Below are 136,291 nucleotides of genomic sequence, written 5' to 3' on the forward strand. Positions count from 1 at the left end.
TGCTTCATATACACGTTATAGCCCTGAATTTTCCAATGCCTATCTCTTTGCAAAAGAGAGATATCGGCAAGGAAAAGCTGCATTGTACTTTTACATTTTTCTCCCAAACGAAAGACACTAGAATGAAAATTTTAAAGCCTCCTGTTAGTGCTGCATCTACACGTTATAGCCCTGAATTTTCCAATGCCTATCTCTTTGCAAAAGAGAGATATCGGCAAGGAAAAGCTGCATTGTACTTTTACATTTTTCTCCCAAACGAAAGACACTAGAATGAAAATTTTAAAGCCTCCTTTTAGTGCTTCATCTACACGTAATACCCCTGAATTTTCCAATGCCTATCTCTTTGCAAAAGAGAGATATCGGCAAGGAAATGCTGTATTGTACCTTTGCATTTTTCTCCCAAACGAAAGACACTAGAATGAAAATTTTAAAGCCTCCTGTTAGTGCTTCATCTACACGTTATAGCCCTGAATTTTCCAATGCCTATCTCTTTGCAAAAGAGAGATATCGGCAAGGAAAAGCTGTATTGTACCTTTGCATTTTTCTCCCAAACGAAGGACACTAGAATGAAAATTTTAAAGCCTCCTTTTAGTGCTTCATCTACACGTTATAGCCCTGAATTTTCCAATGCCTATCTCTTATCAAAAGAGAGATATCGGCAAGGAAAAGCTGTATTGTACCTTTGCATTTTTCTCCCAAACGAAAGACACTAGAATGAAAATTTTAAAGCTTCCTGTTAGTGCTTCATATACACGTTATAGCCCTGAATTTTCCAATGCCTATCTCTTTGCAAAAGAGAGATATCGGCAAGGAAAAGCTGTATTGTACCTTTGCATTTTTCTCCCAAACGAAAGACACTAGAATGAAAATTTTAAAGCCTCCTGTTAGTGCTTCATCTACACGTTATAGCCCTGAATTTTCCAATGCCTATCTCTTTGCAAAAGAGAGATATCGGCAAGGAAAAGCTGTATTGTACCTTTGCATTTTTCTCCCAAACGAAAGACACTAGAATGAAAATTTTAAAGCCTCCTGTTAGTGCTTCATATACACGTTATAGCCCTGAATTTTCCAATGCCTATCTCTTTGCAAAAGAGAGATATCGGCAAGGAAAAGCTGCATTGTACTTTTACATTTTTCTCCCAAACGAAAGACACTAGAATGAAAATTTTAAAGCCTCCTGTTAGTGCTGCATCTACACGTTATAGCCCTGAATTTTCCAATGCCTATCTCTTTGCAAAAGAGAGATATCGGCAAGGAAAAGCTGCATTGTACTTTTACATTTTTCTCCCAAACGAAAGACACTAGAATGAAAATTTTAAAGCCTCCTTTTAGTGCTTCATCTACACGTAATACCCCTGAATTTTCCAATGCCTATCTCTTTGCAAAAGAGAGATATCGGCAAGGAAATGCTGTATTGTACCTTTGCATTTTTCTCCCAAACGAAAGACACTAGAATGAAAATTTTAAAGCCTCCTGTTAGTGCTTCATCTACACGTTATAGCCCTGAATTTTCCAATGCCTATCTCTTTGCAAAAGAGAGATATCGGCAAGGAAAAGCTGTATTGTACCTTTGCATTTTTCTCCCAAACGAAGGACACTAGAATGAAAATTTTAAAGCCTCCTTTTAGTGCTTCATCTACACGTTATAGCCCTGAATTTTCCAATGCCTATCTCTTATCAAAAGAGAGATATCGGCAAGGAAAAGCTGTATTGTACCTTTGCATTTTTCTCCCAAACGAAAGACACTAGAATGAAAATTTTAAAGCTTCCTGTTAGTGCTTCATATACACGTTATAGCCCTGAATTTTCCAATGCCTATCTCTTTGCAAAAGAGAGATATCGGCAAGGAAAAGCTGCATTGTACTTTTACATTTTTCTCCCAAACGAAAGACACTAGAATGAAAATTTTAAAGCCTCCTGTTAGTGCTTCATCTACACGTTATAGCCCTGAATTTTCCAATGCCTATCTCTTTGCAAAAGAGAGATATCGGCAAGGAAAAGCTGCATTGTACTTTTACATTTTTCTCCCAAACGAAAGACACTAGAATGAAAATTTTAAAGCCTCCTTTTAGTGCTTCATCTACACGTAATAGCCCTGAATTTTCCAATGCCTATCTCTTTGCAAAAGAGAGATATCGGCAAGGAAATGCTGTATTGTACCTTTGCATTTTTCTCCCAAACGAAAGACACTAGAATGAAAATTTTAAAGCCTCCTGTTAGTGCTTCATCTACACGTTATAGCCCTGAATTTTCCAATGCCTATCTCTTTGCAAAAGAGAGATATCGGCAAGGAAAAGCTGTATTGTACCTTTGCATTTTTCTCCCAAACGAAAGACACTAGAATGAAAATTTTAAAGCCTCCTGTTAGTGCTTCATCTACACGTTATAGCCCTGAATTTTCCAATGCCTATCTCTTTGCAAAAGAGAGATATCGGCAAGGAAAAGCTGTATTGTACCTTTGCATTTTTCTCCCAAACGAAAGACACTAGAATGAAAATTTTAAAGCCTCCTGTTAGTGCTTCATCTACACGTTATAGCCCTGAATTTTCCAATGCCAATCTCTTTGCAAAAGAGAGATATCGGCAAGGAAAAGCTGTATTGTACCTTTGCATTTTTCTCCCAAACGAAGGACACTAGAATGAAATTTTTAAAGCCTCCTATTAGTGCTTCATCTACACGTTATAGCCCTGAATTTTCCAATGCCTATCTCTTTGCAAAAGAGAGATATCGGCAAGGAAAAACTGTATTGTACCTTTGCATTTTTCTCCCAAACGAAAGACACTAGAATGAAAATTTTAAAGCCTCCTGTTAGTGCTTCATCTACTCGTTATAGCCCTGAATTTTCCAATGCCTATCTCTTTGCAAAAGAGAGATATCGGCAAGGAAAAGCTGTATTGTACCTTTGCATTTTTCTCCCAAACGAAAGACACTAGAATGAAATTTTTAAAGCCTACTGTTAGTGCTTCATCTACACGTTATAGCCCTGCATTTTCCAATGCCTATCTCTTTGCAAAAGAGAGATATCGGCAAGGAAAAGCTGCATTGTACTTTTGCATTTTTCTCCCAAACGAAAGACACTAGAATGAAAATTTTAAAGCCTCCTGTTAGTGCTTCATCTACACGTTATAGCCCTGAATTTTCCAATGCCTAGCTCTTTGCAAAAGAGAGATATTGGCAAGGAAAAGCTGTATTGTACCTTTGCATTTTTCTCCCAAACGAAAGACACTAGAATGAAAATTTTAAAGCCTCCTGTTAGTGCTTCATCTACACGTTATAGCCCTGAATTTTCCAATGCCTATCTCTTTTCAAAAGAGAGATATCGGCAAGGAAAAACTGTATTGTACCTTTGCATTTTTCTCCCAAACGAAGGACACTAGAATGAAAATTTAAAAGCCTCCTGTTAGTGCTTCATCTACACGTTATAGCCCTGCATTTTCCAATGCCTATCTCTTTGCAAAAGAGAGATATCGGCAAGGAAAAGCAGCATTGTACCTTTGCATTTTTCTCCCAAACGAAAGACACTAGAATGAAAATTGTAAAGCCTCCTGTTAGTGCTTCATCTACACGTTATAGCCCTGCATTTTCCAATGCCTAGCTCTTTGCAAAAGAGAGATATTGGCAAGGAAAAGCTGTATTGTACCTTTGCATTTTTCTCCCAAACGAAAGACACTAGAATGAAAATTTTAAAGCCTCCTGTTAGTGCTTCATCTGCACGTTATAGCCCTGCATTTTCCAATGCCTATCTCTTTGCAAAAGAGAGATATCGGCAAGGAAAAGCAGCATTGTACTTTTGCATTTTTCTCCCAAACGAAAGACACTAGAATGAAAATTTTAAAGCCTCCTGTTAGTGCTTCATCTACATGTTATAGCCCTGCATTTTCCAATGCCTATCTCTTTGCAAAAGAGAGATATCGGCAAGGAAAAGCAGCATTGTACTTTTGCATTTTTCTCCCAAACGAAAGACACTAGAATGAAAATTTTAAAGCCTCCTGTTAGTGCTTCATCTACACGTTATAGCCCTGAATTTTCCAATGCCTATCTCTTTGCAAAAGAGAGATATCGGCAAGGAAAAGCTGTATTGTACCTTTGCATTTTTCTCCCAAACGAAAGACACTAGAATGAAAATTTTAAAGCCTCCTGTTAGTGCTTCATCTACACGTTATAGCCCTGAATTTTCCAATGCCTATCTCTTTGCAAAAGAGAGATATCGGCAAGGAAAAGCTGTATTGTACCTTTGCATTTTTCTCCCAAACGAAAGACACTAGAATGAAAATTTTAAAGCCTCCTGTTAGTGCTTCATCTACACGTTATAGCCCTGAATTTTCCAATGCCTATCTTTTTGCAAAAGAGAGATATCGGCAAGGAAAAGCTGTATTGTACCTTTGCATTTTTCTCCCAAACGAAGGACACTAGAATGAAAATTTTAAAGCCTCCTATTAGTGCTTCATCTACACGTTATAGCCCTGAATTTTCCAATGCCTATCTCTTTGCAAAAGAGAGATATCGGCAAGGAAAAACTGTATTGTACCTTTGCATTTTTCTCCCAAACGAAAGACACTAGAATGAAAATGTTAAAGCCTCCTGTTAGTGCTTCATCTACACGTTATAGCCCTGAATTTTCCAATGCCTATCTCTTTGCAAAAGAGAGATATCGGCAAGGAAAAGCTGCATTGTACTTTTACATTTTTCTCCCAAACGAAAGACACTAGAATGAAAATTTTAAAGCCTCCTTTTAGTGCTTCATCTACACGTAATAGCCCTGAATTTTCCAATGCCTATCTCTTTGCAAAAGAGAGATATCGGCAAGGAAATGCTGTGTTGTACCTTTGCATTTTTCTCCCAAACGAAAGACACTAGAATGAAAATTTTAAAGCCTCCTGTTAGTGCTTCATCTACACGTTATAGCCCTGAATTTTCCAATGCCTAGCTCTTTGCAAAAGAGAGATATTGGCAAGGAAAAGCTGTATTGTACCTTTGCATTTTTCTCCCAAACGAAAGACACTAGAATGAAAATTTTAAAGCCTCCTGTTAGTGCTTCATCTACACGTTATAGCCCTGAATTTTCCAATGCCTATCTCTTTGCAAAAGAGAGATATCGGCAAGGAAAAGCTGTAATGTACCTTTGCATTTTTCTCCCAAACGAAGGACACTAGAATGAAAATTTTAAAGCCTCCTGTTAGTGCTTCATCTACACGTTATAGCCCTGAATTTTCCAATGCCTATCTCTTTGCAAAAGAGAGATATCGGCAAGGAAAAGCTGTAATGTACCTTTGCATTTTTCTCCCAAACGAAGGACACTAGAATGAAAATTTTAAAGCCTCCTGTTAGTGCTTCATCTACACGTTATAGCCCTGAATTTTCCAATGCCTATCTCTTTGCAAAAGAGAGATATCGGCAAGGAAAAACTGTATTGTACCTTTGCATTTTTCTCCCAAACGAAAGACACTAGAATGAAAATTTTAAAGCCTCCTGTTAGTGCTTCATCTACACGTTATAGCCCTGAATTTTCCAATGCCTAGCTCTTTGCAAAAGAGAGATATTGGCAAGGAAAAGCTGTATTGTACCTTTGCATTTTTCTCCCAAACGAAAGACACTAGAATGAAAATTTTAAAGTCTACTGTTAGTGCTTCATCTACACGTTATAGCCCTGAATTTTCCAATGCCTAGCTCTTTGCAAAAGAGAGATATCGGCAAGGAAAAGCTGTATTGTACCTTTGCATTTTTCTCCCAAACGAAAGACACTAGAATGAAAATTTTAAAGCCTCCTGTTAGTGCTTCATCTACACGTTATAGCCCTGAATTTTCCAATGCCTATCTCTTTGCAAAAGAGAGATATCGGCAAGGAAAAGCTGTATTGTACCTTTGCATTTTTCTCCCAAACGAAGGACACTAGAATGAAAATTTTAAAGCCTCCTATTAGTGCTTCATCTACACGTTATAGCCCTGAATTTTCCAATGCCTATCTCTTTGCAAAAGAGAGATATCGGCAAGGAAAAGCTGTATTGTACCTTTGCATTAATCTCTCACAAACGAAGGACACTAGAATGAAAATTTTAAAGCCTCCTGTTAGTGCTTCATCTACACGTTATAGCCCTGAATTTTCCAATGCCTCTCTTAGCAAAAGAGAGATATCGGCAAGGAAAAGCTGTATTGTACCTTTGCATTTTTCTCCCAAACGAAAGACACTAGAATGAAAATTTTAAAGCCTCCTGTTAGTGCTTCATATACACGTTATAGCCCTGAATTTTCTCATGCCTATCTCTTTGCAAAAGAGAGATATCGGCAAGGAAAAGCTGTATTGTACCTTTGCATTTTTCTCCCAAACGAAAGACACTAGAATGAAAATTTTAAAGCCTCCTGTTAGTGCTTCATCTACACGTTATAGCCCTGAATTTTCCAATGCCTATCTCTTTGCAAAAGAGAGATATCGGCAAGGAAAAATTGTATTGTACCTTTGCATTTTTCTCCCAAACGAAAGACACTAGAATGAAAATTTTAAAGCCTCCTGTTAGTGCTTCATCTACACGTTATAGCCCTGAATTTTCCAATGCCTATCTCTTTGCAAAAGAGAGATATCGGCAAGGAAAAGCTGCATTGTACTTTTAAATTTTTCTCCCAAACGAAAGACACTAGAATGAAAATTTTAAAGCCTCCTTTTAGTGCTTCATCTACACGTAATAGCCCTGAATTTTCCAATGCCTATCTCTTTGCAAAAGAGAGATATCGGCAAGGAAATGCTGTATTGTACCTTTGCATTTTTCTCCCAAACGAAAGACACTAGAATGAAAATTTTAAAGCCTCCTGTTAGTGCTTCATCTACACGTTATAGCCCTGAATTTTCCAATGCCTATCTCTTTGCAAAAGAGAGATATCGGCAAGGAAAAGCTGTATTGTACCTTTGCATTTTTCTCCCAAACGAAAGACACTAGAATGAAAATTTTAAAGCCTCCTGTTAGTGCTTCATCTACACGTTATAGCCCTGAATTTTCCAATGCCTATCTTTTTGCAAAAGAGAGATATCGGCAAGGAAAAGCTGTATTGTACCTTTGCATTTTTCTCCCAAACGAAGGACACTAGAATGAAAATTTTAAAGCCTCCTATTAGTGCTTCATCTACACGTTATAGCCCTGAATTTTCCAATGCCTATCTCTTTGCAAAAGAGAGATATCGGCAAGGAAAAACTGTATTGTACCTTTGCATTTTTCTCCCAAACGAAAGACACTAGAATGAAAATTTTAAAGCCTCCTGTTAGTGCTTCATCTACACGTTATAGCCCTGAATTTTCCAATGCCTATCTCTTTGCAAAAGAGAGATATCGGCAAGGAAAAGCTGCATTGTACTTTTACATTTTTCTCCCAAACGAAAGACACTAGAATGAAAATTTTAAAGCCTCCTTTTAGTGCTTCATCTACACGTAATAGCCCTGAATTTTCCAATGCCTATCTCTGCAAAAGAGAGATATCGGCAAGGAAATGCTGTATTGTACCTTTGCATTTTTCTCCCAAACGAAAGACACTAGAATGAAAATTTTAAAGCCTCCTGTTAGTGCTTCATCTACACGTTATAGCCCTGAATTTTCCAATGCCTAGCTCTTTGCAAAAGAGAGATATTGGCAAGGAAAAGCTGTATTGTACCTTTGCATTTTTCTCCCAAACGAAAGACACTAGAATGAAAATTTTAAAGCCTCCTGTTAGTGCTTCATCTACACGTTATAGCCCTGAATTTTCCAATGCCTATCTCTTTGCAAAAGAGAGATATCGGCAAGGAAAAGCTGTAATGTACCTTTGCATTTTTCTCCCAAACGAAGGACACTAGAATGAAAATTTTAAAGCCTCCTGTTAGTGCTTCATCTACACGTTATAGCCCTGAATTTTCAAATGCCTATCTCTTTGCAAAAGAGAGATATCGGCAAGGAAAAGCTGTATTGTACCTTTGCATTTTTCTCCCAAACGAAAGACACTAGAATGAAAATTTTAAAGCCTCCTGTTAGTGCTTGATCTAAACGTTATAGCCCTGAATTTTCCAATGCCTATCTCTTTGCAAAAGAGAGATATCGGCAAGGAAAAACTGTATTGTACCTTTGCATTTTTCTCCCAAACGAAAGACACTAGAATGAAAATTTTAAAGTCTACTGTTAGTGCTTCATCTACACGTTATAGCCCTGAATTTTCCAATGCCTAGCTCTTTGCAAAAGAGAGATATCGGCAAGGAAAAGCTGTATTGTACCTTTGCATTTTTCTCCCAAACGAAAGACACTAGAATGAAAATTTTAAAGCCTCCTGTTAGTGCTTCATCTACACGTTATAGCCCTGAATTTTCCAATGCCTATCTCTTTGCAAAAGAGAGATATCGGCAAGGAAAAGCTGTATTGTACCTTTGCATTTTTCTCCCAAACGAAGGACACTAGAATGAAAATTTTAAAGCCTCCTATTAGTGCTTCATCTACACGTTATAGCCCTGAATTTTCCAATGCCTATCTCTTTGCAAAAGAGAGATATCGGCAAGGAAAAGCTGTATTGTACCTTTGCATTTTTCTCCCAAACGAAGGACACTAGAATGAAAATTTTAAAGCCTCCTGTTAGTGCTTCATCTACACGTTATAGCCCTGAATTTTCCAATGCCTATCTCTTAGCAAAAGAGAGATATCGGCAAGGAAAAGCTGTATTGTACCTTTGCATTTTTCTCCCAAACGAAAGACACTAGAATGAAAATTTTAAAGCCTCCTGTTAGTGCTTCATATACACGTTATAGCCCTGAATTTTCTCATGCCTATCTCTTTGCAAAAGAGAGATATCGGCAAGGAAAAGCTGCATTGTACTTTTACATTTTTCTCCCAAACGAAAGACACTAGAATGAAAATTTTAAAGCCTCCTGTTAGTGCTTCATCTACACGTTATAGCCCTGAATTTTCCAATGCCTATCTCTTTGCAAAAGAGAGATATCGGCAAGGAAAAACTGTATTGTACCTTTGCATTTTTCTCCCAAACGAAAGACACTAGAATGAAAATTTTAAAGCCTCCTGTTAGTGCTTCATCTACACGTTATAGCCCTGAATTTTCCAATGCCTATCTCTTTGCAAAAGAGAGATATCGGCAAGGAAAAGCTGCATTGTACTTTTACATTTTTCTCCCAAACGAAAGACACTAGAATGAAAATTTTAAAGCCTCCTTTTAGTGCTTCATCTACACGTAATAGCCCTGAATTTTCCAATGCCTATCTCTTTGCAAAAGAGAGATATCGGCAAGGAAAAACTGTATTGTACCTTTGCATTTTTCTCCCAAACGAAAGACACTAGAATGAAAATTTTAAAGCCTCCTGTTAGTGCTTCATCTACACGTTATAGCCCTGAATTTTCCAATGCCTAGCTCTTTGCAAAAGAGAGATATCGGCAAGGAAAAGCTGTAATGTACCTTTGCATTTTTCTCCCAAACGAAGGACACTAGAATGAAAATTTTAAAGCCTCCTGTTAGTGCTTCATCTACACGTTATAGCCCTGAATTTTCAAATGCCTATCTCTTTGCAAAAGAGAGATATCGGCAAGGAAAAGCTGTATTGTACCTTTGCATTTTTCTCCCAAACGAAAGACACTAGAATGAAAATTTTAAAGCATCCTGTTAGTGCTTCATCTAAACGTTATAGCCCTGAATTTTCCAATGCCTATCTCTTTGCAAAAGAGAGATATCGGCAAGGAAAAACTGTATTGTACCTTTGCATTTTTCTCCCAAACGAAAGACACTAGAATGAAAATTTTAAAGCCTCCTGTTAGTGCTTCATCTACACGTTATAGCCCTGAATTTTCCAATGCCTATCTCTTTGCAAAAGAGAGATATCGGCAAGGAAAAGCTGTAATGTACCTTTGCATTTTTCTCCCAAACGAAGGACACTAGAATGAAAATTTTAAAGCCTCCTGTTAGTGCTTCATCTACACGTTATAGCCCTGAATTTTCAAATGCCTATCTCTTTGCAAAAGAGAGATATCGGCAAGGAAAAGCTGTATTGTACCTTTGCATTTTTCTCCCAAACGAAAGACACTAGAATGAAAATTTTAAAGCCTCCTGTTAGTGCTTGATCTAAACGTTATAGCCCTGAATTTTCCAATGCCTATCTCTTTGCAAAAGAGAGATATCGGCAAGGAAAAACTGTATTGTACCTTTGCATTTTTCTCCCAAACGAAAGACACTAGAATGAAAATTTTAAAGTCTACTGTTAGTGCTTCATCTACACGTTATAGCCCTGAATTTTCCAATGCCTAGCTCTTTGCAAAAGAGAGATATCGGCAAGGAAAAGCTGTATTGTACCTTTGCATTTTTCTCCCAAACGAAAGACACTAGAATGAAAATTTTAAAGCCTCCTGTTAGTGCTTCATCTACACGTTATAGCCCTGAATTTTCCAATGCCTATCTCTTTGCAAAAGAGAGATATCGGCAAGGAAAAGCTGTATTGTACCTTTGCATTTTTCTCCCAAACGAAGGACACTAGAATGAAAATTTTAAAGCCTCCTATTAGTGCTTCATCTACACGTTATAGCCCTGAATTTTCCAATGCCTATCTCTTTGCAAAAGAGAGATATCGGCAAGGAAAAGCTGTATTGTACCTTTGCATTTTTCTCCCAAACGAAGGACACTAGAATGAAAATTTTAAAGCCTCCTGTTAGTGCTTCATCTACACGTTATAGCCCTGAATTTTCCAATGCCTATCTCTTAGCAAAAGAGAGATATCGGCAAGGAAAAGCTGTATTGTACCTTTGCATTTTTCTCCCAAACGAAAGACACTAGAATGAAAATTTTAAAGCCTCCTGTTAGTGCTTCATATACACGTTATAGCCCTGAATTTTCTCATGCCTATCTCTTTGCAAAAGAGAGATATCGGCAAGGAAAAGCTGCATTGTACTTTTACATTTTTCTCCCAAACGAAAGACACTAGAATGAAAATTTTAAAGCCTCCTGTTAGTGCTTCATCTACACGTTATAGCCCTGAATTTTCCAATGCCTATCTCTTTGCAAAAGAGAGATATCGGCAAGGAAAAACTGTATTGTACCTTTGCATTTTTCTCCCAAACGAAAGACACTAGAATGAAAATTTTAAAGCCTCCTGTTAGTGCTTCATCTACACGTTATAGCCCTGAATTTTCCAATGCCTATCTCTTTGCAAAAGAGAGATATCGGCAAGGAAAAGCTGCATTGTACTTTTACATTTTTCTCCCAAACGAAAGACACTAGAATGAAAATTTTAAAGCCTCCTTTTAGTGCTTCATCTACACGTAATAGCCCTGAATTTTCCAATGCCTATCTCTTTGCAAAAGAGAGATATCGGCAAGGAAAAACTGTATTGTACCTTTGCATTTTTCTCCCAAACGAAAGACACTAGAATGAAAATTTTAAAGCCTCCTGTTAGTGCTTCATCTACACGTTATAGCCCTGAATTTTCCAATGCCTAGCTCTTTGCAAAAGAGAGATATCGGCAAGGAAAAGCTGTAATGTACCTTTGCATTTTTCTCCCAAACGAAGGACACTAGAATGAAAATTTTAAAGCCTCCTGTTAGTGCTTCATCTACACGTTATAGCCCTGAATTTTCAAATGCCTATCTCTTTGCAAAAGAGAGATATCGGCAAGGAAAAGCTGTATTGTACCTTTGCATTTTTCTCCCAAACGAAAGACACTAGAATGAAAATTTTAAAGCATCCTGTTAGTGCTTCATCTAAACGTTATAGCCCTGAATTTTCCAATGCCTATCTCTTTGCAAAAGAGAGATATCGGCAAGGAAAAACTGTATTGTACCTTTGCATTTTTCTCCCAAACGAAAGACACTAGAATGAAAATTTTAAAGCCTCCTGTTAGTGCTTCATCTACACGTAATAGCCCTGAATTTTCCAATGCCTATCTCTTTGCAAAAGAGAGATATCGGCAAGGAAAAGCAGCATTGTACTTTTGCATTTTTCTCCCAAACGAAAGACACTAGAATGAAAATTTTAAAGCCTCCTATTAGTGCTTCATCTACACGTTATTGCCCTGAATTGTCCAATGCCTAGCTCTTTGCAAAAGAGAGATATCGGCAAGGAAAAGCTGTATTGTACCTTTGCATTTTTCTCCCAAACGAAAGACACTAGAATGAAAATGTTAAAGCCTCCTGTTAGTGCTTCATCTACACGTTATAGCCCTGAATTTTCCAATGCCTATCTCTTTGCAAAAGAGAGATATCGGCAAGGAAAAGCTGTATTGTACCTTTGCATGTTTCTCCCAAACGAAGGACACTAGAATGAAAATTTTAAAGCCTCCTATTAGTGCTTCATCTACACGTTATAGCCCTGAATTTTCCAATGCCTATCTCTTTGCAAAAGAGAGATATCGGCAAGGAAAAGCTGTATTGTACCTTTGCATTTTTCTCCCAAACGAAAGACACTAGAATGAAAATGTTAAAGCCTCCTGTTAGTGCTTCATCTACACGTTATAGCCCTGAATTTTCCAATGCCTATCTCTTTGCAAAAGAGAGATATCGGCAAGGAAAAACTGTATTGTACCTTTGCATTTTTCTCCCAAACGAAAGACACTAGAATGAAAATTTTAAAGCCTCCTGTTAGTGCTTCATCTACACGTTATAGCCCTGAATTTTCCAATGCCTAGCTCTTTGCAAAAGAGAGATATTGGCAAGGAAAAGCTGTATTGTACCTTTGCATTTTTCTCCCAAACGAAAGACACTAGAATGAAAATTTTAAAGTCTACTGTTAGTGCTTCATCTACACGTTATAGCCCTGAATTTTCCAATGCCTAGCTCTTTGCAAAAGAGAGATATCGGCAAGGAAAAGCTGTATTGTACCTTTGCATTTTTCTCCCAAACGAAAGACACTAGAATGAAAATTTTAAAGCCTCCTGTTAGTGCTTCATCTACACGTTATAGCCCTGAATTTTCCAATGCCTATCTCTTTGCAAAAGAGAGATATCGGCAAGGAAAAGCTGTATTGTACCTTTGCATTTTTCTCCCAAACGAAGGACACTAGAATGAAAATTTTAAAGCCTCCTATTAGTGCTTCATCTACACGTTATAGCCCTGAATTTTCCAATGCCTATCTCTTTGCAAAAGAGAGATATCGGCAAGGAAAAGCTGTATTGTACCTTTGCATTTTTCTCCCAAACGAAGGACACTAGAATGAAAATTTTAAAGCCTCCTGTTAGTGCTTCATCTACACGTTATAGCCCTGAATTTTCCAATGCCTATCTCTTAGCAAAAGAGAGATATCGGCAAGGAAAAGCTGTATTGTACCTTTGCATTTTTCTCCCAAACGAAAGACACTAGAATGAAAATTTTAAAGCCTCCTGTTAGTGCTTCATATACACGTTATAGCCCTGAATTTTCTCATGCCTATCTCTTTGCAAAAGAGAGATATCGGCAAGGAAAAGCTGCATTGTACTTTTACATTTTTCTCCCAAACGAAAGACACTAGAATGAAAATTTTAAAGCCTCCTTTTAGTGCTTCATCTACACGTAATAGCCCTGAATTTTCCAATGCCTATCTCTTTGCAAAAGAGAGATATCGGCAAGGAAATGCTGTATTGTACCTTTGCATTTTTCTCCCAAACGAAAGACACTAGAATGAAAATTTTAAAGCCTCCTGTTAGTGCTTCATCTACACGTAATAGCCCTGAATTTTCCAATGCCTAGCTCTTTGCAAAAGAGAGATATTGGCAAGGAAAAGCTGTATTGTACCTTTGCATTTTTCTCCCAAACGAAGGACACTAGAATGAAAATTTTAAAGCCTCCTGTTAGTGCTTCATCTACACGTAATAGCCCTGAATTTTCCAATGCCTATCTCTTTGCAAAAGAGAGATATCGGCAAGGAAAAGCAGCATTGTACTTTTGCATTTTTCTCCCAAACGAAAGACACTAGAATGAAAATTTTAAAGCCTCCTATTAGTGCTTCATCTACACGTTATAGCCCTGAATTTTCCAATGCCTAGATCTTTGCAAAAGAGAGATATCGGCAAGGAAAAGCTGTATTGTACCTTTGCATTTTTCTCCCAAACGAAAGACACTAGAATGAAAATGTTAAAGCCTCCTGTTAGTGCTTCATCTACACGTTATAGCCCTGAATTTTCCAATGCCTATCTCTTTGCAAAAGAGAGATATCGGCAAGGAAAAGCTGTATTGTACCTTTGCATGTTTCTCCCAAACGAAGGACACTAGAATGAAAATTTTAAAGCCTCCTATTAGTGCTTCATCTACACGTTATAGCCCTGAATTTTCCAATGCCTATCTCTTTGCAAAAGAGAGATATCGGCAAGGAAAAGCTGTATTGTACCTTTGCATTTTTCTCCCAAACGAAGGACACTAGAATGAAAATTTTAAAGCCTTCTGTTAGTGCTTCATCTACACGTTATAGCCCTGAATTTTCAAATGCCTATCTCTTTGCAAAAGAGAGATATCGGCAAGGAAAAGCTGTATTGTACCTTTGCATTTTTCTCCCAAACGAAAGACACTAGAATGAAAATTTTAAAGCCTCCTGTTAGTGCTTCATCTACACGTTATAGCCCTGAATTTTCCAATGCCTATCTCTTTGCAAAAGAGAGATATCGGCAAGGAAAAACTGTATTGTACCTTTGCATTTTTCTCCCAAACGAAAGACACTAGAATGAAAATTTTAAAGCCTCCTGTTAGTGCTTCATCTACACGTTATAGCCCTGAATTTTCCAATGCCTAGCTCTTTGCAAAAGAGAGATATTGGCAAGGAAAAGCTGTATTGTACCTTTGCATGTTTCTCCCAAACGAAGGACACTAGAATGAAAATTTTAAAGCCTCCTTTTAGTGCTTCATCTACACGTAATAGCCCTGAATTTTCCAATGCCTATCTCTTTGCAAAAGAGAGATATCGGCAAGGAAAAACTGTATTGTACCTTTGCATTTTTCTCCCAAACGAAAGACACTAGAATGAAAATTTTAAAGCCTCCTGTTAGTGCTTCATCTACACGTTATAGCCCTGAATTTTCCAATGCCTAGCTCTTTGCAAAAGAGAGATATTGGCAAGGAAAAGCTGTATTGTACCTTTGCATTTTTCTCCCAAACGAAAGACACTAGAATGAAAATTTTAAAGTCTACTGTTAGTGCTTCATCTACACGTAATAGCCCTGAATTTTCCAATGCCTAGCTCTTTGCAAAAGAGAGATATCGGCAAGGAAAAGCTGTATTGTACCTTTGCATTTTTCTCCCAAACGAAAGACACTAGAATGAAAATTTTAAAGCCTCCTGTTAGTGCTTCATCTACACGTTATAGCCCTGAATTTTCCAATGCCTATCTCTTTGCAAAAGAGAGATATCGGCAAGGAAAAGCTGTATTGTACCTTTGCATTTTTCTCCCAAACGAAGGACACTAGAATGAAAATTTTAAAGCCTCCTGTTAGTGCTTCATCTACACGTTATAGCCCTGAATTTTCCAATGCCTAGCTCTTTGCAAAAGAGAGATATTGGCAAGGAAAAGCTGTAATGTACCTTTGCATTTTTCTCCCAAACGAAGGACACTAGAATGAAAATTTTAAAGCCTCCTGTTAGTGCTTCATCTACACGTTATAGCCCTGAATTTTCCAATGCCTATCTCTTTGCAAAAGAGAGATATCGGCAAGGAAAAGCAGCATTGTACTTTTGCATTTTTCTCCCAAACGAAAGACACTAGAATGAAAATTTTAAAGCCTCCTATTAGTGCTTCATCTACACGTTATAGCCCTGAATTTTCCAATGCCTAGCTCTTTGCAAAAGAGAGATATCGGCAAGGAAAAGCTGTATTGTACCTTTGCATTTTTCTCCCAAACGAAAGACACTAGAATGAAAATTTTAAAGCCTCCTGTTAGTGCTTCATCTACACGTTATAGCCCTGAATTTTCCAATGCCTATCTCTTTGCAAAAGAGAGATATCGGCAAGGAAAAGCTGTATTGTACCTTTGCATGTTTCTCCCAAACGAAGGACACTAGAATGAAAATTTTAAAGCCTCCTATTAGTGCTTCATCTACACGTTATAGCCCTGAATTTTCCAATGCCTATCTCTTTGCAAAAGAGAGATATCGGCAAGGAAAAGCTGTATTGTACCTTTGCATTTTTCTCCCAAACGAAGGACACTAGAATGAAAATTTTAAAGCCTCCTGTTAGTGCTTCATCTACACGTTATAGCCCTGAATTTTCAAATGCCTATCTCTTTGCAAAAGAGAGATATCGGCAAGGAAAAGCTGTATTGTACCTTTGCATTTTTCTCCCAAACGAAAGACACTAGAATGAAAATTTTAAAGCCTCCTGTTAGTGCTTCATCTACACGTTATAGCCCTGAATTTTCCAATGCCTATCTCTTTGCAAAAGAGAGATATCGGCAAGGAAAAACTGTATTGTACCTTTGCATTTTTCTCCCAAACGAAAGACACTAGAATGAAAATTTTAAAGCCTCCTGTTAGTGCTTCATCTACACGTTATAGCCCTGAATTTTCCAATGCCTATCTCTTTGCAAAAGAGAGATATCGGCAAGGAAAAGCTGTATTGTACCTTTGCATGTTTCTCCCAAACGAAGGACACTAGAATGAAAATTTTAAAGCCTCCTATTAGTGCTTCATCTACACGTTATAGCCCTGAATTTTCCAATGCCTATCTCTTTGCAAAAGAGAGATATCGGCAAGGAAAAGCTGTATTGTACCTTTGCATTTTTCTCCCAAACGAAGGACACTAGAATGAAAATTTTAAAGCCTCCTGTTAGTGCTTCATCTACACGTTATAGCCCTGAATTTTCAAATGCCTATCTCTTTGCAAAAGAGAGATATCGGCAAGGAAAAGCTGTATTGTACCTTTGCATTTTTCTCCCAAACGAAAGACACTAGAATGAAAATTTTAAAGCCTCCTGTTAGTGCTTCATCTACACGTTATAGCCCTGAATTTTCCAATGCCTATCTCTTTGCAAAAGAGAGATATCGGCAAGGAAAAACTGTATTGTACCTTTGCATTTTTCTCCCAAACGAAAGACACTAGAATGAAAATTTTAAAGCCTCCTGTTAGTGCTTCATCTACACGTTATAGCCCTGAATTTTCCAATGCCTAGCTCTTTGCAAAAGAGAGATATTGGCAAGGAAAAGCTGTATTGTACCTTTGCATTTTTCTCCCAAACGAAAGACACTAGAATGAAAATTTTAAAGTCTACTGTTAGTGCTTCATCTACACGTTATAGCCCTGAATTTTCCAATGCCTAGCTCTTTGCAAAAGAGAGATATCGGCAAGGAAAAGCTGTATTGTACCTTTGCATTTTTCTCCCAAACGAAAGACACTAGAATGAAAATTTTAAAGCCTCCTGTTAGTGCTTCATCTACACGTTATAGCCCTGAATTTTCCAATGCCTATCTCTTTGCAAAAGAGAGATATCGGCAAGGAAAAGCTGTATTGTACCTTTGCATTTTTCTCCCAAACGAAGGACACTAGAATGAAAATTTTAAAGCCTCCTATTAGTGCTTCATCTACACGTTATAGCCCTGAATTTTCCAATGCCTATCTCTTTGCAAAAGAGAGATATCGGCAAGGAAAAGCTGTATTGTACCTTTGCATTTTTCTCCCAAACGAAGGACACTAGAATGAAAATTTTAAAGCCTCCTTTTAGTGCTTCATCTACACGTTATAGCCCTGAATTTTCCAATGCCTATCTCTTAGCAAAAGAGAGATATCGGCAAGGAAAAGCTGTATTGTACCTTTGCATTTTTCTCCCAAACGAAAGACACTAGAATGAAAATTTTAAAGCCTCCTGTTAGTGCTTCATATACACGTTATAGCCCTGAATTTTCCAATGCCTATCTCTTTGCAAAAGAGAGATATCGGCAAGGAAAAGCTGCATTGTACTTTTACATTTTTCTCCCAAACGAAAGACACTAGAATGAAAATTTTAAAGCCTCCTGTTAGTGCTTCATCTACACGTTATAGCCCTGAATTTTCCAATGCCTATCTCTTTGCAAAAGAGAGATATCGGCAAGGAAAAGCTGCATTGTACTTTTACATTTTTCTCCCAAACGAAAGACACTAGAATGAAAATTTTAAAGCCTCCTTTTAGTGCTTCATCTACACGTTATAGCCCTGAATTTTCCAATGCCTAGCTCTTTGCAAAAGAGAGATATTGGCAAGGAAAAGCTGTATTGTACCTTTGCATTTTTCTCCCAAACGAAGGACACTAGAATGAAAATTTTAAAGCCTCCTGTTAGTGCTTCATCTACACGTTATAGCCCTGAATTTTCCAATGCCTATCTCTTAGCAAAAGAGAGATATCGGCAAGGAAAAGCTGTATTGTACCTTTGCATTTTTCTCCCAAACGAAAGACACTAGAATGAAAATTTTAAAGCCTCCTGTTAGTGCTTCATATACACGTTATAGCCCTGAATTTTCTCATGCCTATCTCTTTGCAAAAGAGAGATATCGGCAAGGAAAAGCTGCATTGTACTTTTACATTTTTCTCCCAAACGAAAGACACTAGAATGAAAATTTTAAAGCCTCCTGTTAGTGCTTCATCTACACGTTATAGCCCTGAATTTTCCAATGCCTATCTCTTTGCAAAAGAGAGATATCGGCAAGGAAAAACTGTATTGTACCTTTGCATTTTTCTCCCAAACGAAAGACACTAGAATGAAAATTTTAAAGCCTCCTGTTAGTGCTTCATCTACACGTTATAGCCCTGAATTTTCCAATGCCTATCTCTTTGCAAAAGAGAGATATCGGCAAGGAAAAGCTGCATTGTACTTTTACATTTTTCTCCCAAACGAAAGACACTAGAATGAAAATTTTAAAGCCTCCTTTTAGTGCTTCATCTACACGTAATAGCCCTGAATTTTCCAATGCCTATCTCTTTGCAAAAGAGAGATATCGGCAAGGAAAAACTGTATTGTACCTTTGCATTTTTCTCCCAAACGAAAGACACTAGAATGAAAATTTTAAAGCCTCCTGTTAGTGCTTCATCTACACGTTATAGCCCTGAATTTTCCAATGCCTAGCTCTTTGCAAAAGAGAGATATCGGCAAGGAAAAGCTGTAATGTACCTTTGCATTTTTCTCCCAAACGAAGGACACTAGAATGAAAATTTTAAAGCCTCCTGTTAGTGCTTCATCTACACGTTATAGCCCTGAATTTTCAAATGCCTATCTCTTTGCAAAAGAGAGATATCGGCAAGGAAAAGCTGTATTGTACCTTTGCATTTTTCTCCCAAACGAAAGACACTAGAATGAAAATTTTAAAGCATCCTGTTAGTGCTTCATCTAAACGTTATAGCCCTGAATTTTCCAATGCCTATCTCTTTGCAAAAGAGAGATATCGGCAAGGAAAAACTGTATTGTACCTTTGCATTTTTCTCCCAAACGAAAGACACTAGAATGAAAATTTTAAAGCCTCCTGTTAGTGCTTCATCTACACGTAATAGCCCTGAATTTTCCAATGCCTATCTCTTTGCAAAAGAGAGATATCGGCAAGGAAAAGCAGCATTGTACTTTTGCATTTTTCTCCCAAACGAAAGACACTAGAATGAAAATTTTAAAGCCTCCTATTAGTGCTTCATCTACACGTTATTGCCCTGAATTGTCCAATGCCTAGCTCTTTGCAAAAGAGAGATATCGGCAAGGAAAAGCTGTATTGTACCTTTGCATTTTTCTCCCAAACGAAAGACACTAGAATGAAAATGTTAAAGCCTCCTGTTAGTGCTTCATCTACACGTTATAGCCCTGAATTTTCCAATGCCTATCTCTTTGCAAAAGAGAGATATCGGCAAGGAAAAGCTGTATTGTACCTTTGCATGTTTCTCCCAAACGAAGGACACTAGAATGAAAATTTTAAAGCCTCCTATTAGTGCTTCATCTACACGTTATAGCCCTGAATTTTCCAATGCCTATCTCTTTGCAAAAGAGAGATATCGGCAAGGAAAAGCTGTATTGTACCTTTGCATTTTTCTCCCAAACGAAAGACACTAGAATGAAAATGTTAAAGCCTCCTGTTAGTGCTTCATCTACACGTTATAGCCCTGAATTTTCCAATGCCTATCTCTTTGCAAAAGAGAGATATCGGCAAGGAAAAACTGTATTGTACCTTTGCATTTTTCTCCCAAACGAAAGACACTAGAATGAAAATTTTAAAGCCTCCTGTTAGTGCTTCATCTACACGTTATAGCCCTGAATTTTCCAATGCCTAGCTCTTTGCAAAAGAGAGATATTGGCAAGGAAAAGCTGTATTGTACCTTTGCATTTTTCTCCCAAACGAAAGACACTAGAATGAAAATTTTAAAGTCTACTGTTAGTGCTTCATCTACACGTTATAGCCCTGAATTTTCCAATGCCTAGCTCTTTGCAAAAGAGAGATATCGGCAAGGAAAAGCTGTATTGTACCTTTGCATTTTTCTCCCAAACGAAAGACACTAGAATGAAAATTTTAAAGCCTCCTGTTAGTGCTTCATCTACACGTTATAGCCCTGAATTTTCCAATGCCTATCTCTTTGCAAAAGAGAGATATCGGCAAGGAAAAGCTGTATTGTACCTTTGCATTTTTCTCCCAAACGAAGGACACTAGAATGAAAATTTTAAAGCCTCCTATTAGTGCTTCATCTACACGTTATAGCCCTGAATTTTCCAATGCCTATCTCTTTGCAAAAGAGAGATATCGGCAAGGAAAAGCTGTATTGTACCTTTGCATTTTTCTCCCAAACGAAGGACACTAGAATGAAAATTTTAAAGCCTCCTGTTAGTGCTTCATCTACACGTTATAGCCCTGAATTTTCCAATGCCTATCTCTTAGCAAAAGAGAGATATCGGCAAGGAAAAGCTGTATTGTACCTTTGCATTTTTCTCCCAAACGAAAGACACTAGAATGAAAATTTTAAAGCCTCCTGTTAGTGCTTCATATACACGTTATAGCCCTGAATTTTCTCATGCCTATCTCTTTGCAAAAGAGAGATATCGGCAAGGAAAAGCTGCATTGTACTTTTACATTTTTCTCCCAAACGAAAGACACTAGAATGAAAATTTTAAAGCCTCCTTTTAGTGCTTCATCTACACGTAATAGCCCTGAATTTTCCAATGCCTATCTCTTTGCAAAAGAGAGATATCGGCAAGGAAATGCTGTATTGTACCTTTGCATTTTTCTCCCAAACGAAAGACACTAGAATGAAAATTTTAAAGCCTCCTGTTAGTGCTTCATCTACACGTAATAGCCCTGAATTTTCCAATGCCTAGCTCTTTGCAAAAGAGAGATATTGGCAAGGAAAAGCTGTATTGTACCTTTGCATTTTTCTCCCAAACGAAGGACACTAGAATGAAAATTTTAAAGCCTCCTGTTAGTGCTTCATCTACACGTAATAGCCCTGAATTTTCCAATGCCTATCTCTTTGCAAAAGAGAGATATCGGCAAGGAAAAGCAGCATTGTACTTTTGCATTTTTCTCCCAAACGAAAGACACTAGAATGAAAATTTTAAAGCCTCCTATTAGTGCTTCATCTACACGTTATAGCCCTGAATTTTCCAATGCCTAGATCTTTGCAAAAGAGAGATATCGGCAAGGAAAAGCTGTATTGTACCTTTGCATTTTTCTCCCAAACGAAAGACACTAGAATGAAAATGTTAAAGCCTCCTGTTAGTGCTTCATCTACACGTTATAGCCCTGAATTTTCCAATGCCTATCTCTTTGCAAAAGAGAGATATCGGCAAGGAAAAGCTGTATTGTACCTTTGCATGTTTCTCCCAAACGAAGGACACTAGAATGAAAATTTTAAAGCCTCCTATTAGTGCTTCATCTACACGTTATAGCCCTGAATTTTCCAATGCCTATCTCTTTGCAAAAGAGAGATATCGGCAAGGAAAAGCTGTATTGTACCTTTGCATTTTTCTCCCAAACGAAGGACACTAGAATGAAAATTTTAAAGCCTTCTGTTAGTGCTTCATCTACACGTTATAGCCCTGAATTTTCAAATGCCTATCTCTTTGCAAAAGAGAGATATCGGCAAGGAAAAGCTGTATTGTACCTTTGCATTTTTCTCCCAAACGAAAGACACTAGAATGAAAATTTTAAAGCCTCCTGTTAGTGCTTCATCTACACGTTATAGCCCTGAATTTTCCAATGCCTATCTCTTTGCAAAAGAGAGATATCGGCAAGGAAAAACTGTATTGTACCTTTGCATTTTTCTCCCAAACGAAAGACACTAGAATGAAAATTTTAAAGCCTCCTGTTAGTGCTTCATCTACACGTTATAGCCCTGAATTTTCCAATGCCTAGCTCTTTGCAAAAGAGAGATATTGGCAAGGAAAAGCTGTATTGTACCTTTGCATGTTTCTCCCAAACGAAGGACACTAGAATGAAAATTTTAAAGCCTCCTTTTAGTGCTTCATCTACACGTAATAGCCCTGAATTTTCCAATGCCTATCTCTTTGCAAAAGAGAGATATCGGCAAGGAAAAACTGTATTGTACCTTTGCATTTTTCTCCCAAACGAAAGACACTAGAATGAAAATTTTAAAGCCTCCTGTTAGTGCTTCATCTACACGTTATAGCCCTGAATTTTCCAATGCCTAGCTCTTTGCAAAAGAGAGATATTGGCAAGGAAAAGCTGTATTGTACCTTTGCATTTTTCTCCCAAACGAAAGACACTAGAATGAAAATTTTAAAGTCTACTGTTAGTGCTTCATCTACACGTAATAGCCCTGAATTTTCCAATGCCTAGCTCTTTGCAAAAGAGAGATATCGGCAAGGAAAAGCTGTATTGTACCTTTGCATTTTTCTCCCAAACGAAAGACACTAGAATGAAAATTTTAAAGCCTCCTGTTAGTGCTTCATCTACACGTTATAGCCCTGAATTTTCCAATGCCTATCTCTTTGCAAAAGAGAGATATCGGCAAGGAAAAGCTGTATTGTACCTTTGCATTTTTCTCCCAAACGAAGGACACTAGAATGAAAATTTTAAAGCCCCCTGTTAGTGCTTCATCTACACGTTATAGCCCTGAATTTTCCAATGCCTAGCTCTTTGCAAAAGAGAGATATTGGCAAGGAAAAGCTGTAATGTACCTTTGCATTTTTCTCCCAAACGAAGGACACTAGAATGAAAATTTTAAAGCCTCCTGTTAGTGCTTCATCTACACGTTATAGCCCTGAATTTTCCAATGCCTATCTCTTTGCAAAAGAGAGATATCGGCAAGGAAAAGCAGCATTGTACTTTTGCATTTTTCTCCCAAACGAAAGACACTAGAATGAAAATTTTAAAGCCTCCTATTAGTGCTTCATCTACACGTTATAGCCCTGAATTTTCCAATGCCTAGCTCTTTGCAAAAGAGAGATATCGGCAAGGAAAAGCTGTATTGTACCTTTGCATTTTTCTCCCAAACGAAAGACACTAGAATGAAAATTTTAAAGCCTCCTGTTAGTGCTTCATCTACACGTTATAGCCCTGAATTTTCCAATGCCTATCTCTTTGCAAAAGAGAGATATCGGCAAGGAAAAGCTGTATTGTACCTTTGCATGTTTCTCCCAAACGAAGGACACTAGAATGAAAATTTTAAAGCCTCCTATTAGTGCTTCATCTACACGTTATAGCCCTGAATTTTCCAATGCCTATCTCTTTGCAAAAGAGAGATATCGGCAAGGAAAAGCTGTATTGTACCTTTGCATTTTTCTCCCAAACGAAGGACACTAGAATGAAAATTTTAAAGCCTCCTGTTAGTGCTTCATCTACACGTTATAGCCCTGAATTTTCAAATGCCTATCTCTTTGCAAAAGAGAGATATCGGCAAGGAAAAGCTGTATTGTACCTTTGCATTTTTCTCCCAAACGAAAGACACTAGAATGAAAATTTTAAAGCCTCCTGTTAGTGCTTCATCTACACGTTATAGCCCTGAATTTTCCAATGCCTATCTCTTTGCAAAAGAGAGATATCGGCAAGGAAAAACTGTATTGTACCTTTGCATTTTTCTCCCAAACGAAAGACACTAGAATGAAAATTTTAAAGCCTCCTGTTAGTGCTTCATCTACACGTTATAGCCCTGAATTTTCCAATGCCTAGCTCTTTGCAAAAGAGAGATATTGGCAAGGAAAAGCTGTATTGTACCTTTGCATTTTTCTCCCAAACGAAAGACACTAGAATGAAAATTTTAAAGTCTACTGTTAGTGCTTCATCTACACGTTATAGCCCTGAATTTTCCAATGCCTAGCTCTTTGCAAAAGAGAGATATCGGCAAGGAAAAGCTGTATTGTACCTTTGCATTTTTCTCCCAAACGAAAGACACTAGAATGAAAATTTTAAAGCCTCCTGTTAGTGCTTCATCTACACGTTATAGCCCTGAATTTTCCAATGCCTATCTCTTTGCAAAAGAGAGATATCGGCAAGGAAAAGCTGTATTGTACCTTTGCATTTTTCTCCCAAACGAAGGACACTAGAATGAAAATTTTAAAGCCTCCTATTAGTGCTTCATCTACACGTTATAGCCCTGAATTTTCCAATGCCTATCTCTTTGCAAAAGAGAGATATCGGCAAGGAAAAGCTGTATTGTACCTTTGCATTTTTCTCCCAAACGAAGGACACTAGAATGAAAATTTTAAAGCCTCCTTTTAGTGCGTCATCTACACGTTATAGCCCTGAATTTTCCAATGCCTATCTCTTAGCAAAAGAGAGATATCGGCAAGGAAAAGCTGTATTGTACCTTTGCATTTTTCTCCCAAACGAAAGACACTAGAATGAAAATTTTAAAGCCTCCTGTTAGTGCTTCATATACACGTTATAGCCCTGAATTTTCCAATGCCTATCTCTTTGCAAAAGAGAGATATCGGCAAGGAAAAGCTGCATTGTACTTTTACATTTTTCTCCCAAACGAAAGACACTAGAATGAAAATTTTAAAGCCTCCTGTTAGTGCTTCATCTACACGTTATAGCCCTGAATTTTCCAATGCCTATCTCTTTGCAAAAGAGAGATATCGGCAAGGAAAAGCTGCATTGTACTTTTACATTTTTCTCCCAAACGAAAGACACTAGAATGAAAATTTTAAAGCCTCCTTTTAGTGCTTCATCTACACGTTATAGCCCTGAATTTTCCAATGCCTAGCTCTTTGCAAAAGAGAGATATTGGCAAGGAAAAGCTGTATTGTACCTTTGCATTTTTCTCCCAAACGAAGGACACTAGAATGAAAATTTTAAAGCCTCCTGTTAGTGCTTCATCTACACGTTATAGCCCTGAATTTTCCAATGCCTATCTCTTTGCAAAAGAGAGATATCGGCAAGGAAAAACTGTATTGTACCTTTGCATTTTTCTCCCGAACGAAAGACACTAGAATGAAAATTTTAAAGCCTCCTGTTAGTGCTTCATCTACACGTTATAGCCCTGAATTTTCCAATGCCTAGCTCTTTGCAAAAGAGAGATATTGGCAAGGAAAAGCTGTATTGTACCTTTGCATTTTTCTCCCAAACGAAAGACACTAGAATGAAAATTTTAAAGCCTCCTGTTAGTGCTTCATCTACACGTTATAGCCCTGAATTTTCCAATGCCTAGCTCTTTGCAAAAGAGAGATATCGGCAAGGAAAAGCTGTATTGTACCTTTGCATTTTTCTCCCAAACGAAAGACACTAGAATGAAAATTTTAAAGCCTCCTGTTAGTGCTTCATCTACACGTTATAGCCCTGAATTTTCCAATGCCTATCTCTTTGCAAAAGAGAGATATCGGCAAGGAAAAGCTGTATTGTACCTTTGCATTTTTCTCCCAAACGAAGGACACTAGAATGAAAATTTTAAAACCTCCTATTAGTGCTTCATCTACACGTTATAGCCCTGAATTTTCCAATGCCTATCTCTATGCAAAAGAGAGATATCGGCAAGGAAAAGCTGTATTGTACCTTTGCATTTTTCTCCCAAACGAAGTACACTAGAATGAAAATGTTAAAGCCTCCTGTTAGTGCTTCATCTACACGTTATAGCCCTGAATTTTCCAATGCCTATCTCTTTGCAAAAGAGAGATATCGGCAAGGAAAAGCTGTATTGTACCTTTGCATTTTTCTCCCAAACGAAAGACACTAGAATGAAAATTTTAAAGCCTCCTGTTAGTGCTTCATCTACACGTTATAGCCCTGCATTTTCCAATGCCTATCTCTTTGCAAAAGAGAGATATCGGCAAGGAAAAGCTGCATTGTACTTTTGCATTTTTCTCCCAAACGAAAGACACTAGAATGAAAATTTTAAAGCCTCCTGTTAGTGCTTCATCTATACGTTATAGCCCTGAATTTTCCAATGCCTATCTCTTTGCAAAAGAGAGATATCGGCAAGGAAAAGCTGTATTGTACCTTTGCATTTTTCTCCCAAACGAAGGACACTAGAATGAAAAATTTAAAGCCTCCTGTTAGTGCTTCATCTACACGTTATAGCCCTGAATTTTCCAATGCCTATCTCTTTGCAAAAGAGAGATATCGGCAAGGAAAAGCTGTATTGTACCTTTGCATTTTTCTCCCAAACGAAAGACACTAGAATGAAAATTTTAAAGCCTACTGTTAGTGCTTCATCTACACGTTATAGCCCTGAATTTTCCAATGCCTAGCTCTTTGCAAAAGAGAGATATCGGCAAGGAAATGCTGTATTGTACCTTTGCATTTTTCTCCCAAACGAAAGACACTAGAATGAAAATGTTAAAGCCTACTGTTAGTGCTTCATCTACACGTTATAGCCCTGAATTTTCCAATGCCTAGCTCTTTGCAAAAGAGAGATATCGGCAAGGAAAAGCTGTATTGTACCTTTGCATTTTTCTCCCAAACGAAAGACACTAGAATGAAAATTTTAAAGCCTCCTGTTAGTGCTTCATCTACACGTTATAGCCCTGAATTTTCCAATGCCTATCTCTTTGCAAAAGAGAGATATCAGCAAGGAAAAGCTGTATTGTACCTTTGCATTTTTCTCCCAAACGAAGGACACTAGAATGAAAATTTTAAAGCCTCCTATTAGTGCTTCATCTACACGTTATAGCCCTGAATTTTCCAATGCCTATCTCTTTGCAAAAGAGAGATATCGGCAAGGAAAAACTGTATTGTACCTTTGCATTTTTCTCCCAAACGAAAGACACTAAAATGAAAATTTTAAAGCCTCCTGTTAGTGCTTCATCTACACGTTATAGCCCTGAATTTTCCAATGCCTATCTCTTTGCAAAAGAGAGATATCGGCAAGGAAAAGCTGTATTGTACCTTTGCATTTTTCTCCCAAACGAAAGATACTAGAATGAAAATTTTAAATCCTACTGTTAGTGCTTCATCTGCACGTTATAGCCCTGAATTTTCCAATGCCTAGCTCTTTGCAAAAGAGAGATATCGGCAAGGAAAAGCTGTATTGTACCTTTGCATTTTTCTCCCAAACGAAAGACACTAGAATGAAAATTTTAAAGCCTACTGTTAGTGCTTCATCTACACGTTATAGCCCTGAATTTTCCAATGCCTAGCTCTTTGCAAAAGAGAGATATCGGCAAGGAAAAGCTGTATTGTACCTTTGCATTTTTCTCCCAAACGAAAGACACTAGAATGATAATTTTAAAGCCTCCTGTTAGTGCTTCATCTACACGTTATAGCCCTGCATTTTCCAATGCCTATCTCTTTGCAAAAGAGAGATATCGGCAAGGAAAAGCTGCATTGTACTTTTGCATTTTTCTCCCAAACGAAAGACACTAGAATGAAAATTTTAAAGCCTCCTGTTAGTGCTTCATCTACACGTTATAGCCCTGAATTTTCCAATGCCTATCTCTTTGCAAAAGAGAGATATCGGCAAGGAAAAGCTGTATTGTGCCTTTGCATTTTTCTCCCAAACGAAAGACACTAGAATGAAAATGTTAAAGCCTACTGTTAGTGCTTCAACTACACGTTATAGCCCTGAATTTTCCAATGCCTAGCTCTTTGCAAAAGAGAGATATCGGCAAGGAAAAGCTGTATTGTACCTTTGCATTTTTCTCCCAAACGAAAGACACTAGAATGAAAATTTTAAAGCCTCCTGTTAGTGCTTCATCTACACGTTATAGCCCTGAATTTTCCAATGCCTATCTCTTTGCAAAAGAGAGATATCGGCAAGGAAAAGCTGTATTGTACCTTTGCATTTTTCTCCCAAACGAAGGACACTAGAATGAAAATGTTAAAGCCTCCTATTAGTGCTTCATCTACACGTTATAGCCCTGAATTTTCCAATGCCTATCTCTTTGCAAAAGAGAGATATCGGCAAGGAAAAACTGTATTGTACCTTTGCATTTTTCTCCCAAACGAAAGACACTAGAATGAAAATTTTAAAGCCTCCTGTTAGTGCTTCATCTACACGTTATAGCCCTGAATTTTCCAATGCCTATCTCTTTGCAAAAGAGAGATATCGGCAAGGAAAAGCTGTATTGTACCTTTGCATTTTTCTCCCAAACGAAAGACACTAGAATGAAAATTTTAAATCCTACTGTTAGTGCTTCATCTACACGTTATAGCCCTGAATTTTCCAATGCCTAGCTCTTTGCAAAAGAGAGATATCGACAAGGAAAAGCTGTATTGTACCTTTGCATTTTTCTCCCAAACGAAAGACACTAGAATGAAAATTTTAAAGCCTCCTGTTAGTGCTTCATCTACACGTTATAGCCCTGAATTTTCCAATGCCTATCTCTTTGCAAAAGAGAGATATCGGCAAGGAAAAGCTGTATTGTACCTTTGCATTTTTCTCCCAAACGAAGTACACTAGAATGAAAATTTTAAAGCCTCCTGTTAGTGCTTCATCTACACGTTATAGCCCTGCATTTTCCAATGCCTATCTCTTTGCAAAAGAGAGATATCGGCAAGGAAAAGCTGCATTGTACTTTTGCATTTTTCTCCCAAACGAAAGACACTAGAATGAAAATTTTAAAGCCTCCTGTTAGTGCTTCATCTACACGTTATAGCCCTGAATTTTCCAATGCCTAGCTCTTTGCAAAAGAGAGATATTGGCAAGGAAAAGCTGTATTGTACCTTTGCATTTTTCTCCCAAACGAAAGACACTAGAATGAAAATTTTAAAGCCTCCTGTTAGTGCTTCATCTACACGATATAGCCCTGAATTTTCCAATGCCTATCTCTTTGCAAAAGAGAGATATCGGCAAGGAAAAGCTGTATTGTACCTTTGCATTTTTCTCCCAAACGAAGGACACTAGAATGAAAATTTTAAAGCCTCCTGTTAGTGTTTCATCTACACGTTATAGCCCTGAATTTTCCAATGCCTATTTCTTTGCAAAAGAGAGATATCGGCAAGGAAAAGCTGTATTGTACCTTTGCATTTTTCTCCCAAACGAAAGACACTAGAATGAAAATTTTAAAGCCTACTGTTAGTGCTTCATCTACACGTTATAGCCCTGAATTTTCCAATGCCTAGCTCTTTGCAAAAGAGAGATATCGGCAAGGAAAAGCTGTATTGTACCTTTGCATTTTTCTCCCAAACGAAAGACACTAGAATGAAAATTTTAAAGCCTCCTGTTAGTGCTTCATCTACACGTTATAGCCCTGAATTTTCCAATGCCTATCTCTTTGCAAAAGAGAGATATCGGCAAGGAAAAGCTGTATTGTACCTTTGCTTTTTTCTCCCAAACGAAAGACACTAGAATGAAAATTTTAAAGCCTCCTATTAGTGCTTCATCTACACGTTATAGCCCTGAATTTTCCAATGCCTATCTCTTTGCAAAAGAGAGATATCGGCAAGGGAAAGCTGCATTGTACTTTTGCATTTTTCTCCCAAACGAAAGACACTAGAATGAAAATTTTAAAGCCTCCGGTTAGTGCTTCATCTACACGTTATAGCCCTGAATTTTCCAATGCCTAGCTCTTTGCAAAAGAGAGATATTGGCAAGGAAAAGCTGTATTGTACCTTTGCATTTTTCTCCCAAACGAAAGACACTAGAATGAAAATTTAAAAGCCTCCTGTTAGTGCTTCATGTACGCGGTATAGCCCTGAATTTTCCAATGCCTAGCTCTTTGCAAAAGAGAGATATCGGCAAGGAAAAGCTGTATTGTACCTTTGCATTTTTCTCCCAAACGAAAGACACTAGAATGAAAATTTTAAAGCCTCCTGTTAGTGCTTCATCTACACGTTATAGCCCTGAATTTTCCAATGCCTATCTCTTTGCAAAAGAGAGATATCGGCAAGGAAATGCTGTATTGTACCTTTGCATTTTTCTCCCAAACGAAAGACACTAGAATGAAAATTTTAAAGCCTCCTGTTAGTGCTTCATCTACACGTTATAGCCCTGCATTTTCCAATGCCTATCTCTTTGCAAAAGAGAGATATCGGCAAGGAAAAGCTGCATTGTACTTTTGCATTTTTCTCCCAAACGAAAGACACTAGAATGAAAATTTTAAAGCCTCCTGTTAGTGCTTCATCTACACGTTATAGCCCTGAATTTTCCAATGCCTATCTCTTTGCAAAAGAGAGATATCGGCAAGGAAAAGCTGTATTGTACCTTTGCATTTTTCTCCCAAACGAAGGACACTAGAATGAAAATTTTAAAGCCTCCTATTAGTGCTTCATCTACACGTTATAGCCCTGAATTTTCCAATGCCTATCTCTTTGCAAAAGAGAGATATCGGTAAGGAAAAGCTGTATTGTACCTTTGCATTTTTCTCCCAAACGAAGTACACTAGAATGAAAATGTTAAAGCCTCCTGTTAGTGCTTCATCTACACGTTATAGCCCTGAATTTTCCAATGCCTATCTCTTTGCAAAAGAGAGATATCGGCAAGGAAAAGCTGTATTGTACCTTTGCATTTTTCTCCCAAACGAAAGACACTAGAATGAAAATTTTAAAGCCTCCTGTTAGTGCTTCATCTACACGTTATAGCCCTGAATTTTCCAATGCCTATCTCTTTGCAAAAGAGAGATATCGGCAAGGAAATGCTGTATTGTACCTTTGCATTTTTCTCCCAAACGAAAGACACTAGAATGAAAATTTTAAAGCCTCCTGTTAGTGCTTCATCTACACGTTATAGCCCTGCATTTTCCAATGCCTATCTCTTTGCAAAAGAGAGATATCGGCAAGGAAAAGCTGCATTGTACTTTTGCATTTTTCTCCCAAACGAAAGACACTAGAATGAAAATTTTAAAGCCTCCTGTTAGTGCTTCATCTACACGTTATAGCCCTGAATTTTCCAATGCCTAGCTCTTTGCAAAAGAGAGATATTGGCAAGGAAAAGCTGTATTGTACCTTTGCATTTTTCTCCCAAACGAAAGACACTAGAATGAAAATTTTAAAGCCTACTGTTAGTGCTTCATCTACACGTTATAGCCCTGAATTTTCCAATGCCTAGCTCTTTGCAAAAGAGAGATATCGGCAAGGAAAAGCTGTATTGTACCTTTGCATTTTTCTCCCAAACGAAAGACACTAGAATGAAAATTTTAAAGCCTCCTGTTAGTGCTTCATCTACACGTTATAGCCCTGAATTTTCCAATGCCTATCTCTTTGCAAAAGAGAGATATCGGCAAGGAAAAGCTGTATTGTACCTTTGCTTTTTTCTCCCAAACGAAAGACACTAGAATGAAAATTTTAAAGCCTCCTATTAGTGCTTCATCTACACGTTATAGCCCTGAATTTTCCAATGCCTATCTCTTTGCAAAAGAGAGATATCGGCAAGGAAAAGCTGCATTGTACTTTTGCATTTTTCTCCCAAACGAAAGACACTAGAATGAAAATTTTAAAGCCTCCTGTTAGTGCTTCATCTACACGTTATAGCCCTGAATTTTCCAATGCCTAGCTCTTTGCAAAAGAGAGATATTGGCAAGGAAAAGCTGTATTGTACCTTTGCATTTTTCTCCCAAACGAAAGACACTAGAATGAAAATTTAAAAGCCTCCTGTTAGTGCTTCATCTACACGGTATAGCCCTGAATTTTCCAATGCCTAGCTCTTTGCAAAAGAGAGATATCGGCAAGGAAAAGCTGTATTGTACCTTTGCATTTATCTCCCAAACGAAAGACACTAGAATGCAAACTACATGTAGTGCTGCAGGGCCCACACCCTTTTACTTGCCTTACAGAGCAGCTCTGGAGCTGTTACAGTGCCCAGCTGCTGCAAGAAATCAGCTTGAATGCTTCAGGGGATGGGGCATGGCCAACATGAGCCCCACACCAAAGGAGGGGGGAGGTGTTTAATGCGAACTAGGGGTCATCCAAGCACTGCAAAAGGCCGCCATGCCCTGCATGCCCCTTTTCTCTTTTCATATGCAGATGAGGGTTCCAGTCAACTTTGGCCCACTGCTTGGATAACATCACCGTATGCAAATCCGTCTGCTGCAGACCTTCCCCCAGGAGTGCTTGTACTAGTTGTTGCATATGGTTTGATATTTGATAGTGCTTCAGTATTAGGCAGCCTTCCGCCCTCCCATGTTCATCTGAAAAGATGTGGTCTCCCTGCAGTTGTTGTCCCCAGATGAGAGTTCACTTGTGCTGCCTCAGTTGAATCTCCTTTACTTGACAGAGATGTGCCTGAGCAGCTGCCCTCACCAGCCCTATCCCAAATCATACTTATTTTGCATAGGAGATACCATGGTCATGAAGATTGTTCTCCCAGGGTGAGGTTCATTCATTGCATTCTGGGTATGCTGACCCCTGTGATTTTCCCAAATGTGGGAAACTCGACTGCATTATTTGTGGTAGTGGGGGACTGTGTTTGTGCTTTCCTCTGGTCAGCTCTGGTAAAAGTCAGATTTCTTTGTCTCAGATCTTCCTCTAGCCTTGTTCTTCTTTCGAGAGTTCCCTGGTGCTGCCTCAGTTGGATCTCCTTCACTTCACAGGGGGGAACCCGAGCAGCGACCCTCCCCAGCTCTAGCCCAACTCCTACTTACCTGCCAGGTGAGATACTATGATCATGAAGGTGCTTCTCCCAGGGCAAGGCTCAACCATTGCACTCTGGGTGTGCTGCTCCTGCGATTTCCCCAAATGTGGGAAACTTGACTGCATAATTTGTGTTTCCCCTCGTCGGCTCTCGTATAATTCAGATCTCTTTGTCTCAGGTCTCTCTCCAGCCTAGTTTGCTGTCTGTTTCCACTTCTCTTTTCTTCAGCCGCTCCCTTCTATACCCTTGTGCACTATCCTGACTTCTCCTCCCGTCTGCTTACTTTGTGCCTTCCAATGCACAATGCAAACTACAGGTAGTGCTGCAGGGCCCACACCCTTTTACTTGCCTTACAGAGCAGCTCTGGAGCTGTTACAGTGCCCAGCTGCTGCAAGAAATCAGCTTGAATGCTTCAGGGGCTGGGGCATAGCCAACATGAGCCCCACACCAAAGGAGGGTGGAGGTGTTTAATGCAAACTAGGGGTCAGCCAAGCGCCGCAAAAGGCCACCATGCCCTGCACGCCCCTTTTCTCTTTTCATATGCAGACGAGGGTTGAAGCCAACTTTGACCCACTGCTTGGATGACATCACCATATGCAAATCCATCTGCGGCAGGCCTTCCCCCAGGAATGCTTGCACTAGTTGTTGCATTTGGTTTGTTGTTTGGGGGTGCTTCAGTATTAGGCAGCCTTCTGCCCTCCCATGTTCATCTTCAGGGGATGGGGCATGGCCAACATGAGCCCCACACCAAAGGAGGGTGGAGGTGTTTAATGCGAACTAGGGGTCATCCAAGCACCGCAAAAGGCCGCCATGCCCTGCACGCCCCTTTTCTCTTTTCATATGCAGATGAGGGTTGAAGCCAACTTTGACCCACTGCTTGGATGACATCACCGTATGCAAATCCGTCTTCTGCAGAACTTCACTTGACAGGGGGGTGCCCGAGCAGCGACCCTCCCCATCTCTAGCCCAACTCCTACTTACCTGCCAGGTGAGATACTATGATCAGGAAGGTGCTTCTCCCAGGGCAAGGCTCACCCATTGCACTCTGGGTGTGCTGCTCCTACGATTTCCCCAAATGTGGGACACTTGACTGCATAATTTGTGTTTCCTCTAGTCGGCTACTCGTATAATTCAGATCTCTTTGTCTCAGGTCTCTCTCCAGCCTAGTTTGCTGTCTGTTTCCACTTCTCTTTTCTTGAGCCGCTGCCTTCTATGCCCTTGTGCACTCTCCTGACTTCTCCTGTCTGCTTACTTTGTGCCTTCCAACGCACAATGCAAACTACAGGTAGTGCTGCAGGGCCCACACCCTTTTACTTGCCTTTCAGAGCAGCTCTGGAGCTGTTACAGTGCCCAGCTGCTGCAAGAAATCAGCTTGAATGCTTCAGGGGCTGGGGCATAGCCAACATGAGCCCCACACCGATGGAGGGTGGAGGTGTTTAATGCGAACTAAGGGTCATCCAAGCGCCGCAAAAGGCCGCCATGCCCTGCATACCCCTTTTCTCTTTTCATATGCAGATGAGGGTTCCAGCCAACTTTGGCCCACTGCTTGGATGACATCACCGTATGCAAATCAGTCTTCTGCAGACCTTCCCCCAGGAATGCTTGTACTAGTTGTTGCATTTGGTTTGTTGTTTGGGGTGCTTCAGTATTAGGCAGCCTTCAGCTCTCCCATGTTCATCTGAAAATATGTGTTCTCCCTGCAGTTGTTGTCCCCAGATGAGAGTTCCCTTGTGCTGCCTCAGTTGAATCTCCTTTACTTGAAAGAGATGTGCCTGAGCAGCGGCCCTCCCCAGCCCTATCCCAAATCATACTTATTTTGCATAGGAGATACCATGGTCATGAAGATTGTTCTCCCAGGGTGAGGTTCATTCATTGCATTCTGGGTATGCTGACCCCTGTGATTTCCCCAAATGTGGGAAACTCGACTGCATTATTTGTGGTAGTGGGGGACTGTGTTTGTGCTTTCCTCTGGTCAGCTCTGGTAAAAGTCAGATTTCTTTGTCTCAGATCTTCCTCTAGCCTTGTTCTTTTTTTGAGAGTTTCCTTGTGCTGCCTCAGTTGGATCTCCTTCACTTGACAGGGGGGTGCCCGAGCAGCGACCCTCCCCAGCTCAAGCCCAACTCCTACTTACCTGCCAAGTGAGATACTATGATCAGGAAGGTGCTTCTACCAGGGCAAGGCTCACCCATTGCACTCTGGGTGTGCTGCTCCTACGATTTCCCCAAATGTGGGACACTTGACTGCATAATTTGTGTTTCCTCTGGTCGGCTACTCTTATAATTCAGATCTCTTTGTCTCAGGTCTCTCTCCAGCCTAGTTTGCTGTCTGTTTCCACTTCTCTTTTCTTGAGCCCCTGCCTTCTATGCCCTTGTGCACTCTCCTGACTTCTCCTGTCTGCTTACTTTGTGCCTTCCAACGCACAATGCAAACTACAGGTAGTGCTGCAGGGCCAACACCCTTTTACTTGCCTTACAGAGCAGCTCTGGAGCTGTTACAGTGCCCAGCTGCTGCAAGAAATCAGCTTGAATGCTTCAGGGGCTGGGGCATAGCCAACATGAGCAGCAAGATGCAGCACTGGACTATTAGTAATGTACTGTTGTATGCTGAGCACCACAATGCAGCACAAGACAATGAGCAGTGATACTGAGCACTGATGAGGATACTACTGAGAACTGACACTGAGCAGGAGAGACACACTACTAGTATTACTGAGCAGCAATAAGTAACCACTGATACTGGGCACTGATATTGAGATTTCCACTGAGAGAACATAGCCACGTCCTCTCCGCTCTCTCTTCAATGCACGAGTAAAAATGGCGGCAACGCGCAGCTCTTTATATGGAATCCGAATCTCGCGAGAATCCGACAGCGGGATGATGACATTTTCCCTTGTTCAGGTTTTCCGAGTCAGGCGGGAACAACCGAGCCTGCCACGGACCAGTGTAAACCACGTGGAGTTCGTCGGGAATTCGGTTCTCGGAGAACCGAACCCGCTCCTCTATATATACTATATTACTATGTTACTGTAGTATACAGAACACCACAATGCAATGAGCAGTGATAGTGAGCACTGATGAGGATACTAGAACTGACACTGAGCAGCAAGATGCAGCACTGGACTATTAGTAATGTACTGTAGTATGCTGAGCACCACAATGCAGCACAAGACAATGAGCAGTGATACTGAGCACTGATGAGGATACTACTGAGAACTGACACTGAGCAGGAGAGACACACTACTAGTATTACTGAGCAGCAATAAGTAACCACTGATACTGAGCACTGATATTGAGATTTCCACTGAGAGAACATAGCCACGTCCTCTCCGCTCTCTCTTCAATGCACGAGTAAAAATGGCAGCAACGCGCAGCTCTTTATATGGAATCCGAATCTCGCAAGAATCCGACAGCGGGATGATGACATTTTCCCTTGTTCAGGTTTTCCGAGTCAGGCGGGAACAACCGAGCCTGCCTCGGACCAGTGTAAACCACGTGGAGTTCGTGGGGAATTCGGTTCTCGGAGAACCGAACCCGCTCCTCTCTACCTTATACCCATCAATTTTTTTATTTTCAATCTAAGCCCCTGCAGTTTTCTGTAAGCATCTGCTTCGCTATGATGATCAACAAGTCACAAGGGCAAACACTCAGGGCTTGAGGCGTAGATCTTAGGACCAGCTGCTACAAGCATGGCAGAGGTGTCACTATCACTGGTGACACCCAGAAAGGTGGCGAGGGAGATTGTAATGCAGTGCGCGCAGATAAACAGCGCAATGGTAAAAAGGAGGCATGGTTTCATAGGTAGGGGCGTGGCCTGGTGGCCTGAATCTACATTTTGTTGCTCCGGGTGTCCCGGGGGTTGGGGGCTGCACCCGGGGACTAGTGTGTGAGCTGTGCTGGCTCCTGCACAGTGACAGGGCATGGCCACCCAGCATGACGCCTCCCTTCTTGACCATGCTGTAATTGCAGTCGCACTGCAGTTCAGCGTGATCATAAAAAATGGTGTAGGCTCCTGCTGGTGCAGGCTGTAGAGAAAAGCTGCTGTGACCACGCCCCCTGTGTCTCCTCCGTTGCAGACCCCATTTTGAAGCCTTGCCCCCGGACTAAGAGAAAAGTATGCCCTTGCGCACTATCCTGACTTCTCCTCCCGTCTGCTTAATTTGTGCCTTCCAACGCACAATGCGAACAACAGGTGGTGCTGCAGGGCCCACACCCTTTTACTTGCCTTACAGAACAGCTCTGGAGCTGTTACAGTGCCCAGCTGCTGCAAGAAATCATCTTGAATGCTTCAGGGGATGGGGCATGGCCAACATGAGCCCCACACCAAAGGAGGGTGGGGGTGTTTAATGCGAACTAGGGGTCATCCAAGCACTGCAAAAGGCCGCCATGCCCTGCACGCCCCTTTTCTCTTTTCATATGCAGATGAGGGTTGAAGCCAACTTTGACCCACTGCTTGGATGACATCACCATATGCAAATCCGTCTTCTGCAGAACTTCCCCCAGGAATGCTTGCACTAGTTGTTGCATTTGGTTTGTTGTTTGGGGGTGCTTCAGTATTAGGCAGCCTTCTGCCCTCCCATGTTCATCTGAAAATATGTGTTCTCCCTGCAGTTGTTGTCCCCAGATGAGAGTTCCCTTGTGCTGCCTCAGTTGAATCTCCTTTACTTGACAGAGATGTGCATGAGCAGCGGCCCTCCCCAGCCCTATTCCAAATCATACTTATTTTGCATAGGAGATACCATGGTCATGAAGATTGTTCTCCCAGGGTGAGGTTCATTCATTGCATTTTGGGTATGCTGACCCCTGTGATTTCCCCAAATGTGGGAAACTTGACTGCATTATTTGTGGTAGTGGGGGACTGTGTTTGTGCTTTCCTCTGGTCAGCTCTGGTAAAAGTCAGATTTCTTTGTCTCAGATTTTCCTCTAGCCTTGTTCTTCTTTCGAGAGTTCCATTGTGCTGCCTCAGTTGGATCTCCTTCACTTGACAGGGGGGTACCCGAGCAGCGACCCTCCCCAGCTCTAGCCCAACTCCTACTTACCTGCCAGGTGAGATACTATGATCATGAAGGTGCTTCTCCCAGGGCAAGGCTCACCCATTGCACTCTGGGTGTGCTGCCCCTGCGATTTCCCCAAATGTGGGAAACTTGACTGCATAATTTGTGTTTCCCCTGGTCGGCTCTCGTATAATTCAGATCTATTTGTCTCAGGTCTCTCTCCAGCCTAGTTTGCTGTCTGTTTCCACTTCTCTTTTCTTCAGCCGCTCCCTTCTATACCCTTGTGCACTATCCTGACTTCTCCTCCCGTCTGCTTACTTTGTGCCTTCCAATGCACAATGCAAACTACAGGTAGTGCTGCAGGGCCCACACCCTTTTACTTGCCTTACAGAGCAGCTCTGGAGCTGTTACAGTGCCCAGCTGCTGCAAGAAATCAGCTTGAATGCTTCAGGGGATGGGGCATGGCCAACATGAGCCCCACACCAAAGGAGGGGGGAGGTGTTTAATGCGAACTAGGGGTCATCCAAGCACTGCAAAAGGCCGCCATGCCCTGCATGCCCCTTTTCTCTTTTCATATGCAGATGAGGGTTCCAGTCAACTTTGGCCCACTGCTTGGATAACATCACCGTATGCAAATCCGTCTGCTGCAGACCTTCCCCCAGGAGTGCTTGTACTAGTTGTTGCATATGGTTTGATATTTGATGGTGCTTCAGTATTAGGCAGCCTTCCGCCCTCCCATGTTCATCTGAAAAGATGTGGTCTCCCTGCAGTTGTTGTCCCCAGATGAGAGTTCACTTGTGCTGCCTCAGTTGAATCTCCTTTACTTGACAGAGATGTGCCTGAGCAGCTGCCCTCACCAGCCCTATCCCAAATCATACTTATTTTGCATAGGAGATACCATGGTCATGAAGATTGTTCTCCCAGGGTGAGGTTCATTCATTGCATTCTGGGTATGCTGACCCCTGTGATTTTCCCAAATGTGGGAAACTCGACTGCATTATTTGTGGTAGTGGGGGACTGTGTTTGTGCTTTCCTCTGGTCAGCTCTGGTAAAAGTCAGATTTCTTTGTCTCAGATCTTCCTCTAGCCTTGTTCTTCTTTCGAGAGTTCCCTGGTGCTGCCTCAGTTGGATCTCCTTCACTTCACAGGGGGGAACCCGAGCAGCGACCCTCCCCAGCTCTAGCCCAACTCCTACTTACCTGCCAGGTGAGATACTATGATCATGAAGGTGCTTCTCCCAGGGCAAGGCTCAACCATTGCACTCTGGGTGTGCTGCTCCTGCGATTTCCCCAAATGTGGGAAACTTGACTGCATAATTTGTGTTTCCCCTCGTCGGCTCTCGTATAATTCAGATCTCTTTGTCTCAGGTCTCTCTCCAGCCTAGTTTGCTGTCTGTTTCCACTTCTCTTTTCTTCAGCCGCTCCCTTCTATACCCTTGTGCACTATCCTGACTTCTCCTCCCGTCTGCTTACTTTGTGCCTTCCAATGCACAATGCAAACTACAGGTAGTGCTGCAGGGCCCACACCCTTTTACTTGCCTTACAGAGCAGCTCTGGAGCTGTTACAGTGCCCAGCTGCTGCAAGAAATCAGCTTGAATGCTTCAGGGGCTGGGGCATAGCCAACATGAGCCCCACACCAAAGGAGGGTGGAGGTGTTTAATGCAAACTAGGGGTCAGCCAAGCGCCGCAAAAGGCCACCATGCCCTGCACGCCCCTTTTCTCTTTTCATATGCAGACGAGGGTTGAAGCCAACTTTGACCCACTGCTTGGATGACATCACCATATGCAAATCCATCTGCGGCAGGCCTTCCCCCAGGAATGCTTGCACTAGTTGTTGCATTTGGTTTGTTGTTTGGGGGTGCTTCAGTATTAGGCAGCCTTCTGCCCTCCCATGTTCATCTGAAAATATATGTTCTCCCTGCAGTTGTTGTCCCAAGATGAGAGTTCCCTTGTGCTGCCTCAGTTGAATCTCCTTTACTTGACAGAGATGTGCATGAGCAGCGGCCCTCCCCAGCCCTATTCCAAATCATACTTATTTTGCATAGGAGATACCATGGTCATGAAGATTTTTCTCCCAGGGTGAGGTTCATTCATTGCATTTTGGGTATGCTGACCCCTGTGATTTCCCCAAATGTGGGAAACTTGACTGCATTATTTGTGGTAGTGGGAGACTGTGTTTGTGCTTTCCTCTGGTCAGCTCTGGTAAAAGTCAGATTTCTTTGTCTCAGATTTTCCTTTAGCCTTGTTCTTTTTTCGAGAGTTCCCTTGTGCTGCCTCAGTTGGATCTCCTTCACTTTACAGGGGGGTACCCGAGCAGCGACCCTCCCCAGCTCTAGCCCAACTCCTACTTACCTGCCAGGTGAGATACTATGATCATGAAGGTGCTTCTCCCAGGGCAAGGCTCACCCATTGTACTCTGGGTGTGCTGCTCCTGTGATTTCCCCAAATGTGGGAAACTTGACTGCATAATTTGTGTTTCCCCTGGTCGGCTCTCGTATAATTCAGATCTCTTTGTCTCAGGTCTCTCTCCAGCCTAGTTTGCTGTCTGTTTCCACTTCTCTTTTCTTCAGCCGCTCCCTTCTATACCCTTGTGCACTATCCTGACTTCTCCTCCCGTCTGCTTACTTTGTGCCTTCCAATGCACAATGCAAACTACAGGTAGTGCTGCAGGGCCCACACCCTTTTACTTGCCTTACAGAGCAGCTCTGGAGCTGTTACAGTGCCCAGCTGCTGCAAGAAATCAGCTTGAATGCTTCAGGGGATGGGTCATGGCCAACATGAGCCCCACACCAAAGGAGGGTGGAGGTGTTTAATGCGAACTAGGGGTCATCCAAGCACCGCAAAAGGCCGCCATGCCCTGCACGCCCCTTTTCTCTTTTCATATGCAGATGAGGGTTGAAGCCAACTTTGACCCACTGCTTGGATGACATCACCGTATGCAAATCCGTCTTCTGCAGAACTTCCCCCAGGAATGCTTGCACTAGTTATTGCATTTGGTTTGTTGTTTGGGGGTGCTTCAGTATTAGGCAGCCTTCTGCCCTCCCATGTTCATCTGAAAATATGTGTTCTCCCTGCAGTTGTTGTCCCCAGATGAGAGTTCCCTTGTGCTGCCTCAGTTGAATCTCCTTTACTTGACAGAGATGTGCCTGAGCAGCGGCCCTCCCCAGCTCTATCCCAAATCATACTTATTTTGCATAGGAGATACCATGGTCATGAAGATTATTCTCCCAGGGTGAGGTTCATTCATTGCATTATGGGTATGCTGACCCCTGTGATTTCCCCAAATGTGGGAAACTCGACTGCTTTATTTGTGGTAGTGGGGGACTGTGTTTGTGTTTTCCTCTGGTCAGCTCTGGTAAAAGTCAGATTTCTTTGTTCAGATCTTCCTCTAGCCTTGTTCTTCTTTCGAGAGTTCCCTTGTGCTGCCTCAGTTGGATCTCCTTCACTTGACAGGGGGGTGCCCAAGCAGAGACCCTCCCCAGCTCTAGCCCAACTCCTACTTACCTGCCAGGTGAGATACTATGATCATGAAGGTGCTTCTCCCAGGGCAAGGCTCACCCATTGCACTCTGGGTGTGCTGCCCCTGCGATTTCCCCAAATGTGGGAAACCTGACTGCATAATTTGTGTTTCCCCTGGTCGGCTCTCGTGTAATTCAGATCTCTTTGTCTCAGGTCTCTCTCCAACCTAGTTTGCTGTCTGTTTCCACTTCTCTTTTCTTCAGCCGCTCCCTTCTATACCCTTGTGCACTATCCTGACTTCTCCTCCCGTCTGCTTACTTTGTGCCTTCCAATGCACAATGCAAACTACAGGTAGTGCTGCAGGGCCCACACCCTTTTACTTGCCTTACAGAGCAGCTCTGGAGATGTTACAGTGCCCAGCTGCTGCAAGAAATCAGCTTGAATGCTTCAGGGGATGGGGCATGGCCAACATGAGCCCCACACCAAAGGAGGGTGGAGGTGTTTAATGCGAACTAGGGGTCATCCAAGCACCGCAAAAGGCCGCCATGCCCTGCACGCTCCTTTTCTCTTTTCATATGCAGATGAGGGTTGAAGCCAACTTTGACCCACTGCTTGGATGACATCACCGTATGCAAATCCGTCTTCTGCAGAACTTCCCCCAGGAATGCTTGCACTAGTTGTTGCATTTGGTTTGTTGTTTGGGGGTGCTTCAGTATTAGGCAGCCTTCTGCCCTCCCATGTTCATCTGAAAATATGTGTTCTCCCTGCAGTTGTTGTCCCAAGATGAGAGTTCCCTTGTGCTGCCTCAGTTGAATCTCCTTTACTTGACAGAGATGTGCATGAGCAGCGGCCCTCCCCAGCCCTATTCCAAATCATACTTATTTTGCATAGGAGATACCATGGTCATGAAGATTGTTCTCCCAGGGTGAGGTTCATTCATTGCATTTTGGGTATGCTGACCCCTGTGATTTCCCCAAATGTGGGAAACTTGACTGCATTATTTGTGGTAGTGGGGGACTGTGTTTGTGCTTTCCTCTGGTCAGCTCTGGTAAAAGTCAGATTTCTTTGTCTCAGATTTTCCTCTAGCCTTGTTCTTCTTTCGAGAGTTCCCTTGTGCTGCCTCAGTTGGATCTCCTTCAGTTTACAGGGGGGTACCCGAGCAGCGATCCTCCCCAGCTCTAGCCCAACTCCTACTTACCTGCCAGGTGAGATACTATGATCATGAAGGTGCTTCTCCCAGGGCAAGGCTCACCCATTGCACTCTAGGTGTGCTGCTCCTGCGATTTCCCCAAATGTGGGAAACTTGACTGCATAATTTGTGTTTCCCCTGGTCGGCTCTCGTATAATTCAGATCTCTTTGTCTCAGGTCTCTCTCCAGCCTAGTTTGCTGTCTGTTTCCACTTCTCTTTTCTTGAGCCGCTCCCTTCTATGCCCTTGCGCACTATCCTGACTTCTCCTCCTGTCTGCTTACTTTGTGCCTTCCAACGCACAATGCGAACTACAGGTAGTGCTGCAGGGCCCACACCCTTTTACTTGCCTTACAGAGCAGCTCTGGAGCTGTTACAGTGCCCAGCTGCTGCAAGAAATCAGCTTGAATGCTTCAGGGGCTGGGGCATAGCCAACATGAGCCCCACACCAAAGGAGGGTGGAGGTGTTTAATGCAAACTAGGGGTCAGCCAAGTGCCGCAAAAGGCCACCATGCCCTGCACGCCCCTTTTCTCTTTTCATATGCAGACGAGGGTTGAAGCCAACTTTGACCCACTGCTTGGATGACATCACCATATGCAAATCCATCTGCGGCAGGCCTTCCCCCAGGAATGCTTGCACTAGTTGTTGCATTTGGTTTGTTGTTTGGGGGTGCTTCAGTATTAGGCAGCTTTCTGCCCTCCCATGTTCATCTGAAAATATATGTTCTCCCTGCAGTTGTTGTCCCCAGATGAGAGTTCCCTTGTGCTGCCTCAGTTGAATCTCCTTTACTTGACAGAGATGTGCATGAGCAGCGGCCCTCCCCAGCCCTATTCCAAATCATACTTATTTTGCATAGGAGATACCATGGTCATGAAGATTTTTCTCCCAGGGTGAGGTTCATTCATTGCATTTTGGGTATGCTGACCCCTGTGATTTCCCCAAATGTGGGAAACTCAACTGCATTATTTGTGGTAGTGGGGGACTGTGTTTGTGCTTTCCTCTGGTCAGCTCTAGTAAAAGTCAGATTTCTTTGTCTCACATTTTCCTCTAGCCTTGTTCTTCTTTCGAGAGTTCCCTTGTGCTGCCTTTGTTGGATCTCCTTCACTTTACAGGGGGGTACCCGAGCAGCGACCCTCCCCAGCTCTAGCCCAACTCCTACTTACCTGCCAGGTGAGATACTATGATCATTAAGGTGCTTCTCCCAGGGCAAGGCTCACCCATTGTACTCTGGGTGTGCTGCTCCTGCGATTTCCCCAAATGTGGGAAACTTGACTGCATAATTTGTGTTTCCCCTCGTCGGCTCTCGTATAATTCAGATCTCTTTGTCTCAGGTCTCTCTCCAGCCTAGTTTGCTGTCTGTTTCCACTTCTCTTTTCTTCAGCCGCTCCCTTCTATACCCTTGTGCACTATCCTGACTTCTCCTCCCGTCTGCTTACTTTGTGCCTTCCAATGCACAATGCAAACTACAGGTAGTGCTGCAGGGCCCACACCCTTTTACTTGCCTTACAGAGCAGCTCTGGAGCTGTTACAGTGCCCAGCTGCTGCAAGAAATCAGCTTGAATGCTTCAGGGGCTGGGGCATAGCCAACATCAGCCCCACACCGAAGGAGGGTGGAGGTGTTTAATGCAAACTAGGGGTCAGTCAAGCGCCGCAAAAGGCCACCATGCCCTGCACGCCCCTTTTCTGTTTTCATATGCAGATGAGGGTTGAAGCCAACTTTGACCCACTGCTTGGATGACATCACCATATGCAAATCCATCTGCGGCAGGCCTTCCCCCAGGAATGCTTGCACTAGTTGTTGCATTTGGTTTGTTGTTTGGGGGTGCTTCAGTATTAGGCAGCCTTCTGCTGCACCCTGCTTTGGTGTGGGGCTCATGTTGGCCATGCCCCATCCCCTGAAGCTTTCAAGCAGATTTCTTGCAGCAGCTGGGCACTGTAACAGCTCAAGAGCTGCTCTGTAAGGCAAGTAAAAGGGTGTGGGCCCTGCAGCACTACCTGTAGTTTGCATTGTGCATTGGAAGGCACAAAGTAAGCAGACGGGAGGAGAAGTCAGGATAGTGCACAAGGGTATAGAAGGGAGCGGCTGAAGAAAAGAGAAGTGGAAACAGACAGCAAACTAGGCTGGAGAGAGATCTGAGACAAAGAGATCTGAATTATACGATAGCCGACCAGGGGAAACACAAATTATGCAGTCAAGTTTCCCACATTTGGGGAAATCGCAGGGGCAGCACACCCAGAGTGCAATGGGTGAGCCTTGCCCTGGGAGAAGCACCTTCATGATCATAGTATCTCACCTGGCAGGTAAGTATGAGTTGGGCTAGAGCTGGGGAGGGTCGCTGCTCGGGCACCCCCCTGTTAAGTGAAGGAGATCCAACTGAGGCAGCACAAGGGAACTCTCAAAAGAAGAACAAGGCTAGAGGAAGATCTGAAACAAAGAAATCTGACTTTTACCAGAGCTGACCAGAAGAAAACACAAACACAGTCCCCCACTACCACAAATAAAGCAGTCGAGGTGAGGTTCATTCATTGCATTTTGGGTATGCTGACCCCTGTGATTTCCCCAAATGTGGGAAACTCGACTGCTTTATTTGTGGTAGTGGGGGACTGTGTTTGTGTTTTCTTCTGGTCAGCTCTGGTAAAAGTCAGATTTCTTTGTTTCAGATCTTCCTCTAGCCTTGTTCTTCTTTTGAGAGTTCCCTTGTGCTGCCTCAGTAGGATCTCCTTCACTTAACAGGGGGGTGCCCGAGCAGCGACCCTCCCCAGCTCTAGCCCAACTCCTACTTACCTGCCAGGTGAGATACTATGATCATGAAGGTGCTTCTCCCAGGGCAAGGCTCACCCATTGCACTCTGGGTGTGCAGCCCCTGCGATTTCCCCAAATGTGGGAAACTTGACTGCATAATTTGTGTTTCCCCTGGTCGGCTCTCGTATAATTCAGATCTCTTTGTCTCAGATCTCTCTCCAGCCTAGTTTGCTGTCTGTTTCCACTTCTCTTTTCTTCAGCCGCTCCCTTCTATACCCTTGTGCACTATCCTGACTTCTCCTCCCGTCTGCTTACTTTGTGCCTTCCAATGCACAATGCAAACTACAGGTAGTGCTGCAGGGCCCACACCCGTTTACTTGCCTTACAGAGCAGCTCTGGAGCTGTTACAGTGCCCAGCTGCTGCAAGAAATCTGCTTGAATGCTTCAGGGGATGGGACATGGCCAACATGAGCCCCACACCAAAGGAGGGTGGAGCAGAAGGCTGACTAATACTGAAGCACCCCCAAACAACAAACCAAATGCAACAACTAGTGCAAGCATTCCTGGGGGAAGGCCTGCCGCAGATGGATTTGCATATGGTGATGTCATCCAAGCAGTGGGTCAAAGTTGGCTTCAACCCTCGTCTGCATATGAAAACAGAAAAGGGGCGTGCAGGGCATGGTGGCCTTTTGCGGCGCTTGACCGACCCCTAGTTTGCATTAAACACCTCCACCCTCCTTCGGTGTGGGGCTCATGTTGGCTATGCCCCAGCCCCTGAAGCATTCAAGCTGATTTCTTGCAGCAGCTGGGCACTTTAACAGCTCCAGAGCTGCTCTGTAAGGCAAGTAAAAGGGTGTGGGCCCTGCAGCACTACCTGTAGTTTGCATTGTGCATTGGAAGGCACAAAGTAAGCAGACGGGAGGAGAAGTCAGGATAGTGCACAAGGGTATAGAAGGGAGCGGCTGAAGAAAAGAGAAGTGGAAACAGACAGCAAACTAGGCTGGAGAGAGACCTGAGACAAAGAGATCTGAATTATACGAGAGCCGACCAGGGGAAACACAAATTATGCAGTCAAGTTTCCCACATTTGGGGAAATCGCAGGAGCAGCACACCCAGAGTGCAATGGGTGAGCCTTGCCCTGGGAGAAGCACCTTCATGATCATAGTATCTCACCTGGCAGGTAAGTAGGAGTTGGGCTAGAGCTGGGGAGGGTCGCTGCTCGGGTACCCCCCTGTCAAGTGAAGGAGATCCAACTGAGGCAGCACAAGGGAACTCTCGAAAGAAGAACAAGGCAAGAGGAAAATCTGAGACAAAGAAATCTGACTTTTACCAGAGCTGACCAGAGGAAAGCACAAACACAGTCCCCCACTACCACAAATAATGCAGTTGAGTTTCCCACATTTGGGGAAATCACAGGGGTCAGCATACCCAAAATGCAATGATTGAACCTCACCCTGGGAGAACAATCTTCATGACCATGGTATCTCCTATGCAAAATAAGTATGATTTGGAATAGGGCTGGGGAGGGCCGCTGCTCATGCACATCTCTGTCAAGTAAAGGAGATTCAACTGAGGCAGCACAAGGGAACTCTCATCTGGGGACAACAACTGCAGGGAGAACACATATTTTCAGATGAACATGGGAGGGCAGAAGGCTGCCTAATACTGAAGCACCCCCAAACAACAAACCAAATGCAACAACTAGTGCAAGCATTCCTGGGGGAAGTTCTGCAGAAGACGGATTTGCATACGGTGATGTCATACAAGCAGTGGGTCAAAGTTGGCTTCAACCCTCATCTGCATATGAAAAGAGAAAAGGGGCGTGCAGGGCATGGTGGCCTTTTGCGGTGCTTGGATGACCCCTAGTTCGCATTAAACACCTCCACCCTCCTTTGGTGTGGGGCTCATGTTGGCCATGCCCCATCCCCTGAAGCATTCAAGCAGATTTCTTGCAGCAGCTGGGCACTGTAACAGCTCCAGAGCTGCTCTGTAAGGCAAGTAAAAGGGTGTGGGCCCTGCAGCACTACCTGTAGTTTGCATTGTGCATTGGAAGGCACAAAGTAAGCAGACGGGAGGAGAAGTCAGGATAGTGCACAAGGGTATAGAAGGGAGCGGCTGAAGAAAAGAGAAGTGGAAACAGACAGCAAACTAGGCTGGAGAGAGACCTGAGACAAAGAGATCTGAATTATACGAGAGCCGACCAGGGGAAACACAAATTATGCAGTCAAGTTTCCCACATTTGGGGAAATCGCAGGGGCAGCACACCCAGAGTGCAATGGGTGAGCCTTGCCCTGGGAGAAGCACCTTCATGATCATAGTATCTCACCTGGCAGGTAAGTAGGAGTTGGGCTAGAGCTGGGGAGGGTCTCTGCTCGGGCACCCCCCTGTCAAGTGAAGGAGATCCAACTGAGGCAGCACAAGGGAACTCTCAAAAGAAGAACAAGGCTCTGAAACAAAGAAATCTGACTTTTACCAGAGCTGACCAGAGGAAAACACAAACACAGTCCCCCACTACCACAAATAAAGCAGTCGAGTTTCCCACATTTGGGGAAATCACAGGGGTCAGCATACCCAGAATGCAATGAATGAACCTCACCCTGGGAGAATAATCTTCATGACCATGGTATCTCCTATGCAAAATAAGTATGATTTGGGATAGAGCTGGGGAGGGCCGCTGCTCAGGCACATCTCTGTCAAGTTAAGGAGATTCAACTGAGGCAGCACAAGGGAACTCTCATCTAGGGACAACAACTGCAGGGAGAACACATATTTTCAGATGAACATGGGAGGGCAGACGGCTGCCTAATACTGAAGCACCCCCAAACAACAAACCAAATGCAACAACTAGTGCAAGCATTCCTGGGGGAAGGCCTGCCGCAGATGGATTTGCATATGGTGATGTCATCCAAGCAGTGGGTCAAAGTTGGCTTCAACCCTCGTCTGCATATGAAAACAGAAAAGGGGCATGCAGGGCATGGTGGCCTTTTGCTGCGCTTGTCTGACCCCTAGTTTGCATTAAACACCTCCACCCTTCTTCGGTGTGGGGCTCATGTTGGCTATGCCCCAGCCCCTGAAGCATTCAAGCTGATTTCTTGCAGCAGCTTGGCACTGCAACAGCTCCAGAGCTGCTCTGTAAGGCAAGTAAAAGGGTGTGGGCCCTGCAGCACTACCTGTAGTTTGCATTGTGCATTGGAAGGCACAAAGTAAGCAGACGGGAGGAGAAGTCAGGATAGTGCACAAGGGTATAGAAGGGAGCGGCTGAAGAAAAGAGAAGTGGAAACAGACAGCAAACTAGGCTGGAGAGAGACCTGAGACAAAGAGATCTGAATTATACGAGAGCCGACCAGGGGAAACACAAATTATGCAGTCAAGTTTCCCACATTTGGGGAAATCGCAGGAGCAGCACACCCAGAGTACAATGGGTGAGCCTTGCCCTGGGAGAAGCACCTTCATGATCATAGTATCTCACCTGGCAGGTAAGTAGGAGTTGGGCTAGAGCTGGGGAGGGTCGCTGCTCGGGTACCCCCCTGTAAAGTGAAGGAGATCCAACTGAGGCAGCACAAGGGAACTCTCGAAAGAAGAACAAGGCTAAAGGAAAATCTGAGACAAAGAAATCTGACTTTTACCAGAGCTGACCAGAGGAAAGCACAAACACAGTCTCCCACTACCACAAATAATGCAGTCAAGTTTCCCACATTTGGGGAAATCACAGGGGTCAGCATACCCAAAATGCAATGAATGAACCTCACCCTGGGAGAAAAATCTTCATGACCATGGTATCTCCTATGCAAAATAAGTATGATTTGGAATAGGGCTGGGGAGGGCCGCTGCTCATGCACATCTCTATCAAGTAAAGGAGATTCAACTGAGGCAGCACAAGGGAACTCTCATCTTGGGACAACAACTGCAGGGAGAACATATATTTTCAGATGAACATGGGAGGGCAGAAGGCTGCCTAATACTGAAGCACCCCCAAACAACAAACCAAATGCAACAACTAGTGCAAGCATTCCTGGGGGAAGGCCTGCCGCAGATGGATTTGCATATGGTGATGTCATCCAAGCAGTGGGTCAAAGTTGGCTTCAACCCTCGTCTGCATATGAAAAGAGAAAAGGGGCGTGCAGGGCATGGTGGCCTTTTGCGGCGCTTGGCTGACCCCTAGTTTGCATTAAACACCTCCACCCTCCTTTGGTGTGGGGCTCATGTTGGCTATGCCCCAGCCCCTGAAGCATTCAAGCTGATTTCTTGCAGCAGCTGGGCACTGTAACAGCTCCAGAGCTGCTCTGTAAGGCAAGTAAAAGGGTGTGGGCCCTGCAGCACTACCTGTAGATCGCATTGTGCGTTGGAAGGCACAAAGTAAGCAGACAGGAGGAGAAGTCAGGATAGTGCGCAAGGGCATAGAAGGGAGCGGCTCAAGAAAAGAGAAGTGGAAACAGACAGCAAACTAGGCTGGAGAGAGACCTGAGACAAAGAGATCTGAATTATACGAGAGCCGACCAGGGGAAACACAAATTATGCAGTCAAGTTTCCCACATTTGAGGAAATCGCAGGGGCAGCACACCCAGAGTGCAATGGGTGAGCCTTGCCCTGGGAGAAGCACCTTCATGATCATAGTATCTCACCTGGCAGGTAAGTAGGAGTTGGGCTAGAGCTGGGGAGGGTCGCTGTTCGGGCACCCCCCTGTCAAGTGAAAGAGATCCAACTGAGGCAGCACAAGGGAACTCTCGAAAGAAGAACAAGGCTAGAGGAAGATCTGAGACAAAGAAATCTGACTTTTTCCAGAGCTGACCAGAGGAAAGCACAAACACAGTCCCCCACTACCACAAATAATGCAGTCGAGTTTCCCACATTTGGGGAAATCACAGGGGTCAGCATACCCAGAATGCAATGAATGAACCTCACCTTGGGAGAACAATCTTCATGACCATGGTATCGCCTATGCAAAATAAGTATGATTTGGGATAGGGCTGGGGAGGGCCGCTGCTCAGGCACATCTCTGTCAAGTAAAGGAGATTCAACTGAGGCAGCACAAGGGAACTCTCATCTGGGGACAACAACTGCAGGGAGAACACATATTTTCAGATGAACATGTGAGGGCAGAAGGCTGCCTAATACTGAAGCACCCCCAAACAACAAACCAAATGCAACAACTAGTGCAAGCATTCCTGGGGGAAGGCCTGCAGCAGATGGATTTGCATATGGTGATGTCATCCAAGCAGTGGGTCAAAGTTGGCTTCAACCCTCATCTGCATATGAAAAGAGAAAAGGGGCGTGCAGGGCATGGCGGCCTTTTGCAGCGCTTGGATGACCCCTAGTTCGCATTACACACCTCCACCCTCCTTCGGTGTGGGGCTCATGTTGGCTATGCCCCAGCCCCTGAAGCATTCAAGCTGATTTCTTGCAGCAGCTGGGCACTGTAACTGCTCCAGAGCTACTCTGTAAGGCAAGTAAAAGGGTGTGGGCCCTGCAGCACTACCTGTAGTTCGCATTGTGCGTTGGAAGGCACGAAGTAAGCAGACGGGAGAAGTCAGGATAGTGCGCAAGGGCATAGAAGGGAGCGGCTCAAGAAAAGAGAAGTGGAAACAGACAGCAAACTAGGCTGGAGAGAGACCTGAGACAAAGAGATCTGAATTATACGAGAGCCGACGAGGGGAAACACAAATTATGCAGTCACGTTTCCCACATTTGGGGAAATCGCAGGAGCAGCACACCCAGAGTGCAATGGTTGAGCCTTGCCCTGGGAGAAGCACCTTCATGATCATAGTATCTCACCTGGCAGGTAAGTAGGAGTTGGGCTAGAGCTGGGGAGGGTCGCTGCTCGGGTTCCCCCCTGTGAAGTGAAGGAGATCCAACTGAGGCAGCACCAGGGAACTCTCGAAAGAAGAACAAGGCTAGAGGAAGATCTGAGACAAAGAAATCTGACTTTTACCAGAGCTGACCAGAGGAAAGCACAAACACAGTCTCCCACTACCACAAATAATGCAGTCAAGTTTCCCACATTTGGGGAAATCACAGGGGTCAGCATACCCAAAATGCAATGAATGAACCTCACCCTGGGAGAAAAATCTTCATGACCATGGTATCTCCTATGCAAAATAAGTATGATTTGGAATAGGGCTGGGGAGGGCCGCTGCTCATGCACATCTCTGTCAAGTAAAGGAGATTCAACTGAGGCAGCACAAGGGAACTCTCATCTTGGGACAACAACTGCAGGGAGAACATATATTTTCAGATGAACATGGGAGGGCAGAGGACTGCCTAATACTGAAGCACCCCCAAACAACAAACCAAATGCAACAACTAGTGCAAGCATTCCTGGGGGAAGGCCTGCCGCAGATGGATTTGCATATGGTGATGTCATCCAAGCAGTGGGTCAAAGTTGGCTTCAACCCTCGTCTGCATATGAAAAGAGAAAAGGGGCGTGCAGGGCATGGTGGCCTTTTGCGGCGCTTGGCTGACCCCTAGTTTGCATTAAACACCTCCACCCTCCTTTGGTGTGGGGCTCATGTTGGCTATGCCCCAGCCCCTGAAGCATTCAAGCTGATTTCTTGCAGCAGCTGGGCACTGTAACAGCTCCAGAGCTGCTCTGTAAGGCAAGTAAAAGGGTCTGGGCCCTGCAGCACTACCTGTAGTTCGCATTGTGCGTTGGAAGGCACAAAGTAAGCAGACAGGAGGAGAAGTCAGGATAGTGCGCAAGGGCATAGAAGTAAGCGGCTCAAGAAAAGAGAAGTGGAAACAGACAGCAAACTAGGCTGGAGAGAGACCTGAGACAAAGAGATCTGAATTATACGAGAGCCGACCAGGGGAAACACAAATTATACAGTCAAGTTTCCCACATTTGGGGAAATCGCAGGAGCAGCACACCCAGAGTGCAATGGGTTAGCCTTGCCCTGGGAGAAGCACCTTCATGATCATAGTATCTCACCTGGCAGGTAAGTAGGAGTTGGGCTAGAGCTGGGGAGGGTCGCTGCTAGGGTACCCCCCTGTAAAGTGAAGGAGATCCAATTAAGGCAGCACAAGGGAACTCTCGAAAGAAGAACAAGGCTAGAGGAAAATCTGAGACAAAGAAATCTGACTTTTACCAGAGCTGACCAGAGGAAAGCACAAACACAGTCCCCCACTACCACAAATAATGCAGTTGAGTTTCCCACATTTGGGGAAATCACAGGGGTCAGCATACCCAAAATGCAATGAATGAACCTCACCCTGGGAGAAAAATCTTCATGACCATGGTATCTCCTATGCAAAATAAGTATGATTTGGAATAGGGCTGGGGAGGGCCGCTGCTCATGCACATCTCTGTCAAGTAAAGGAGATTTAACTGAGGCAGCACAAGGGAACTCTCATCTGGGGACAACAACTGCAGGGAGAACACATATTTTCAGATGAACATGGGAGGGCAGAAGGCTGCCTAATACTGAAGCACCCCCAAACAACAAACCAAATGCAACAACTAGTGCAAGCATTCCTGGGGGAAGTTCTGCAGAAGACGGATTTGCATACGGTGATGTCATCCAAGCAGTGGGTCAAAGTTGGCTTCAACCCTCATCTGCATATGAAAAGAGAAAAGGGGCGTGCAGGGCATGGCGGCCTTTTGCGGTGCTTGGATGACCCCTAGTTCGCATTAAACACCTCCACCCTCCTTTGGTGTGGGGCTCATGTTGGCCATGCCCCATCCCCTGGAGCATTCAAGCTGATTTCTTGCAGCAGCTGGGCACTGTAACAGCTCCAGAGCTGCTCTGTAAGGCAAGTAAAAGGGTGTGGGCCCTGCAGCACTACCTGTAGTTTGCATTGTGCATTGGAAGGCACAAAGTAAGCAGACGGGAGGAGAAGTCAGGATAGTGCACAAGGGTATACTAGGGAGCGGCTGAAGAAAAGAGAAGTGGAAACAGACAGCAAACTAGGCTGGAGAGAGACCTGAGACAAAGAGATCTGAATTATACGAGAGCCGACCAAGGGAAACACAAATTATGCAGTCAAGTTTCCCACATTTGGGGAAATCGCAGGGGCAGCACACCCAGAGTGCAATGGGTGAGCCTTGCCCTGGGAGAAGCACCTTCATGATCATAGTATCTCACCTGGCAGGTAAGTAGGAGTTGGGCTAGAGCTGGGGAGGGTCGCTGTTCGGGCACCCCCCTGTCAAGTGAAAGAGATCCAACTGAGGCAGCACAAGGGAACTCTCGAAAGAAGAACAAGGCTAGAGGAAGATCTGAGACAAAGAAATCTGACTTTTTCCAGAGCTGGCCAGAGGAAAGCACAAACACAGTCCCCCACTACCACAAATAATGCAGTCGAGTTTCCCACATTTGGGGAAATCACAGGGGTCAGCATACCCAGAATGCAATGAATGAACCTCACCCTGGGAGAACAATCTTCATGACCATGGTATCGCCTATGCAAAATAAGTATGATTTGGGATAGGGCTGGGGAGGGCCGCTGCTCAGGCACATCTCTGTCAAGTAAAGGAGATTCAACTGAGGCAGCACAAGGGAACTCTCATCTGGGGACAACAACTGCAGGGAGAACACATATTTTCAGATGAACATGTGAGGGCAGAAGGCTGCCTAATACTGAAGCACCCCCAAACAACAAACCAAATGCAACAACTAGTGCAAGCATTCCTGGGGGAAGGCCTGCAGCAGATGGATTTGCATATGGTGATGTCATCCAAGCAGTGGGTCAAAGTTGGCTTCAACCCTCGTCTGCATATGAAAAGAGAAAAGGGGCGTGCAGGGCATGGCGGCCTTTTGCAGCGCTTGGATGACCCCTAGTTTGCATTACACACCTCCTCCCTCCTTCGGTGTGGGGCTCATGTTGGCTATGCCCCAGCCCCTGAAGCATTAAAGCTGATTTCTTGCAGCAGCTGGGCACTGTAACTGCTCCAGAGCTACTCTGTAAGGCAAGTAAAAGGGTGTGGGCCCTGCAGCACTACCTGTAGTTCGCATTGTGCGTTGTAAGGCACGAAGTAAGCAGACGGGAGAAGTCAGGATAGTGCGCAAGGGCATAGAAGGGAGCGGCTCAAGAAAAGAGAAGTGGAAACAGACAGCAAACTAGGCTGGAGAGAGACCTGAGACAAAGAGATCTGAATTATACGAGAGCCGACGAGGGGAAACACAAATTATGCAGTCAAGTTTCCCACATTTGGGGAAATCGCAGGAGCAGCACACCCAGAGTGCAATGGTTGAGCCTTGCCCTGGGAGAAGCACCTTCATGATCATAGTATCTCACCTGGCAGGTAAGTAGGAGTTGGGCTAGAGCTGGGGAGGGTCGCTGCTCGGGTTCCCCCCTGTGAAGTGAAGGAGATCCAACTGAAGCAGCACCAGGGAACTCTCGAAAGGAGAACAAGGCTAGAGGAAGATCTGAGACAAAGAAATCTGACTTTTACCAGAGCTGACCAGAGGAAAGCACAAACACAGTCCCCCACTACCACAAATAGTGCAGTCGAGTTTCCCACATTTGGGAAAATCACAGGGGTCAGCATACCCAGAATGCAATGAATGAACCTAACCCTGGGAGAACAATCTTCATGACCATGGTATCTCCTATGCAAAATAAGTATGATTTGGGATAGGGCTGGTGAGGGCCGCTGCTCAGGCACATCTCTGTCAAGTAAAGGAGATTCAACTGAGGCAGCACAAGGGAACTCTCATCTGGGGACAACAACTGCAGGGAGACCACATCTTTTCAGATGAACATGGGAGGGCGGAAGGCTGCCTAATACTGAAGCACCATCAAATATCAAACCATGGCCCTCATTCCGAGTTGATCGCTCGCAAGGCGATTTTAGCAGAGTTACACACGCTAAGCCGCCGCCTACTGGGAGTGAATCTTAGCTTCTTAAAATTGCGACCGATGTATTCGCAATATTGCGATTACAAACTACTTAGCAGTTTCAGAGTAGCTTCAGACTTACTCTGCATCTGCGATCAGTTCAGTGCTTGTCGTTCCTGGTTTGACGTCACAAACACTCCCAGAGTTCGCCCAGACACTCCCCCGTTTCTCCGGCCACTCCTGCGTTTTTTCCGGAAACTGTAGCGTTTTTTCCCACACGCCCATAAAACGGCCTGTTTCCGCCCAGTAACACCCATTTCCTGTCAATCACATTACGATCGCCGGAGCGAAGAAAAATCCGTGAGTAAAAATACTTTCTTCATTGTAAAATTACTTGGCGCAGTCGCAGTGCGAATATTGCGCATGCGTACTAAGCAGAATTTCACTGCGATGCGATGAAATTTACAGAGCGAACGACTCGGAATGAGGGCCCATATGCAACAACTAGTACAAGCACTCCTGGGGGAAGGTCTGCAGCAGACGGATTTGCATACGGTGATGTAAATCCAAGCAGTGGGCCAAAGTTGACTGGAACCCTCATCTGCATATGAAAAGAGAAAAGGGGCATGCAGGGCATGGCGGCCTTTTGCAGTGCTTGGATGACCCCTAGTTCGCATTAAACACCCCCACCCTCCTTTGGTGTGGGGCTCATGTTGGCCATGCCCCATCCCCTGATGCATTCAAGCTGATTTCTTGCAGCAGCTGGGCACTGTAACAGCTCCAGAGCTGTTCTGTAAGGCAAGTAAAAGTGTGTGGGCCCTGCAGCACCACCTGTTGTTCGCATTGTGCGTTGGAAGGCACAAATTAAGCAGACGGGAGGAGAAGTCAGGATAGTGCGCAAGGGCATTCTTTTCTCTTAGTCCGGGGGCAAGGCTTCAAAATGGGGTCTGCAACGGAGGAGACACAGGGGGCGTGGTCACAGCAGCTTTTCTCTACAGTCTGCACCAGCAGGAGCCTACACCATTTTTTATGATCACGCTGAACTGCAGTGCGACTGCAATTACAGCATGGTCAAGAAGGGAGGCGTCATGCTGGGTGGCCATGCCCTGTCACTGTGCAGGAGCCAGCACCGCTCACACACTAGTCCCCGGGTGCAGCCCCCAACCCCCGGGACACCCGGAGCAACAAAATGTAGATTCAGGCCACCAGGCCACGCCCCTACCTATGAAACCATGCCTCCTTTTTACCATTGCGCTGTTTATCTGCGCGCACTGCATTACAATCTCCCTTGCCACCTCTCTGGGTGTCACCAGTGATAGTGACACCTCTGCCATGCTTGTAGCAGCTGGTCCTAAGATCTACGCCTCAAGCCCTGAGTGTTTGCCCTTGTGACTTGTTGATCATCATAGCGAAGCAGATGCTTACAGAAAACTGCAGGGGCTTAGATTGAAAATAAAAACAATTGATGGGTATAAGGTAGAGAGGAGTGGGTTCGGTTCTCCGAGAACCGAATTCCCCACGAACTCCACGTGGTTTACATTGGTCCGAGGCAGGCTCGGTTGTTCCTGCCTGACTCGGAAAACCTGAACAAGGGAAAATGTCATCATCCCGCTGTCAGATTCTCGTGAGATTCGGATTCCATATAAAGAGCTGCGCGTTGCTGCCATTTTTACTCGTGCATTGAAGAGAGAGCGGAGAGGACGTGGCTATGTTCTCTCAGTGGAAATCTCAATATCAGTGCTCAGTATCAGTGGTTACTTATTGCTGCTCAGTAATACTAGTAGTGTGTCTCTCCTGCTCAGTGTCAGTTCTCAGTAGTATCCTCATCAGTGCTCAGTATCACTGCTCATTGTCTTGTGCTGCATTGTGGTGCTCAGCATACTACAGTACATTACTAATAGTCCAGTGCTGCATCTTGCTGCTCAGTGTCAGTTCTAGTATCCTCATCAGTGCTCACTATCACTGCTCATTGCATTGTGGTGTTCTGTATACTACAGTAACATAGTAATATAGTATATATAGAGGAGCGGGTTCGGTTCTCCGAGAACCGAATTCCCGACGAACTCCACGTGGTTTACACTGGTCCGAGGCAGGCTCGGTTGTTCCTGCCTGACTCGGAAAACCTGAACAAGGGAAAATGTCATCATCCCGCTGTCGGATTCTCGCGAGATTCGGATTCCATATAAAGAGCTGCGCGTTGCCGCCATTTTTACTCGTGCATTGAAGAGAGAGCGGAGAGGACGTGGCTATGTTCTCTCAGTGGAAATCTCAATATCAGTGCTCAGTATCAGTGGTTACTTATTGCTGCTCAGTAATACTAGTAGTGTGTCTCTCCTGCTCAGTGTCAGTTCTCAGTAGTATCCTCATCAGTGCTCAGTATCACTGCTCATTGTCTTGTGCTGCATTGTGGTGCTCAGCATACTACAGTACATTACTAATAGTCCAGTGCTGCATCTTGCTGCTCAGTGTCAGTTCTAGTATCCTCATCAGTGCTCACTATCACTGCTCATTACATTGTGGTGTTCTGTATACTACAGTAACATAGTAATATAGTAACATATGGTAACATAGTTTTTGAGGTTGAATAGAGGCAAATTGCCCATCGTGTTCAACCTGTTTTAAGTTGTGATGATTCTACATACTTGCTGAATAATGTTTTATGACTAGTTAGCTACTATAACTCATGTTACCCCCGGATTAACCATGTTGATATTTTAAGTATTATAACCTTGGATAGCTTTTTCATTCAGAAATGTATCCATTCCTTTTTTAAATCCAATTACAGAGTCCGCCATTACCACCTTCCCTGGCAGGGAATTCCACATCCTGATTGCCCTAACAGTGAAGATCATAGTATCTCACCTGGCAGGTAAGTAGGAGTTGGGCTAGAGCTGTGGAGGATTGCTGCTCGGGCACCCCCTGTCAAGTGAAGGAGATCCAACTGAGGCAGCACAAGGGAACTCTCGAAAGAAGAACAAGGCTAGAGGAAGATCTGAGACAAAGAAATCTGACTTTTACCAGAGCTGACCAGAGGAAAGCACAAACACAGTCCCCCACTACCACAAATAATGCAGTCGAGTTTCCCACATTTGGGGAAATCACAGGGGTCAGCATACCCAGAGTGCAATGAATGAACCTCACCCTGGGAGAACAATCTTCATGACCATGGTATCTCCTATGCAAAATAAGTATGATTTGGGATAGGGCTGGGGAGGGCCGCTGCTCAGGCACATCTCTGTCAAGTAAAGGAGATTCAACTGAGGCAGCACAAGGGAACTCTCATCTGGGGACAACAACTGCAGGGAGAACACATATTTTCAGATGAACATGGGAGGGCAGAAGGCTGCCTAATACTGAAGCACCCCCAAACAACAAACCAAATGCAACTACTAGTGCAAGCATTCCTGGGGGAAGGCCTGCAGCAGACGGATTTGCATATGGTGATGTCATCCAAGCAGTGGGTCAAAGTTGGCTTCAACCCTCGTCTGCATATGAAAATAAAAAAGGGGTGTGCAGGGCATGGCTGCCTTTTGCGGCGCTTGGATGACCCCTAGTTCGCATTAAACACCTCCACCCTCCTTCGGTGTGGGGCTCATGTTGGCTATGCCCCAGCCCCTGAAGCATTCAAGCTGATTTCTTGCAGCAGCTGGGCACTGTAACAGCTCCAGAGCTGCTCTGTAAAGCAAGTAAAAGGGTGTGGGCCCTGCAGCACTACCTGTAGTTTGCATTGTGCGTTGGAAGGCACAAAGTAAGCAGACGGGGAAGTCAGGATAGTGCACAAGGGCATAGAAGGGAGCGGCTGAAGAAAAGAGAAGTGGAAACAGACAGCAAACTAGGCTGGAGAGAGACCTGAGACAAAGAGATCTGAATTATACGAGAGCCGACCAGGGGAAACACAAATTATGCAGTCAAGTTTCCCACATTTGGGGAAATCGCAGGGGCAGCACACCCAGAGTGCAATGGGTGAGCCTTGCCCTGGGAGAAGCACCTTCATGATCATAGTATCTCACCTGGCAGGTAAGTAGGAGTTGGGCTAGAGCTGGGGAGGGTCTCTGCTCGGGCACCCCCCTGTCAAGTGAAGGAGATCCAACTGAGGCAGCACAAGGGAACTCTCAAAAGAAGAACAAGGCTCTGAAACAAAGAAATCTGACTTTTACCAGAGCTGACCAGAGGAAAACACAAACACAGTCCCCCACTACCACAAATAAAGCAGTCGAGTTTCCCACATTTGGGGAAATCACAGGGGTCAGCATACCCAGAATGCAATGAATGAACCTCACCCTGGGAGAATAATCTTCATGACCATGGTATCTCCTATGCAAAATAAGTATGATTTGGGATAGAGCTGGGGAGGGCCGCTGCTCAGGCACATCTCTGTCAAGTTAAGGAGATTCAACTGAGGCAGCACAAGGGAACTCTCATCTAGGGACAACAACTGCAGGGAGAACACATATTTTCAGATGAACATGGGAGGGCAGAAGGCTGCCTAATACTGAAGCACCCCCAAACAACAAACCAAATGCAACAACTAGTGCAAGCATTCCTGGGGGAAGGCCTGCCGCAGATGGATTTGCATATGGTGATGTCATCCAAGCAGTGGGTCAAAGTTGGCTTCAACCCTCGTCTGCATATGAAAACAGAAAAGGGGCGTGCAGGGCATGGTGGCCTTTTGCTGCGCTTGTCTGACCCCTAGTTTGCATTAAACACCTCCACCCTCCTTCGGTGTGGGGCTCATGTTGGCTATGCCCCAGCCCCTGAAGCATTCAAGCTGATTTCTTGCAGCAGCTTGGCACTGCAACAGCTCCAGAGCTGCTCTGTAAGGCAAGTAAAAGGGTGTGGGCCCTGCAGCACTACCTGTAGTTTGCATTGTGCATTGGAAGGCACAAAGTAAGCAGACGGGAGGAGAAGTCAGGATAGTGCACAAGGGTATAGAAGGGAGCGGCTGAAGAAAAGAGAAGTGGAAACAGACAGCAAACTAGGCTGGAGAGAGACCTGAGACAAAGAGATCTGAATTATACGAGAGCCGACCAGGGGTAACACAAATTATGCAGTCAAGTTTCCCACATTTGGGGAAATCGCAGGAGCAGCACACCCAGAGTACAATGGGTGAGCCTTGCCCTGGGAGAAGCACCTTCATGATCATAGTATCTCACCTGGCAGGTAAGTAGGAGTTGGGCTAGAGCTGGGGAGGGTCGCTGCTCGGGCACCCCCCTGTAAAGTGAAGGAGATCCAACTGAGGCAGCACAAGGGAACTCTCGAAAGAAGAACAAGGCTAAAGGAAAATCTGAGACAAAGAAATCTGACTTTTACCAGAGCTGACCAGAGGAAAGCACAAACACAGTCTCCCACTACCACAAATAATGCAGTCAAGTTTCCCACATTTGGGGAAATCACAGGGGTCAGCATACCCAAAATGCAATGAATGAACCTCACCCTGGGAGAAAAATCTTCATGACCATGGTATCTCCTATGCAAAATAAGTATGATTTGGAATAGGGCTGGGGAGGGCCGCTGCTCATGCACATCTCTGTCAAGTAAAGGAGATTCAACTGAGGCAGCACAAGGGAACTCTCATCTTGGGACAACAACTGCAGGGAGAACATATATTTTCAGATGAACATGGGAGGGCAGAAGGCTGCCTAATACTGAAGCACCCCCAAACAACAAACCAAATGCAACAACTAGTGCAAGCATTCCTGGGGGAAGGCCTGCCGCAGAGGGATTTGCATATGGTGATGTCATCCAAGCAGTGGGTCAAAGTTGGCTTCAACCCTCGTCTGCATATGAAAAGAGAAAAGGGGCGTGCAGGGCATGGTGGCCTTTTGCGGCGCTTGGCTGACCCCTAGTTTGCATTAAACACCTCCACCCTCCTTTGGTGTGGGGCTCATGTTGGCTATGCCCCAGCCCCTGAAGCATTCAAGCTGATTTCTTGCAGCAGCTGGGCACTGTAACAGCTCCAGAGCTGCTCTGTAAGGCAAGTAAAAGGGTCTGGGCCCTGCAGCACTACCTGTAGATCGCATTGTGCGTTGGAAGGCACAAAGTAAGCAGACAGGAGGAGAAGTCAGGATAGTGCGCAAGGGCATAGAAGGGAGCGGCTCAAGAAAAGAGAAGTGGAAACAGACAGCAAACTAGGCTGGAGAGAGACCTGAGACAAAGAGATCTGAATTATACGAGAGCCGACCAGGGGAAACACAAATTATACAGTCAAGTTTCCCACATTTGGGGAAATCGCAGGGGCAGCACACCCAGAGTGCAATGGGTGAGCCTTGCCCTGGGAGAAGCACCTTCATAATCATAGTATCTCACCTGGCAGGTAAGTAGGAGTTGGGCTAGAGCTGGGGAGGGTCGCTGTTCGGGCACCCCCCTGTCAAGTGAAAGAGATCCAACTGAGGTAGCACAAGGGAACTCTCGAAAGAAGAACAAGGCTAGAGGAAGATCTGAGACAAAGAAATCTGACTTTTTCCAGAGCTGACCAGAGGAAAGCACAAACACAGTCCCCCACTACCACAAATAATGCTGTCGAGTTTCCCACATTTGGGGAAATCACAGGGGTCAGCATACCCAGAATGCAATGAATGAACCTCACCTTGGGAGAACAATCTTCATGACCATGGTATCGCCTATGCAAAATAAGTATGATTTGGGATAGGGCTGGGGAGGGCCGCTGCTCAGGCACATCTCTGTCAAGTAAAGGAGATTCAACTGAGGCAGCACAAGGGAACTCTCATCTGGGGACAACAACTGCAGGGAGAACACATATTTTCTGATGAACATGTGAGGGCAGAAGGCTGCCTAATACTGAAGCACCCCCAAACAACAAACCAAATGCAACAACTAGTGCAAGCATTCCTGGGGGAAGGCCTGCAGCAGATGGATTTGCATATGGTGATGTCATCCAAGCAGTGGGTCAAAGTTGGCTTCAACCCTCGTCTGCATATGAAAAGAGAAAAGGGGCGTGCAGGGCATGGCGGCCTTTTGCAGCGCTTGGATGACCCCTAGTTCGCATTACACACCTCCACCCTCCTTCGGTGTGGGGCTCATGTTGGCTATGCCCCAGCCCCTGAAGCATTCAAGCTGATTTCTTGCAGCAGCTGGGCACTGTAACTGCTCCAGAGCTACTCTGTAAGGCAAGTAAAAGGGTGTGGACCCTGCAGCACTACCTGTAGTTCGCATTGTGCGTTGGAAGGCACGAAGTAAGCAGACGGGAGAAGTCAGGATAGTGCGCAAGGGCATAGAAGGGAGCGGCTCAAGAAAAGAGAAGTGGAAACAGACAGCAAACTAGGCTGGAGAGAGACCTGAGACAAAGAGATCTGAATTATACGAGAGCCGACGAGGGGAAACACAAATTATGCAGTCAAGTTTCCCACATTTTGGGGAAATCGCAGGAGCAGCACACCCAGAGTGCAATGGTTGAGCCTTGCCCTGGGAGAAGCACCTTCATGATCATAGTATCTCACCTGGCAGGTAAGTAGGAGTTGGGCTAGAGCTGGGGAGGGTCGCTGCTCGGGTTCCCCCCTGTGAAGTGAAGGAGATCCAACTGAGGCAGCACCAGGGAACTCTTGAAAGAAGAACAAGGCTAGAGGAAGATCTGAGACAAAGAAATCTGACTTTTACCAGAGCTGACCAGAGGAAAGCACAAACACAGTCTCCCACTACCACAAATAATGCAGTCAAGTTTCCCACATTTGGGGAAATCACAGGGGTCAGCATACCCAAAATGCAATGAATGAACCTCACCCTGGGAGAAAAATCTTCATGACCATGGTATCTCCTATGCAAAATAAGTATGATTTGGAATAGGGCTGGGGAGGGCCGCTGCTCATGCACATCTCTGTCAAGTAAAGGAGATTCAACTGAGGCAGCACAAGGGAACTCTCATCTTGGGACAACAACTGCAGGGAGAACATATATTTTCAGATGAACATGGGAGGGCAGAAGACTGCCTAATACTGAAGCACCCCCAAACAACAAACCAAATGCAACAACTAGTGCAAGCATTCCTGGGGGAAGGCCTGCCGCAGATGGATTTGCATATGGTGATGTCATCCAAGCAGTGGGTCAAAGTTGGCTTCAACCCTCGTCTGCATATGAAAAGAGAAAAGGGGCGTGCAGGGCATGGTGGCCTTTTGCGGCGCTTGGCTGACCCCTAGTTTGCATTAAACACCTCCACCCTCCTTTGGTGTGGGGCTCATGTTGGCTATGCCCCAGCCCCTGAAGCATTCAAGCTGATTTCTTGCAGCAGCTGGGCACTGTAACAGCTCCAGAGCTGCTCTGTAAGGCAAGTAAAAGGGTCTGGGCCCTGCAGCACTACCTGTAGTTCGCATTGTGCGTTGGAAGGCACAAAGTAAGCAGACAGGAGGAGAAGTCAGGATAGTGCGCAAGGGCATAGAAGGGAGCGGCTCAAGAAAAGAGAAGTGGAAACAGACAGCAAACTAGGCTGGAGAGAGACCTGAGACAAAGAGATCTGAATTATACGAGAGCCGACCAGGGGAAACACAAATTATACAGTCAAGTTTCCCACATTTGGGGAAATCGCAGGAGCAGCACACCCAGAGTGCAATGGGTTAGCCTTGCCCTGGGAGAAGCACCTTCATGATCATAGTATCTCACCTGGCAGGTAAGTAGGAGTTGGGCTAGAGCTGGGGAGGGTCGCTGCTCGGGTACCCCCCTGTAAAGTGAAGGAGATCCAACTAAGGCAGCACAAGGGAACTCTCGAAAGAAGAACAAGGCTAGAGGAAAATCTGAGACAAAGAAATCTGACTTTTACCAGAGCTGACCAGAGGAAAGCACAAACACAGTCCCCCACTACCACAAATAATGCAGCTGAGTTTCCCACATTTGGGGAAATCACAGGGGTCAGCATACCCAAAATGCAATGAATGAACCTCACCCTGGGAGAAAAATCTTCATGACCATGGTATCTCCTATGCAAAATAAGTATGATTTGGAATAGGGCTGGGGAGGGCCGCTGCTCATGCACATCTCTGTCAAGTAAAGGAGATTTAACTGAGGCAGCACAAGGGAACTCTCATCTGGGGACAACAACTGCAGGGAGAACACATATTTTCAGATGAACATGGGAGGGCAGAAGGCTGCCTAATACTGAAGCACCCCCAAACAACAAACCAAATGCAACAACTAGTGCAAGCATTCCTGGGGGAAGTTCTGCAGAAGACGGATTTGCATACGGTGATGTCATCCAAGCAGTGGGTCAAAGTTGGCTTCAACCCTCATCTGCATATGAAAAGAGAAAAGGGGCGTGCAGGGCATGGCGGCCTTTTGCGGTGCTTGGATGACCCCTAGTTCGCATTAAACACCTCCACCCTCCTTTGGTGTGGGGCTCATGTTGGCCATGCCCCATCCCCTGAAGCATTCAAGCTGATTTCTTGCAGCAGCTGGGCACTGTAACAGCTCCAGAGCTGCTCTGTAAGGCAAGTAAAAGGGTGTGGGCCCTGCAGCACTACCTGTAGTTTGCATTGTGCATTGGAAGGCACAAAGTAAGCAGACGGGAGGAGAAGTCAGGATAGTGCACAAGGGTATAGAAGGGAGCGGCTGAAGAAAAGAGAAGTGGAAACAGACAGCAAACTAGGCTGGAGAGAGACCTGAGACAAAGAGATCTGAATTATACGAGAGCCGACCAAGGGAAACACAAATTATGCAGTCAAGTTTCCCACATTTGGGGAAATCGCAGGGGCAGCACACCCAGAGTGCAATGGGTGAGCCTTGCCCTGGGAGAAGCACCTTCATGATCATAGTATCTCACCTGGCAGGTAAGTAGGAGTTGGGCTAGAGCTGGGGAGGGTCGCTGTTCGGGCACCCCCCTGTCAAGTGAAAGAGATCCAACTGAGGCAGCACAAGGGAACTCTAGAAAGAAGAACAAGGCTAGAGGAAGATCTGAGACAAAGAAATCTGACTTTTTCCAGAGCTGGCCAGAGGAAAGCACAAACACAGTCCCCCACTACCACAAATAATGCAGTCGAGTTTCCCACATTTGGGGAAATCACAGGGGTCAGCATACCCAGAATGCAATGAATGAACCTCACCCTGGGAGAACAATCTTCATGACCATGGTATCGCCTATGCAAAATAAGTATGATTTGGGATAGGGCTGGGGAGGGCCGCTTCTCAGGCACATCTCTGTCAAGTAAAGGAGATTCAACTGAGGCAGCACAAGGGAACTCTCATCTGGGGACAACAACTGCAGGGAGAACACATATTTTCAGATGAACATGTGAGGGCAGAAGGCTGCCTAATACTGAAGCACCCCCAAACAACAAACCAAATGCAACAACTAGTGCAAGCATTCCTGGGGGAAGGCCTGCAGCAGATGGATTTGCATATGGTGATGTCATCCAAGCAGTGGGTCAAAGTTGGCTTCAACCCTCGTCTGCATATGAAAAGAGAAAAGGGGCGTGCAGGGCATGGCGGCCTTTTGCAGCGCTTGGATGACCCCTAGTTTGCATTACACACCTCCTCCCTCCTTCGGTGTGGGGCTCATGTTGGCTATGCCCCAGCCCCTGAAGCATTCAAGCTGATTTCTTGCAGCAGCTGGGCACTGTAACTGCTCCAGAGCTACTCTGTAAGGCAAGTAAAAGGGTGTGGGCCCTGCAGCACTACCTGTAGTTCGCATTGTGCGTTGGAAGGCACGAAGTAAGCAGACGGGAGAAGTCAGGATAGTGCGCAAGGGCATAGAAGGGAGCGGCTCAAGAAAAGAGAAGTGGAAACAGACAGCAAACTAGGCTGGAGAGAGACCTGAGACAAAGAGATCTGAATTATACGAGAGCCGACGAGGGGAAACACAAATTATGCAGTCAAGTTTCCCACATTTGGGGAAATCGCAAGAGCAGCACACCCAGAGTGCAATGGTTGAGCCTTGCCCTGGGAGAAGCACCTTCATGATCATAGTATCTCACCTGGCAGGTAAGTAGGAGTTGGGCTAGAGCTGGGGAGGGTCGCTGCTCGGGTTCCCCCCTGTGAAGTGAAGGAGATCCAACTGAAGCAGCACCAGGGAACTCTCGAAAGAAGAACAAGGCTAGAGGAAGATCTGAGACAAAGAAATCTGACTTTTACCAGAGCTGACCAGAGGAAAGCACAAACACAGTCCCCCACTACCACAAATAATGCAGTCGAGTTTCCCACATTTGGGAAAATCACAGGGGTCAGCATACCCAGAATGCAATGAATGAACCTCACCCTGGGAGAACAATCTTCATGACCATGGTATCTCCTATGCAAAATAAGTATGATTTGGGATAGGGCTGGTGAGGGCCGCTGCTCAGGCACATCTCTGTCAAGTAAAGGAGATTCAACTGAGGCAGCACAAGGGAACTCTCATCTTGGGACAACAACTGCAGGGAGACCACATCTTTTCAGATGAACATGGGAGGGCGGAAGGCAGCCTAATACTGAAGCACCATCAAATATCAAACCATGGCCCTCATTCCGAGTTGATCGCTCGCAAGGCGATTTTAGCAGAGTTACACACGCTAAGCCGCCGCCTACTGGGAGTGAATCTTAGCTTCTTAAAATTGCGACCGATGTATTCGCAATATTGCGATTACAAACTACTTAGCAGTTTCAGAGTAGCTTCAGACTTACTCGGCATCTGCGATCAGTTCAGTGCTTGTCGTTCCTGGTTTGACGTCACAAACACTCCCAGAGTTCGCCCAGACACTCCCCCGTTTCTCCGGCCACTCCTGCGTTTTTTCCGGAAACTGTAGCGTTTTTTCCCACACGCCCATAAAACGGCCTGTTTCCGCCCAGTAACACCCATTTCCTGTCAATCACATTACGATCGCCGGAGCGAAGAAAAAGCCGTGAGTAAAAATACTTTCTTCATTGTAAAATTACTTGGCGCAGTCGCAGTGCGAATATTGCGCATGCGTACTAAGCAGAATTTCACTGCGATGCGATGAAATTTACAGAGCGAACGACTCGGAATGAGGGCCCATATGCAACAACTAGTACAAGCACTCCTGGGGGAAGGTCTGCAGCAGACGGATTTGCATACGGTGATGTAAATCCAAGCAGTGGGCCAAAGTTGACTGGAACCCTCATCTGCATATGAAAAGAGAAAAGGGGCATGCAGGGCATGGCGGCCTTTTGCAGTGCTTGGATGACCCCTAGTTCGCATTAAACACCTCCACCCTCCTTTGGTGTGGGGCTCATGTTGGCCATGCCCCATCCCCTGATGCATTCAAGCTGATTTCTTGCAGCAGCTGGGCACTGTAACAGCTCCAGAGCTGTTCTGTAAGGCAAGTAAAAGGGTGTGGGCCCTGCAGCACCACCTCTTGTTCGCATTGTGCGTTGGAAGGCACAAATTAAGCAGACGGGAGGAGAAGTCAGGATAGTGCGCAAGGGCATTCTTTTCTCTTAGTCCGGGGGCAAGGCTTCAAAATGGGGTCTGCAACGGAGGAGACACAGGGGGCGTGGTCACAGCAGCTTTTCTCTACAGTCTGCACCAGCAGGAGCCTACACCATTTTTTATGATCACGCTGAACTGCAGTGCGACTGCAATTACAGCATGGTCAAGAAGGGAGGCGTCATGCTGGGTGGCCATGCCCTGTCACTGTGCAGGAGCCAGCACCGCTCACACACTAGTCCCCGGGTGCAGCCCCCAACCCCCGGGACACCCGGAGCAACAAAATGTAGATTCAGGCCACCAGGCCACGCCCCTACCTATGAAACCATGCCTCCTTTTTACCATTGCGCTGTTTATCTGCGCGCACTGCATTACAATCTCCCTCGCCACCTCTCTGGGTGTCACCAGTGATAGTGACACCTCTGCCATGCTTGTAGCAGCTGGTCCTAAGATCTACGCCTCAAGCCCTGAGTGTTTGCCCTTGTGACTTGTTGATCATCATAGCGAAGCAGATGCTTACAGAAAACTGCAGGGGCTTAGATTGAAAATAAAAACAATTGATGGGTATAAGGTAGAGAGGAGCGGGTTCGGTTCTCCGAGAACCGAATTCCCCACGAACTCCACGTGGTTTACATTGGTCCGAGGCAGGCTCGGTTGTTCCTGCCTGACTCGGAAAACCTGAACAAGGGAAAATGTCATCATCCCGCTGTCGGATTCTCGCGAGATTCGGATTCCATATAAAGAGCTGCGCGTTGCCGCCATTTTTACTCGTGCATTGAAGAGAGAGCGGAGAGGACGTGGCTATGTTCTCTCAGTGGAAATCTCAATATCAGTGCTCAGTATCAGTGGTTACTTATTGCTGCTCAGTAATACTAGTAGTGTGTCTCTCCTGCTCAGTGTCAGTTCTCAGTAGTATCCTCATCAGTGCTCAGTATCACTGCTCATTGTCTTGTGCTGCATTGTGGTGCTCAGCATACTACAGTACATTACTAATAGTCCAGTGCTGCATCTTGCTGCTCAGTGTCAGTTCTAGTATCCTCATCAGTGCTCACTATCACTGCTCATTGCATTGTGGTGTTCTGTATACTACAGTAACATAGTAATATAGTATATATAGAGGAGCGGGTTCGGTTCTCCGAGAACCGAATTCCCGACGAACTCCACGTGGTTTACACTGGTCCGAGGCAGGCTCGGTTGTTCCCGCCTGACTCGGAAAACCTGAACAAGGGAAAATGTCATCATCCCGCTGTCGGATTCTCGCGAGATTCGGATTCCATATAAAGAGCTGCGCGTTGCCGCCATTTTTACTCGTGCATTGAAGAGAGAGCGGAGAGGACGTGGCTATGTTCTCTCAGTGGAAATCTCAATATCAGTGCTCAGTATCAGTGGTTACTTATTGCTGCTCAGTAATACTAGTAGTGTGTCTCTCCTGCTCAGTGTCAGTTCTCAGTAGTATCCTCATCAGTGCTCAGTATCACTGCTCATTGTCTTGTGCTGCATTGTGGTGCTCAGCATACTACAGTACATTACTAATAGTCCAGTGCTGCATCTTGCTGCTCAGTGTCAGTTCTAGTATCCTCATCAGTGCTCACTATCACTGCTCATTACATTGTGGTGTTCTGTATACTACAGTTACATAGTAATATAGTAACATATGGTAACATAGTTTTTGAGGTTGAATAGAGGCAAATTGCCCATCGTGTTCAACCTGTTTTAAGTTGTGATGATTCTACATACTTGCTGAATAATGTTTTATGACTAGTTAGCTACTATAACTCATGTTACCCCCGGATTAACCATGTTGATATTTTAAGTATTATAACCTTGGATAGCTTTTTCATTCAGAAATGTATCCATTCCTTTTTTAAATCCAATTACAGAGTCCGCCATTACCACCTTCCCTGGCAGGGAATTCCACATCCTGATTGCCCTAACAGTGAAGATCATAGTATCTCACCTGGCAGGTAAGTAGGAGTTGGGCTAGAGCTGTGGAGGATTGCTGCTCGGGCACCCCCTGTCAAGTGAAGGAGATCCAACTGAGGCAGCACAAGGGAACTCTCGAAAGAAGAACAAGGCTAGAGGAAGATCTGAGACAAAGAAATCTGACTTTTACCAGAGCTGACCAGAGGAAAGCACAAACACAGTCCCCCACTACCACAAATAATGCAGTCGAGTTTCCCACATTTGGGGAAATCACAGGGGTCAGCATACCCAGAGTGCAATGAATGAACCTCACCCTGGGAGAACAATCTTCATGACCATGGTATCTCCTATGCAAAATAAGTATGATTTGGGATAGGGCTGGGGAGGGCCGCTGCTCAGGCACATCTCTGTCAAGTAAAGGAGATTCAACTGAGGCAGCACAAGGGAACTCTCATCTGGGGACAACAACTGCAGGGAGAACACATATTTTCAGATGAACATGGGAGGGCAGAAGGCTGCCTAATACTGAAGCACCCCCAAACAACAAACCAAATGCAACTACTAGTGCAAGCATTCCTGGGGGAAGGCCTGCAGCAGACGGATTTGCATATGGTGATGTCATCCAAGCAGTGGGTCAAAGTTGGATTCAACCCTCGTCTGCATATGAAAATAAAAAAGGGGTGTGCAGGGCATGGCTGCCTTTTGCGGCGCTTGGATGACCCCTAGTTCGCATTAAACACCTCCACCCTCCTTCGGTGTGGGGCTCATGTTGGCTATGCCCCAGCCCCTGAAGCATTCAAGCTGATTTCTTGCAGCAGCTGGGCACTGTAACAGCTCCAGAGCTGCTCTGTAAAGCAAGTAAAAGGGTGTAGGCCCTGCAGCACTACCTGTAGTTTGCATTGTGCATTGGAAGGCACAAAGTAAGCAGACGGGAGAAGTAAGGATAGTGCGCAAGGCCATAGAATGGAGCGGCTTAAGAAAAGAGAAGTGGAAACAGACAGCAAACTAGGCTGGAGAGAGACCTGAGACAAAGAGATCTGAATTATACGAGAGCCGACCAGGGGAAACACAAATTATGCAGTCAAGTTTCCCACATTTGGGGAAATCGCAGGGGCAGCAAATCCAGAGTGCAATGGGTGAGCCTTGCCCTGGGAGAAGCACCTTCATGATTATAGTATCTCACCTGGCAGGTAAGTAGAAGTTGGGCTAGAGCTGGGGAGGGTCGCTGCTCGGGCACCCCCCTGTCAAGTGAAGGAGATCCAACTGAGGCAGCACAAGGGAACTCTCGAAAGAAGAACAAGGCTAGAGGAAGAACTGAAACAAAGAAATCTGACTTTTACCAGAGCTGACCAGAGGAAAGCACAAACACAGTCCCCCACTACCACAAATAATGCAGTTGAGTTTCCCACATTTGGGGAAATCACAGGGGTCAGCATACCCAGAATGCAATGAATGAACCTCACCCTGGGAGAACAATCTTCAAGACCATGGTCTCTCCTATGCAAAATAAGTATGATTTGGGATAGGGCTGGGGAGGGCCGCTGCTCAGGCACATCTCTGTCAAGTAAAGGAGATTCAACTGAGGCAGCACAAGGGAACTCTCATCTGGGGACAACAACTGCAGGGAGAACACATATTTTCAGATGAACATGGGAGGGCAGAAGGCTGCCTAATACTGAAGCACCCCCAAACAACAAACCAAATGCTACAACTAGTGCAAGCATTCCTGGGGGAAGGCCTGCAGCAGATGGATTTGCATATGGTGATGCCATCCAAGCAGTGGGTCAAAGTTGGCTTCAACCCTCGTCTGCATATGAAAAGAGAAAAGGGGCGTGCAGGGCATGGCGTCCTTTTGCGGCGCTTGGATGACCCCTAGTTAGCATTACACACCTCCACCCTCCTTCGGTGTGGGGCTCATGTTGGCTATGCCCCAGCCCCTGAAGCATTCAAGCTGATTTCTTGCAGCAGCTGGGCACTGTAACTGCTCCAGAGCTGCTCTGTAAGGCAAGTAAAAGGGTGTGGGCCCTGCAGCACTACCTGTAGTTTGCATTGTGCGTTGGAAGGCACGAAGTAAGCAGACGGGAGAAGTCAGGATAGTGCGCAAGGGCATAGAAGGGAGCGGCTCAAGAAAAGAGAAGTGGAAACAGACAGCAAACTAGGCTGGAGATAGACCTGAGACAAAGAGATCTGAATTATACGAGAGCCGACCAAGGGAAACACAAATTATGCAGTCAAGTTTCCCACATTTGGGGAAATCACAGGGGCAGCACAACCAGAGTGCAATGGGTGAGCCTTGCCCTGGGAGAAGCACCTTCATGATCATAGTATCTCACCTGGCAGGTAAGTAGGAGTTGGGCTAGAGCTGGGGAGGGTCGCTGCTCGGGCACCCCCCTGTCAAGTGAAAGAGATCCAACTGAGGCAGCACAAGGGAACTCTCGAAAGAAGAACAAGGCTAGAGGAAGATCTGAGATAAAGAAATCTGATTTTTACCAGAGCTGACCAGAGGAAAGCACAAACACAGTCCCCCACTACCACAAATAATGCAGTCGAGTTTCCCACATTTGGGGAAATCACAGGGGTCAGCATACCCAGAATGCAATGAATGAACCTCACCCTGGGAGAACAATCTTCATGACCATGGTATCGCCTATGCAAAATAAGTATGATTTGGGATAGGGCTGGGGAGGGCCGCTGCTCAGGCACATCTCTGTCAAGTAAAGGAGATTCAACTGAGGCAGCACAAGGGAACTCTCATCTGGGGACAACAACTGCAGGGAGAACATATATTTTCAGATGAACATGGGAGGGCAGAAGGCTGCCTAATACTGAAGCACCCCCAAACAACAAACCAAATGCAACAACTAGTGCAAGCATTCCTGGGGGATGGCCTGCAGCAGATGGATTTGCATATGGTGATGTCATCCAAACAGTGGGTCAAAGTTGGCTTCAACCCTCGTCTGCATATGAAAAGAGACAAGGGGCGTGCAGGGCATGGCGGCCTTTTGCGGCGCTTGGATGACCCCTAGTTCGCATTACACACCTCCACCCTCCTTCGGTGTGGGGCTCATGTTGGCTATTCCCCAGCCCCTGAAGCATTCAAGCTGATTTCTTGCAGCAGCTGGGCACTGTAACTGCTCCAGAGACGCTCTGTAAGGCAAGTAAAAGGGTGTGGGTCCTGCAGCACTACCTGTAGTTTGCATTGTGCGTTGGAAGGCACAAAGTAAGCAGACGGGAGAAGTCAGGATAGTGCGCAAGGGCATAGAAGGGAGCGGCTCAAGAAAAGAGAAGTAGAAACAGACAGCAAACTAGGCTGGAGAGAGACCTGAGACAAAGAGATCTGAATTATACGAGAGCCGACCAGGGGAAACACAAATTATGCAGTCAAGTTTCCCACATTTGGGGAAATCGCAGAAGCAGCACACCCAGAGTGCAATGGGTGAGCCTTGCCCTGGGAGAAGCACCTTCATGATCATAGTATCTCACCTGGCAGGTAAGTAGGAGTTGGGCTAGAGCTGGGGAGGGTCGCTGCTCGAGCATCCCCCTGTCAAGTAAAGGAGATTCAACTGAGGCAGCACAAGGGAACTCTCATCTGGGGACAACAACTGCAGGGAGAACACATATTTTCAGATAAAAATCTTGGTCATGCTCTGGTTTCTCTTCAGAACGAACAAATCTTTCGCCTTTTACTAAAGATTTCCGTGGAGAGGAGCAAAACCGAGTTTTATCTCAATTTTTGCATGCCCCATCTTTTTGGGGTTTCTTTTATCGGTTTAAAGATAGAATGAGTGTGCTTTAATGTAAGCTCATTTGCATAGAAATGACAGTAAATGTTTGTTTCTTTTCAAACAGAACTTTCTTGACCATGCTACTTGCTTGAAAGATCTGGGAGCACATGGAATACAGTACAAACCATGCTTATAGCAAGGAGAAGACAGGTGAGAAATCTGCTTTCTTTCAAATTGGGCGCTCACTTTGATCTGAATGAGGACTGCTGGCACGGCACTCAGGCGACAGGTGGAATCTTGGTCATGCTCTGGTTTCTCTTCAGAACGAACAAATCTTTCGCCTTTTACTAAAGATTTCCGTGGAGAGGAGCAAAACTGAGTTTTATCTCAATTTTTGCATGCCCCATATTATTGGGGTTTCTTTTATCGGATTAAAGACAGAACGAGTGTGCTTTCTTGTTAGCTTTAATGTAAGTATATTTGCATAACAATGACAATAAATGTCTGTTTCTTTTCAAGCAGAACTTTCTTGACCATACTAATTGCTTGAAAGATCTGGGAGCACATGGAAAAGAGTACAAACCATGCTTATAGCAAGGGGAAGCCTGGTGAGAAATCTGCTTTCTTTCTTTCAAATTGGGTGCTCACTTTGAGCTGAATGAGGACTGCTGGCATGGCACTCAGGCGACAGGTGGAATCTTGGTCATGCTCTGGTTTCTCTTCAGAACGAACAAATCTTTCGCCTTTTACTAAAGATTTCCGTGGAGAGGAGCAAAACTGAGTTTTATCTCAATTTTTGCATGCCCCGTCTTATTGGGGTTTCTTTTATCAGTTTAAAGATAGAACGAGTGTGCTTTAATGTAAGCTCATTTGCGTAGAAATGACAGTAAATGTTTGTTTCTTTTCAAACAGAACTTTCTTGACTATACTAATTGCTTGAAAGATCTGGGAGCACATGGAAAAGAGTACAAACCATGTTTATAGCAAGGGGAAGCCTGGTGAGAAATCTGCTTTCTTTCTTTCAAATTGGGTGCTCACTTTGAGCTGAATGAGGACTGCTGGCATGGCACTCAGGCGACAGGTAGAATCTTGGTCATGCTGTGGTTTCTCTTCAGAACGAACAAATCTTTCGCCTTTTACTAAAGATTTCCGTGGAGAGGAGCAAAACTGAGTTTTATCTCAATTTTTGCATGCCCCATCTTATTGGGGTTTTATTTTATTGGTTTAAAGATAGAACGAGTGTGCTTTAATGTAAGCTCATTTGCATAGAAATTACAGTAAATGTTTGTTTCTTTTCAAACAGAACTTTCTTGACCACACTAATTGTTTGAAAGATCTGGGAGCACATGGAAAAGAGTACAAACCATGTTTATAGCAAGGGGAAGCCTGGTGAGAAATCTGCTTTCTTTCATTCAAATTGGGTGCTCACTTTGAGCTGAATGAGAACTGCTGGCATGGCACTAAGGCGACAGGTGGAATCTTGGTCATGCTCTGGTTTCTCTTCAGAACTAACAAATATTTCGCCTTTTATTAAAGATTTCCGTGGAGAGGAGCAAAACTGAGTTTTATCTCAATTTTTGCATGCCCCATATTATTGGGGTTTCTTTTATCAGTTTAAAGACAGAACGAGTGTGCTTTCTTGTTAGCTTTAATGTAAGTTTATTTGCATAACAATGACAGTAAATGTTTGTTTCTTTTCAAACAGAACTTTCTTGACCATGCTACTTGCTTGAAAGATCTGGGAGCACATGGAAAACAGTACAAACCATGCAGTATCACAAGAGCCTTTATTTGATCTTTCATGAAGATAGAGCAGAATTGAGGACACGTCAACAATTTCTGCCGAAGGTGGTTCATCTTTCCACATGGTGCCTTTGGCCACTGACACCTTCGTTGAGTCAAAGTCTCTGGCTGTGGTCAGAACTTTGAAAATTTATGTCACCAGAACGGTTCAGATTAGGAAAACAGAGGCTCTGTTTGTCCTGTATGCTCCCAACATGATTGGGTGTCCTGCTTCCATGCAGACCATTATGCGCTGGATCTGTGGTAAGATTCAGCATGCTCATTCCACGGCAGGATTGCCGTTACTGAATTAGGTGAAGACCCATTCTACTAGAAAGGTGGGTTCATCCTGGGCAGCTGGTCGGGGAGTCTCGGCATTGCAACTTTGCCGAGCAGCTATTTAGTAAACACTTTTGCTAAGTTTTACAAGTTTGATACCTTGGCTGATGATAACCTCAAGTTGGGTCATTCGGTGCTGCAGAGTCGTACGCACTCTCCCACCCGTTCAAGAGCTTTGGTATAACCCCATGGTTCTTAATGTGACCCCAGCATCCTCTAGGTCGTATGAGAAAATAGGATTTTAATACCTACCGGTAAATCCTTTTCTCTTAGTACGTAGAGGATGCTGGGCACCCGTCCCAGTCCATACTGTGTCTGCAGTTATTACTTGTGGTTATACACATGTTGTGTTACGGTTCTGGTCAGCTTTTTGCTGCAATTGTTCATGCCGTTGGCTTGTGTTCTGTTGAATGCCACGTTCTGCGGCATGCTTAAGGTGTGAGCTGGTAAGATGCTCACCTTAGTTTAACTATAAATCCTTTCCTCGAAATGTCCGTCTCCCTGGGCACAGTTCCTATAACTGGAGTCTGGAGGAGGGGCATAGAGGGAGGAGCCAGTTCACACCCTTTGAAAGTCTTAAAGTGCCCATGTCTCTTGCGGATCCCGTCTATACCCCATGGTTCTTAATGTGACCCCAGCATCCTCTACGGACTAAGAGAAAAGGATGCCCTTGTGTACTATCCTGACTTCTCCTCCCGTCTGCTTACTTTGTGCCTTCCAACGCACAATGCGAACTACAGGTGGTGCTGCAGGGCCCACACCCTTTTACTTGCCTTACAGAGCAGCTCTGGAGCTGTTACAGTGCCCAGCTGCTGCAAGAAATCAGCTTGAATGCTTCAGGGGATGGGGCATGGCCAACATGAGCCCCACACCAAAGGAGGGTGGGGGTGTTTAATGCGAACAAGGGGTCATCCAAGCACTGCAAAAGGCCGCCATGCCCTGCATGCCCCTTTTCTCTATGGAATCCGAATCTCGCAAGAATCCGACAGCGGGATGATGACATTTTCCCTTGTTCAGGTTTTCCGAGTCAGGCGGGAACAACCGAGCCTGCCTCGGACCAGTGTAAACCACGTGGAGTTCGTGGGGAATTCGGTTCTCGGAGAACCGAACCCGCTCCTCTCTACCTTATACCCATCATTTTTTTTATTTTCAATCTAAGCCCCTGCAGTTTTCTGTAAGCATCTGCTTCGCTATGATGATCAACAAGTCACAAGGGCAAACACTCAGGGTGTGAGGCGTAGATCTTAGGACCAGCTGCTACAAGCATGGCAGAGGTGTCACTATCACTGGTGACACCCAGAGAGGTGGCGAGGGAGATTGTAATGCAGTGCGCGCAGATAAGCAGCGCAATGGTAAAAAGGAGGCATGGTTTCATAGGTAGGGGCGTGGCCTGGTGGCCTGAATCTACATTTTGTTGCTCCGGGTGTCCCGGGGGTTGGGGGCTGCACCCGGGGACTAGTGTGTGAGAGGTGCTGGCTCCTGCATAGTGACAGGGCATGGCCACCCAGCATGACGCCTCCCTTCTTGACCATGCTGTAATTGCAGTCGCACTGCAGTTCAGCGTGATCATAAAAAATGGTGTAGGCTCCTGCTGGTGCAGACTGTATGTGCGCGCAGGAAGCCGCCACCATTTTTGTGATCACAGCGGCTGAATGTGATGTCATACAGCCGCTGTGACCACGCCCCCTGTGTCTCCTCCGTTGCAGACCCCATTTTGAAGCCTTGCCCCCGCACCGCTCCATCCCTGACTTGGAAATGGAGTGTTGCTGACCCACCTCTCCCCCCCTTCCCCGCCCCGATTGACAGGCAGAGGCGATCACATTCTCTGCGGGGTGCCGCAGAAAATGCAGGCACATGCGTATGCTCTTAGCAATTTTTGCAGTTGGATCGCTTATTGTGATTGCAATCCAACCTGAATCAGGCCCTATTACCTATCACAATGCGCTGCGGGCAGTACAAAATTGGGTTAATATAGGAGAAAAACCCCCAGACCTGTGCTCCTTAACTGTACCTGGTGGCTAGTGGAGCGGCTGCCCAGTAATCAGTGTCCACCGCAGTGCGCACACGGCCCACCCCCTACGGCCTCGCTCCCCTTCATCAGCGGCCTCGTGATCCGGAAGGGTGGTGTGTGTGTGACTGACCTTAGGATGAAACCGGAGCCTCCGCTGCAGTGACCCAGCAACCAGGGCACGGGAGTATACAGCGCCGCTGGGAGTGATGAAGCTGCAGTAAAGATGTCTATTAGACCTAGCCTGCTGCAGCCCTTGTAGATTCTCATAAAACAAGTTCTTCTTTTCTTGTCAAAATTAATAGCTAAGAATAGGCTGCCTGAGGCAGGCCCCTGTTAATTGGCCTGCTACTGAAGGCACCAACTACAAACTGAGCTCCCTGTTCATGGAAGCGGGGTTATAGAGGAGAATGCACTGAGCTTCTTGGGAACAGTCAAAAGCTTTGAGCCGGTTGGTGCCTCAGATCAAGATCCTACTCTACACCCCAATGTGAATCCTTGTGGAGTCCAGTGTACCCCACAGAAGAAATGAATGTGTCACACCCATTGGCAGCAACCTTAGAATAGCTGCTGATGGGCACAATTGAGAAAGGAAGGGGGGGGGGACATTTGAATCCAGCACATAGATGCAATTCAAATATGTAATTTGTACCTTCCTATTTTAAAATATAATGGATGAACCTCACCCTGTGAGAACAATCTTCATGATCAAGAGATCTAATATGTAAAATAAGTATGAGTTGGGATAGGGCTGGGGAGGGTGGCAGCTCGGGCAGCCCCTCCCCCGTCAAGTTAAGGAGATTCAACTGAGGAAGCACAAGGGAACTCTCGTCTGGGGACAACAACTGCAGGGAGACCACATCTTTTCAGATGAACATGGGAGGGCGGAAGGCTGCCTAATACTGAAGCACCATCAAATATCAAACCATATCCAACAACTAGTACAAGCATTCCTGGGGGAAGGTCTGCAGCAGAAGGATTTGCATACGGTGATGTCATCCAAGCAGTGGGCCAAAGTTGGCTGGAACCCTCATCTGCATATAAAAAGAGAAAAGGGGCATGCAGGGCATGGCGGCCTTTTGCAGTGCTTGGATGACCCCTAGTTCGCATTAAACACCCCCACCCTCCTTTGGTGTGGGGCTCATGTTGGCCATGCCCCATCCCCTGAAGCATTCATGCTGATTCGGATTCCATAGAGAAAAGGGGCATGCAGGGCATGGCGGCCTTTTGCAGTGCTTGGATGACCCCTAGTTTGCATTAAACACCCCCACCCTCCTTTGGTGTGGGGCTCATGTTGGCCATGCCCCATCCCCTGAAGCATTCAAGCTGATTTCTTGCAGCAGCTGGGCACTGTAACATATAAAGAGCTGCGCGTTGCTGCCATTTTTACTCGTGCATTGAAGAGAGAGCGGAGAGGACGTGGCTATGTTCTCTCAGTGGAAATCTCAATATCAGTGCTCAGTATCAGTGGTTACTTATTGCTGCTCAGTAATACTAGTAGTGTGTCTCTCCTGCTCAGTGTCAGTTCTCAGTAGTATCCTCATCAGTGCTCAGTATCACTGCTCATTGTCTTGTGCTGCATTGTGGTGCTCAGCATACTACAGTACATTACTAATAGTCCAGTGCTGCATCTTGCTGCTCAGTGTCAGTTCTAGTATCCTCATCAGTGCTCACTATCACTGCTCATTGCATTGTGGTGTTCTGTATACTACAGTAACATAGTAATATAGTATATATAGAGGAGCGGGTTCGGTTCTCCGAGAACCGAATTCCCGACGAACTCCACGTGGTTTACACTGGTCCGAGGCAGGCCTGGTTGTTCCCGCCTGACTCGGAAAACCTGAACAAGGGAAAATGTCATCATCCCGCTGTCGGATTCTCGCGAGATTCGGATTCCATATAAAGAGCTGCGCGTTGCCGCCATTTTTACTCGTGCATTGAAGAGAGAGCGGAGAGGACGTGGCTATGTTCTCTCAGTGGAAATCTCAATATCAGTGCCCAGTATCAGTGGTTACTTATTGCTGCTCAGTAATACTAGTAGTGTGTCTCTCCTGCTCAGTGTCAGTTCTCTGTAGTATCCTCATCAGTGCTCAGTATCACTGCTCATTGTCTTGTGCTGCATTGTGGTGCTCAGCATACAACAGTACATTACTAATAGTCCAGTGCTGCATCTTGCTGCTCATGTTGGCTATGCCCCAGCCCCTGAAGCATTCAAGCTGATTTCTTGCAGCAGCTGGGCACTGTAACAGCTCCAGAGCTGCTCTGTAAGGCAAGTAAAAGGGTGTTGGCCCTGCAGCACTACCTGTAGTTTGCATTGTGCGTTGGAAGGCACAAAGTAAGCAGACAGGAGAAGTCAGGAAAGTGCACAAGGGCATAGAAGGCAGGGGCTCAAGAAAAGAGAAGTGGAAACAGATAGCAAACTAGGCTGGAGAGAGACCTGAGACAAAGAGATCTGAATTATACGAGTAGCCGACCAGAGGAAACACAAATTATGCAGTCAAGTGTCCCACATTTGGGGAAATCGTAGGAGCAGCACACCCAGAGTGCAATGGGTGAGCCTTGCCCTGGTAGAAGCACCTTCCTGATCATAGTATCTCACTTGGCAGGTAAGTAGGAGTTGGGCTTGAGCTGGGGAGGGTCGCTGCTCGGATACCCCCCTGTCAAGTGAAGGAGATCCAACTGAGGCAGCACAAGGAAACTCTCGAAAAAAAACAAGGCTAGAGGAAGATCTGAGACAAAGAAATCTGACTTTTACCAGAGCTGACCAGAGGAAAGCACAAACACAGTCCCCCACTACCACAAATAATGCAGTCGAGTTTCCCACATTTGGGGAAATCACAGGGGTCAGCATACCCAGAATGCAATGAATGAACCTCACCCTGGGAGAACAATCTTCATGACCATGGTATCTCCTATGCAAAATAAGTATGATTTGGGATAGGGCTGGGGAGGGCCGCTGCTCAGGCACATCTCTGTCAAGTAAAGGAGATTCAACTGAGGCAGCACAAGGGAACTCTCATCTGGGGACAACAACTGCAGGGAGAACACATATTTTCAGATGAACATGGGAGAGCAGAAGGCTGCCTAATGCACCCCAAACAACAAACCAAATGCAACAACTAGTACAAGCATTCCTGGGGGAAGGTCTGCAGAAGACGGATTTGCATACGGTGATGTCATCCAAGCAGTGGGCCAAAGTTGGCTGGAACCCTCATCTGCATATGAAAAGAGAAAAGGGGTATGCAGGGCATGGCGGCCTTTTGCGGCGCTTGGATGACCCTTAGTTCGCATTAAACACCTCCACCCTCCGTCGGTGTGGGGCTCATGTTGGCTATGCCCCAGCCCCTGAAGCATTCAAGCTGATTTCTTGCAGCAGCTGGGCACTGTAACAGCTCCAGAGCTGCTCTGAAAGGCAAGTAAAAGGGTGTGGGCCCTGCAGCACTACCTGTAGTTTGCATTGTGCGTTGGAAGGCACAAAGTAAGCAGACAGGAGAAGTCAGGAGAGTGCACAAGGGCATAGAAGGCAGCGGCTCAAGAAAAGAGAAGTGGAAACAGACAGCAAACTAGGCTGGAGAGAGACCTGAGACAAAGAGATCTGAATTATACGAGTAGCCGACTAGAGGAAACACAAATTATGCAGTCAAGTGTCCCACATTTGGGGAAATCGTAGGAGCAGCACACCCAGAGTGCAATGGGTGAGCCTTGCCCTGGGAGAAGCACCTTCATGATCATAGTATCTCACCTGGCAGGTAAGTAGGAGTTGGGCTAGAGATGGGGAGGGTCGCTGCTCGGGCACCCCCCTGTCAAGTGAAGGAGATCCAACTGAGGCAGCACAAGGAAACTCTCGAAAAAAGAACAAGGCTAGAGGAAGATCTGAGACAAAGAAATCTGTCTTTTACCAGAGCTGACCAGAGGAAAGCACAAACACAGTCCCCCACTACCACAATTAATGCAGTCGAGTTTCCCACATTTGGGGAAATCACAGGGGTCAGCATACCCAGAATGCAATGAATGAACCTCACCCTGGGAGAACAATCTTCATGACCATGGAAACTCCTATGCAAAATAAGTATGATTTGGGATAGGGCTGGGGAGGGCCGCTGCTCAGGCACATCTCTGTCAAGTAAAGGAGATTCAACTGAGGCAGCACAAGGGAACTCTCATCTGGGGACAACAACTGCAGGGAGAACACATATTTTCAGATGAACATGGGAGGGCAGAAGGCTGCCTAATACTGAAGCACCCCCAAACAACAAACCAAATGTAACAACTAGTAAAAGCATTCCTGGGAGAAGGTCTGCAGAAGACGGATTTGCATACGGTGATGTCATCCAAGCAGTGGGCCAAAGTTGGCTGGAACCCTCATCTGCATATGAAAAGAGAAAAGGGTTATGCAGGGCATGGCGGCCTTTTGCGGTGCTTGGATGACCCCTAGTTCACATTAAATACCTCCACCCTCCTTCGGTGTGGGGCTCATGTTGGCTATGCCCCAGCCCCTGAAGCATTCAAGCTGATTTCTTGCAGCAGCTGGGCACTGTAACAGCTCCAGAGCTGCTCTGTACGGCAAGTAAAAGGGTGTGGGCCCTGCAGCACTACCTGTAGTTCGCATTGTGCGTTGGAAGGCACAAAGTAAGCAGACGGGAGAAGTCAGGATAGTGCGCAAGGGCATAGAAGGGAGCGGCTCAAGAAAACAGAAGTGGAAACAGACAGCAAACTAGGCTGGAGAGAGACCTGAGACAAAGAGATCTGAATTATACGAGAGCCGACCAGGGGAAACACAAATTATGCAGTCAAGTTTCCCACATTTGGGGAAATCGCAGGAGCAGCACACCCAGAGTGCAATGGGTGAGCCTTGCCCTGGGAGAAGCACCTTCATGATCATAGTATCTCACCTGGCAGGTATGTAGGAGTTGGGCTAGAGCTGGGGAGGGTCGCTGCTCGGGTACCCCCCTGTCAAGTGAAGGAGATCAAACTGAGGCAGCACAATGGAACTCTCGAAAGAAGAACAAGGCTAGAGGAAGATCTGAGACAAAGAAATCTGACTTTTACCAGAGCTGACAAGAGGAAAACACAAACACAGTGCCCCACTACCACAAATAATGCAGTTGAGTTTCCCACATTTGGGGAAATCACAGGGGTCAGCATACCCAGAATGCAATGAATGAACCTCACCCTGGGAGAACAATCTTTATGACCATGGTATCTCCTATGCAAAATAAGTATGATTTGAGATAGGGCTGGGGAGGGCCGCTGCTCAGGCACATCTCTGTCAAGTAAAGGAGATTCAACTGAGGCAGCACAAGGGAACTCTCATCTGGGGACAACAACTGCCGGGAGAACACATATTTTCAGATGAACATGGGAGGGCAGAAGGCTGCCTAATACTGAAGCACGCCCAAACAACAAACCAAATGCAACAACTAGTACAAGCATTCCTGGGAGAAGGTCTGCAGAAGACGGATTTACATACGGTGATGTCATCCAAGCAGTGGGCCAAAGTTGGCTGGAACCCTCATCTGCATATGTTGAAGATACAATTTGTGAATTGCATTTAACACTATCTCCCTTTCCTGGGGAGAAGATGGTAGGGCCGATTTGAAAAACCGGTGAGGAGGCACCTCTTCGAATTTCAGCTTGTAACCCTGAGAAACAATTTCTATTGCCTAGGGATCCACCTGCGAATGAACCCAGATGTGGCTGAAAACTCGAAGACGTGCCCTCAACTGGGCGGACTCCTTTAGCGGAGCCCCAGCGTCATGCGGTGGATTTTGTAGAGGCCGGGGAGGACTTCTGTTCCTGGGAACTAGCTGTGTTGTGCAGCTTCTTCCCTCTGCCCTTACCTCTGGCAAGAAAGGACGCACCTCGTACTTTCTTGTTTCTCTGTGATCGAAAGGACTGCATTTGATAATGTGGTGCTTTCTTAGGCTGTGAGGGAATATAAGGCAAAAAATTTGATTTACCAGCTGTAGCTGTGGAGACTAGGTCCGAGAGACCTTTCCCAAACAATTCCTCACCCCTGTAAGGTAAAACCTCCATATGCCTTTTTGAGTCGGCATCACCTGTCCATTGCCGGGTCCATAGGACTCGTCTAGCAGAAATCGACATAGCGTTTATTCTAGAACCCAGTAGACTAATGTCACTTTGAGCATCTCTCATATATAGGACAGCATCTTTTATATGCCCTATGGTCAATAACATAGCATCCTTATCTAGGGTCTCAATCTCTGCTGATAAGGTATCTGTCCATGCTGCCACCGCGCTACAACCCCGGCCGACGCAATTGCCGGTCTGAGTAAGGTACCAGAATGTGTGTAAATGGACTTTAGGGTAACCTCCTGCTTGCGGTCAGCAGGGTCCCTGATGGTAGCCGTATCCTGGGATGGCAGCGCTACCTTTTTGGATAAGCGTGTCAATGCTTTATCCACCCTAGGGGAGGATTCCCACCGTATCCTGTCCATTGGCGGGAAAGGATACGCCATAAGAATCCTTTTGGGAATCTGCAGCTTTTTGTCTGGAGATTCCCAAGCTTTTTCACATAATTCGTTCAACTCATGTGAGGGGGGAAAGGTTATCTCAGGTTTCTTTCCCTTATACATGTGTACCCTCGTGTCAGGGACAGGGGACTCTGTGATGTGCAAAACATCTTTTATTGCAATAATCATATATCGAATACATTTAGCCAATTTTGGCTGTAACTTTGCATCATCGTAGTCGACACTGGAGTCAGAATCTGTGTCGGTATCTGTGTCAACTATTTGGGATAGTGGGCGCTTTTGAGACCCCGAAGGTCCCTGCGACATAGGGACAGGCATGGGTTGACTCCCTGACTGTTCCCTAGCTTCAGCTTTGTCTAATCTCTTGTGTAATAAGTTTACATTAGCACTTAAAACATTCCACATATCCATCCAGTCAGGTGTCGGCGTTGTCGATGGAGACACCACATTAATTTGCTCCTGCTCCTCTCTAGGAGAGCCTTCTACCTCAGACATGTCGACACACGTGTACCGACACACCATACACTCAGGGAATCCTCTTATCTGAGGACAGTTCCCCAACAAGGCCCTTTGGAGAGACAGAGAGAGAGAGTATGCCAGCACACACCCCAGCGCTATATGACCCAGGAAAAAAACACAATAATTTTATGTTTACCCAGTAGCGCTGTATTTCCATATATATATGCGCCTAATTATGTGCCCCCCTCTTCTTTAAGACCCTCTTTCTACCGTGGTATAAGCAGGGGAGAGTCCGTGGAGCTTCCCCTCAGCGGTGCTGTGGAGAAAATGGCGCTGGTGAGTGCTGAGGGAGAAGCCCCACCCCCTCAGCGACGGGCTTCTGTCCCGCTCAAATATAGTAAAAAAATGGCGGGGGCTCTTATATATATATACAGTGCCTAGCTGCATATATATTTATTTTGCCAAAGAGAGGTCTATATTGCTGCCCAGGGCGTCCCCCCTGCGCCCTTCACCCTTACACTGACTGCCGTGTGTGAGGTGTATTGGAGCAATGGAGCACAGCTTTACTGCTGTGCGTTACCTCAGTGAAGATCATGAAGTCTTCCGCCGCCTCTGAAGTCTTCTTTTCTTCTCATACTCACCCGGCTTCTATCTTCCGGCTCTGCGAGGGGGACGGCGGCGCGGCTCTGGGACGGACGGCGAGGGTGAGACCTGCGTACCGATCCCTCTGGAGCTAATGCTGTACAGTAGCCTAAGAAGCAGAGCCTATCAACTCACAGAAGTAGGTGTGCATCTCTCCCCTCCGCCCCTCGATGCAGGGAGTCTGTTGCCAGCAGGCTCCCTGAAAATAAAAAAATCTAACAAATATACTTTCTGTCAGGAAACTCAGGAGAGCTCCCTGAAAAGCACCCAGTCTCCTCTGGGCACAGTAGTAAACTGAGGTCTGGAGGAGGGGCATAGAGGGAGGAGCCAGTGCACACCCAGATCTAAAGTCTTTCTTAAAGTGCCCATGTCTCCTGCGGAGCCCGTCTATCCTTACGGAGTCCCCAGCATCCTCTAGGACGTAAGAGAAAAATTATGCTGGCAGAAAAATCCAATTGAGTGATTAAACAGCTCCAGAGCTGCTCTGTAAGGCAAGTAAAAGGGTGTGGGCCCTGCAGCACTACCTGTAGTTTGCATTGTGCATTGGAAGCCTAGTTTGCTGTCTGTTTCCACTTCTTTTTTCTTGAGCCCCTCCCGTCTATACCCTTGTGCACTATCCTGACTTCTCCTCCCGTCTGCTTACTTTGTGCCTTCCAATGCACAATGCAAACTACAGGTAGTGCTGCAGGGCCCACACCCTTTTACTTGCCTTATAGAGCAGCTCTTGAGCTGTTACAGTGCCCAGCTGCTGCAAGAAATCAGCGTGAATGCTTCAGGGGCTGGGGCATGGCCAACATGAGCCCCACACCGAAGGAGGGTGGGGGTGTTTAATGCGAACTAGGGGTCTCGCACAATGCGAACTACAGGTAGTGCTGCAGGGCCCACACCCTTTTACTTGCCTTACAGAGCAGCTCTGGAGCTGTTACAGTGCCCAGCTGCTGCAAGAAATCAGCTTGAATCCTTCAGGGGCTGGGGCATAGCCAACATGAGCCCCACACCGACGGAGGGTGGAGGTGTTTAATGCGAACTAGGGGTCATCCAAGTGCCGCAAAAGGCCGCCATGCCCTGCACGCCCCTTTTCTCTTTTCATATGCAGACGAGGGTTGAAGCCAACTTTGACCCACTGCTTGGATGACATCGCCATATGCAAATCCATCTGCTGCAGGCCTTCCCCCAGGAATGCTTGCACTAGTTGTTGCATTTGGTTTGTTGTTTGGGGGTGCTTCAGTATTAGGCAGCCTTCTGCCCTCCCATGTTCATCTGAAAATATGTGTTCTCCCTGCAGTTGTTGTCCCCAGATGAGAGTTCCCTTGTGCTGCCTCAGTTGAATCTCCTTTACTTGACAGAGATGTGCCTGAGCAGCGGCCCTCCCCAGCCCTATCCCAAATCATACTTATTTTGCATAGGAGATACCATGGTCATGAAGACTGTTCTCCCAGGGTGCGGTTCATTCATTGCATTCTGGGTATGCTCACCCCTGTGATTTCCCCAAATGTGGGAAACTCGACTGCATTATTTAATGCGAACTAGGGGTCATCCAAGCACCGCAAAAGGCCGCCATGCCCTGCATACCCCTTTTCTCTTTTCATAAGCAGACGAGGTTTGAAGCCAACTTTGACCCACTGCTTGGATGACATCACTTGCTGCCTTTCCAATGAAGCAAGTTTAATTTAATAATAGGTGAAAAACCATCCCTACAAAGGTGTTAATCAGATACTTGGCTTTGTGGACACTTTTCAGAGCACAAATTTGTTAGCATAAAAATAAAGCCAGAAAATGAAGAGCTGTTTAATCACTCAATTGGATTTTTCTGCCAGCATATTTCTTTTTCTCTGCAACCCACTGCTAAATTGTGCTTCCTAGCTGTTTTTATAAAATCACTGAATCAAATCTAACTCTGATTACATCAGAGAAGGCCAGGTACCCTACACCATAACAGGGGGTTTGAAATTTTGACTTGTCTACTTAAAGATCACCAAAATCTGATAACAAGGTCAATTAAGTCCCTGGGTGGGATTGAACCACCAACCTTTTGGTTAATAGCCTTACACACTAACTGATTGCGCCACAGCGACACTTTGCAAAAGTACATACTGACAAAGGCTAATAAGCATTCATCTAGAACGATTCCTAGAAACATTTTAAAAAGTCAATAATGTGGAGAGTTTTTGTAAGATGTTTCTTCCATCAACCAATGAAGAAACACATTGGTACTTTCCCATGATGAGTGAGTGCTTCAGGATCTTTTGCACTTACATGTGCAGCAGAGTACTGTAATGGAAGCATGCTGGGTCCATAACCCAGAGGTAGGCAGATTGAAACTATCCTCTGCTATATGCATTTTTTTTTGTTAATTAAAGTAATCCAAAACTGGGATTGATATTTTTGCTCTTTTATTTTTACTTAAAGTACAATAACTTTTACCATTTTAATTTGTTTTAATAGTATACTGACAGTATTGTTTTCTTTCAAAAATCCTATTAATTTTCTTTACCCGATTATTAAAATGGTAATTGACAAAAACAAACTACATTGTCACCAGAAGAGCAATACAAAATGTACAAGTGATATATTAAAATCATCTTTCCAGCTTGAATTTCAATGATGCATTGGGGCAACGATTTTGTGAGAAACATCTTCACCCTTAAATAAAGATGTTCTTAATTCCTTACCTGTGTGCTAATTAGATATCACCTTGTTTTCACATTAAACAGACTTCCACATGAGAAAACAGCAAAGATGCAGTGGCGTTAATGTTTCATGGTGTCAACCTGTATTATTTCCGTAGATATTGAAATGAGGATGCATCTTGCTGCCTTTCCAATGAAGCAAGTTTAATTTAGTAATAGGTGAAAAACCATCCCTACAAAGATGTTAATCAGATACTTGGCTTTGTGGACACTTTTCAGAGAACAAATTTGTTATCATAAAAATAAAGCCAGAAAATGAAGAGCTGTTTAATCACTCAATTGGATTTTTCTGCCAGCATTTTTCTTTTTCTCTGCAACCCACTGCTAAATTGTGCTTCCTAGCTGTTTTTTTATAAAATCACTTAATCAAATCTAACTCTGATTACATCAGAGAAGGCCAGGTACCCTACACCATAAGAGGGGGTTTGCAATTTTGACTTGTCTACTTAAATATTACCAAAATCTGATCACAAGGTCAATTACGTCCCTGGATGGGATTGAACCACCAACCTTTTGATTAATAGCTGAACACACTAACCGATTGCGCCACAGAGACACTTTGCGAAAAGTCCATACTGACAAAGACTAATAAGCATTCATCTAGAACGTTTCCTAGAAAAACTTTAAAAAGTCAATAATCTGGAGAGTTTTTGTAAGATGTTTCTTCCAGCAACCAATGAAGAAACACATTGGTACTTTCGCATGATGAGTGAGTGCTTCAGGATCTCTTGCACTTACATGTGCAGCACAGTACTGCAATGGAAGCATGCTGGGCCCATAACCCAGAGGTAGGCAGATTGAAACTATCCTTTGCTATATGCATTTTTTTTTTTGTTCATTAAAGTAATCCAAAACTGGGATTGATATTTTAGCTTTTATTTTTACTTAAAGTACAATAACTTTTACCATTTTAATTTGTTTTAATAGTATATTGACAGTATTGTTTTCTTTCAAAAATCCAATTAATTTTCTTTACCCGATTATTAAAATGGTAATTGACAAAAACAAACTACATTGTCACCAGAAGAGCAATACAAAATGTACAAGGGATATATTAAAATCATCTTTCCAGCTTGAATTTCAATGATGCATTGGGGCAACGATTTTGTGAGAAACATCTTCACCCTTAAATAAAGATTTTCTTAATTCCTTACCTGTGTGCTAATTAGATATCACCTTGTTTTCACATTAAACAGACTTCCACATGAGAAAGCAGCAAGGATGCAGTGGCGTTAATGTTTCCTGGTGTCAACCTGTATTATTTCAGTAGATATTGAAATGAGGATGCATCTTGCTGCCTTTCCAATGAAGCAAGTTTAATTTAGTAATAGGTGAAAAACCATCCCTACAAATATGTTAATCAGATACTTGGCTTTGTGGACACTTTTCAGAGAACAAATTCGTTAGCATAAAAATAAAGCCAGAAAATGAAGAGCTGTTTAATCACTCAATTGGATTTTTCTGCCAGCATATTTCTTTTTCTCTGCAACCCACTGCTAAATTGTGCTTCCTAGCTGTTTTTTTTATAAAATCACTTATTCAAATCTAACTCTGATTACATCAGAGTAGGCCAGGTACCCTACACCATAAGAAGGGGGTTTGAAATTTTGACTTGTCTACTTAAAGATCACCAAAATCTGATAACAAGGTCAATTACATCCCTGTGTGGGATTGAACCACCAACCCTTTGATTAATAACCAAACACACTAACAGATTGCGCCACAGAGACACTTTACAAACGTACATACTGACAAAGGCTAATAAGCATTCATCTAGAACGTTTCCTAGAAAAACTTTAAAAAGTCAATAATCTGGAGAGTTTTTGTAAGATGTTTCTTCCATCAACCAACGAAGAAACACATTGGTACTTTCCCATGATGAGTGAGTGCTTCAGGAGCTCTTGCACTTACATGTGCAGCAGAGTACTGCAATGGAAAAATGCTGGGCCCATAACCCAGAGGTAGGCAGATTGAAACTATCCTCTGCTATATGCATTTTTTTTTGTTAATTAAAGTAATCCAAAACTGGGATTGATATTTTTGCTCTTTTATTTTTACTTAAAGTACAATAACTTTTACCATTTTAATTTGTTTTAATAGTATATTGACAGTATTGTTTTCTTTCAAAAATCCACTTAATTTTCTTTACCCTATTATTAAAATGGTAATTGACAAAAACAAACTACATTGTCACCAGAAGAGCAATACAAAATGTACAAGTGATATATTAAAATCATCTTTCCAGCTTGAATTTCAATGATGCATTGGGGCAACGATTTTGTGAGAAACACCTTCACCCTTAAATAAAGATTTTCTTAATTCCTTACCTGTGTGCTAATTAGATATCACCTTGTTTTCACATTTAACAGACTTTCACATGCGAAAACAGCAAATATGCAGTGGCGTTAATGTTTCCTGGTGTCAACCTGTATTATTTCCGTAGATATTGAAATGAGGATGCATCTTGCTGCCTTTCCAATGAAGCAAGTTTAATTTAGTAATAGGTGAAAAACCATCCCTACAAAGATGTTAATCAGATACTTGGCTTTGTGGACACTTTTCAGAGAACAAATTTGTAATCATAAAAATAAAGCCAGAAAATGAAGAGCTGTTTAATCACTCAATTGGATTTTTCTGCCAGCATTTTTCTTTTTCTCTGCAACCCACTGCTAAATTGTGCTTCCTAGCTGTTTTTTTATAAAATCACTTAATCAAATCTAACTCTGATTACATCAGAGAAGGCCAGGTACCCTACACCATAAGAGGGGGTTTGCAATTTTGACTTGTCTACTTAAATATCACCAAAATCTGATCACAAGGTCAATTACGTCCCTGGGTGGGATTGAACCACCAACCTTTTGATAAATAGCTGAACACACTAACCGATTGCGCCACAGAGACACTTTGCAAAAAGCACATACTGACAAAGACTAATAAGCATTCATCTAGAACGTTTCCTAGAAAAACTTTAAAAAGTCAATAATCTGGAGAGTTTTTGTAAGATGTTTCTTCCAGCAACCAATGAAGAAACACATTGGTACTTTCGCATGATGAGTGAGTGCTTCAGGATCTCTTGCACTTACATGTGCAGCAGAGTACTGCAATGGAAGCATGCTGGGCCCATAACCCAGAGGTAGGCAGATTGAAACTATCCTTTGCTATATGAATTTTTTTTTTGTTCATTAAAGTAATCCAAAACTGGGATTGATATTTTAGCTTTTATTTTTACTTAAAGTACAATAACTTTTACCATTTTAATTTGTTTTAATAGTATATTGACAGTATTGTTTTCTTTCAAAAATCCACTTAATTTTCTTTACCCTATTATTAAAATGGTAATTGACAAAAACAAACTACATTGTCACCATAAGAGCAATACAAAATGTACAAGTGATATATTAAAATCATCTTTCCAGCTTGAATTTCAATGATGCATTGGGGCAACGATTTTGTGAGAAACATCTTCACCCTTAAATAAAGATTTTCTTAATTCCTTACCTGTGTGCTAATTAGATATCACCTTGTTTTCACATTAAACAGACTTCCACATGAGAAAGCAGCAAGGATGCAGTGGCGTTAATGTTTCCTGGTGTCAACCTGTATTATTTCAGTAGATATTGAAATGAGGATGCATCTTGCTGCCTTTCCAATGAAGCAAGTTTAATTTAGTAATAGGTGAAAAACCATCCCTACAAATATGTTAATCAGATACTTGGCTTTGTGGACACTTTTCAGAGAACAAATTAGTTAGCATAAAAATAAAGCCAGAAAATGAAGAGCTGTTTAATCACTCAATTGGATTTTTCTGCCAGCATATTTCTTTTTCTCTGCAACCCACTGCCAAATTGTGCTTCCTAGCTGTTTTTATAAAATCACTGAATCAAATCTAACTCTGATTACATCAGAGAAGGCCAGGTACCCTACACCATAACAGGGGGTTTGAAATTTTGACTTGTCTACTTAAAGATCACCAAAATCTGATAACAAGGTCAATTAAGTCCCTGGGTGGGATTGAATAACCAACCTTTTGGTTAATAGCCTTACACACTAACTGATTGCGCCACAGCTACACTTTGCAAAAGTACATACTGACAAAGGCTAATAAGCATTCATCTAGAACGATTCCTAGAAACATTTTAAAAAGTCAATAATGTGGAGAGTTTTTGTAAGATGTTTCTTCCATCAACCAATGAAGAAACACATTGGTACTTTCCCATGATAAGTGAGTGCTTCAGGACCTCTTGCACTTACATGTGCAGCAGAGTACTGTAATGGAAGCATGCTGGGTCCATAACCCAGAGGTAGGCAGATTGAAACTATCCTCTGCTATATGCATTTTTTTTTGTTAATTAAAGTAATCCAAAACTGGGATTGATATTTTTGCTCTTTTATTTTTACTTAAAGTACAATAACTTTTACCATTTTAATTTGTTTTAATAGTATATTGACAGTATTGTTTTCTTTCAAAAATCCACTTAATTTTCTTTACCCGATTATTAAAATGGTAATTGACAAAAACAAACTACATTGTCACCAGAAGAGCAATACAAAATGTACAAGTGATATATTAAAATCATCTTTCCAGCTTGAATTTCAATGATGCATTGGGGCAACGATTTTGTGAGAAACATCTTCACCCTTAAATAAAGATTTTCTTAATTCCTTACCTGTGTGCTAATTAGATATCACCTTGTTTTCATATTAAACAGACTTCCACATGCGAAAGCAGCAAGGATGCAGTGGCGTTAATGTTTCCTGGTGTCAACCTGTATTATTTCAGTAGACATTGAAATGAAGATGCATCTTGCTGCCTTTCCAATGAAGCAAGTTTAATTTAGTAATAGGTGAAAAACCATCCCTATCAAGGTGTTAATCAGAGACTTGGCTTTGTGGACACTTTTCAGAGAACAAATTTGTTAGTATAAAAATAAAGCCAGAAAATGAAGAGCTGTTTAATCACTCAATTGGATTTTTCTGCCAGCATATTTCTTTTTCTCTGCAACCCACTGCTAAATTGTTCTTCCTAGCTGTTTTTATAAAATCACTGAATCAAATCTAACTCTGATTACATTAGAGAAGGCCAGGTACCCTACACCATAATAGGGGGTTTGAAATTTTGACTTGTCTACTTAAAGATCACCAAAATCTGATAACAAGGTCAATTAAGTCCCTTGGTGGGATTGAATCACCAACCTTTTGGTTAATAGCCTTACACACTAACTGATTGCGCCACAGCGACACTTTGCAAAAGAACATACTGACAAAGGCTAATAAGCATTCATCTAGAACGATTCCTAGAAACATTTTAAAAAGTCAATAATGTGGAGAGTTTTTGTAAGATGTTTCTTCCATCAACCAATGAAGAAACACATTGGTACTTTCCCATGATGAGTGAGTGCTTCAGGATCTCTTGCACTTACATGTGCAGCAGAGTACTGTAATGGAAGCATGCTGGGTCCATAACCCAGAGGTAGGCAGATTGAAACTATCCTCTGCTATATGCATTTTTTTTGTTAATTAAAGTAATCCAAAACTGGGATTGATATTTTTGCTCTTTTATTTTTACTTAAAGTACAATAACTTTTACCATTTTAATTTGTTTTAATAGTATATTGACAGTATTGTTTTCTTTCAAAAATCCTATTAATTTTCTTTACCCGATTATTAAAATGGTAATTGACAAAAACAAACTACATTGTCACCAGAAGAGCAATACAAAATGTACAAGTGATATATTAAAATCATCTTTCCAGCTTGAATTTCAATGATGCATTGGGGCAACGATTTTGTGAGAAACATCTTCACCCTTAAATAAAGATGTTCTTAATTCCTTACCTGTGTGCTAATTAGATATCACCTTGTTTTCACATTAAACAGACTTCCACATGAGAAAACAGCAAAGATGCAGTGGCGTTAATGTTTCCTGGTGTCAACCTGTATTATTTCCGTAGATATTGAAATGAGGATGCATCTTGCTGCCTTTCCAATGAAGCAAGTTTAATTTAGTAATAGGTGAAAAACCATCCCTACAAAGATGTTAATCAGATACTTGGCTTTGTGGACACTTTTCAGAGAACAAATTTGTTATCATAAAAATAAAGCCAGAAAATGAAGAGCTGTTTAATCACTCAATTGGATTTTTCTGCCAGCATTTTTCTTTTTCTCTGCAACCCACTGCTAAATTGTGCTTCCTAGCTGTTTTTTTATAAAATCACTTAATGAAATCTAACTCTGATTACATCAGAGAAGGCCAGGTACCCTACACCATAAGAGGGGGTTTGCAATTTTGACTTGTCTACTTAAATATTACCAAAATCTGTTCACAAGGTCAATTACGTCCCTGGATGGGATTGAACCACCAACCTTTTGATTAATAGCTGAACACACTAACCGATTGCGCCACAGAGACACTTTGCGAAAAGTACATACTGACAAAGACTAATAAGCATTCATCTAGAACGTTTCCTAGAAAAACTTTAAAAAGTCAATAATCTGGAGAGTTTTTGTAAGATGTTTCTTCCAGCAACCAATGAAGAAACACATTGGTACTTTCGCATGATGAGTGAGTGCTTCAGGATCTCTTGCACTTACATGTGCAGCAGAGTACTGCAATGGAAGCATGCTGGGCCCATAACCCAGAGGTAGGCAGATTGAAACTATCCTTTGCTATATGCATTTTTTTTTTGTTCATTAAAGTAATCCAAAACTGGGATTGATATTTTAGCTTTTATTTTTACTTAAAGTACAATAACTTTTACCATTTTAATTTGTTTTAATAGTATATTGACAGTATTGTTTTCTTTCAAAAATCCAATTAATTTTCTTTACCCGATTATTAAAATGGTAATTGACAAAAACAAACTACATTGTCACCAGAAGAGCAATACAAAATGTACAAGTGATATATTAAAATCATCTTTCCAGCTTGAATTTCAATGATGCATTGGGGCAACGATTTTGTGAGAAACATCTTCACCCTTAAATAAAGATTTTCTTAATTCCTTACCTGTGTGCTAATTAGATATCACCTTGTTTTCACATTAAACAGACTTCCACATGAGAAAGCAGCAATGATGCAGTGGCGTTAATGTTTCCTGGTGTCAACCTGTATTATTTCAGTAGATATTGAAATGAGGATGCATCTTGCTGCCTTTCCAATGAAGCAAGTTTAATTTAGTAATAGGTGAAAAACCATCCCTACAAATATGTTAATCAGATACTTGGCTTTGTGGACACTTTTCAGAGAACAAATTCGTTAGCATAAAAATAAAGCCAGAAAATGAAGAGCTGTTTAATCACTCAATTGGATTTTTCTGCCAGCATATTTCTTTTTCTCTGCAACCCACTGCTAAATTGTGCTTCCTAGCTGTTTTTTTTATAAAATCACTTATTCAAATCTAACTCTGATTACATCAGAGTAGGCCAGGTACCCTACACCATAAGAAGGGGGTTTGAAATTTTGACTTGTCTACTTAAAGATCACCAAAATCTGATAACAAGGTCAATTACGTCCCTGGGTGGGATTGAACCACCAACCTTTTGGTTAATAACCATACACACTAACTGATTGCGCCACAGCGACACTTTGCAAAAGTACATACTGACAAAGGCTAATAAGCATATATCTAGAACGTTTCCTAGAAACATTTTAAAAAGTCAATAATGTGGAGAGTTTTTGTAAGATGTTTCTTCCATCAACCAATGAAGAAACACATTGGTACTTTCCCATGATAAGTGAGTGCTTCAGGACCTCTTGCACTTACATGTGCAGCAGAGTACTGTAATGGAAGCATGCTGGGTCCATAACCCAGAGGTAGGCAGATTGAAACTATCCTTTGCTATATGCATTTTTTTTTGTTAATTAAAGTAATCCAAAACTGGGATTGATATTTTTGCTCTTTTATTTTTACTTAAAGTACAATAACTTTTACCATTTTAATTTGTTTTAATAGTATATTGACAGTATTGTTTTCTTTCAAAAATCCAATTAATTTTCTTTACCCTATTATTAAAATGGTAATTGACAAAAACAAACTACATTGTCACCAGAAGAGCAATACAAAATGTACAAGTGATATATTAAAATCATCGTTCCAGCTTGAATTTCAATGATGCATTGGGGCAACGATTTTGTGAGAAACATCTTCACCCTTAAATAAAGATTTTCTTAATTCCTTACCTGTGTGCTAATTAGATATCACCTTGTTTTCACATTAAACAGACTTCCACATGAGAAAGCAGCAAGGATGCAGTGGCGTTAATGTTTCCTGGTGTCAACCTGTATTATTTCTGTAGATATTGAAATGAGGATGCATCTTGCTGCCTTTCCAATGAAGCAAGTTTAATTTAGTAATAGGTGAAAAACCATCCCTACAAAGGTGTTAATCAGAGACTTGGCTTTGTGGACACTTTTCAGAGAACAAATTTGTTAGCATAAAAATAAAGCCAGAAAATGAAGAGCTGTTTAATCACTCAATTGGATTTTTTTGCCAGCATATTTCTTTTTCTCTGCAACCCACTGCTAAATTGTGCTTCCTAGCTGTTTTTATAAAATCACTGAATCAAATCTAACTCTGATTACATCAGAGAAGGCCAGGTACCCTACACCATAAGAGGGGGTTTGAAATTTTGACTTGTCTACATAAAGATCACCAAAATCTGATAACAAGGTCAATTACGTCCCTGGGTGGGATTGAACCACCAACCTTTTGGTTAATAGCCTTACACACTGATTGCGCCACAGCGACACTTTGCAAAAGCATATACTGAAAAAGGCTAATAAGCATTCATCTAGAACGTTTCCTAGAAACATTTTAAAAAGTCAATAATGTGGAGAGTTTTTGTAAGATGTTTCTTCCATCAACCAATGAAGAAACACATTGGTACTTTCCCATGATGAGTGAGTGCTTCAGGATCTCTTGCACATACATGTGCAGCAGAGTACTGTAATGGAAGCATGCTGGGTCCATAACCCAGAGGTAGGCAGATTGAAACTATCCTCTGCTATATGCATTTTTTTTGTTAATTAAAGTAATCCAAAACTGGGATTGACATTTTTGCTCTTTTATTTTTACTTAAAGTACAATAACTTTTACCATTTTAATTTGTTTTAATAGTATATTGACAGTATTGTTTTCTTTCAAAAATTCACTTAATTTTCTTTTCTGTGTGCTAATTAGATATCACCTTGTTTTCACATTAAATAGACTACCACATGAGAAAGCAGCAAGGATGCAGTGGCGTTAATGTTTCCTGGTGGTAGTGGGGGACTGTGTTTGTGCTTTCCTCTGGTCAGCTCTGGTAAAAGTCAGATTTCTTTGTCTCAGATCTTCCTCTAGCCTTGTTCTTCTTTCGAGAGTTCCCTTGTGCTGCCTCAGTTGGATCTCCTTCACTTGACAGGGGCGTACCCGAGCAGCGACCCTCCCCAGCACTAGCCCAACTCCTACTTACCTGCCAGGTGAGATACTATGATCATGAAGGTGCTTCTCCCAGGGCAAGGCTCACCCATTGCACTCTGGGTGTGCTGCTCCTGCGATTTCCCCAAATGTGGGAAACTTGACTGCATAATTTGTGTTTCCCCTGGTCGGCTCTCGTATAATTCAGATCTCTTTGTCTCAGGTCTCTCTCCAGCCTAGTTTGCTGTCTGTTTCCACTTCTCTTTTCTTAAACCGCTCCCTTCTATGCCCTTGCGCACCTTAATTAAATCTAACTCTGATTACGTCAGAGAAGGCCAGGTACCCTACACCATAAGAGGGGGTTTGAAATTTTGACTTGTCTACTTAAAGATCACCAAAATCTGATCACAAGGTCAATTACATCACTGGGTGGGAACCTTTTGGTTAATAGCCCATGTAAGTGCAAGAGATCCTGAAGCACTCACTCATCATGGGAAAGTACCAATGTGTTTCTTACAAAAATTCTCCAGATTATTGACTTTTTAAAGTTTTTCTAGGAAACGTTCTAGATGAATGCTTATTAGCCTTTGTCAGTATGTACTTTCGCAAAGTGTCGCTATGGCGCAATCAGTTAGTGTGTATGGCTATTAACCTAAAGGTTGGTGATTCAATCCCACCCAGGGACGTAATTGACCTTGTTATCAGATTTTGGTGATCTTTAAGTAGACAAGTCAAAATTTCAAACCCCCTCTTATGGTGTAGGGTACCCGGCCTTCTCTGATGTAATCAGAGTTAGATTTGATTAAGTGATTTTATAAAAAAACAGCTAGGAAGCACAATTTAGCAGTGGGTTGCAGAGAAAAAAAATTATGCTGGCTGAAAAGTCCAATTGAGTGATTAAACAGCTCTTCATTTTCTGATTTTATGTTTATGCTAACAAATTTGCTCTCTGAAAAGTGTCCACAAAGCCAAGTCTCTGATTAACACCTTTAGTAGGAATGGTTTTTCACCTATTACTGAATTAAACTTGCTTCATTGGAAAGGCAGCAAGATGCATCCTCATTTCAATGTCTACTGAAATAATACAGGTTGACACCAGGAAACATAAACGTCACTGCATCCTTGCTGCTTCCTCAAGGGGAAGTCTGTTTAATGTGAAAACAAGGTGATATCTAATCAGCACACAGGTAAGGAATTAAGAAAATCTTTCTTTATGGGTGAAGATGTTTCTCACAAAATTGTTGCACCAAGGCATCATTGAAATTAAAGCTGGAAAGATGATTTTAATATATCACTTGTATATTTTGTACTGCTCTTCTGGTGACAATGTAGTTTGTTTTTGTCAATTACCATTTTAATAATAGGGTAAAGAAAATTAAGTGGATTTTTGAAAGAAAACAATACTGTCAATATACTATTAAAACAAATTAAAATGGTAAAAGTTATTGTACTTTAAGTAAAAATAAAAGAGCAAAAATATCAATCCCAGTTTTGGATTACTTTAATTAACAAAAAACAATGCATATAGCAGAGGATAGTTTCAATCTGCCTACCTCTGGGTTATGGACCCAGCATGCTTCCATTACAGTACTCTGCTGCACATGTAAGTGCAAGAGATCCTGAAGCACTCACTCATCATGGGAAAGTACCAATGTGTTTCTTCATTGGTTGATGGAAGAAACATCTTACAAAAACTCTCCAGATTATTGACTTTTTAAAGTTTTTCTAGGAAACGTTCTAGATGAATGCTTATTAGCCTTTGTCAGTATGTACTTTCGCAAAGTGTCTCTGAGGCACAAACAGTTAGCGTGTTCAGTTGTTAACCAAAAGGTTGGTGGTTCAATCCCACCTAGGGACGTAATTGACCTTGTTATCAGATTTTGGTGATCTTTAAGTAGACAAGTAAAAATTTCAAACCACCTCTTATGGTGTAGGGTACCTGGCCTTCTCTGATGTAATCAGAGTTAGATTTGATTAAGTGATTTTATAAAAAAAACAGCCACAAAGCACAATTTAGCAGTGGGTTGCAGAGAAAAAGAAATATGCTGGCAGAAAAATCCAATTGAGTGATTAAACAGCTCTTCATTTTCTGGCTTTATTTTTATGCTAACAAATTTGTGCTCTGAAAAGTGTCCACAAAGCCAAGTATCTGATTATCACCTTTGTAGGGATGGTTTTTCACCTATTATTAAATTAAACTTGCTTCATTGGAAAGGCAGCAAGTGATGTCATCCAAGCAGTGGGTCAAGGTTGGCTTCAAACCTCGTCTGCTTATGAAAAGAGAAAAGGGGTATGCAGGGCATGGCGGCCTTTTGCGGTGCTTGGATGACCCCTAGTTCGCATTAAATAATGCAGTCGAGTTTCCCACATTTGGGGAAATCACAGGGGTCAGCATACCCAGAATGCAATGAATGAACCGCACCCTGGGAGAACAGTCTTCATGACCATGGTATCTCCTATGCAAAATAAGTATGATTTGGGATAGGGCTGGGGAGGGCCGCTGCTCAGGCATATCTCTGTCAAGTAAAGGAGATTCAACTGAGGCAGCACAAGGGAACTCTCATCTGGGGACAACAACTGCAGGGAGAACACATATTTTCAGATGAACATGGGAGGGCAGAAGGCTGCCTAATACTGAAGCACCCCCAAACAACAAACCAAATGCAACAACTAGTGCAAGCATTCCTGGGGGAAGGCCTGCAGCAGATGGATTTGCATATGGCGATGTCATCCAAGCAGTGGGTCAAAGTTGGCTTCAACCCTCGTCTGCATATGAAAAGAGAAAAGGGGCGTGCAGGGCATGGCGGCCTTTTGCGGCACTTGGATGACCCCTAGTTCGCATTAAACACCTCCACCCTCCGTCGGTGTGGGGCTCATGTTGGCTATGCCCCAGCCCCTGAAGGATTCAAGCTGATTTCTTGCAGCAGCTGGGCACTGTAACAGCTCCAGAGCTGCTCTGTAATGCAAGTAAAAGGGTGTGGGCCCTGCAGCACTACCTGTAGTTCGCATTGTGCGAGACCCCTAGTTCGCATTAAACACCCCCACCCTCCTTCGGTGTGGGGCTCATGTTGGCCATGCCCCAGCCCCTGAAGCATTCACGCTGATTTCTTGCAGCAGCTGGGCACTGTAACAGCTCAAGAGCTGCTCTGTAAGGCAAGTAAAAGGGTGTGGGCCCTGCAGCACTACCTGTAGTTTGCATTGTGCATTGGAAGGCACAAAGTAAGCAGACGGGAGGAGAAGTCAGGATAGTGCACAAGGGTATAGACGGGAGGGGCTCAAGAAAAAAGAAGTGGAAACAGACAGCAAACTAGGCTTCCAATGCACAATGCAAACTACAGGTAGTGCTGCAGGGCCCACACCCTTTTACTTGCCTTACAGAGCAGCTCTGGAGCTGTTTAATCACTCAATTGGATTTTTCTGCCAGCATAATTTTTCTCTTACGTCCTAGAGGATGCTGGGGACTCCGTAAGGACCATGGGGGATAGACGGGCTCCGCAGGAGACATGGGCACTTTAAGAAAGACTTTAGATCTGGGTGTGCACTGGCTCCTCCCTCTATGCCCCTCCTCCAGACCTCAGTTTACTACTGTGCCCAGAGGAGACTGGGTGCTTTTCAGGGAGCTCTCCTGAGTTTCCTGACAGAAAGTATATTTGTTAGACTTTTTTATTTTCAGGGAGCCTGCTGGCAACAGACTCCCTGCATCGAGGGGCGGAGGGGAGAGATGCACACCTACTTCTGTGAGTTGATAGGCTCTGCTTCTTAGGCTACTGTACAGCATTAGCTCCAGAGGGATCGGTACGCAGGTCTCACCCTCGCCGTCCGTCCCAGAGCCGCGCCGCCGTCCCCCTCGCAGAGCCGGAAGATAGAAGCCGGGTGAGTATGAGAAGAAAAGAAGACTTCAGAGGCGGCGGAAGACTTCATGATCTTCACTGAGGTAACGCACAGCAGTAAAGCTGTGCTCCATTGCTCCCATACACCTCACACACGGCAGTCAGTGTAAGGGTGAAGGGCGCAGGGGGGACGCCCTGGGCAGCAATATAGACCTCTCTTTGGCAAAATAAATATATATGCAGCTAGGCACTGTATATATATATAAGAGCCCCCGCCATTTTTTTACTATATTTGAGCGGGACAGAAGCCCGTCGCTGAGGGGGTGGGGCTTCTCCCTCAGCACTCACCAGCGCCATTTTCTCCACAGCACCGCTGAGGGGAAGCTCCATGGACTCTCCCCTGCTTATACCACGGTAGAAAGAGGGTCTTAAAGAAGAGAGGGCACATAATTAGGCGCATATATATATGGAAATACAGCGCTACTGGGTAAACATAAAATGATTGTGTTTTTTTCCTGGGTCATATAGCGCTGGGGTGTGTGCTGGCATACTTTCTCTCTCTGTCTCTCCAAAGGGCCTTGTTGGGGAACTGTCCTCAGATAAGAGGATTCCGTGAGTGTATGGTGTGTCGGTACACGTGTGTCGACATGTCTGAGGTAGAAGGCTCTCCTAGAGAGGAGCAGGAGCAAATTAATGTGGTGTCTCCATCGACAACGCCGACACCTGACTGGATGGATATGTGGAATGTTTTAAGTGCTAATGTAAACTTATTACACAAGAGATTAGACAAAGCTGAAGCTAGGGAACAGTCAGGGAGTCAACCCATGCCTGTCCCTATGTCGCAGGGACCTTCGGGGTCTCAAAAGCGCCCACTATCCCAAATAGTTGACACAGATACCGACACGGATTCTGACTCCAGTGTCGACTACGATGATGCAAAGTTACAACCAAAATTGGCTAAATGTATTCGATATATGATTATTGCAATAAAAGATGTTTTGCACATCACAGAGTCCCCTGTCCCTGACACGAGGGTACACATGTATAAGGGAAAGAAACCTGAGATAACCTTTCCCCCCTCACATGAGTTGAACGAATTATGTGAAAAAGCTTGGGAATCTCCAGACAAAAAGCTGCAGATTCCCAAAAGGATTCTTATGGCGTATCCTTTCCCGCCAATGGACAGGATACGGTGGGAATCCTCCCCTAGGGTGGATAAAGCATTGACACGCTTATCCAAAAAGGTAGCGCTGCCATCCCAGGATACGGCTACCATCAGGGACCCTGCTGACCGCAAGCAGGAGGTTACCCTAAAGTCCATTTACACACATTCTGGTACCTTACTCAGACCGGCAATTGCGTCGGCCGAGGTTGTAGCGCGGTGGCAGCATGGACAGATACCTTATCAGCAGAGATTGAGACCCTAGATAAGGATGCTATGTTATTGACCATAGGGCATATAAAAGATGCTGTCCTATATATGAGAGATGCTCAAAGTGACATTAGTCTACTGGGTTCTAGAATAAACGCTATGTCGATTTCTGCTAGACGAGTCCTATGGACCCGGCAATGGACAGGTGATGCCGACTCAAAAAGGCATATGGAGGTTTTACCTTACAGGGGTGAGGAATTGTTTGGGGAAGGTCTCTCGGACCTTGTCTCCACAGCTACAGCTGGTAAATCAAATTTTTTGCCTTATATTCCCTCACAGCCTAAGAAAGCACCACATTATCAAATGCAGTCCTTTCGATCACAGAGAAACAAGAAAGTACGAGGTGCGTCCTTTCTTGCCAGAGGTAAGGGCAGAGGGAAGAAGCTGCACAACACAGCTAGTTCCCAGGAACAGAAGTCCTCCCCGGCCTCTACAAAATCCACCGCATGACGCTGGGGCTCCGCTAAAGGAGTCCGCCCAGTTGGGGGCACGTCTTCGAGTTTTCAGCCACATCTGGGTTCATTCGCAGGTGGATCCCTAGGCAATAGAAATTGTTTCTCAGGGTTACAAGCTGAAATTCGAAGAGGTGCCTCCTCGCCGGTTTTTCAAATCGGCCCTACCATCTTCTCCCCAGGAAAGGGAGATAGTGTTAAATGCAATTCACAAATTGTATCTTCAACAGGTGGTGGTCAAGGTTCCCCTGCTTCAACAAGGAAAGGGAAATTATTCGACCCTGTTTGTAGTCCCAAAACCGGACGGTTTGGTCAGACCCATATTAAATTTAAAATCCCTGAACCTATACTTGAAAAGGTTCAAGTTCAAGATGGAATCGCTAAGAGCGGTCATCGCCAGCCTAGAAGGGGGGGATTTTATGATATCTCTGGACATAAAGGATGCATACCTTCATGTACTCATTTATCCACCTCATCAGGCGTACCTAAGATTTGCGGTACAGTATTGTCATTACCAATTTCAGACGTTGCCGTTTGGTCTCTCCAGAATTTTCTCCGAGAATTTTCACCAAGGTAATGACAGAAATTATGGTGCTCCTGCGAAAGCAAGGTGTCACAATTATCCCGTACTTGAACGATCTCCTCATAAAAGCGAGATCAAGAGAGCAGTTGCTGAACAGCGTATAACTTTCATTGAAGGTGTTACAGCAAAACGGCTGGATTCTCAATATCCCGAAGTCGCAGTTGGTTCCTACGACTCGTCTGACTTTGCTTGGGCATTATTCTGGATACGGACCAGAAAAGGGTTTATCTTCCGATAGAAAAGGCCCAGGAACTCATGACTCTGGTCAGGAACCTATTGAAACCAAAACAGGTGTCAGTGCATCACTGCACTCGAGTCCTGGGAATGATGGTGGCATCATACGAGGCCATTCCCTTCGGCAGGTTCCATGCGAGGATCTTGCAATGGGACCTACTGGACAAGTGGTCCGGGTCACATCTACAGATTCATCAGTTGATCACCCTGTCCCCCAGGGCCAGGGTATCTCTCCTGTGGTGGCTGCAGAGTGCTCACCTTCTAGAGGGCCGCAGGTTCGGCATTCAGGACTGGATCCTGGTGACCACGAACGCGAGCCTCCGAGGTTGGGGAGCAGCCACACAGGGAAGAAATTTCCAAGGTCTTTGGTCAAGTCAGGAGACTTGTCTTCACATCAACATCCTGGAGCTAAGGGCCATATACAACGCCCTATGTCAAGCGGAGACCTTACTTCGCGACCAACCAGTTCTGATCCAGTCAGACAACGTCACCGCAGTAGTTCATGTAAACCGCCAAGGCGGCACAAGGAGCAGAGTGGCGATGGCGGAAGCCACCAGAATTCTTCGCTGGGTGGAGAATCATGTAAGCGCACTGTCAGCAGTGTTCATTCCGGGAGTGGACAACTGGGAAGCAGACTTCCTCAGCAGACACGACCTACATCCAGGAGAGTGGGGACTCCATCAGGAAGTCTTCGCACAGATTGCAAGTCGGTGGGGACTGTTCCAGATAGACATGATGGCGTCCCGCCTCAACAAAAAGCTACAGAGGTATTGCACCAGGTCAAGAGACCCTCAGGCAGTAGCTGTTTAAACAGCTCTTCATTTTCTGATTTTATGTTTATGCTAACAAATTTGCTCTCTGAAAAGTGTCCACAAAGCCAAGTCTCTGATTAACACCTTTGTAGGAATGGTTTTTCACCTATTACTGAATTAAACTTGCTTCATTGGAAAGGCAGCAAGATGCATCCTCATTTCAATGTCTACTGAAATAATACAGGTTGACACCAGGAAACATTAACGCCACTGCATCCTTGCTGCTTTCGCATGTGGAAGTCTGTTTAATGTGAAAACAAGGTGATATCTAATTAGCACACAGGTAAGGAATTAAGAAAATCTTTATTTAAGGGTGAAGGTGTTTCTCACAAAATCGTTGCCCCAATGCATCATTGAAATTCAAGCTGGAAAGATGATTTTAATATATCACTTGTACATTTTGTATTGCTCTTCTGGTGACAATGTAGTTTGTTTTTGTCAATTACCATTTTAATAATAGGGTAAAGAAAATTAAGTGGATTTTTGAAAGAAAACAATACTGTCAATATACTATTAAAACAAATTAAAATGGTAAAAGTTATTGTACTTTAAGTAAAAATAAAAGAGCAAAAATATCAATCCCAGTTTTGGATTACTTTAATTTACAAAAAAAAATGCATATAGCAGAGGATAGTTTCAATCTGCCTACCTCTGGGTTATGGGCCCAGCATGTTTCCATTGCAGTACTCTGCTGCACATGTAAGTGCAAGAGATCCTGAAGCACTCACTCATCATGGGAAAGTACCAATGTGTTTCTTCGTTGGTTGATGGAAGAAACATCTTACAAAAACTCTCCAGATTATTGACTTTTTAAAGTTTTTCTAGGAAACGTTCTAGATGAATGCTTATTAGCCTTTGTCAGTATGTATGTTTGTAAAGTGTCTCTGTGGCGCAATCGGTTAGTGTGTTTGGTTATTAATCAAAGGGTTGGTGGTTCAATCCCACCCAGCGATGTAATTGACCTTGTTATCAGATTTTGGTGATCTTTAAGTAGACAAGTCAAAATTTCAAACCCCCTTCTTATGGTGTAGGGTACCTGGCCTACTCTGATGTAATCAGAGTTAGATTTGAATCAGTGATTTTATAAAAAAAACAGCTAGGAAGCACAATTTAGCAGTGGGTTGCAGAGAAAAAGAAATATGCTGGCAGAAAAATCCAATTGAGTGATTAAACAGCTCTTCATTTTCTGGCTTTATTTTTATGCTAACTAATTTGTTCTCTGAAAAGTGTCCACAAAGCCAAGTATCTGATTAACATATTTGTAGGGATGGTTTTTCACCTATTACTAAATTAAACTTGCTTCATTGGAAAGGCAGCAAGATGCATCCTCATTTCAATATCTACTGAAATAATACAGGTTGACACCAGGAAACATTAACGCCACTGCATCCTTGCTGCTTTCTCATGTGGAAGTCTGTTTAATGTGAAAACAAGGTGATATCTAATTAGCACACAGGTAAGGAATTAAGAAAATCTTTATTTAAGGGTGAAGATGTTTCTCACAAAATCGTTGCCCCAATGCATCATTGAAATTCAAGCTGGAAAGATGATTTTAATATATCACTTGTACATTTTGTATTGCTCTTCTGGTGACAATGTAGTTTGTTTTTGTCACTTACCATTTTAATAATCGGGTAAAGAAAATTAATTGGATTTTTGAAAGAAAACAACACTGTCAATATACTATTAAAACAAATTAAAATGGTAAAAGTTATTGTACTTTAAGTAAAAATAAAAGCTAAAATATCAATCCCAGTTTTGGATTACTTTAATGAACAAAAAAAATGCATATAGCAAAGGATAGTATCAATCTGCCTACCTCTGGGTTATGGGCCCAGCATGCTTCCATTGCAGTACTCTGCTGCACATGTAAGTGCAAGAGATCCTGAAGCACTCACTCATCATGGGAAAGTACCAATGTGTTTCTTCATTGGTTGCTGGAAGAAACATCTTACAAAAACTCTCCAGGTTATTGACTTTTTAAAGTTTTTCTAGGAAACGTTCTAGATGAATGCTTATTAGTCTTTGTCAGTATGTACTTTTCGCAAAGTGTCTCTGTGGCGCAATCGGTTAGTGTGTTCAGCTATTAATCAAAAGGTTGGTGGTTCAATCCCATCCAGGGACGTAATTGACCTTGTGATCAAATTTTGGTAATATTTAAGTAGACAAGTCATATAGCAGAGGATAGTTTCAATCTGCCTACCTCTGGGTTATGGACCCAGCATGCTTCCATTACAGTACTCTGCTGCACATGTAAGTGCAAGAGATCCTGAAGCACTCACTCATCATGGGAAAGTACCAATGTGTTTCTTCATTGGTTGATGGAAGAAACATCTTACAAAAACTCTCCAGATTATTGACTATTTAAAGTTTTTATAGGAAACGTTCTAGATGAATGCTTATTAGCCTTTGTCAGTATGTACTTTTGCAAAGTTTCGCTGTGGCGCAATCAGTTAGTGTATACGGCTATTAACCAAAAGGTTGGTGGTTCAATCCCACCCAGGGATGTAATTGAACTTATTATCAGATTTTGTTGATCTTTAAGTAGACAAGTCAAAATTTCGAAAACCCCTGCTATGGTGTAGGGTACCTGGCCTTCTCTGATGTAATCAGAGTTAGATTTGATTCATACTGTTAACTGGGTAGTATATCACAAGTTATACGGTGTGATTGGTGTGGCTGGTATGAATCTTGACCTTGGATTAACAAAAATCCTTTCCTCGTACTGTCCGTCTCCTCTGGGCACAGTTTCTCTAACTGAGGTATGGAGGAGGGGCATAGAGGGAGGAGCCAGTGCACACCCAGATCTAAAGTCTTTCTTAAAGTGCCCATGTCTGCTGCGGAGCCCGTCTATCCCCCATGGTCCTTACGGAGTCCCCATCATCCTCTACGGACTACGAGAAAAAAAAATTACCGGTAGGTTTAAAATGTTATTTTTTTCTCTGCAACCCACTGCTAAATTGTGCTTCCTAGCTGTTTTTTATAAAATCACTTAATTAAATCTAACTCTGATTACGTCAGAGAAGGCCAGGTACCCTACACCATAAGAGGGGGTTTGAAATTTTGACTTGTCTACTTAAAGATCACCAAAATCTGATGACAAGGTCAATTACATCCCTGGGTGGGATTGAACCACCAACCTTTTGGTTAATAGCCCATGTAAGTGCAAGAAATCCTGAAGCACTCACTCATCATGGGAAAGTACCAATGTGTTTCTTACAAAAATTCTCCAGATTATTGACTTTTTAAAGTTTTTCTAGGAAACGTTCTAGATGAATGATTATTAGCCTTTGTCAGTATTGACTTTTGTGGCAAAACTTGGTTTACCCTGCACCAGACTGGTTATAATTGAATGACTAAATCTCAAACAACCAACTAAACAGAAAAAATATATCAAGCCCAAGTGGGCAACTATTCTGACGTTGGAGGTGCTCCCAGGAATAGTGTACCAGATACAGAATGATTTGGTGGGTGTGGAAGAGCCCACATCTTACCAAATAGAAGAAATTCCTATATTTGGAGCACTCTTTTGATGATTAATGATGTGAAAAAGATGAAAACTGTCTATAATTAAAACTTAGCTTTTATTTATCCAATACTCAACTAAAATAAAATAACAGGGGTATATTAGACGTATCAATTACTTATTCCCCTTTTAAACAGTGGTAAAAATATGAATAATTCAAAAAAGAGCAAATATCATCATCTTAAAATTATTTGTATATTTTGCTCAACAATGGATGATAAGAAAAATGATAGTAATCTATCAAACTTATCCAATGAACAGCAGTAATCACAGAAATTAATGACAAAAAATGATAGTAATCTATCAAAAATATCCTGTGAGCAGCAGAGATGATATTGGTGATATAATTAATTACACCTTGCAGAAAAATACTGCTGTGTATGTGAGATCAGCTTCTCCCCATATTTCACAGAGTAAATCTGTGTTTTAACATCTCTTCCATGTTAAAGAGAAAATAATATCCATGTCTGTTAGAGAATACATAGTTACAATTGGGTTTTACTGCAACATTCTGTCTCCAAAATGATTCATTTGTATCTTGAATGAAAAACTGACACATTAGTGTTGTTTGTCAGGTATGTAACAAATGCAAATAAAGAAAAAACAAGATTATGCTGGCATGGATAGTAGAAAATTAGATAGTGACACTCTAGTCTGCTAGTCCCATCTGCTGTCTAACCTCATTCATGAGCGGAGGAAAGATGAGAGTAGGACCGTCGACTGTGTCACAGAAAAAAGATAGAACTGGCACACTGGCTAGAGACCCCAACGTGGTGTTAGATGGGCCCTGATGCTTATGAGCCTTGCAGGGTCCTAAATGCGCCACTTGGGTCTGAGCCAGAGTCCGAAAATGAAATAAAAAGGCCCACAGTAATAGACTAAATCACAATTGTGTTAATAACACTGCATCATTTAACAACATTTATTGTGCAATGAGATTGCACAAAACAGACCTGCTCCTAATAAAAAACATTGCTGTTGCTAGGTAACAATTGATATTATCTTAATAGGCACAAGTTAAAACAAAATCACAGGTGTTTATATCCCCAATAATTGCGCCTTGTTTATTGCCATGTTTTTGTATGCGTTGGTACTTGTTATTTTATCAAAATTACCTGCAGGTAACTGGTCAAGTGTGAGACTGTAACTCTGAGGGCAAAGGATAGTCGGCACTCCAGTTCACTGATCCCATCTGCTGTCTGACCTCATCATTGGAGCGGAGGACAGATGAGAGTGGGATCGTGGGTTGTGCCGTGGAAAGAAAGGCAGCGGACGGCAGCCTGAGAAGCCGTATGTGGTGTTAGGCGGACCCTGTTGCCACTTGCCTTGCAGGGTCCGGATGCGCCACCGGAGACCGGGTGTCTGTCCGTGAAAGTGAAAGTTGACAGGAAGAGAGAGAGTGTGTGGGGAGTGTCGGGTGAGTGAGTCTGACCCGTAGGTTATTGTACATTACCACTCGCGATCTCCCCGAACTCGATGGATCATTGCCGCTCAGCCGTTCTGAATGACTGCTGTTGGTCACGGCTCCTCCTGCAGTGAGGAGTCCGTGCGTGAGGCCGTTAGTTGGACGTACGTTTCACCACCTGGGCTTGCTCACCTGGCAGCCTATGGTGGTGTTCAGATGGTGCATTTAAAAAGGGGATCATCAACCAATCCCTTTCCTGAGTTCTTAATTGCCTAATTATGGCATAGGTTTGTTCAGCGCTTCCATCCACCTGGCTGTGCTTATTCTATTGAAGCTCCATAAGTAATAGTTAATATACGTAGACCACTAATTATGGCATAATTTTTGTTAAACAATTCTATCCACCAGGCAGTGCTTATTCTATTAAACCTCCATAAATGAAAGTTAATATATGTGGATCACAATGGAATCAATTAAAGTAATGTTCAAAGCGTATGGTGTGTTAGATCAAAAATATCGAATAACGGTTTAATTAATAAACAGAATTTTTTTATGGAGGATAATGGTTAATCAAATCACAGTTATATAAGCTGAAAATCCAACAGAAAAATAAGATTAAAGACAATGTGCGTTTTCTAAACATACATTTAACATAATTAGAATCGACAATATGTTTCAGGAGATTTAAGCTATGACATTCTTAATGCAGAAATTAATTGATTAGTAAGAGGAAATATCTCCTGTGATAATACTAATAATAATAGTGATATCAAAATAAAAGTAATAATCATAATAGGGATAATAGGAAATAATAATAAAAAATAATGAAAATAGATATAAACATGACCGACCTGTTAATCAAAATATGCCAGTGACAGAGGTTGGTGACCCAATCGTCGTAAGTAAGATAAAAGTGACTGTAATTTACTAATTAATAGACGGTTATGATAAATAATAAATAAATAAAACTCTATTTAGAGGAACAAATCTTGTTCTGGAGATGGAAATATTGTGCATTATCCTCGCCGAATATTCATCTTTGATAATATAACCTTAAAGTTTAGGCTTTCCCGCCAAAGTCCGTATAGAGTAAAATTATGCACTGATGAATACGAAGTTGAAATTTGGGGAAATACGGAGGAGAGAAAAATGCAAAATAAATAAAAGTAATAATGATAATAATAAAAAATAATAAATAAGAATAAAAATGAGTATAAATTTGAAAATAATAGTAATAATAATGATAAATGTAAATGGGTATGAGATAGGTATAGATAAGACAATAAATATAACTGTAAAATAAAAATAAATATAAAGAATGTAAAAATAAGAATAAATATAAATATAAAATTAGAAATTAAAAATGAAACATGAAAATTAAGGATTAGAGATTATAAAGATAAATATAAATATAAAAATTTTTTTTTTTATAAAAGGGGGGTGGGGGGGCGGGGGTTTGGGAGGGGGGGGGGGGAAATGGGTATGGAGGGACCAGGGGGAAAAAAGCGGGGGAGGGGGGGGGGAGGAAAAGGGAGGGGGGGGGGAGGGGGGAAAAAGAGGGGGGAAAGGGGGAGGGGGGGGGGGGAGGGAAGTGAAAACAAAAGGGGGAGGAGAAAAGGGGGGTGTAATTGAGGGAAGGGAAAATTGGAAGGGGAGGGGGAAGGGATGACAGAATGGGGAAAAAAAGGGTTAAATAATGGGAAATGGGTGACTACAGTGCAGGGGAGGCTTGTTTGGTTGTTGTGTATCATTAGTGTTGGTGCTCTGTATTGTGAATGTTATGAAACCTGATTGTGTAGAAATTGACTGCAGGTGATTAATTTAGGTTCTATGTGTAGGTCTGCTCGAAAAATCATCGAGCAGATGTAATTGTGACCTGATGGTTGTGGTATCAGAGATGAAAAATATGTGAATAAAAGTGACAAAATTGAAAAAAGTGACATTAAACACAAAATTAAAAGTGCACATGTGAGAAAACACAAAACAAATGTTTGTGGGTGATAAAGATGTTACCTTGATAGGTAATGTCAAAAAGTGTACCTAGTTGTTGTTCAAAACGGTCTAAAGAGTGTGTATATTCAAATAATAAGAATACTAGTGAGTACAGAATGTGTAAGAATTATAGAAATAAAAATAATGATAATAATAGAACTGGTGAAAAGTGGGGAGGAAAGGGAAAGGACGGTGAGTCAAGGAGGACACCAAGGGGGGAGTAGGTTAAAAATTGGGGTAATAGTTGTATATTGTTGAAATATACTGGTGATTTAATTTGCTATTGCAATTATTATGTTGATACATCTAATGAAAAGTGGCCTGATACACAGCATGTAATGAAAATAGGTCTTGCAGGCCGGGGTAGCACGAATTTGTTGGAGCCTAAGGAAAGGTTGAGTTAAGAAAGGGGAAAGAGAGAAAGAGAGAGAGCGCATACATTGGCGCCATCGAGATCTAAATGGCGTGTCTCAATATCACATGTAAATAATCATCATAGGAACACCGTATAGTTTATGTGTTCGTTGAGACCTGATGGAGCTAAACTTCCCAATAGGTAGGTCCACTGGCTCTCCTTTTTGAGTAGTTCCTGCATTACATCGCCCCCTCTGATTCCAAGTTTGACCTTTTCCAGGCCAAAAGCTTGCATTCGATGGGTGTTGTCATTATGGTGGAGATGAAAATGTCTGGCCACCGTGGTTATTTGTCGGAAGTTCTGCATATCCCTATCCACGTTTCGGATTGTTCCTGCATGTTCCAAAATCCGTTGTTTAAACATCCGTGTGGTTATTCCCACATATCTTTTGCCACACAGGCACTGTAGGCAATACACCACATTGGTTGTTTTGCAGTTGAAGTAATCGGAGATCCTGTGTTGGTTACCAAATTTGTCTGTGATTTCTTGTGTTGGCTTCATATAGTCACAGGCCCTGCAGGTCCCACAAGGGTATGTGCCTCTTACTGAAGGAGAGACGGAAGGGAGTCGTTGGTAATGACTTTGTACCCAATAGTCCTTTAGGTTGGGTGACCTTCTCCAGCTCATCGAGACCTTGTCTCCCAGGCTAGTTGCTAGGTCTGAGTCAGACAACAGAACATGCCAGTGTTTTTGTATACCTTCTTTAAGTTGTCTCCACTCCTGACAGAAGTCTCCCACAAATCTCAGGTCATCTTGATCCTTCACTTTCTTTTCTTGGAAGATGAGGGAATTCCTAGTTGTTTTCAAAAGGGAGTTCCGTGCCTTTTTAATGGATCTATTGCTGTAGCCTCGTTCCTTGAGACGGGCCGCTACCTCCTCACTTTTGTGTCGGTAGGTTGCCTCATCCGAACAGTTCCTCTTTAATCTTAGGAACTCCCCTTTGGGGATGTTCGCCTCCTGTTAGTGCTTCATCTACACGTTATAGCCCTGAATTTTCCAATGCCTAGCTCTTTGCAAAAGAGAGATATTGGCAAGGAAAAGCTGTATTGTACCTTTGCATTTTTCTCCCAAACGAAAGACACTAGAATGAAAATTGTAAAGCCTCCTGTTAGTGCTTCATCTACACGTTATAGCCCTGAATTTTCCAATGCCTATCTCTTTGCAAAAGAGAGATATCGGCAAGGAAAAGCTGTAATGTACCTTTGCATTTTTCTCCCAAACGAAGGACACTAGAATGAAAATTTTAAAGCCTCCTGTTAGTGCTTCATCTACACGTTATAGCCCTGAATTTTCAAATGCCTATCTCTTTGCAAAAGAGAGATATCGGCAAGGAAAAGCTGTATTGTACCTTTGCATTTTTCTCCCAAACGAAAGACACTAGAATGAAAATTTTAAAGCCTCCTGTTAGTGCTTCATCTAAACGTTATAGCCCTTGAATTTTCCAATGCCTATCTCTTTGCAAAAGAGAGATATCGGCAAGGAAAAACTGTATTGTACCTTTGCATTTTTCTCCCAAACGAAAGACACTAGAAAGAAAATTTTAAAGCCTCCTGTTAGTGCTTCATCTACACGTTATAGCCCTGAATTTTCCAATGCCTAGCTCTTTGCAAAAGAGAGATATCGGCAAGGAAAAGCTGTATTGTACCTTTGCATTTTTCTCCCAAACGAAAGACACTAGAATGAAAATTTTAAAGTCTACTGTTAGTGCTTCATCTACACGTTATAGCCCTGAATTTTCCAATGCCTAGCTCTTTGCAAAAGAGAGATATCGGCAAGGAAAAGCTGTATTGTACCTTTGCATTTTTCTCCCAAACGAAAGACACTAGAATGAAAATTTTAAAGCCTCCTGTTAGTGCTTCATCTACACGTTATAGCCCTGAATTTTCCAATGCCTATCTCTTTGCAAAAGAGAGATATCGGCAAGGAAAAGCTGTATTGTACCTTTGCATTTTTCTCCCAAACGAAGGACACTAGAATGAAAATTTTAAAGCCTCCTATTAGTGCTTTATCTACACGTTATAGCCCTGAATTTTCCAATGCCTATCTCTTTGCAAAAGAGAGATATCGGCAAGGAAAAGCTGTATTGTACCTTTGCATTTTTCTCCCAAACGAAGGACACTAGAATGAAAATTTTAAAGCCTCCTGTTAGTGCTTCATCTACACGTTATAGCCCTGAATTTTCCAATGCCTATCTCTTAGCAAAAGAGAGATATCGGCAAGGAAAAGCTGTATTGTACCTTTGCATTTTTCTCCCAAACGAAAGACACTAGAAAGAAAATTTTAAAGCCTCCTGTTAGTGCTTCATATACACGTTATAGCCCTGAATTTTCTCATGCCTATCTCTTTGCAAAAGAGAGATATCGGCAAGGAAAAGCTGCATTGTACTTTTACATTTTTCTCCCAAACGAAAGACACTAGAATGAAAATTTTAAAGCCTCCTGTTAGTGCTTCATCTACACGTTATAGCCCTGAATTTTCCAATGCCTATCGCTTTGCAAAAGAGAGATATCGGCAAGGAAAAGCTGCATTGTACTTTTACATTTTTCTCCCAAACGAAAGACACTAGAATGAAAATTTTAAAGCCTCCTTTTAGTGCTTCATCTACACGTAATAGCCCTGAATTTTCCAATGCCTATCTCTTTGCAAAAGAGAGATATCGGCAAGGAAATGCTGTATTGTACCTTTGCATTTTTCTCCCAAACGAAAGACACTAGAATGAAAATTTTAAAGCCTCCTGTTAGTGCTTCATCTACACGTAATAGCCCTGAATTTTCCAATGCCTAGCTCTTTGCAAAAGAGAGATATTGGCAAGGAAAAGCTGTATTGTACCTTTGCATTTTTCTCCCAAACGAAGGACACTAGAATGAAAATTTTAAAGCCTCCTGTTAGTGCTTCATCTACACGTAATAGCCCTGAATTTTCCAATGCCTATCTCTTTGCAAAAGAGAGATATCGGCAAGGAAAAGCAGCATTGTACTTTTGCATTTTTCTCCCAAACGAAAGACACTAGAATGAAAATTTTAAAGCCTCCTATTAGTGCTTCATCTACACGTTATAGCCCTGAATTTTCCAATGCCTAGCTCTTTGCAAAAGAGAGATATCGGCAAGGAAAAGCTGTATTGTACCTTTGCATTTTTCTCCCAAACGAAAGACACTAGAATGAAAATGTTAAAGCCTCCTGTTAGTGCTTCATCTACACGTTATAGCCCTGAATTTTCCAATGCCTATCTCTTTGCAAAAGAGAGATATCGGCAAGGAAAAGCTGTATTGTACCTTTGCATGTTTCTCCCAAACGAAGGACACTAGAATGAAAATTTTAAAGCCTCCTATTAGTGCTTCATCTACACGTTATAGCCCTGAATTTTCCAATGCCTATCTCTTTGCAAAAGAGAGATATCGGCAAGGAAAAGCTGTATTGTACCTTTGCATTTTTCTCCCAAACGAAGGACACTAGAATGAAAATTTTAAAGCCTTCTGTTAGTGCTTCATCTACACGTTATAGCCCTGAATTTTCAAATGCCTATCTCTTTGCAAAAGAGAGATATCGGCAAGGAAAAGCTGTATTGTACCTTTGCATTTTTCTCCCAAACGAAAGACACTAGAATGAAAATTTTAAAGCCTCCTGTTAGTGCTTCATCTACACGTTATAGCCCTGAATTTTCCAATGCCTATCTCTTTGCAAAAGAGAGATATCGGCAAGGAAAACTGTATTGTACCTTTGCATTTTTCTCCCAAACGAAAGACACTAGAATGAAAATTTTAAAGCCTCCTGTTAGTGCTTCATCTACACGTTATAGCCCTGAATTTTCCAATGCCTAGCTCTTTGCAAAAGAGAGATATTGGCAAGGAAAAGCTGTATTGTACCTTTGCATTTTTCTCCCAAACGAAAGACACTAGAATGAAAATTTTAAAGTCTACTGTTAGTGCTTCATCTACACGTTATAGCCCTGAATTTTCCAATGCCTATCTCTTTGCAAAAGAGAGATATCGGCAAGGAAAAGCTGTATTGTACCTTTGCATTTTTCTCCCAAACGAAAGACACTAGAATGAAAATTTTAAAGCCTCCTGTTAGTGCTTCATCTACACGTTATAGCCCTGAATTTTCCAATGCCTATCTCTTTGCAAAAGAGAGATATCGGCAAGGAAAAGCTGTATTGTACCTTTGCATTTTTCTCCCAAACGAAGGACACTAGAATGAAAATTTTAAAGCCTCCTATTAGTGCTTCATCTACACGTTATAGCCCTGAATTTTCCAATGCCTATCTCTTTGCAAAAGAGAGATATCGGCAAGGAAAAGCTGTATTGTACCTTTGCATTTTTCTCCCAAACGAAGGACACTAGAATGAAAATTTTAAAGCCTCCTTTTAGTGCTTCATCTACACGTTATAGCCCTGAATTTTCCAATGCCTATCTCTTAGCAAAAGAGAGATATCGGCAAGGAAAAGCTGTATTGTACCTTTGCATTTTTCTCCCAAACGAAAGACACTAGAATGAAAATTTTAAAGCCTCCTGTTAGTGCTTCATATACACGTTATAGCCCTGAATTTTCCAATGCCTATCTCTTTGCAAAAGAGAGATATCGGCAAGGAAAAGCTGCATTGTACTTTTACATTTTTCTCCCAAACGAAAGACACTAGAATGAAAATTTTAAAGCCTCCTGTTAGTGCTTCATCTACACGTTATAGCCCTGAATTTTCCAATGCCTATCTCTTTGCAAAAGAGAGATATCGGCAAGGAAAAGCTGCATTGTACTTTTACATTTTTCTCCCAAACGAAAGACACTAGAATGAAAATTTTAAAGCCTCCTTTTAGTGCTTCATCTACACGTAATAGCCCTGAATTTTCCAATGCCTATCTCTTTGCAAAAGAGAGATATCGGCAAGGAAAAGCTGTATTGTACCTTTGCATTTTTCTCCCAAACGAAGGACACTAGAATGAAAATTTTAAAGCCTCCTTTTAGTGCTTCATCTACACGTTATAGCCCTGAATTTTCCAATGCCTATCTCTTAGCAAAAGAGAGATATCGGCAAGGAAAAGCTGTATTGTACCTTTGCATTTTTCTCCCAAACGAAAGACACTAGAATGAAAATTTTAAAGTCTACTGTTAGTGCTTCATCTACACGTTATAGCCCTGAATTTTCAAATGCCTAGCTCTTTGCAAAAGAGAGATATCGGCAAGGAAAAGCTGTATTGTACCTTTGCATTTTTCTCCCAAACGAAAGACACTAGAATGAACATTTTAAAGCCTCCTGTTAGTGCTTCATCTACACGTTATAGCCCTGAATTTTCCAATGCCTATCTCTTTGCAAAAGAGAGATATCGGCAAGGAAAAGCTGTATTGTACCTTTGCATTTTTCTCCCAAACGAAAGACACTAGAATGAAAATTTTAAAGCCTCCTGTTAGTGCTTCATCTACACGTTATAGCCCTGAATTTTCCAATGCCTATCTCTTTGCAAAAGAGAGATATCGGCAAGGAAAAGCTGCATTGTACTTTTACATTTTTCTCCCAAACGAAAGACACTAGAATGAAAATTTTAAAGCCTCCTTTTAGTGCTTCATCTACACGTAATACCCCTGAATTTTCCAATGCCTATCTCTTTGCAAAAGAGAGATATCGGCAAGGAAATGCTGTATTGTACCATTGCATTTTTCTCCCAAACGAAAGACACTAGAATGAAAATTTTAAAGCCTCCTGTTAGTGCTTCATCTACACGTTATAGCCCTGAATTTTCCAATGCCTATCTCTTTGCAAAAGAGAGATATCGGCAAGGAAAAGCTGTATTGTACCTTTGCATTTTTCTCCCAAACGAAGGACACTAAAATGAAAATTTTAAAGCCTCCTTTTAGTGCTTCATCTACACGTTATAGCCCTGAATTTTCCAATGCCTATCTCTTAGCAAAAGAGAGATATCGGCAAGGAAAAGCTGTATTGTACCTTTGCATTTTTCTCCCAAAAGAAAGACACTAGAATGAAAATTTTAAAGCCTCCTGTTAGTGCTTCATATACACGTTATAGCCCTGAATTTTCCAATGCCTATCTCTTTGCAAAAGAGAGATATCGGCAAGGAAAAGCTGCATTGTACTTTTACATTTTTCTCCCAAACGAAAGACACTAGAATGAAAATTTTAAAGCCTCCTGTTAGTGCTTCATCTACACGTTATAGCCCTGAATTTTCCAATGCCTATCTCTTTGCAAAAGAGAGATATCGGCAAGGAAAAGCTGCATTGTACTTTTACATTTTTCTCCCAAACGAAAGACACTAGAATGAAAATTTTAAAGCCTCCTTTTAGTGCTTCATCTACACGTAATAGCCCTGAATTTTCCAATGCCTATCTCTTTGCAAAAGAGAGATATCGGCAAGGAAATGCTGTATTGTACCTTTGCATTTTTCTCCCAAACGAAAGACACTAGAATGAAAATTTTAAAGCCTCCTGTTAGTGCTTCATCTACACGTTATAGCCCTGAATTTTCCAATGCCTAGCTCTTTGCAAAAGAGAGATATTGGCAAGGAAAAGCTGTATTGTACCTTTGCATTTTTCTCCCAAACGAAGGACACTAGAATGAAAATTTTAAAGCCTCCTGTTAGTGCTTCATCTACACGTTATAGCCCTGAATTTTCCAATGCCTATCTCTTTGCAAAAGAGAGATATCGGCAAGGAAAAACTGTATTGTACCTTTGCATTTTTCTCCCAAACGAAAGACACTAGAATGAAAATTTTAAAGCCTCCTGTTAGTGCTTCATCTACACGTTATAGCCCTGAATTTTCCAATGCCTAGCTCTTTGCAAAAGAGAGATATCGGCAAGGAAAAGCTGTATTGTACCTTTGCATTTTTCTCCCAAACGAAAGACACTAGAATGAAAATTTTAAAGCCTCCTGTTAGTGCTTCATCTACACGTTATAGCCCTGAATTTTCCAATGCCTATCTCTTTGCAAAAGAGAGATATCGGCAAGGAAAAGCTGTATTGTACCTTTGCATTTTTCTCCCAAACGAAGGACACTAGAATGAAAATTTTAAAGCCTCCTATTAGTGCTTCATCTACACGTTATAGCCCTGAATTTTCCAATGCCTATCTCTTTGCAAAAGAGAGATATCGGCAAGGAAAAGCTGTATTGTACCTTTGCATTTTTCTCCCAAACGAAGGACACTAGAATGAAAATTTTAAAGCCTCCTGTTAGTGCTTCATCTACACGTTATAGCCCTGAATTTTCCAATGCCTATCTCTTAGCAAAAGAGAGATATCGGCAAGGAAAAGCTGTATTGTACCTTTGCATTTTTCTCCCAAACGAAAGACACTAGAATGAAAATTTTAAAGCCTCCTGTTAGTGCTTCATATACACTTTATAGCCCTGAATTTTCTCATGCCTATCTCTTTGCAAAAGAGAGATATCGGCAAGGAAAAGCTGCATTGTACTTTTACATTTTTCTCCCAAACGAAAGACACTAGAATGAAAATTTTAAAGCCTCCTGTTAGTGCTTCATCTACACGTTATAGCCCTGAATTTTCCAATGCCTATCTCTTTGCAAAAGAGAGATATCGGCAAGGAAAAGCTGTATTGTACCTTTGCATGTTTCTCCCAAACGAAGGACACTAGAATGAAAATTTTAAAGCCTCCTATTAGTGCTTCATCTACACGTTATAGCCCTGAATTTTCCAATGCCTATCTCTTTGCAAAAGAGAGATATCGGCAAGGAAAAGCTGTATTGTACCTTTGCATTTTTCTCCCAAACGAAGGACACTAGAATGAAAATTTTAAAGCCTCCTGTTAGTGCTTCATCTACACGTTATAGCCCTGAATTTTCAAATGCCTATCTCTTTGCAAAAGAGAGATATCGGCAAGGAAAAGCTGTATTGTACCTTTGCATTTTTCTCCCAAACGAAAGACACTAGAATGAAAATTTTAAAGCCTCCTGTTAGTGCTTCATCTACACGTTATAGCCCTGAATTTTCCAATGCCTATCTCTTTGCAAAAGAGAGATATCGGCAAGGAAAAACTGTATTGTACCTTTGCATTTTTCTCCCAAACGAAGGACACTAGAATGAAAATTTTAAAGCCTCCTATTAGTGCTTCATCTACACGTTATAGCCCTGAATTTTCCAATGCCTATCTCTTTGCAAAAGAGAGATATCGGCAAGGAAAAGCTGCATTGTACTTTTACATTTTTCTCCCAAACGAAAGACACTAGAATGAAAATTTTAAAGCCTCCTTTTAGTGCTTCATCTACACGTTATAGCCCTGAATTTTCCAATGCCTAGCTCTTTGCAAAAGAGAGATATCGGCAAGGAAAAGCTGTATTGTACCTTTGCATTTTTCTCCCAAACGAAAGACACTAGAATGAAAATTTTAAAGCCTCCTGTTAGTGCTTCATCTACACGTTATAGCCCTGAATTTTCCAATGCCTATCTCTTTGCAAAAGAGAGATATCGGCAAGGAAAAGCTGTATTGTACCTTTGCATTTTTCTCCCAAACGAAGGACACTAGAATGAAAATTTTAAAGCCTCCTATTAGTGCTTCATCTACACGTTATAGCCCTGAATTTTCCAATGCCTATCTCTTTGCAAAAGAGAGATATCGGCAAGGAAAAGCTGTATTGTACCTTTGCATTTTTCTCCCAAACGAAGGACACTAGAATGAAAATTTTAAAGCCTCCTTTTAGTGCTTCATCTACACGTTATAGCCCTGAATTTTCCAATGCCTATCTCTTAGCAAAAGAGAGATATCGGCAAGGAAAAGCTGTATTGTACCTTTGCATTTTTCTCCCAAACGAAAGACACTAGAATGAAAATTTTAAAGCCTCCTGTTAGTGCTTCATATACACGTTATAGCCCTGAATTTTCCAATGCCTATCTCTTTGCAAAAGAGAGATATCGGCAAGGAAAAGCTGCATTGTACTTTTACATTTTTCTCCCAAACGAAAGACACTAGAATGAAAATTTTAAAGCCTCCTGTTAGTGCTTCATCTACACGTTATAGCCCTGAATTTTCCAATGCCTATCTCTTTGCAAAAGAGAGATATCGGCAAGGAAAAGCTGCATTGTACTTTTACATTTTTCTCCCAAACGAAAGACACTAGAATGAAAATTTTAAAGCCTCCTTTTAGTGCTTCATCTACACGTAATAGCCCTGAATTTTCCAATGCCTATCTCTTTGCAAAAGAGAGATATCGGCAAGGAAATGCTGTATTGTACCTTTGCATTTTTCTCCCAAACGAAAGACACTAGAATGAAAATTTTAAAGCCTCCTGTTAGTGCTTCATCTACACGTTATAGCCCTGAATTTTCCAATGCCTAGCTCTTTGCAAAAGAGAGATATTGGCAAGGAAAAGCTGTATTGTACCTTTGCATTTTTCTCCCAAACGAAGGACACTAGAATGAAAATTTTAAAGCCTCCTGTTAGTGCTTCATCTACACGTTATAGCCCTGAATTTTCCAATGCCTATCTCTTTGCAAAAGAGAGATATCGGCAAGGAAAAACTGTATTGTACCTTTGCATTTTTCTCCCGAACGAAAGACACTAGAATGAAAATTTTAAAGCCTCCTGTTAGTGCTTCATCTACACGTTATAGCCCTGAATTTTCCAATGCCTAGCTCTTTGCAAAAGAGAGATATTGGCAAGGAAAAGCTGTATTGTACCTTTGCATTTTTCTCCCAAACGAAAGACACTAGAATGAAAATTTTAAAGTCTACTGTTAGTGCTTCATCTACACGTTATAGCCCTGAATTTTCCAATGCCTATCTCTTTGCAAAAGAGAGATATCGGCAAGGAAAAGCTGTATTGTACCTTTGCATTTTTCTCCCAAACGAAAGACACTAGAATGAAAATTTTAAAGCCTCCTGTTAGTGCTTCATATACACGTTATAGCCCTGAATTTTCCAATGCCTATCTCTTTGCAAAAGAGAGATATCGGCAAGGAAAAGCTGTATTGTACCTTTGCATTTTTCTCCCAAACGAAAGACACTAGAATGAAAATTTTAAAGCCTCCTGTTAGTGCTTCATCTACACGTTATAGCCCTGAATTTTCCAATGCCTATCTCTTTGCAAAAGAGAGATATCGGCAAGGAAAAGCTGTATTGTACCTTTGCATTTTTCTCCCAAACGAAGGACACTAGAATGAAAATTTTATAACCTCCTATTAGTGCTTCATCTACACGTTATAGCCCTGAATTTTCCAATGCCTATCTCTTTGCAAAAGAGAGATATCGGCAAGGAAAAGCTGTATTGTACCTTTGCATTTTTCTCCCAAACGAAGTACACTAGAATGAAAATGTTAAAGCCTCCTGTTAGTGCTTCATCTACACGTTATAGCCCTGCATTTTCCAATGCCTATCTCTTTGCAAAAGAGAGATATCGGCAAGGAAAAGCTGCATTGTACTTTTGCATTTTTCTCCCAAACGAAAGACACTAGAATGAAAATTTTAAAGCCTCCTGTTAGTGCTTCATCTACACGTTATAGCCCTGAATTTTCCAATGCCTATCTCTTTGCAAAAGAGAGATATCGGCAAGGAAAAGCTTTATTGTACCTTTGCATTTTTCTCCCAAACGAAGGACACTAGAATGAAAAATTTAAAGCCTCCTGTTAGTGCTTCATCTACACGTTATAGCCCTGAATTTTCCAATGCCTATCTCTTTGCAAAAGAGAGATATCGGCAAGGAAAAGCTGTATTGTACCTTTGCATTTTTCTCCCAAACGAAAGACACTAGAATGAAAATTTTAAAGCCTCCTGTTAGTGCTTCATCTACACGTTATAGCCCTGAATTTTCCAATGCCTATCTCTTTGCAAAAGAGAGATATCGGCAAGGAAAAGCTGTATTGTACCTTTGCATTTTTCTCCCAAACGAAGGACACTAGAATGAAAAATTTAAAGCCTCCTGTTAGTGCTTCATCTACACGTTATAGCCCTGAATTTTCCAATGCCTAGCTCTTTGCAAAAGAGAGATATCGGCAAGGAAAAGCTGTATTGTACCTTTGCATTTTTCTCCCAAACGAAAGACACTAGAATGAAAATTTTAAAGCCTCCAGTTAGTGCTTCATCTACACGTTATAGCCCTGAATTTTCCAATGCCTATCTCTTTGCAAAAGAGAGATATCGGCAAGGAAAAGCTGTATTGTACCTTTGCATTTTTCTCCCAAACGAAGGACACTAGAATGAAAATTTTAAAGCCTCCTATTAGTGCTTCATCTACACGTTATAGCCCTGAATTTTCCAATGCCTATCTCTTTGCAAAAGAGAGATATCGGCAAGGAAAAGCTGTATTGTACCTTTGCATTTTTCTCCCAAACGAAGGACACTAGAATGAAAATTTTAAAGCCTCCTGTTAGTGCTTCATCTATACGTTATAGCCCTGAATTTTCAAATGCCTATCTCTTTGCAAAAGAGAGATATCGGCAAGGAAAAGCTGTATTGTACCTTTGCATTTTTCTCCCAAACGAAAGACACTAGAATGAAAATTTTAAAGCCTCCTGTTAGTGCTTCATCTACACGTTATAGCCCTGAATTTTCCAATGCCTATCTCTTTGCAAAAGAGAGATATCGGCAAGGAAAAGCTGTATTGTACCTTTGCATTTTTCTCCCAAACGAAGGACACTAGAATGAAAATGTAAAAGCCTCCTGTTAGTGCTTCATCTACACGGTATAGCCCTGAATTTTCCAATGCCTAGCTCTTTGCAAAAGAGAGATATTGGCAAGGAAAAGCTGTATTGTACCTTTGCATTTTTCTCCTAAACGAAGTACACTAGAATGAAAATTTTAAAGCCTCCTGTTAGTGCTTCATCTACACGTTATAGCCCTGAATTTTCCAATGCCTATCTCTTTGCAAAAGAGAGATATCGGCAAGGAAAAACTGTATTGTACCTTTGCATTTTTCTCCCAAACGAAAGACACTAGAATGAAAATTTTAAAGCCTCCTGTTAGTGCTTCATCTACACGTTATAGCCCTGAATTTTCCAATGCCTAGCTCTTTGCAAAAGAGAGATATTGGCAAGGAAAAGCTGTATTGTACCTTTGCATTTTTCTCCCAAACGAAAGACACTAGAATGAAAATTTTAAAGCCTCCTGTTAGTGCTTCATCTACACGTTATAGCCCTGAATTTTCCAATGCCTAGCTCTTTGCAAAAGAGAGATATTGGCAAGGAAAAGCTGTATTGTACCTTTGCATTTTTCTCCCAAACGAAAGACACTAGAATGAAAATTTTAAAGCCTCCTGTTAGTGCTTCATCTACACGTTATAGCCCTGAATTTTCCAATGCCTAGCTCTTTGCAAAAGAGAGATATCGGCAAGGAAAAGCTGTATTGTACCTTTGCATTTTTCTCCCAAACGAAAGACACTAGAATGAAAATTTTAAAGCCTCCTGTTAGTGCTTCATCTACACGTTATAGCCCTGAATTGTCCAATGCCTATCTCTTTGCAAAAGAGAGATATCGGCAAGGAAAAGCTGTATTGTACCTTTGCATTTTTCTCCCAAACGAAAGACACTAGAATGAAAATTTTAAAGCCTCCTGTTAGTGCTTCATCTACACGTTATAGCCCTGAATTTTCCAATGCCTAGCTCTTTGCAAAAGAGAGATATTGGCAAGGAAAAGCTGTAATGTACCTTTGCATTTTTCTCCCAAACGAAGGACACTAGAATGAAAATTTTAAAGCCTCCTGTTAGTGCTTCATCTACACGTTATAGCCCTGAATTTTCCAATGCCTATCTCTTTGCAAAAGAGAGATATCGGCAAGGAAAAGCAGCATTGTACTTTTGCATTTTTCTCCCAAACGAAAGACACTAGAATGAAAATTTTAAAGCCTCCTATTAGTGCTTCATCTACACGTTATAGCCCTGAATTTTCCAATGCCTAGCTCTTTGCAAAAGAGAGATATCGGCAAGGAAAAGCTGTATTGTACCTTTGCATTTTTCTCCCAAACGAAAGACACTAGAATGAAAATTTTAAAGCCTCCTGTTAGTGCTTCATCTACACGTTATAGCCCTGAATTTTCCAATGCCTATCTCTTTGCAAAAGAGAGATATCGGCAAGGAAAAGCAGTATTGTACCTTTGCATGTTTCTCCCAAACGAAGGACACTAGAATGAAAATTTTAAAGCCTCCTATTAGTGCTTCATCTACACGTTATAGCCCTGAATTTTCCAATGCCTATCTCTTTGCAAAAGAGAGATATCGGCAAGGAAAAGCTGTATTGTACCTTTGCATTTTTCTCCCAAACGAAGGACACTAGAATGAAAATTTTAAAGCCTCCTGTTAGTGCTTCATCTACACGTTATAGCCCTGAATTTTCAAATGCCTATCTCTTTGCAAAAGAGAGATATCGGCAAGGAAAAGCTGTATTGTACCTTTGCATTTTTCTCCCAAACGAAAGACACTAGAATGAAAATTTTAAAGCCTCCTGTTAGTGCTTCATCTACACGTTATAGCCCTGAATTTTCCAATGCCTATCTCTTTGCAAAAGAGAGATATCGGCAAGGAAAAACTGTATTGTACCTTTGCATTTTTCTCCCAAACGAAGGACACTAGAATGAAAATTTTAAAGCCTCCTATTAGTGCTTCATCTACACGTTATAGCCCTGAATTTTCCAATGCCTATCTCTTTGCAAAAGAGAGATATCGGCAAGGAAAAGCTGCATTGTACTTTTACATTTTTCTCCCAAACGAAAGACACTAGAATGAAAATTTTAAAGCCTCCTTTTAGTGCTTCATCTACACGTAATAGCCCTGAATTTTCCAATGCCTATCTCTTTGCAAAAGAGAGATATCGGCAAGGAAATGCTGTATTGTACCTTTGCATTTTTCTCCCAAACGAGAGACACTAGAATGAAAATTTTAAAGCCTCCTGTTAGTGCTTCATCTACACGTTATAGCCCTGAATTTTCCAATGCCTAGCTCTTTGCAAAAGAGAGATATCGGCAAGGAAAAGCTGTATTGTACCTTTGCATTTTTCTCCCAAACGAAAGACACTAGAATGAAAATTTTAAAGCCTCCTGTTAGTGCTTCATCTACACGTTATAGCCCTGAATTTTCCAATGCCTATCTCTTTGCAAAAGAGAGATATCGGCAAGGAAAAGCTGTATTGTACCTTTGCATTTTTCTCCCAAACGAAGGACACTAGAATGAAAATTTTAAAGCCTCCTATTAGTGCTTCATCTACACGTTATAGCCCTGAATTTTCCAATGCCTATCTCTTTGCAAAAGAGAGATATCGGCAAGGAAAAGCTGTATTGTACCTTTGCATTTTTCTCCCAAACGAAGGACACTAGAATGAAAATTTTAAAGCCTCCTTTTAGTGCTTCATCTACACGTTATAGCCCTGAATTTTCCAATGCCTATCTCTTAGCAAAAGAGAGATATCGGCAAAGAAAAGCTGTATTGTACCTTTGCATTTTTCTCCCAAACGAAAGACACTAGAATGAAAATTTTAAAGCCTCCTGTTAGTGCTTCATATACACGTTATAGCCCTGAATTTTCCAATGCCTATCTCTTTGCAAAAGAGAGATATCGGCAAGGAAAAGCTGCATTGTACTTTTACATTTTTCTCCCAAACGAAAGACACTAGAATGAAAATTTTAAAGCCTCCTGTTAGTGCTTCATCTACACGTTATAGCCCTGAATTTTCCAATGCCTATCTCTTTGCAAAAGAGAGATATCGGCAAGGAAAAGCTGCATTGTACTTTTACATTTTTCTCCCAAACGAAAGACACTAGAATGAAAATTTTAAAGCCTCCTGTTAGTGCTTCATCTACACGTAATAGCCCTGAATTTTCCAATGCCTATCTCTTTGCAAAAGAGAGATATCGGCAAGGAAATGCTGTATTGTACCTTTGCATTTTTCTCCCAAACGAAAGACACTAGAATGAAAATTTTAAAGCCTCCTGTTAGTGCTTCATCTACACGTTATAGCCCTGAATTTTCCAATGCCTATCTCTTTGCAAAAGAGAGATATCGGCAAGGAAAAGCTGTATTGTACCTTTGCATGTTTCTCCCAAACGAAGGACACTAGAATGAAAATTTTAAAGCCTCCTATTAGTGCTTCATCTACACGTTATAGCCCTGAATTTTCCAATGCCTATCTCTTTGCAAAAGAGAGATATCGGCAAGGAAAAGCTGTATTGTACCTTTGCATTTTTCTCCCAAACGAAGGACACTAGAATGAAAATTTTAAAGCCTCCTGTTAGTGCTTCATCTACACGTTATAGCCCTGAATTTTCAAATGCCTATCTCTTTGCAAAAGAGAGATATCGGCAAGGAAAAGCTGTATTGTACCTTTGCATTTTTCTCCCAAACGAAAGACACTAGAATGAAAATTTTAAAGCCTCCTGTTAGTGCTTCATCTACACGTTATAGCCCTGAATTTTCCAATGCCTATCTCTTTGCAAAAGAGAGATATCGGCAAGGAAAAACTGTATTGTACCTTTGCATTTTTCTCCCAAACGAAGGACACTAGAATGAAAATTTTAAAGCCTCCTATTAGTGCTTCATCTACACGTTATAGCCCTGAATTTTCCAATGCCTATCTCTTTGCAAAAGAGAGATATCGGCAAGGAAAAGCTGCATTGTACTTTTACATTTTTCTCCCAAACGAAAGACACTAGAATTAAAATTTTAAAGCCTCCTTTTAGTGCTTCATCTACACGTAATAGCCCTGAATTTTCCAATGCCTATCTCTTTGCAAAAGAGAGATATCGGCAAGGAAATGCTGTATTGTACCTTTGCATTTTTCTCCCAAACGAGAGACACTAGAATGAAAATTTTAAAGCCTCCTGTTAGTGCTTCATCTACACGTTATAGCCCTGAATTTTCCAATGCCTAGCTCTTTGCAAAAGAGAGATATCGGCAAGGAAAAGCTGTATTGTACCTTTGCATTTTTCTCCCAAACGAAAGACACTAGAATGAAAATTTTAAAGCCTCCTGTTAGTGCTTCATCTACACGTTATAGCCCTGAATTTTCCAATGCCTATCTCTTTGCAAAAGAGAGATATCGGCAAGGAAAAGCTGTATTGTACCTTTGCATTTTTCTCCCAAACGAAAGACACTAGAATGAAAATTTTAAAGCCTCCTGTTAGTGCTTCATCTACACGTTATAGCCCTGAATTTTCCAATGCCTAGCTCTTTGCAAAAGAGAGATATTGGCAAGGAAAAGCTGTAATGTACCTTTGCATTTTTCTCCCAAACGAAGGACACTAGAATGAAAATTTTAAAGCCTCCTGTTAGTGCTTCATCTACACGTTATAGCCCTGAATTTTCCAATGCCTATCTCTTTGCAAAAGAGAGATATCGGCAAGGAAAAGCAGCATTGTACTTTTGCATTTTTCTCCCAAACGAAAGACACTAGAATGAAAATTTTAAAGCCTCCTATTAGTGCTTCATCTACACGTTATAGCCCTGAATTTTCCAATGCCTAGCTCTTTGCAAAAGAGAGATATCGGCAAGGAAAAGCTGTATTGTACCTTTGCATTTTTCTCCCAAACGAAAGACACTAGAATGAAAATTTTAAAGCCTCCTGTTAGTGCTTCATCTACACGTTATAGCCCTGAATTTTCCAATGCCTATCTCTTTGCAAAAGAGAGATATCGGCAAGGAAAAGCAGTATTGTACCTTTGCATGTTTCTCCCAAACGAAGGACACTAGAATGAAAATTTTAAAGCCTCCTATTAGTGCTTCATCTACACGTTATAGCCCTGAATTTTCCAATGCCTATCTCTTTGCAAAAGAGAGATATCGGCAAGGAAAAGCTGTATTGTACCTTTGCATTTTTCTCCCAAACGAAGGACACTAGAATGAAAATTTTAAAGCCTCCTGTTAGTGCTTCATCTACACGTTATAGCCCTGAATTTTCAAATGCCTATCTCTTTGCAAAAGAGAGATATCGGCAAGGAAAAGCTGTATTGTACCTTTGCATTTTTCTCCCAAACGAAAGACACTAGAATGAAAATTTTAAAGCCTCCTGTTAGTGCTTCATCTACACGTTATAGCCCTGAATTTTCCAATGCCTATCTCTTTGCAAAAGAGAGATATCGGCAAGGAAAAACTGTATTGTACCTTTGCATTTTTCTCCCAAACGAAGGACACTAGAATGAAAATTTTAAAGCCTCCTATTAGTGCTTCATCTACACGTTATAGCCCTGAATTTTCCAATGCCTATCTCTTTGCAAAAGAGAGATATCGGCAAGGAAAAGCTGCATTGTACTTTTACATTTTTCTCCCAAACGAAAGACACTAGAATGAAAATTTTAAAGCCTCCTTTTAGTGCTTCATCTACACGTAATAGCCCTGAATTTTCCAATGCCTATCTCTTTGCAAAAGAGAGATATCGGCAAGGAAATGCTGTATTGTACCTTTGCATTTTTCTCCCAAACGAGAGACACTAGAATGAAAATTTTAAAGTCTCCTGTTAGTGCTTCATCTACACGTTATAGCCCTGAATTTTCCAATGCCTAGCTCTTTGCAAAAGAGAGATATCGGCAAGGAAAAGCTGTATTGTACCTTTGCATTTTTCTCCCAAACGAAAGACACTAGAATGAAAATTTTAAAGCCTCCTGTTAGTGCTTCATCTACACGTTATAGCCCTGAATTTTCCAATGCCTATCTCTTTGCAAAAGAGAGATATCGGCAAGGAAAAGCTGTATTGTACCTTTGCATTTTTCTCCCAAACGAAGGACACTAGAATGAAAATTTTAAAGCCTCCTATTAGTGCTTCATCTACACGTTATAGCCCTGAATTTTCCAATGCCTATCTCTTTGCAAAAGAGAGATATCGGCAAGGAAAAGCTGTATTGTACCTTTGCATTTTTCTCCCAAACGAAGGACACTAGAATGAAAATTTTAAAGCCTCCTTTTAGTGCTTCATCTACACGTTATAGCCCTGAATTTTCCAATGCCTATCTCTTAGCAAAAGAGAGATATCGGCAAAGAAAAGCTGTATTGTACCTTTGCATTTTTCTCCCAAACGAAAGACACTAGAATGAAAATTTTAAAGCCTCCTGTTAGTGCTTCATATACACGTTATAGCCCTGAATTTTCCAATGCCTATCTCTTTGCAAAAGAGAGATATCGGCAAGGAAAAGCTGCATTGTACTTTTACATTTTTCTCCCAAACGAAAGACACTAGAATGAAAATTTTAAAGCCTCCTGTTAGTGCTTCATCTACACGTTATAGCCCTGAATTTTCCAATGCCTATCTCTTTGCAAAAGAGAGATATCGGCAAGGAAAAGCTGCATTGTACTTTTACATTTTTCTCCCAAACGAAAGACACTAGAATGAAAATTTTAAAGCCTCCTTTTAGTGCTTCATCTACACGTAATAGCCCTGAATTTTCCAATGCCTATCTCTTTGCAAAAGAGAGATATCGGCAAGGAAATGCTGTATTGTACCTTTGCATTTTTCTCCCAAACGAAAGACACTAGAATGAAAATTTTAAAGCCTCCTGTTAGTGCTTCATCTACACGTTATAGCCCTGAATTTTCCAATGCCTATCTCTTAGCAAAAGAGAGATATCGGCAAGGAAAAGCTGTATTGTACCTTTGCATGTTTCTCCCAAACGAAGGACACTAGAATGAAAATTTTAAAGCCTCCTATTAGTGCTTCATCTACACGTTATAGCCCTGAATTTTCCAATGCCTATCTCTTTGCAAAAGAGAGATATCGGCAAGGAAAAGCTGTATTGTACCTTTGCATTTTTCTCCCAAACGAAGGACACTAGAATGAAAATTTTAAAGCCTCCTGTTAGTGCTTCATCTACACGTTATAGCCCTGAATTTTCAAATGCCTATCTCTTTGCAAAAGAGAGATATCGGCAAGGAAAAGCTGTATTGTACCTTTGCATTTTTCTCCCAAACGAAAGACACTAGAATGAAAATTTTAAAGCCTCCTGTTAGTGCTTCATCTACACGTTATAGCCCTGAATTTTCCAATGCCTATCTCTTTGCAAAAGAGAGATATCGGCAAGGAAAAACTGTATTGTACCTTTGCATTTTTCTCCCAAACGAAGGACACTAGAATGAAAATTTTAAAGCCTCCTATTAGTGCTTCATCTACACGTTATAGCCCTGAATTTTCCAATGCCTATCTCTTTGCAAAAGAGAGATATCGGCAAGGAAAAGCTGCATTGTACTTTTACATTTTTCTCCCAAACGAAAGACACTAGAATGAAAATTTTAAAGCCTCCTTTTAGTGCTTCATCTACACGTAATAGCCCTGAATTTTCCAATGCCTATCTCTTTGCAAAAGAGAGATATCGGCAAGGAAATGCTGTATTGTACCTTTGCATTTTTCTCCCAAACGAGAGACACTAGAATGAAAATTTTAAAGCCTCCTGTTAGTGCTTCATCTACACGTTATAGCCCTGAATTTTCCAATGCCTAGCTCTTTGCAAAAGAGAGATATCGGCAAGGAAAAGCTGTATTGTACCTTTGCATTTTTCTCCCAAACGAAAGACACTAGAATGAAAATTTTAAAGCCTCCTGTTAGTGCTTCATCTACACGTTATAGCCCTGAATTTTCCAATGCCTATCTCTTTGCAAAAGAGAGATATCGGCAAGGAAAAGCTGTATTGTACCTTTGCATTTTTCTCCCAAACGAAGGACACTAGAATGAAAATTTTAAAGCCTCCTATTAGTGCTTCATCTACACGTTATAGCCCTGAATTTTCCAATGCCTATCTCTTTGCAAAAGAGAGATATCGGCAAGGAAAAGCTGTATTGTACCTTTGCATTTTTCTCCCAAACGAAGGACACTAGAATGAAAATTTTAAAGCCTCCTTTTAGTGCTTCATCTACACGTTATAGCCCTGAATTTTCCAATGCCTATCTCTTAGCAAAAGAGAGATATCGGCAAAGAAAAGCTGTATTGTACCTTTGCATTTTTCTCCCAAACGAAAGACACTAGAATGAAAATTTTAAAGCCTCCTGTTAGTGCTTCATATACACGTTATAGCCCTGAATTTTCCAATGCCTATCTCTTTGCAAAAGAGAGATATCGGCAAGGAAAAGCTGCATTGTACTTTTACATTTTTCTCCCAAACGAAAGACACTAGAATGAAAATTTTAAAGCCTCCTGTTAGTGCTTCATCTACACGTTATAGCCCTGAATTTTCCAATGCCTATCTCTTTGCAAAAGAGAGATATCGGCAAGGAAAAGCTGCATTGTACTTTTACATTTTTCTCCCAAACGAAAGACACTAGAATGAAAATTTTAAAGCCTCCTTTTAGTGCTTCATCTACACGTAATAGCCCTGAATTTTCCAATGCCTATCTCTTTGCAAAAGAGAGATATCGGCAAGGAAATGCTGTATTGTACCTTTGCATTTTTCTCCCAAACGAAAGACACTAGAATGAAAATTTTAAAGCCTCCTGTTAGTGCTTCATCTACACGTTATAGCCCTGAATTTTCCAATGCCTAGCTCTTTGCAAAAGAGAGATATTGGCAAGGAAAAGCTGTATTGTACCTTTGCATTTTTCTCCCAAACGAAGGACACTAGAATGAAAATTTTAAAGCCTCCTGTTAGTGCTTCATCTACACGTTATAGCCCTGAATTTTCCAATGCCTATCTCTTTGCAAAAGAGAGATATCGGCAAGGAAAAACTGTATTGTACCTTTGCATTTTTCTCCCGAACGAAAGACACTAGAATGAAAATTTTAAAGCCTCCTGTTAGTGCTTCATCTACACGTTATAGCCCTGAATTTTCCAATGCCTAGCTCTTTGCAAAAGAGAGATATTGGCAAGGAAAAGCTGTATTGTACCTTTGCATTTTTCTCCCAAACGAAAGACACTAGAATGAAAATTTTAAAGTCTACTGTTAGTGCTTCATCTACACGTTATAGCCCTGAATTTTCCAATGCCTATCTCTTTGCAAAAGAGAGATATCGGCAAGGAAAAGCTGTATTGTACCTTTGCATTTTTCTCCCAAACGAAAGACACTAGAATGAAAATTTTAAAGCCTCCTGTTAGTGCTTCATATACACGTTATAGCCCTGAATTTTCCAATGCCTATCTCTTTGCAAAAGAGAGATATCGGCAAGGAAAAGCTGTATTGTACCTTTGCATTTTTCTCCCAAACGAAAGACACTAGAATGAAAATTTTAAAGCCTCCTGTTAGTGCTTCATCTACACGTTATAGCCCTGAATTTTCCAATGCCTAGCTCTTTGCAAAAGAGAGATATCGGCAAGGAAAAGCTGTATTGTACCTTTGCATTTTTCTCCCAAACGAAAGACACTAGAATGAAAATTTTAAAGCCTCCTGTTAGTGCTTCATCTACACGTTATAGCCCTGAATTTTCCAATGCCTATCTCTTTGCAAAAGAGAGATATCGGCAAGGAAAAGCTGTATTGTACCTTTGCATTTTTCTCCCAAACGAAGGACACTAGAATGAAAATTTTATAACCTCCTATTAGTGCTTCATCTACACGTTATAGCCCTGAATTTTCCAATGCCTATCTCTTTGCAAAAGAGAGATATCGGCAAGGAAAAGCTGTATTGTACCTTTGCATTTTTCTCCCAAACGAAGTACACTAGAATGAAAATGTTAAAGCCTCCTGTTAGTGCTTCATCTACACGTTATAGCCCTGCATTTTCCAATGCCTATCTCTTTGCAAAAGAGAGATATCGGCAAGGAAAAGCTGCATTGTACTTTTGCATTTTTCTCCCAAACGAAAGACACTAGAATGAAAATTTTAAAGCCTCCTGTTAGTGCTTCATCTACACGTTATAGCCCTGAATTTTCCAATGCCTATCTCTTTGCAAAAGAGAGATATCGGCAAGGAAAAGCTGTATTGTACCTTTGCATTTTTCTCCCAAACGAAGGACACTAGAATGAAAAATTTAAAGCCTCCTGTTAGTGCTTCATCTACACGTTATAGCCCTGAATTTTCCAATGCCTATCTCTTTGCAAAAGAGAGATATCGGCAAGGAAAAGCTGTATTGTACCTTTGCATTTTTCTCCCAAACGAAAGACACTAGAATGAAAATTTTAAAGCCTACTGTTAGTGCTTCATCTACACGTTATAGCCCTGAATTTTCCAATGCCTAGCTCTTTGCAAAAGAGAGATATCGGCAAGGAAATGCTGTATTGTACCTTTGCATTTTTCTCCCAAACGAAAGACACTAGAATGAAAATGTTAAAGCCTACTGTTAGTGCTTCATCTACACGTTATAGCCCTGAATTTTCCAATGCCTAGCTCTTTGCAAAAGAGAGATATCGGCAAGGAAAAGCTGCATTGTACCTTTGCATTTTTCTCCCAAACGAAAGACACTAGAATGAAAATTTTAAAGCCTCCTGTTAGTGCTTCATCTACACGTTATAGCCCTGAATTTTCCAATGCCTATCTCTTTGCAAAAGAGAGATATCAGCAAGGAAAAGCTGTATTGTACCTTTGCATTTTTCTCCCAAACGAAGGACACTAGAATGAAAATTTTAAAGCCTCCTATTAGTGCTTCATCTACACGTTATAGCCCTGAATTTTCCAATGCCTATCTCTTTGCAAAAGAGAGATATCGGCAAGGAAAAACTGTATTGTAACTTTGCATTTTTCTCCCAAACGAAAGTCACTAAAATGAAAATTTTAAAGCCTCCTGTTAGTGCTTCATCTACACGTTATAGCCCTGAATTTTCCAATGCCTATCTCTTTGCAAAAGAGAGATATCGGCAAGGAAAAGCTGTATTGTACCTTTGCATTTTTCTCCCAAACGAAAGATACTAGAATGAAAATTTTAAATCCTACTGTTAGTGCTTCATCTGCACGTTATAGCCCTGAATTTTCCAATGCCTAGCTCTTTGCAAAAGAGAGATATCGGCAAGGAAAAGCTGTATTGTACCTTTGCATTTTTCTCCCAAACGAAAGACACTAGAATGAAAATTTTAAAGCCTACTGTTAGTGCTTCATCTACACGTTATAGCCCTGAATTTTCCAATGCCTATCTCTTTTCAAAAGAGAGATATCGGCAAGGAAAAGATGTATTGTACCTTTGCATTTTTCTCCCAAACGAAGGATACTAGAATGAAAATGTTAAAGCCTCCTAATAGTGCTTCATCTACACGTTATAGCCCTGAATTTTCCAATGCCTATCTCTTTGCAAAAGAGAGATATCGGCAAGGAAAAGTGTATTGTACTTTTGCATTTTTCTCCCAAACGAAAGACACTAGAATGAAAATTTTAAAGCCTCCTGTTAGTGCTTCATCTACACGTTATAGCCCTGCATTTTCCAATGCCTATCTCTTTGCAAAAGAGAGATATCGGCAAGGAAAAGCTGCATTGTACTTTTGCATTTTTCTCCCAAACGAAAGACACTAGAATGAAAATTTTAAAGCCTCCTGTTAGTGCTTCATCTACACGTTATAGCCCTGAATTTTCCAATGCCTATCTCTTTGCAAAAGAGAGATATCGGCAAGGAAAAGCTGTATTGTGCCTTTGCATTTTTCTCCCAAACGAAAGACACTAGAATGAAAATGTTAAAGCCTACTGTTAGTGCTTCATCTACACGTTATAGCCCTGAATTTTCCAATGCCTAGCTCTTTGCAAAAGAGAGATATTGGCAAGGAAAAGCTGTATTGTACCTTTGCATTTTTCTCCCAAACGAAAGACACTAGAATGAAAATTGTAAAGCCTCCTGTTAGTGCTTCATCTACACGTTATAGCCCTGAATTTTCCAATGCCTATCTCTTTGCAAAAGAGAGATATCGGCAAGGAAAAGCTGTATTGTACCTTTGCATTTTTCTCCCAAACGAAGGACACTAGAATGAAAATTTTAAAGCCTCCTATTAGTGCTTCATCTACACGTTATAGCCCTGAATTTTCCAATGCCTATCTCTTTGCAAAAGAGAGATATCGGCAAGGAAAAACTGTATTGTACCTTTGCATTTTTCTCCCAAACGAAAGACACTAGAATGAAAATTTTAAAGCCTCCTGTTAGTGCTTCATCTACACGTTATAGCCCTGAATTTTCCAATGCCTATCTCTTTGCAAAAGAGAGATATCGGCAAGGAAAAGCTGTATTGTACCTTTGCATTTTTCTCCCAAACGAAAGACACTAGAATGAAAATTTTAAATCCTACTGTTAGTGCTTCATCTACACGTTATAGCCCTGAATTTTCCAATGCCTAACTCTTTGCAAAAGAGAGATATCGACAAGGAAAAGCTGTATTGTACCTTTGCATTTTTCTCCCAAACGAAAGACACTAGAATGAAAATTTTAAAGCCTCCTGTTAGTGCTTCATCTACACGTTATAGCCCTGAATTTTCCAATGCCTATCTCTTTGCAAAAGAGAGATATCGGCAAGGAAAAGCTGTATTGTACCTTTGCATTTTTCTCCCAAACGAAGGACACTAGAATGAAAATTTTAAAGCCTCCTGTTAGTGCTTCATCTACACGTAATAGCCCTGAATTTTCCAATGCCTATCTCTTTGCAAAAGAGAGATATCGGCAAGGAAATGCTGTATTGTACCTTTGCATTTTTCTCCCAAACGAAAGACACTAGAATGAAAATTGTAAAGCCTCCTGTTAGTGCTTCATCTACACGTTATAGCCCTGAATTTTCCAATGCCTAGCTCTTTGCAAAAGAGAGATATCGGCAAGGAAAAGTGTATTGTACTTTTGCATTTTTCTCCCAAACGAAAGACACTAGAATGAAAATTTTAAAGCCTCCTGTTAGTGCTTCATCTACACGTTATAGCCCTGCATTTTCCAATGCCTATCTCTTTGCAAAAGAGAGATATCGGCAAGGAAAAGCTGCATTGTACTTTTGCATTTTTCTCCCAAACGAAAGACACTAGAATGAAAATTTTAAAGCCTCCTGTTAGTGCTTCATCTACACGTTATAGCCCTGAATTTTCCAATGCCTATCTCTTTGCAAAAGAGAGAT

The 136,291-nt window shown here is 42.6% G+C and overlaps 61 non-coding genes and 9 pseudogenes across 61 annotated transcripts; 25 read left to right on the forward strand and 45 right to left on the reverse strand.

Moving 5' to 3' along the window:
• Positions 1-32,476: 32,476 nt before the first annotated feature.
• Positions 32,477-32,640, forward strand: LOC134994806 (U1 spliceosomal RNA). The gene has a single exon (XR_010197759.1). It is a non-coding gene; the product is annotated as a U1 spliceosomal RNA (small nuclear RNA).
• Positions 32,641-32,792: 152 nt separating this feature from the next.
• Positions 32,793-32,928, forward strand: LOC134994802 (U1 spliceosomal RNA; annotated as a pseudogene).
• An 835-nt stretch (positions 32,929-33,763) lies between these two features.
• LOC134994801 (U1 spliceosomal RNA) lies at positions 33,764-33,927 on the forward strand. Its single transcript, XR_010197758.1, has one exon. It is a non-coding gene; the product is annotated as a U1 spliceosomal RNA (small nuclear RNA).
• A 670-nt stretch (positions 33,928-34,597) lies between these two features.
• LOC134994853 (U1 spliceosomal RNA) lies at positions 34,598-34,761 on the forward strand. The gene has a single exon (XR_010197801.1). It is a non-coding gene; the product is annotated as a U1 spliceosomal RNA (small nuclear RNA).
• A 152-nt stretch (positions 34,762-34,913) lies between these two features.
• On the forward strand, positions 34,914-35,077 carry LOC134994815 (U1 spliceosomal RNA). Its single transcript, XR_010197764.1, has one exon. It is a non-coding gene; the product is annotated as a U1 spliceosomal RNA (small nuclear RNA).
• Positions 35,078-37,501: 2,424 nt separating this feature from the next.
• On the forward strand, positions 37,502-37,665 carry LOC134994828 (U1 spliceosomal RNA). The gene has a single exon (XR_010197776.1). It is a non-coding gene; the product is annotated as a U1 spliceosomal RNA (small nuclear RNA).
• A 152-nt stretch (positions 37,666-37,817) lies between these two features.
• LOC134994852 (U1 spliceosomal RNA) lies at positions 37,818-37,980 on the forward strand. The gene has a single exon (XR_010197800.1). It is a non-coding gene; the product is annotated as a U1 spliceosomal RNA (small nuclear RNA).
• Positions 37,981-38,654: 674 nt separating this feature from the next.
• LOC134994817 (U1 spliceosomal RNA) lies at positions 38,655-38,818 on the forward strand. The gene has a single exon (XR_010197765.1). It is a non-coding gene; the product is annotated as a U1 spliceosomal RNA (small nuclear RNA).
• Positions 38,819-38,970: 152 nt separating this feature from the next.
• LOC134994803 (U1 spliceosomal RNA) lies at positions 38,971-39,106 on the forward strand (annotated as a pseudogene).
• A 701-nt stretch (positions 39,107-39,807) lies between these two features.
• Positions 39,808-39,971, forward strand: LOC134994841 (U1 spliceosomal RNA). Its single transcript, XR_010197789.1, has one exon. It is a non-coding gene; the product is annotated as a U1 spliceosomal RNA (small nuclear RNA).
• A 152-nt stretch (positions 39,972-40,123) lies between these two features.
• Positions 40,124-40,286, forward strand: LOC134994870 (U1 spliceosomal RNA). Its single transcript, XR_010197817.1, has one exon. It is a non-coding gene; the product is annotated as a U1 spliceosomal RNA (small nuclear RNA).
• A 674-nt stretch (positions 40,287-40,960) lies between these two features.
• LOC134994839 (U1 spliceosomal RNA) lies at positions 40,961-41,124 on the forward strand. The gene has a single exon (XR_010197787.1). It is a non-coding gene; the product is annotated as a U1 spliceosomal RNA (small nuclear RNA).
• Positions 41,125-41,275: 151 nt separating this feature from the next.
• LOC134994849 (U1 spliceosomal RNA) lies at positions 41,276-41,438 on the forward strand. Its single transcript, XR_010197797.1, has one exon. It is a non-coding gene; the product is annotated as a U1 spliceosomal RNA (small nuclear RNA).
• Positions 41,439-42,112: 674 nt separating this feature from the next.
• Positions 42,113-42,276, forward strand: LOC134994829 (U1 spliceosomal RNA). Its single transcript, XR_010197777.1, has one exon. It is a non-coding gene; the product is annotated as a U1 spliceosomal RNA (small nuclear RNA).
• Positions 42,277-42,428: 152 nt separating this feature from the next.
• Positions 42,429-42,591, forward strand: LOC134994808 (U1 spliceosomal RNA). Its single transcript, XR_010197761.1, has one exon. It is a non-coding gene; the product is annotated as a U1 spliceosomal RNA (small nuclear RNA).
• Positions 42,592-43,265: 674 nt separating this feature from the next.
• On the forward strand, positions 43,266-43,429 carry LOC134994824 (U1 spliceosomal RNA). The gene has a single exon (XR_010197772.1). It is a non-coding gene; the product is annotated as a U1 spliceosomal RNA (small nuclear RNA).
• A 152-nt stretch (positions 43,430-43,581) lies between these two features.
• Positions 43,582-43,717, forward strand: LOC134994805 (U1 spliceosomal RNA; annotated as a pseudogene).
• An 855-nt stretch (positions 43,718-44,572) lies between these two features.
• Positions 44,573-44,735, reverse strand: LOC134994848 (U1 spliceosomal RNA). The gene has a single exon (XR_010197796.1). It is a non-coding gene; the product is annotated as a U1 spliceosomal RNA (small nuclear RNA).
• Positions 44,736-45,203: 468 nt separating this feature from the next.
• On the forward strand, positions 45,204-45,366 carry LOC134994859 (U1 spliceosomal RNA). The gene has a single exon (XR_010197807.1). It is a non-coding gene; the product is annotated as a U1 spliceosomal RNA (small nuclear RNA).
• Positions 45,367-46,194: 828 nt separating this feature from the next.
• On the reverse strand, positions 46,195-46,357 carry LOC134994854 (U1 spliceosomal RNA). The gene has a single exon (XR_010197802.1). It is a non-coding gene; the product is annotated as a U1 spliceosomal RNA (small nuclear RNA).
• Positions 46,358-46,509: 152 nt separating this feature from the next.
• LOC134994842 (U1 spliceosomal RNA) lies at positions 46,510-46,673 on the reverse strand. Its single transcript, XR_010197790.1, has one exon. It is a non-coding gene; the product is annotated as a U1 spliceosomal RNA (small nuclear RNA).
• A 674-nt stretch (positions 46,674-47,347) lies between these two features.
• Positions 47,348-47,510, reverse strand: LOC134994850 (U1 spliceosomal RNA). The gene has a single exon (XR_010197798.1). It is a non-coding gene; the product is annotated as a U1 spliceosomal RNA (small nuclear RNA).
• Positions 47,511-47,652: 142 nt separating this feature from the next.
• LOC134994837 (U1 spliceosomal RNA) lies at positions 47,653-47,816 on the reverse strand. Its single transcript, XR_010197785.1, has one exon. It is a non-coding gene; the product is annotated as a U1 spliceosomal RNA (small nuclear RNA).
• A 674-nt stretch (positions 47,817-48,490) lies between these two features.
• LOC134994861 (U1 spliceosomal RNA) lies at positions 48,491-48,653 on the reverse strand. The gene has a single exon (XR_010197809.1). It is a non-coding gene; the product is annotated as a U1 spliceosomal RNA (small nuclear RNA).
• A 152-nt stretch (positions 48,654-48,805) lies between these two features.
• Positions 48,806-48,969, reverse strand: LOC134994843 (U1 spliceosomal RNA). The gene has a single exon (XR_010197791.1). It is a non-coding gene; the product is annotated as a U1 spliceosomal RNA (small nuclear RNA).
• A 674-nt stretch (positions 48,970-49,643) lies between these two features.
• LOC134994860 (U1 spliceosomal RNA) lies at positions 49,644-49,806 on the reverse strand. The gene has a single exon (XR_010197808.1). It is a non-coding gene; the product is annotated as a U1 spliceosomal RNA (small nuclear RNA).
• Positions 49,807-49,958: 152 nt separating this feature from the next.
• On the reverse strand, positions 49,959-50,122 carry LOC134994840 (U1 spliceosomal RNA). The gene has a single exon (XR_010197788.1). It is a non-coding gene; the product is annotated as a U1 spliceosomal RNA (small nuclear RNA).
• Positions 50,123-50,820: 698 nt separating this feature from the next.
• LOC134994812 (U1 spliceosomal RNA) lies at positions 50,821-50,956 on the reverse strand (annotated as a pseudogene).
• A 152-nt stretch (positions 50,957-51,108) lies between these two features.
• On the reverse strand, positions 51,109-51,272 carry LOC134994844 (U1 spliceosomal RNA). Its single transcript, XR_010197792.1, has one exon. It is a non-coding gene; the product is annotated as a U1 spliceosomal RNA (small nuclear RNA).
• Positions 51,273-51,946: 674 nt separating this feature from the next.
• LOC134994868 (U1 spliceosomal RNA) lies at positions 51,947-52,109 on the reverse strand. Its single transcript, XR_010197815.1, has one exon. It is a non-coding gene; the product is annotated as a U1 spliceosomal RNA (small nuclear RNA).
• A 152-nt stretch (positions 52,110-52,261) lies between these two features.
• On the reverse strand, positions 52,262-52,425 carry LOC134994825 (U1 spliceosomal RNA). Its single transcript, XR_010197773.1, has one exon. It is a non-coding gene; the product is annotated as a U1 spliceosomal RNA (small nuclear RNA).
• A 674-nt stretch (positions 52,426-53,099) lies between these two features.
• On the reverse strand, positions 53,100-53,262 carry LOC134994856 (U1 spliceosomal RNA). Its single transcript, XR_010197804.1, has one exon. It is a non-coding gene; the product is annotated as a U1 spliceosomal RNA (small nuclear RNA).
• A 152-nt stretch (positions 53,263-53,414) lies between these two features.
• Positions 53,415-53,578, reverse strand: LOC134994830 (U1 spliceosomal RNA). Its single transcript, XR_010197778.1, has one exon. It is a non-coding gene; the product is annotated as a U1 spliceosomal RNA (small nuclear RNA).
• A 698-nt stretch (positions 53,579-54,276) lies between these two features.
• Positions 54,277-54,412, reverse strand: LOC134994804 (U1 spliceosomal RNA; annotated as a pseudogene).
• A 152-nt stretch (positions 54,413-54,564) lies between these two features.
• Positions 54,565-54,728, reverse strand: LOC134994834 (U1 spliceosomal RNA). The gene has a single exon (XR_010197782.1). It is a non-coding gene; the product is annotated as a U1 spliceosomal RNA (small nuclear RNA).
• A 3,240-nt stretch (positions 54,729-57,968) lies between these two features.
• LOC134994800 (U1 spliceosomal RNA) lies at positions 57,969-58,132 on the reverse strand. The gene has a single exon (XR_010197757.1). It is a non-coding gene; the product is annotated as a U1 spliceosomal RNA (small nuclear RNA).
• A 670-nt stretch (positions 58,133-58,802) lies between these two features.
• LOC134994851 (U1 spliceosomal RNA) lies at positions 58,803-58,965 on the reverse strand. Its single transcript, XR_010197799.1, has one exon. It is a non-coding gene; the product is annotated as a U1 spliceosomal RNA (small nuclear RNA).
• Positions 58,966-59,107: 142 nt separating this feature from the next.
• Positions 59,108-59,271, reverse strand: LOC134994838 (U1 spliceosomal RNA). The gene has a single exon (XR_010197786.1). It is a non-coding gene; the product is annotated as a U1 spliceosomal RNA (small nuclear RNA).
• A 674-nt stretch (positions 59,272-59,945) lies between these two features.
• Positions 59,946-60,108, reverse strand: LOC134994858 (U1 spliceosomal RNA). The gene has a single exon (XR_010197806.1). It is a non-coding gene; the product is annotated as a U1 spliceosomal RNA (small nuclear RNA).
• Positions 60,109-60,260: 152 nt separating this feature from the next.
• Positions 60,261-60,424, reverse strand: LOC134994845 (U1 spliceosomal RNA). Its single transcript, XR_010197793.1, has one exon. It is a non-coding gene; the product is annotated as a U1 spliceosomal RNA (small nuclear RNA).
• Positions 60,425-61,098: 674 nt separating this feature from the next.
• On the reverse strand, positions 61,099-61,261 carry LOC134994864 (U1 spliceosomal RNA). The gene has a single exon (XR_010197811.1). It is a non-coding gene; the product is annotated as a U1 spliceosomal RNA (small nuclear RNA).
• A 152-nt stretch (positions 61,262-61,413) lies between these two features.
• LOC134994847 (U1 spliceosomal RNA) lies at positions 61,414-61,577 on the reverse strand. Its single transcript, XR_010197795.1, has one exon. It is a non-coding gene; the product is annotated as a U1 spliceosomal RNA (small nuclear RNA).
• A 698-nt stretch (positions 61,578-62,275) lies between these two features.
• Positions 62,276-62,412, reverse strand: LOC134994809 (U1 spliceosomal RNA; annotated as a pseudogene).
• Positions 62,413-62,564: 152 nt separating this feature from the next.
• On the reverse strand, positions 62,565-62,728 carry LOC134994846 (U1 spliceosomal RNA). Its single transcript, XR_010197794.1, has one exon. It is a non-coding gene; the product is annotated as a U1 spliceosomal RNA (small nuclear RNA).
• A 674-nt stretch (positions 62,729-63,402) lies between these two features.
• Positions 63,403-63,565, reverse strand: LOC134994869 (U1 spliceosomal RNA). The gene has a single exon (XR_010197816.1). It is a non-coding gene; the product is annotated as a U1 spliceosomal RNA (small nuclear RNA).
• A 152-nt stretch (positions 63,566-63,717) lies between these two features.
• LOC134994827 (U1 spliceosomal RNA) lies at positions 63,718-63,881 on the reverse strand. Its single transcript, XR_010197775.1, has one exon. It is a non-coding gene; the product is annotated as a U1 spliceosomal RNA (small nuclear RNA).
• A 674-nt stretch (positions 63,882-64,555) lies between these two features.
• Positions 64,556-64,718, reverse strand: LOC134994857 (U1 spliceosomal RNA). Its single transcript, XR_010197805.1, has one exon. It is a non-coding gene; the product is annotated as a U1 spliceosomal RNA (small nuclear RNA).
• Positions 64,719-64,870: 152 nt separating this feature from the next.
• Positions 64,871-65,034, reverse strand: LOC134994832 (U1 spliceosomal RNA). The gene has a single exon (XR_010197780.1). It is a non-coding gene; the product is annotated as a U1 spliceosomal RNA (small nuclear RNA).
• Positions 65,035-65,732: 698 nt separating this feature from the next.
• On the reverse strand, positions 65,733-65,868 carry LOC134994810 (U1 spliceosomal RNA; annotated as a pseudogene).
• A 152-nt stretch (positions 65,869-66,020) lies between these two features.
• LOC134994823 (U1 spliceosomal RNA) lies at positions 66,021-66,184 on the reverse strand. The gene has a single exon (XR_010197771.1). It is a non-coding gene; the product is annotated as a U1 spliceosomal RNA (small nuclear RNA).
• Positions 66,185-69,424: 3,240 nt separating this feature from the next.
• LOC134994831 (U1 spliceosomal RNA) lies at positions 69,425-69,588 on the reverse strand. Its single transcript, XR_010197779.1, has one exon. It is a non-coding gene; the product is annotated as a U1 spliceosomal RNA (small nuclear RNA).
• A 671-nt stretch (positions 69,589-70,259) lies between these two features.
• LOC134994811 (U1 spliceosomal RNA) lies at positions 70,260-70,422 on the reverse strand. The gene has a single exon (XR_010197762.1). It is a non-coding gene; the product is annotated as a U1 spliceosomal RNA (small nuclear RNA).
• A 152-nt stretch (positions 70,423-70,574) lies between these two features.
• On the reverse strand, positions 70,575-70,738 carry LOC134994826 (U1 spliceosomal RNA). Its single transcript, XR_010197774.1, has one exon. It is a non-coding gene; the product is annotated as a U1 spliceosomal RNA (small nuclear RNA).
• A 671-nt stretch (positions 70,739-71,409) lies between these two features.
• Positions 71,410-71,572, reverse strand: LOC134994807 (U1 spliceosomal RNA). Its single transcript, XR_010197760.1, has one exon. It is a non-coding gene; the product is annotated as a U1 spliceosomal RNA (small nuclear RNA).
• Positions 71,573-71,724: 152 nt separating this feature from the next.
• LOC134994833 (U1 spliceosomal RNA) lies at positions 71,725-71,888 on the reverse strand. Its single transcript, XR_010197781.1, has one exon. It is a non-coding gene; the product is annotated as a U1 spliceosomal RNA (small nuclear RNA).
• Positions 71,889-72,559: 671 nt separating this feature from the next.
• LOC134994863 (U1 spliceosomal RNA) lies at positions 72,560-72,722 on the reverse strand. The gene has a single exon (XR_010197810.1). It is a non-coding gene; the product is annotated as a U1 spliceosomal RNA (small nuclear RNA).
• A 144-nt stretch (positions 72,723-72,866) lies between these two features.
• LOC134994819 (U5 spliceosomal RNA) lies at positions 72,867-72,982 on the forward strand. The gene has a single exon (XR_010197767.1). It is a non-coding gene; the product is annotated as a U5 spliceosomal RNA (small nuclear RNA).
• A 270-nt stretch (positions 72,983-73,252) lies between these two features.
• LOC134994818 (U5 spliceosomal RNA) lies at positions 73,253-73,368 on the forward strand. Its single transcript, XR_010197766.1, has one exon. It is a non-coding gene; the product is annotated as a U5 spliceosomal RNA (small nuclear RNA).
• A 286-nt stretch (positions 73,369-73,654) lies between these two features.
• On the forward strand, positions 73,655-73,770 carry LOC134994820 (U5 spliceosomal RNA). The gene has a single exon (XR_010197768.1). It is a non-coding gene; the product is annotated as a U5 spliceosomal RNA (small nuclear RNA).
• Positions 73,771-74,044: 274 nt separating this feature from the next.
• LOC134994821 (U5 spliceosomal RNA) lies at positions 74,045-74,160 on the forward strand. Its single transcript, XR_010197769.1, has one exon. It is a non-coding gene; the product is annotated as a U5 spliceosomal RNA (small nuclear RNA).
• A 275-nt stretch (positions 74,161-74,435) lies between these two features.
• On the forward strand, positions 74,436-74,551 carry LOC134994822 (U5 spliceosomal RNA). The gene has a single exon (XR_010197770.1). It is a non-coding gene; the product is annotated as a U5 spliceosomal RNA (small nuclear RNA).
• A 4,977-nt stretch (positions 74,552-79,528) lies between these two features.
• LOC134994813 (U1 spliceosomal RNA) lies at positions 79,529-79,692 on the reverse strand. Its single transcript, XR_010197763.1, has one exon. It is a non-coding gene; the product is annotated as a U1 spliceosomal RNA (small nuclear RNA).
• Positions 79,693-79,843: 151 nt separating this feature from the next.
• LOC134994865 (U1 spliceosomal RNA) lies at positions 79,844-80,007 on the reverse strand. The gene has a single exon (XR_010197812.1). It is a non-coding gene; the product is annotated as a U1 spliceosomal RNA (small nuclear RNA).
• Positions 80,008-80,671: 664 nt separating this feature from the next.
• Positions 80,672-80,835, reverse strand: LOC134994867 (U1 spliceosomal RNA). Its single transcript, XR_010197814.1, has one exon. It is a non-coding gene; the product is annotated as a U1 spliceosomal RNA (small nuclear RNA).
• A 152-nt stretch (positions 80,836-80,987) lies between these two features.
• Positions 80,988-81,151, reverse strand: LOC134994836 (U1 spliceosomal RNA). The gene has a single exon (XR_010197784.1). It is a non-coding gene; the product is annotated as a U1 spliceosomal RNA (small nuclear RNA).
• Positions 81,152-81,822: 671 nt separating this feature from the next.
• On the reverse strand, positions 81,823-81,985 carry LOC134994866 (U1 spliceosomal RNA). The gene has a single exon (XR_010197813.1). It is a non-coding gene; the product is annotated as a U1 spliceosomal RNA (small nuclear RNA).
• Positions 81,986-82,137: 152 nt separating this feature from the next.
• On the reverse strand, positions 82,138-82,301 carry LOC134994835 (U1 spliceosomal RNA). Its single transcript, XR_010197783.1, has one exon. It is a non-coding gene; the product is annotated as a U1 spliceosomal RNA (small nuclear RNA).
• A 3,761-nt stretch (positions 82,302-86,062) lies between these two features.
• Positions 86,063-86,241, forward strand: LOC134994816 (U1 spliceosomal RNA; annotated as a pseudogene).
• A 10,564-nt stretch (positions 86,242-96,805) lies between these two features.
• Positions 96,806-96,968, forward strand: LOC134994855 (U1 spliceosomal RNA). Its single transcript, XR_010197803.1, has one exon. It is a non-coding gene; the product is annotated as a U1 spliceosomal RNA (small nuclear RNA).
• A 2,084-nt stretch (positions 96,969-99,052) lies between these two features.
• LOC134994814 (U1 spliceosomal RNA) lies at positions 99,053-99,231 on the reverse strand (annotated as a pseudogene).
• Between the last annotated feature and the right edge of the window lie 37,060 nt (positions 99,232-136,291).

The sequence above is a fragment of the Pseudophryne corroboree genome, unplaced genomic scaffold (assembly GCF_028390025.1).
Source record: "Pseudophryne corroboree isolate aPseCor3 unplaced genomic scaffold, aPseCor3.hap2 scaffold_1327, whole genome shotgun sequence".
NCBI classification, from domain to species: domain Eukaryota; kingdom Metazoa; phylum Chordata; class Amphibia; order Anura; family Myobatrachidae; genus Pseudophryne; species Pseudophryne corroboree.